Source organism: Thamnophis sirtalis, unplaced genomic scaffold, assembly GCF_051295495.1.
Source record: "Thamnophis sirtalis isolate CommonGarterSnake01/CBP01778 unplaced genomic scaffold, rThaSir2_p1.2 scaffold_4, whole genome shotgun sequence".
NCBI classification, from domain to species: Eukaryota; Metazoa; Chordata; class Lepidosauria; order Squamata; family Natricidae; genus Thamnophis; species Thamnophis sirtalis.
Genome location: NW_028261384.1, coordinates 51,203,716 through 51,324,166, shown reverse-complemented (window position 1 = coordinate 51,324,166; position 120,451 = coordinate 51,203,716). Strand labels below are relative to the sequence as shown.

At 39.9% G+C, this 120,451-nt stretch overlaps 1 protein-coding gene across 2 annotated transcripts; it reads left to right on the top strand.

Annotated features, from left to right (window-relative positions):
• Positions 1–22,344: 22,344 nt before the first annotated feature.
• Positions 22,345–111,311, top strand: OSBPL10 (oxysterol binding protein like 10). Of its 2 annotated transcripts, XM_014052801.2 has the most exons (12): positions 22,345–22,958; positions 56,680–56,855; positions 57,382–57,461; positions 63,507–63,698; positions 71,872–72,082; positions 76,846–76,982; positions 99,325–99,471; positions 102,739–103,204; positions 106,995–107,181; positions 107,627–107,809; positions 108,977–109,130; positions 111,201–111,311. In XM_014052801.2, exons 1-12 carry the CDS (start codon positions 22,594–22,596, stop codon positions 111,246–111,248), a joined length of 2,346 nt encoding a protein of 781 aa, XP_013908276.2. In that variant the 5' UTR covers positions 22,345–22,593; the 3' UTR covers positions 111,249–111,311. The 2 variants fall into 2 exon arrangements, with proteins under 2 accessions (XP_013908276.2, XP_013908278.2); XM_014052803.2 differs by lacking the exons at positions 71,872–72,082; positions 76,846–76,982 and having other exon boundaries at positions 22,346–22,958.
• The last annotated feature ends 9,140 nt before the right edge of the window (positions 111,312–120,451 follow it).

Below are 120,451 nucleotides of genomic sequence, written 5' to 3'. Positions count from 1 at the left end.
CGTTCATTTTGGGCCGAAGGTAGATGTTTCCAAGCAACTAAGTATTGGATTTTTCCCCTGTAGATCATACAGTCAAGGGTTTCCTTAATTTCAAAGTGTTGTTCACCTTTTATCATGATAGCTTCCACTAAAGCTAATCTAACTACTGGCCATGTGTTTCATAACATGTCTATCTACTCCTTAAGTGAGGGGATAGTGGGTTCTTCTGTGGGTAGTTCAGAAATGGGGCTGAAATCCTGCCTGTTGCTACTCTAAAAGGGATGAAACCAGGGCTTGAGTGGACAGTGTTATAGAATGCAACTTCTGTAAAAGGTAGAAGTTCAGTCCAATTATCCTGTTGAAAATTAATAAAACATCTTAGATATTGTTCTAGGACCGAGTTAAGATTTTCAGTTTGCCTGTTAGTTTGGGCGTGGTGCGACAAGCTCAACCCTTGGATGGTGCCAAGTAAAGTTAAAATACCCTCCAAACTTTTGAGGTGAATTGGACCCCTCTGTCAGAGATGATTCTCTGCGGGGCTCCATGAATACGATAAATGTGTATCAGGAATAACTTGGCCTGCTTCGATTTCAGGTTACCCTCCCCCTTCATTTTTAAAAGCTTGGTGATGGGGAGAGCAATCTGGGCGAAAGCGGGGATAAACTGGCGGTAAAAGTTGGTGAATCCCCGGAAGCTTTGTAACTGTTTATGTGTTCTGGGTGGTTCCCAATCAAGTACCACCTGCACTTTTAAAGGATCCATTTCTAAGCCCTGTTGTAAAATACAATACCCTAAATAATCAAATTTTTTTTGGTGGAATTCACATTTAGAGAGTTTAGCATAAAGTTTGGCAGAGCAGAGTTTGTTCAGAACAGCCTGGACTAGTTTTACATGTTCTGCTTTGGTCTCGGTATATAATAAAATGTCATCTAAATATACCAAAACACCCTTATACAAATGTTCATATAGCACTTCGTTTATTAATTGCATAAACACTGCAGGGGCCCCTTGTAACCCAAATAGGAGCACTCTGAATTGGTAGCATCCAAGTGGGATGTTAAATGCCATTTTCCATTAGTCTCCTGCTTTAATTCTGATACGATAGTAAACCTCCCTTAAATCCAACTTTGACATTTTTTTTCCCTTTAGCAAGGTGTGCTAGCATGTCTTTCATAAGGGGGAAAGGAAACATGTTCTACACACTGATCGTGTTTAAGTTTCTAAAATCCACACAGAGATGTTTAGAGCCATATTTTTTCTCTAAATAACACTGGGGCTGCGATTTTTGGTCGGACTGGCTCAATGAAATCCCTATGACTGCTCTCAGTTCTTCCAGCTCCCTTGGGGACATGCTATACATCTTGGGTTTAGGGAGTTTGGCACCAGGTAGGATTTCTATTGCACAGTCAGTGGGGTGGTGGAGGGGGGAGCTCGTCAGTTTTGCTAAAAACCGCAGCCAGGGCTTTGTATTCTTTGGGTATATCCTGGGTTGGCATAGTGTAAGCAGCAATTGCTGTTTCTTGATACTCTGCCCCCTCAGTTTCTTTGTGTGGATTCTCAGCAAAAGTCACATGCATCTGATCTTCTCTGGTGCCTTGTTTCCAATTAATTTTGGGGTTTCATTTTTTTCAGCCATGCAAGGCCCAAAACTAGTGGCCATTCCATGCCAGGCGCCCCTATAAATGTAAATATTTCTTCGTGGCTTCTGATGCCTATCTGTGGAGGCTCAGTGGCAAAAGAAGCTGGCTTCCCCCTGCTATTGACCCATCTAGTTGGCAAAAAGCTATGGGGCTTTTCAGCTTCCTTACATTAATCCTCAACTTCCTTACCAGGGTTGGGCTGATCAAACAGCGGGTGCACCCTTGAGTCCACTAAAGCAGAAATTTTTATCCTCCTTTCCTAGTTACGGATAAACAGTCTTAGGGGGAGGGTAAGTGGTTTAATTGGTTTGCTTGCCAGTGGTTCATCCTCTGGATCGCTTCTGAGTGGGTATGGTTCCTCCTCATGGGTTTCCTTCTCAAAGAGGGGAGTGAGTGGAGATTCTATGATCTCCCTGCTCCTCGGGGCCGTCTCCTTCCCACGCTGGCCAGGTTTTGTAGGTTCCCTCCGAATGGGCACTCTGGTCTCCTAGCCGGTGCTTGAGAATGGCATTCTGCAGCTAGATGTCCCTCCTTTCCACACTTAAAATAGGCTGAGGGTTTCGGAGAAGATGCCATTTGTGGATTGAAAGGTTCTTGCTTCCATTGGAGTAGGGATTTCTTCCACATTCACCCCACTCGGTACTGGTTCCTGGCCATGTCGATCTCAGCCTCTTTGGCAGTGAGATACCACTCATGTAGGTGGTTCAGTGCACCTTGGGCCACGCAGGCATTGTAGAGGTCATCACTCAGCCCAGCCTTCAACCAGCTTACCAGGATATCCTCTGGTCAGTTTACATCATGCCAGGTTTCAGAATTCTTCAGTATACTCTGCCACTGGCCACTGTCCCTGCTTCACAACTTTAATGTGGTCGCATGGTTTGCAGTCTGCGAGGGGGTCCTCGAAACGTCATCGCAGGGCCATTATGAAACAGTTGAAATCCTGCAGTTCTGGCGCATCGGCATCATGTAAGGTCATCATCCATCTGGCAGCGACACCTTGCAGGGCTAGGGAAACCACTCACACCCGGGATGGGTTTGAAAATCATGCCCGTATTCTTGCATATAGGTGAGCACATGTGACACACAGAATCCCAATTTTTTCAGGTTCCCATCAAACTTCACCCCAAGGGAAGGAGTTTTTCTTTCTAATTGCAGGTTTGGGGGTTGGTTGGGAGTGGGCCCCAATCCATATGCCAACTGAGGGGAGGGTTTGCTGGGTCTCCTGCTGTTGCTGCTGTGCTATCTGCTTCATCAGCAGGGCCCAGAGGGGGTTTAGCCCCCCCTCCCCCCTGGCATCATTCGTGCCTGATGCCCTTCCAATGCTTCTTGGCTGCCGTTCTGACTCTCCCCGGATGTTGAGATTTTCCAAAATCTCAAACTGGGTTACATGTCTCTTCAGACAATCCCATCTCGGCGAGGCTTCATATAGTTCCTCCTGGTCAGAGGGAGCTTCTAGCTCCAATTTCCACCCCGGTTTTCAGTTACCACAGGTGAGGGCGACTCTTCTGGTCCTCCCATCCCAGCTATCTTTTGTCCCAATGCTGATTGACCAGCAGGACTTTTTGGGGTCCTCCAGGTTCACCTTATCCTCTCTGACAGGGTACATGAGCAAGCTTCCAGTTGGGGGGGGGGGTTTACATCTCCCTTCAGCATTCAGCCTCCCCTTGCTCACTGTTGTGCTCAGACATGGTTTGCAAGGTCCCCTCTGTAGAGCAAATATTGCTTCTCCAGGCTGACTGTTTTGCAGAGATGTTGTTTTATCTAAGGGCTCCTCTCCTAACTTAAGAAAGTGAAGACTCTTGAAACTGAGTATTTCAAAAGGAATCTTTTATTAAGTAGAATGGCAGCCAATGAATTCAAAGCAACATCTGAATCCCCTTAGGCAATGCAAGTAGAATTAAAGCATTAGTTAGAATGCAGATTTTAGCCAATACACAAGTATGAAGATGTTTCCTTTATCAACTGCCCTGAGAGCCAAATAAACATACATTCCCATGGATATCTTCTATTAGACATTAAAGTGAAACATCCCACAGGGCCATTATAAACATTTCCCCCAAAAGGTGAGGGGATCTCAAGGCGTGTGTTCCGAAACTTCTGATGTCACTTAATCTTTTTCCTGTGCTTGAGGGAAAAGCCAGGTCTTCAAAGCTTTATAGGGTCTATAGGGTAGAAGCCTGCCAAACGAAGAGCTCCCATGAAGTAGGGGCTGCACAGGAAACATATGCTTCCTAGTTCCCATGATAGCAATATTTTGGGACTATGAGTGCACCTCTTTTATCTGACCTGGTGGGACACATAGATGTCCTTAGGGAAAGATAGTCTTGCATATAATATGGCCTTATGTCTTCATGTGTCCATACCTACACCCACACCCACGTGCCCTTCTCCCTGCACATGCGAGTGACCCCACCTGCTCCCCCCCACCTGCACATGCAACCAACCCACACACCATTTTGGGCCCAGCAGACCTTCCTGTAGCCTCCTGAAACCTGGCCCCATGCATGCACATGCTCCTCACCCCACCGCATGTGCGTGTGGCTCCTGCATGCATGGCCTGAAAATCAGCTGGCCAGTGGGAGGCCCGTGTGCATGTGCGGTGGAGCTGAGCTGGGTGACGGCTTGCATGCCTGCAGACAGGGCTCCGCATGTCACTGTGGCACACGTGCTATAGGTTCACCATTATGGATATAGGGTTTCAAAGAGGATGATCAGCCTTGAAGTGTACCTGGAACAAATGACTTAAAAATGAATGCAGTTAATTTTTTCATGTGTTTCTGTCTCACTTTTCTATGGTGACAGAATAAAAGATAATTTGCATAGGATTTATTTAAATGTATATCTTGTTAGTTACCATTATATCAATAATGTATTTGTGTTTTATAGGAAAGAGTAGCTAAGAAACTCCTACCTCACATTCGCCATCAACCATCAATGTAAGACTTCCAATAAACATTTGAATGGACTATGTTAAAACAAAGAAGTTGGAAACCAAGGCTGAGAAAAGAAGTAGGGTTTATTTTATATTTTCAAAAGTTGTGGAAGTTGAACCCATAGACACGGGAAGAAGTATAGGAATTACTGAGTCAGTGGGTATCATTTTTAAGAAAACTAGTACTGTTACTTTTAAAGAATGGGTTAAAAATTAGCATACAATTATTTTGTATTCTTTTTGTGTATAAACCTAATATTTTATTCCTTATAGAAGTTCTGTGTGGATATGTTTTTATGGAACTTGGAAACACTTTGCGTCTAAATTAGAAAAATAGTATCACCTTGAAATGGGCCTATATATGTTTGTATTTTTATAGGCAGATATAGAAATTGAAGAAACAAATAAACAAATGAATGTTTTATTTAACTACTTAAAAATAAAACATTTTAAACATTTTTTCTTTCCATTTTTTAAAAAATAATTTTATTTAGAGATTCATTTATATTCCAAAAGGGATGGGGAAAGAAAGGGCAGATATTCCTTGCCATTTTTTACTTCAAGGATAGATTCCTAAAACATTCCCCAGGAATTAAAAAAAAAACTTTATTCAGTCTTTAGGGTATCTTTTGTAATTTATGCAAAAATTGTGTGACAGATAAGGATCTCCTTGGCAGAAGTAATGTTTGGAGGAAGATTTCTCATGTGGATATATACATGTGCAAACGTCTCAGGGGAATACAATTTTCTGCCCTACATTGAGGTGTTTTAGCCATTCTATCAGCATTTTCTTACGTCAATTATTATTATTTTGATTAAACACAAACATTTTTATTGCTCATTAAACAAACACCCTTTTATAACTTGTGTTTGATTTTAACTTTCCCAGCCAATAAAGGACATTCAGAGTGGGAATTTTGGGAATGAAATCCAATACATTTGGATTGCCTCATTTGGGGCAATACATTGCATCACACACACAAAAGTAATGGAAAAAGCTCCCATCTTTTCTATATTTATTTAACAAATTCTTGGATCATTGTTTTAATTAGCAACATAAGCAAGAATACAGTTATGCTCAGGAAATTACACCCTAGGGAAATATCTTGGTACACTGCATCATATGAATATGCTTGCCAACTCATCAATTCCCAGTAGATTTTTATTTAACTTGTCCTCACTGAACTTAAAAGAATTATATTTGAGGAATACAAAAATAGCATCTAAGAAATTTCGAACGGCTATTTATGTACTTTATTGCAGCATTCCACCTAGAGCACGGGTGTCAAACTCGCCACATCACATTGATGTCATGTGACATGTCACAGTATTTTTTGCCTTCATGGAGGGCATGACCTGCACATGATGCATCTGGCCTGCAGACCATCAATTTTACATCCCTGACTTTGAGCCGTTCTTTACTCTTATATTTTTATTCTTTCATAAAAAAAGACTATTTGCATCAGTTAGTATTTTGAACAATTTCCAGAATCTGCATACTAGCAGAGCTCTTTAACAGGAGTTTTTAAACATAAAAACGGGTCACAAAAGCTGAGTAATCTATTTAGTATGTTCCTAAATCACAAACTAGTGTATCTGGTTTTAACAAATAAAGGGCAAGACCTGCATTGTGCTATAACCCTGATATTTCTGAGATTTTCTTACACCACTCCCTCCACAAGGAGACTGGATCCATTAGAGTGGTCCATCTCAGAGACTGATGGACTCAAATGAGTTCCAGAATGAACTGGGGATGTCTTGAAGGTTTTGCTGCATAGTCTTGCTGAAGCCTTAGTAATGGCCTAGAATCAAAATGCCAATGAAGCTCTGGACAGAATTGCACCTATGCGACCTCTCACAAACCTTCACTTTTGTGGTTCATGGAGAAACTGAGGGTTCTGAAATGGGTTAAGAGATGCCTAAAATGCTACTGGAGGAAAACGGAAAATGACTCTGGACAAACATTCTTAGAATCACTATTAAGGCCTCGCTTGTGGTGGTAAAAGTAGTGAAACATTATTTTATTGCATCTTCAGAGTGCCACCCATTGACCCTGTTCCAGGTCACCCAATCCCTCCTAGGCTGAGGTGAGGGTGGGGGGAGAGCTGGGATGAATATCTTCAGGCTGTGTGGAAGAATTTGTTGCATACCTGTCTGTTAAAATTGCTTGGATTTGTTCCCAGTTAGAGCCTTTGCAATGAGATGCCTAGGGAGATGGCTTGCCCAGTAATTTGGGAACAGTCTGAACCTGTCAACTAGATCCTTGTCCTTCCTGGCTGGCGAAAACCTCTAGTATGGTGACCACACGTGTTTCATGCAGTGATAAATTCCTCACTGCAAAGGGAGGGGGAGCTTTTAAGGAAGCCTGGTTTGTCCTCCCCTTAAAAAATTTATCACTCAACCCCAGTTGCCTGGATAACTTTTGTTCAGTCTCTTATCTTCCTTTTTTGGAGAAAGCTGTGGAATAGATAAGTTTGGAATAGCATTTGACAGCCTAGGGGATTGTGGATGAAATGGATTTCCTGGATCTGTTTCAGTCAGGATTCAGGTCAAGCGATGAGATAGAGTGAAATTTGATCACATTCATGAATGATCTCTGGCGAGAGCCCGATACAGTAGTGCAACTCTTTGCTCTCCTTGACCTTAGTAACATTTGATGCCATTGACCATAATATCCTTTTGGGCTGGTTACTTGAGTTGGGCTGGGTTTTGTGCAAATTTAGCTCCTTTTTGCAAGATTGGAAAATTGGTGTTGATACGGAGTGGGAGATCCCCAATACCTCACTTGCTGTGTTCTATAGGGCTCTGTATTCTCTCCTCTCCGATTTAACATCTACATGAAGCCATTGGGTGAGATCAACCATCACTATGGGTCACCATGGGTATCACCAATTTGCTGATGTTATTCAGCTTTACATCTCTACACTTGATAACCTGAGTGATGCTATCTCTGCCCTCACAATGCCTGGAAGCTGTGGGGTTGTGGATGGCTATGTTCACAGCTTAAATAGAGATATTTTCCAGGTCTGTCAAGAAATGTCAGGAACTGGACTCATTCAATGAATCAGTCATTTTTCTTCAGAATTTTCTAGGGGGGCGGAGCTGCAGCCGGTGCAGCTGGAGCATGTTTGCAGTAGCGCCTCCCAGTTTTATTTTATTTTATCAATTTTTAGTACTCCAATTGGATCCTTTTTTTATTTAATTAACCTTTTTTGGTGGAGATAACAACGTAGAACATAATACAAACAAAAACTTTTGTTGCTGCTGAGAATTAAATAAGCATGGGAAAAAGAAAGAAATGCCATGGCACCAGCCCAGGATCTCTCCCGCCAGTGAAGACAGCAAAACAACCAAGAATTGAGGAGCTTGTTGTAGGCAAGAGATCTGTAAGTAAAACTACCCCCCCATCCCCAACAATCTGGAGAGATTAGAACAGGACCGGCAAAAAGATGTGGCAAAACAGCATTTACTAGAGTTTCCCGATCTGGTGTGGTGGGGGAACAAACTGAAAGCCAGCTCTTCTCACAAACAACTAGCCCAATAACTTCCTATATGGAGGCTGTGCTAAAGACAAAAAAGGCGACCAACAACCAGATAATTCAGAGTTTGGAGAGTTTACCTTGGGAAAATTCAACTGAGTTTATGGCAAAGCAATGCCTTCTCACAGCGCAAACGGTGGTTTCAATATTTGAACAATTAATTGCCATCCAACATGATGTAGAGACATTGAAAAAAAACTGTTTAGCTGTTTTTCTTCAAGTACAATATCAGGCCCCAGGTACCTCCACCAAAGATCTTGCAGAAGACTTGGTTAACTCCCATATGCAGGATAAGGAAAAGGAAAAAGAGCCAAGAGCCAGGGAAACAGTTAATGAGTCGGATAAAAAGTGGCAGTCCTCTCAGAAAAACAGTCCCTCCCCAGACAAGGCAATGAGAGGAAAAGGTATCAATAAAGAAGAAATCAGGAAAGCATCCCTCCCTCAATTACAACAATCACATCGCTCACTACAAACCCAACAGATAGCTTTTAGAATCCAGTTGAACTGACTTAATTATGGACGTTGGAATTCCAAAAGTGTAATATTAAATTCCCTAAGCCAGCTTCTTCACTGTCACAGGGGCGTGATTGATCTCCGTGCTGTGGAGTGGTTACCTGAGGCCCCAAACTGGAAGCGGATTCTCCTGTCTTTCAAACAGCCCACCATATCACAGATGTTATTCAAGATGAAGGCATATTTAGCCTCCTTCCAAATCTTTCCCATCAGAGTCTTTGGTGAGGAAAGGGTTACTCCATTAATAGCTAACATGTGAGCTCCCAAGGTGGCTGCCTCCTCCTCATTTTCAACGTTGGAAAAAAGAGAGGCCAGTGGGAGTCAATCAGCCCTGCCCGGAGAAGAGATACTTAACAGCCCAGAAGCTGGTCTCATTAACGCTTTTGGTGCTCTCCCAAGGAAAGAACAAGACAATATATTATTCAAGTTAGAATAGTTAAAGAAATCCGTATTGGTCACAATGAACACAGCAGAGCCGCTTATATATCTGGTTTCCCCAATGAGCGAGCCTCTCACTTCTCTCCCAGAGAACAAGGGATTGCATGAATACAAGATCATGGAAAATAGAAGCCAAAGCTCAAAGTGGGCATTAGATGTCCCAGTAGAGATGGAGATGTTTTCATCCCTGTGTGAATATCCCATGACACCTTCAGCACCAAACCAAGAAACTGAGAGGCGACTCACGTCAGAGGCACCATCTCAAAGAATGAAAGATGACCTAATAAGGCTTTGTCCTACACCCAGAGAAGAGGCACCAGAATGGCAAGCTCTGTTAGCTGGTGCTAAAACCTCTTACCCTGAACAAGTTCCTCAAGAGTCTACACAGGACTTAGATGGGTCCTCCCTATTTTTAAAGAAGGCCAATTCGGTGTGCGATGACACCTCAATCCATGGTAAGAACAAGACAACTTCCCTTTGTATAAATCAAGTTTCCCGATGAGCTGCAAAAGTTGACCCACTTTCCCTTATAACCTGGAATATAGCAGGTTGGTCTGTTCCATCAAAAGACCAACTCTTTTTTGGCTATATATCACAATTTGACATCTTCTTCTTGCAGGAAACCTGGGCCTCCACAGAGATTCAGTTAGATAGCTATTGGGTTAACTCAATCCCGGTTGTCCCAAGCAATGTGGAGGGGAAGAGCTAAAGGAGGTATTGTGACATTAGTTAATACATCCTTAAAATTTAAATGTGTACCACTGCCACCTTTCCAGCCATGGGTTGTAACTACATTACTCTTATTTAAACAGGTGGAGATTTTGCATTTTAATATCTATATTCCTCCACTTAATAGGAATAATGTGATTAACAAGATTTGGGACAGCATAGAAGATTTTATTCTTGGCTGTTCAGCTAAATTCCCCAAAGCTGCTATAATTGGGGGGGGGAGGGACTTAAACGCTAGAATGGGACCAAATGATCAAGCATTATTTAATCATTTTAAGATTCATTATGATGAAAATGTAACAGGAGAATCTTTGCATTCCAGACAATTTAAAACCCTAAAGCTAATCGGGCAGGTTTGTGTGTAAGACAAATGACTGTATATTTGGATCTTTGTATCCTTAACGGGTCCCCATGGGGCGACTTTCCAGCAGAATATACATATTGGGGAGCAGGAAGAAAATCTACAGTTGATTACTGGGTAATAGCATATGACCTCCTGAAGTTCTTACAAAAGATGGAGGTAGACTTGCGACTGGGAAGTGGTCATAATACAATACTCCTTACTCTCACATTGCACCAGAAATCTCTAAGGGCAGGCACAGCCTACCTACCCAGGTTATAGACTCAAAATACCCAGGTAAAAATGAAATGGAACGAGAAAAACACTAAGGAAGTTACCAAATGGATGTTAGCCCCTGAAACCATAGAGCTACGTACATCTCTACTAAGAAATAAGTGTGGAGGATCTTACCTAGAGGGGTTTGAATCCTTAATTTTAAATTTGAATTCGGTTCTCAGTAACAGATCACTAGCTCACTCCAAAAAGGCCGGTTTCAAAGAACAAAAAATGGTTCGATAGAGATTGCATGCAACTAAAAAGGATATATAATATGAAATACAAGAAAAGTAAAAATGCGCCCTTTGAGGATCACACTTACTACTTAAAGCAGCTGAAAGCACAATATAAGAACCTTCTAAAAGAAAAGAAAAGTGCGGTTCTGAAGGAGTCTTGGCATAGACTAATTACGGCAGTTAGGACAAAAAATACATTCCTTTTTTGGTACATCACCAGGGGATTGGGAAAACCACTACCCCCAACAAATCAGGTCCCGATTCATGCCTGGGAAGAGTATTTCAGGGAGCTTTATACAGATCCTGACTATGTAACCAAGGAGAGCCAAGCTAGTTTGGACCAAACTCCTTACTGGCCCCGTTACACCAGAAGAGGTATCCCGGTTGATTGGAGTCCAGGGGGATAATGAAAGACGAACAAGCTGGTTTAGAGAAGGAAGATCTATGGTGGATCATATCTTGGTACTCCACCATTTAGTACAAAAATACACATATAAAAAAAAACCACCTCTCTTTTTGTGGCCTTCCTTGATTTTAAGCAGGCCTTTGATTCAATATCCAGGATCACTCTATGGAAGAAATTAAAATGCACCTCTATTGATAAACGCCTCCTCTCCCTCATACAAAAACTGTATGCCAATTCCACCTTGAAAGTGAGGTGTAATCCCCAAGGGAGTTTAACCGGCTCAGTAAGGGTACAAAAAGGGGTACGGCAGAGTTGCATCCTGTTCCCTTCCCTCTTTAACTTCTATATTAATCCCCCGATTGATCTCTTGCAGAACCTGATTTCCATCCTCCTAACCTAGCACAAAGCAAAGTGCCAATTCTCTTATATACTGATGATGCCGCTATCATTTCACAAACCCCTGTAGGACTGAAGAGAGCAATTAGGGCAACACTCGGCTATTGCAGGCAAAACAAGCTGGTCCTTAATTTTGATAAATCAAAAATTTTAGTTTTTGCTAAAAGACCAAGCCAATACTCCTGTAAAATAGAAGGACATAGTTTGGAACAGGTTAGAACATTTAGATACCTTGGGGTGGTTTTCCACTCGCAAGGGACATGGAAGGTACACCTGGATTACACATTGCAAATAGACAATAGGTCCTCAAATGCAATTAAACATTTATTTTATACAGTTGGAAGTCAGTTAGTACCTGCTGCCTTAAAATATTTTGAGGCCAAAACATTGGCACAAATTCTATATGGGGCACAAACAGGAATCCTTGCAAAGAGAGACTTGCTAGAAACCATACAAACCAGATTCCTGCGAGCCATGTTAGCTGTACCCAGTGGAACTCCAAATGCCCAGTTAAGAATTGAGACAGGCATGCCTCAAATTCAGGTAAGAACCTGGAAGATGATGATCATTCATTGGCTTAAAATGCATTTCTTCCCAGAGGGACTGTCCCCACTAGTGTTGACTGACAATTTCCCCTCCCCCTGGAAACAGGCAATTGATCACAAACTGGCTTCTTAAGGGCTCCCACCGGTATTCTTAATGTCCCTAGGCTTTGATTAAGCAAAGCAAGTAGTAATTAATAGAATGAAGGACATGGAGTTCCAAGAAGAACTAAATAGATTGCCTCTACACAGTAGGGACAGAATCAAACAGGGTGTGTTGGAATCGGCAAGATATCTAAATGACCTGATCTTCCCAAAAGAAATAATAGCTTTCTTCAGAGCCAGATTTAACATTATTCCTTCAGCACTCCTGAAGGAAGTATAAGCAGGTATAAGACAACACCAATAGCGGAACGGGTTTGTACAGTGATGTGCGGTGAGGTTTATGGCTGGTGAGGCAAGCGGGCAAAAGCCGCCCTATGTCGGACACAGCGGCAGGGCATTTGCACGCCCCAGTGCCGTGTCCGCCATAGAGCGGGATGGTGGACACAATGGGAGGGCTTTAAAGCCCCGGTGCTGTACCGCCATAGAGCAGGACGGCGGACACGGCGGCAGGGCTTTAACATCCCGCGCCGTGTTAACCATAGAGCGGGATGGAGGACATGGTGGCAGGGCTTTAAAGCCCCAGCACCGTGTCCGCCATAGAGGAAAAACTTCCTTAGACCAACGGAAGACTTTAAAAGCAGAGAGGACTTATGGAAAGCTTCAAAGAATCAATTCTGGATGGAACCCAAGCCGCCCTGCTGCCCCGGCGCTAGAGGCAAAAGCCGCCCTGCCGCTATGTCCCAAAGCCCTGGCCTGCTGCTATGTCCAAAAGCCCTGCCGGCCGCTACGTTCCACATAAAAAATAAAGTGCCAGCCCGCGCGCCAGCAGAGGCGGGTAAAACACACACACACACACACGTTACAATAATACAATTACTTACAAATTACATACATTTTGAATTCCTCCCCCCTCCCTCCAACCCACATACCTTTTCCAGCTGTGTCACAGAGGATGTCAACTCCGCTCTTGTCTGCTATGATGAAAATGTAAAAATGTAAAAAGAAAAAGCCAAGAGCTGCTGAAGTCAGGCTGGATTAGCTGCTGCCAGAGTCTCCAGTGGATGACTCTGCTTAACTGTTTAAAAAAAGCCTCTAAAAAAAGTGCCCTCTACAGGAGGAGGCAAGAGAACCACATGCCTCATCTACATAAGGAATTTTTCGGCTTTTAACCCTTGCTTAACTCTGCTCAAGTGATCATAAAGATAGACTAAATGAGGCACGTGGTTCTCTCGCCTCCTCCTGTAGAGGGCACCTTTTTAGAGACTTTTTTAAACAGTTAAGCACTAAGCAGAGTCATCCACTGTGACTCTGGCAGCAACTACCTCAGCCTTTTTCCTTTTAATTTTTTTTTCTTTTCATGATGACAGTGGTGAGGCCCTGCCTCCCCTGACTGCACGTCACAGGTTTGTATATGTGGTAAAGGAGAAGTTGAAGATATCTCACATGTTCTGTTATACTGTGAGCTATACAGAGTTTGTAGGTCTGCACATATTCTCCCCTTATTAGAGAGATTGCCAGGGAAAGCAGACAATTTTTATCTAGGCTTTCTCCTCCAGGACACTAACCCGGTTACCACGTATGCAGTGGCAAAGTTTTTGCTGCTGCAATGTCCATAAGAAAAAAATAGGCTACAGAAGTATAGTTGTCATCTTGTACCAGTTATCTGGACATATCTCTAACAATCTTTGGACCATTGTATTTACTCCTATACTTAACAGCGTTACACCCACGTAAACTGGGGAGTGACCCAAACAATCTGAGAACGTGTATGTTATTTTCAATTTTTAATGTCAATACCTTTTAATTATATCTTAATGTCAGTATTTTTTAACATAGTGTAAAAACTAATGTGTATTGCTGGTCTTTGACTGTAATAAAGATTTACTTACTTACTTCAGAATTTTGTAATTAAAATGGGATTACTTTTTGTACTTGGTCTTGATCCTTTCAGTAGATATGCCTGTTGAAGAATTCTCATCTGTAAATCAGTTCTGTGCTCCTGACATCTTTCTGCAGTGCTTGGAGATTTCTTTCATTTAACTGTAAATCTCTGAAATAGATTGATGTGTACTATGAAATATAAGATTAAAAATAGTTCAAATAAATGTCAAACTCCTAATAGTTACTGAAGCTTCTTAGAAACAAAACAAGAGTATAGACGGAACAGAAATCTGTATTGTAAATAGCAGGATTAAAGTCTTTATCACTAGTTAAGAGTCCTTGGTAGTTAAGGTTGATTTTCCAACTTTATAAACTCTTATATCCAAACACATTGCCCTTTCTTCCCACATCTTTCACTAACAGGTAAATAGTATTGTGTTTTTCACCCCCCATCTAGTTGCTTGATGAAATAGAGATCTATGCTTGATATAATTAAATAATATGGCTGTGAAGTGCTTAAAAGACTTAATAGCATTATAGATTCAAGATTTTTCTGCTGCTTCTGAGGTTGTTACAGACAATGGTATTGCAATTTCATTTCCCACTAGTAGAAGAATACTTGAGAGGGGAAAGAGAGTGTTATGGTGGGTTGTATGACATAAATTAAGTAAGTGGTCAATAAGGTTTATCATCTCATTAATAAATGCCAATCATGTTTCTTTCAGTCACTTTCTCAGCTTCCTTAATAAAGCTCCAAATCTTAACTTTGATTTCTTTTCTGCTAACAGAATATTACCTTTTTCCTTTGATCCTCTTAATATAGCTGGGAGTTTAACTTAGCTAACTAATCTGATACATGCTCCTGAGTAAAATCTTATTTATAAATTCTGTACAATTGGGACCTTATAACTAAGGTGACCAGATGTCCCGCTTTTGGCGGGACAGTCACAATTTTTAATAATTTGTTCCGTGTCCTGCGGCGTGTTCAAAAAGTCCTGATTTTCCAAAAGAAAGAAAATCAATTTTAAAAAGGACGCCGTTAAAAAAAAAGTTTTTATTTCTCTGAAGTGTCGTTCCCAGTGTGGCCTTTAGAGGGCAGTGGTTTCCCTCTCTCTGCTCGGCTCGCTCGCAGTGCCTGACGAGGGGTGAGGCTCCGTCCCCTCTTGCCCATGTGCGCGCTGACGCGCAACATTTTTCTGCAGGGAGAGCGACGGCTTTCCGCCGGTGGCAGCACGGCAAGGAGGAGGCTCGGTCCCGGGCCAAGCGGCTCAGCCGTTGGAAGCTTTTTTTTTTTTGCCCACTTCTCTGGGGCGACGCTCTCCCTGCAGCCATTTCTCCCTCTTTCTCCTTTTTGTCCTTTCTCCTCCTTCCCCCCAAAAAGAGAACGAGAGGGAGAAAGAGGAGGTGGGGGGGATAGTGGGATCCTTGCTGCTTTCTGAGCTTGGTGCAGCAAGGATTCCCTATCCCCTCCACCTCCTCTTTTTCCCTCTTTCTCCTTTTTGTCCTTTCTCCTCCTTCCCTCCAAAAAGAGAACAAGAGGGAGAAAGAGGAGGTGGGGGGAATAGTGGGATCCTTGCTGCTTTATTTTCTGGATTAATTGGTGGAAATGTGCTCTCGTTCATGATCCATTCCTATGATTTCGTGTATGTCCTGGAATAAATGTACAATAGTTATTGTTTCTTTTTCCATCATATTTTTCTTACAAAAAGATGAAAAGGACTGTTGATGGAGCTACCTGGCATTTGGAAGGCAGGATTGCTCAGGTAGTCCTCGACTTATGCCTGGTAACTGAGTGACTGTTCAAAGTTATGACAGACCCCTCCCTCCCTCCCAAAAGGTACTTACGACCTGGTTTGAAGTTCTGATGCCTCATGTCTCCCCTGCAGTCACTCCATAACTGACCCACATTTATAGCCATTTGCAGCATCTTGTGGACATATGACTGTGACTTACATTTTTAAAAATTCTATGCACAATACTTTGAAATGTATTGTGCATAGAATTTTTAAAAATAGTTTTACTTCAATTTATTCTGTGTGGAATAGTTTGAAATGTTTTACTTCAATTTATTCTGTGTAGATTCTTTTTTAAAATTGTTTTAGACTATTTTAAAAAAGATTCTATCCAAAATAAATTGAAATAAACCATTTTTAAAAATTCTATGCACAATACATTTCAAACTATTGTGCATAGAATTTTTAAAAACGGCTTATTTCAATTTATTTTGGATAGAATCTTTTTTTAAATAGTCAGGAGTCAATGACACTGAATTTGTACTTTTAATAATCAGGAAGCACATACTGAGTTTCTTTGAAAGAAAATCCAATAATTTAAAAATCCAATAATTTGTTTCCTAGTATAATTTGATTGCTTATTAGTAACCTATGACTATCACTAAGTGTTGTAGCTTATGATTCTTGATGAATGTATTCTATTTTATTTTTCTTTATGTACACTGAGAGCATATTCACCAAAGACAAATTCCTTGTGTGTCCAATCACTCTTGGCTAATAAACTATTCTACTCTACTCTACTCTACTCTACTCTTTTCTATTTCAATTCTAATAAGGAGTTTAGCTTCTCTCTCTTGAAAATGTAAGGCATAAGCATAAGGCATTATAATGCAAGCTAGCCTTAGCTTTCAAACAGTTCATTTAGTGACCAAAGTTACAATGGCATTTAAAAAAGTGACTGATGACCATTTTTCACACTTAGCAACCATTGCGACCATTTTTCACACTTAGCGACTGTTGCAGCATCCTCATGGTCACGTGATTGAAATTTTGATGTTTGGCAACAGATTCGTATTTATGATAGTTTCAGTGTCCTGGGGTCATGTAATCGCCTTTTGTGACCTTTTGACAAAATAATCAAGGCCCCCCCTCACCCCGGTCAATGGTGTCCCTCTTTACCAATCTGAAAATTTGGTCACCTTACTTATGACCCAATGAATGAATGAACAAATAAGCAATTAACATTTAATGCATTTGTCTTATATGTTTGATTTTGAAAATAGGAATCAGTAAAGCTCCAAATGCTATGCTTTTTGTGCCACTCTCTTATATTTGCCTGTTTCATACAGCAGCCTATTTCATACAGCAGCCTATTCTGTTGCCTTTGCTTACTAAGCAACATACAAGCATTGACAGCAAGCCAATCTCTTGACATAACTGCATCCTGCTAGTAATGGATGCGTAGAGGTATTGTCCCAATAGGGACAAAGCTTAATGCCTCAGAAATTCCAATAATTGAAAGCAGCAAGCCAAAAGGACAGGTCAGTATAGGTTTTTCCAAAAAAGCAACTGGAAAAATAAATGGTTTCTTATAGTCAATTTCTTAAAACCTCTACCTGAGTAATATAAGTTATGTATTTGTTCCACATAGTTTACAGTAGACTATATCTTCACTTGCTCCTAACTACAGCAAAAACATGTCTAGCGATTTTCTCCAATATCCCCATTATATTACTTTCATCTTATCTCCACTTATGAATGAGTCAAGCATAAGTTGTCCTTAGCTTTAATAGATGCAATATAAAATTATATTGTGTTAATGCTGGAAATGAAGCCTAGTTACTAGTAATGGTTGAGAAGTGGTTGAAGAAGCAGTTATTGGCCTTCTAGTACTTGTGCTGCCTTCTTCAATCCTCTGCCAGCCTCATCTACAACTGCTTTGCTATCATTTCCTAATGAGTTGGACAAACACTGTTACGTCAATTGTCTGTCAAAACTGCAGAAGACTGGTCAGGTATGATCCTAATGCAAGCCTAACTATGAAATGACTAATATCTCCTCCCTAAAATTATCTCTTGAACAGACCATAGAAGAATCATGAACTGGCTGGTTGTTATCTATATACATAAAGAAAATGAAAAAAAATGCAATCCTAACAAGTATTTTTTTAAAAAACATTTAGTTTTGATTATGATAGAATGTGTGGTAGGGGTCAATAGATGATCAATGAGGTCCTGCAACTCCATGCTTGTTGCCGGGTCATAATTGGTGGTTGCTTTTCCAAATTGCTGGTTATGTACAGAAGTAGTATGAGAGCAAAGATGGAAAACATAACCAATCATTTTGCCCATCACAGACTGTGTATCAGTGGTGGGTTTCAAATTTTTTTACCACCTATTCTGTGGGTGTGGCCTATTTTGTGGGTGTAGGTTGGTGGTCATGTGACTGGCTGAGAGTGGCTTGGCGGTCATGTGAGGATCAAGTCAGCGAGGGGCGACGTGAGAGCCAAGCCAGGAAAAGAAGTAAGTGGGCTGTCTGCAATATATATAGGGCTCTCAGAGGGGGGGGGGCAATCGGCTAACCAGTAAATCAGTGAGCGGCGGGCGGGTAGGCAGGTGGGGCGAGCATGATGCGGATGGGCGGGGTGAGTGAGCAAGCAGTGACCAGCGGGCGGGGCGAGAGAGCGAGCGGCAACTGGGTGGGTGGTGGGAGCGAGCGGAGGCAGGCCAGGGGAGGGACCATATTGGTACAGGAGCCTCCGATTCCACCAGTATGGAAACAGATGCCCAATTTGCACTACAAGCAGTATTATATTTGCCAATCCAAGGATGGAAAGAGACTTTTTGCTAGACAAATTAGAGGTTGCTGTGTGATTCTTTCCTAATCTCTTCTATCTCTGTCTCAAAAGAGATGCAAAGGAAATATTTCAACAACTTATTGCAATAAAATCCTTAAGGAATTGCCTCTGAAACTGGGTAGTATTAATTGTATCAATAAACTCAAAATATTCCATAATTGTTGCAAGTTTAATCTCTTCTATTAAAAATGGAAGCAATTTGAATCTGCACTGTATTAATATTCTTCCTTGATTGCCTCTAGACTTTTTTTAAAAAATAAAATGAACCTCAGTTCAAATCAAATTCACTTAATCTTTGAATTGCAAAGTGGCATCATGTTTTCTTTGAATTTCAGATCTTTGATCAAAATAAAATTAGGGCTGATTTGCACAGACCTACTAATAATCCTTATTTGATCCAATGGGCTCAAGCTTCTTTCATTCCTTCAATTAATTTATTTATAAATTAATCAATTAAGTGCAATATAGCATTAAGAAAAATGTATCACAAGCAGAAATACTAATGTTTTGAATCAACCTGTCAGCAACATCATTACAGCAGTGGAATCATATCCAACCATGCTAATAATATAAAGATATTTATTTTTTTATATTTGCTTATCAAATGTATGTAAACTGCCTTCTATTGCTGTCACACCGTACTTAAAAAGACAGCACAGAACAATAAAAAGAAAAAAAAAGGATCCTAACCAATATATAAAGTCCTGTAAGACGTCTGCCAAGGCCTGTGGTAAAACCATATTTTAAAATACCTTTTGCATGAAACCAGGAAGGAGCCAAGGATCTCTGAGGGGATATTATTCCAGAGGATAGCTACTATGATACAAAAGGCTCACTTTCTAGATCCCATTATATGACATTGTTTTAAGAGCATTCCAACTCTGCTCAATTGCATGGAATGTACAGACATTGTGGAGACAGACAATCTCTCAGGGCTATGTTATGTCAAATATCATTTTATCTTTATTTATTTTCAGACCTGCCACTTTTCCATATTCCTCTATCTTTTCTATCAATTTAAGTGCTGTTTCTAATAGGTCCTCTAGAATGAAAACCAGATCATCTGTGAATGCTTGCAGTTTATATTCTTCCTTTTTAATTTTCATTCCTTTTATATCTTTTTCTTCTCTAATATTTCTATTTAAGACTTCTAATGTTAACACAAGCAACAGAGGTGACAGTGTACTTCCCCTTACTCTTCAAGTAAGAGCTGCAAGTCTAGGGGAACAACAAAGTAGAGATGATTGGTCGAGTAACAACAGATCCCACCTCTGCCCTTTTCCATTACCTATGTATCCTTAGGTTTTAATGTTTGATTTTAATTATTTATGTTTTAATTGTATATATTTATACAAACTTTATGACTGTGAGCCATCCAGAATTACCCAATAAATTTTATAAATAAATTAATAAAACCTCCCAAATTCACATCAATCTCAAATGGAGAAGTGCATTCAACCCTAAAATTGAAAATCTCTGGAATTGGGTGGCTCAAATATTGATAGCCAATCCATCTTACAAGTGTTGAATGTGAGGTTTTTTTCTCCTTATCAAACCCTCACAGTCTCCAGACCCTGGGACAAGATCTTGATAGCATCACTTGGTCAGCCTAGTTCAAATATACAGGTGGGAATCATCAGCATGCTTTGAGTTGATCGATGACTTTACCCAGAAATGTCAAACTTTGGAATACTTCATACAGGATAGCCTTGAACTGAGGCGAGGCTGACATCGCGATGGTGCAACGTGCGATCTTGAAGCGCAAGATCACCGTCAATCTCTCTGTTGCTGGACGGTCCTTTTGGACCTAAATTGTTCTGTAGAGATGGTGATAGAGAAGGGCACATTCTGCTGATCCCAGGGACATCGCAAAGTCCCTGGTAGATTCAGGAAAAGCCCTTTTTTCTGGCAACAGAGAAGCAGCCATTCAAGTTGCTGAAAGTTGGGACAGCTCCAGAAACAGAAGGCAAGCTGGAGAAAAAGTGTGTCGAATTGATGAGCAACTTTTGCATCTCATTTGGAAACCAAGGACAGAGATGGAGAAAGAATGAAGAGGCCAATCAAGCACAGTAATCCCACGGTCATTGAACCAGGTTTTGCTGCTTTTTGCAAAAATTGCTCTCATCAGAAAAGAGGAGTTTGGACCACTGAACAACAGGACTTTGGACCACTGTGCTTCATTAAGACCAGGGTCAAAGCAGCCGTCTACCTGGAGATTTTGGAGCACTTCATGCTTCCTTCTTCAGACAAGCTTTATGGGGATGCTGACTTCATTTTCCAGCTGCCCACACTGCCAAAAGCACCAAAACCTGGTTCAATGACCGTGGGATTACTGTGCTTGATTGGCCAGCAAAATCGCCTGACCTGAACCCCATTGAGAATTTATGGGGCATTGCCAAGAGAAAGATGAGAGACATGAGACCAAACAATGCAGAAGAGCTGAAGGCCGCTATTGAAGTATCCTGGTCTTCCATAACACCTCAGCAGTGCCACAGGCTGATAGCTTCCATGCCACCGCATTGAGGCAGTAATTGCTGCAAAAGGGGCCCAAACCAAGTACTGAGTACATATGCATGCTTATATTTTTCAGAGGTCCGATATTGTTCTATGTGAAATCCTTGTTTTATTGATTGCATGTAATATTCTGAGATGGTGGATTTGGGGTTTTCATGAGCTGTACGCCATAATCATCACAATTATGACAAATCACGGTGTGAACTATCTTGCTTTGCATGTAATGAGTCTTATCTCATATATTAGTTTCACCTTTTAAGTTGCATTACTGAAATAAATGAACTTTTGCACAATATTCTAATTTTTTGAGTTTCACCTGTATTCATACAATAAACTTGATTATTTTAAAACTTGGACTTCATGGATGGAATGGTGTTTTTAGGAGTCTAACTCAGTTTAGTGTTCATGTTATGGTTTAGAGTTTTATGTGAAGTTAGAAAATTGGTTCAGTAAATTTCAACAATTATAAAATTTCAGATATGAAAAAACTTTGGTTAAAAACCTGAAGGGGAAAATTAGCCTTTGATAGAAATGTATTCCTATCCAATTCTTACTAGTGTACTTTTTATTTATTTTTAAAAATCAAGATAGGATTAAAGTTTTAGCCTGAAATGCAACAATGGCTGCCTCCATAGTATCATAAAGTTTATCATTTCAACAGCAAACCATGATGCAATTTACAAATCAGAAGTTCAGATGGACCCAGATTGGAAAAGTCTGCTCTACTTAATAAGTAGAACAGCTTTTCTTGGGACTTAATCTTGAAAAATTATGAATTATATCATGTGGCATAAATAATCAAAAGGTTACTTTTTATTCCATCTGTTAAGGAACATGCTTTAAAAATTTGCATATACAAGTTGTATTTACTACCATTGATAACTCCTCTCCCATGAGGGGGCAGAAGGTGGGATACACTGGTGAGACAGGGTCTCTTCCAGGGCCTCTTCTGCCAAATGCCATTCAAGGGCAGTCTAAGTCGCATTAAGCGGAGTTGCCTATTCAGCATGGTTTATAGCCTTCGGCTTAAGACAAATTATAAAATCAACCAGACTGACGTTCACCATGGTGGCTGGTTTACACGCCTTCAACTCCGGAACTCTGATGCAAAAGTTATTCCGGCTGAACGGTCCTTGGGCTGGTCTTCCAAAAAGCTTACGCGTCGGAGCAGAGGCGCTGGCAGTAGAAGCGAGGCGCAAATGTTTCTAGTCTCCTCCCAAATTTCGTAGCACCGCTCGCGGTCGGCCTTCCTGGCGGGCCTCAAGTACAGATTCACAACTAGGGCTGGAGCAAGAGGGCGGCCTCGAGGGAGAATCGCGGGCGGGGCAGATTTCTCCACGCCACTGGACACAAAGCGCCGGCGCCGCCTCCGCTTTGTGGGCGCAAAAAGCCCTTGACTGGGTGGCGCCCGCGGGAATCGCCCAGTCCTTCCTCTCCCTTTTTCTTAGCGAATGACTCGGATATTTCCGAACCTGCCAGCAGTAGCTACAATCTACAGCGAGGGCCGGGGCTGCCTCAAAGCCTTCCCGCGAACTCCATGGAGAAGGCAATTACAGCGGTGGAAAGCGCAGGGGACAACGTGTCAGCGGCTGCGGCCAACAGCAGCGGCGGAGGCAGTAACAGTAGCAGTCGGAGTAGCAGTCGCCCCACGTCGGCGGGTTCCTCGCCTTCCACTTCTACCAGTCGGGGTCTCTCGGGCCGGCAAGCAGGAGCGGTGGCTGCAGCGCTGGCCGCGAGGCCGGATGGAGGAAGCAGCAGCAGCCCCAGCTCAGCTGCGGCCAGTCCTGGAGGAGTCTGCGGCGCCGGCGCCCCGGGGGGACTGGCGGCTGGTAGGAGAACGGAGGCAGTTCTGGAGGGGACCTTGAGCAAATACACCAACCTCATCCAAGGTTGGCAAAGCAGGTACTAAGGAGAGAAGGTAGTTTACACGGTGGTGAAAAGAACCCTCGGTCTTCACTGTTAAGGGAAAGAATATAGATTAACTCCCCATTCCCCGTTCTGCCTCTGCTTTCTCGAACCCAGCGGACTTGCTAAAATGTGGCGCCGACGATCATTTATATCTCTTTCTTCCACTCTTTCAAATACCTTTTTATAGATTGATGCTCATCCTAAAGGCTATGGGATCCATCATATAATCTCTCTCACGTTTCCTTTTCTGCTTCACATTTGCCTTCGTATGACTCTTTCAAAGTATCTTTTCTCTCTCTCTGAAGTTTCTTCTTCAGCTGATGCTGTGGAAACTAGCAGCACCTCAGATTTCTGATTGCTTTTAAGGTGTCAAAGTTGCTACTTCCAAAGAAGTTTTACTAAAAACTCTTTCTCCTGCCTATTGTATATTTTTTCACTGCTTCATGGTGTATTTCTGAAGCCTGCTGTTTGATGTCTTCTGGTTGTTAAGTTGGCTGCGTCCATTTAACTGCTGGAGACCTACTTTCTGATATTGCCTGGTACAGACTTAACTTTAATTTTTAATGTGGTATTAAAGCTTTTAAAAATCCAAAAAGCTAGTGGCTGCCATTTGTGAATTTTCCTGCAATGGACACTGTATGCCAAAAATGAATAAATTGGTAGGGTAAATATTGGTAGGGTAAAAAAAGGGTCAGCTATTTACCCTATAGCTGACTGCTTAGAAGTATATACTGAAGGCTTAAAGGATAGAGTATAGTTTTTCCTATTTTAAAAAAATAGACAAAAATGAGGAATCTGCAGTTGGGCAACAGCACCATGAAGATAAATCAAAATAGTGAAATACTTTAGTAATGTGTTTGGAAGGAAATTTGGAGGAAAAAAAGTTTGAAGTACCAACCATTACCATTTAAATGATTATTCAGTCATTGAATAATCAATAATTCAATCATTTGGTGATTTTGGTATTTTGGTTAATTAAAAACTGCTCATCAGCGAGGAGATACCGTGACCCGACAAAAGGGCGAACAACAAAACCGCGCCTGACTAAACCGCATCGCTAAAACTGCGATGTCATCAACGCACCGATAACAGTGTGGCGACAACAGCGCGGAGACAGAAGGGCGATTTCAGTCGACAGAGGGGTGATTTAAGTTAAGGTAAGGGTTAGGTTTAGGGTTAGGTTTAGGGTTAGGTTTAGGGTTAGGGTTAGGGTTAGGTTTAGGGTTAGGTTTAGGGTTAGGTTTAGCGTTACGCTTAGGGTTAGGGTTAGCGTTACATTTAGGGTTAGGGTTAGGGTTAGGTTTAGTTTTACACTGTGCTTCTGTCGTTGCGCTGTTGTCGTCGCAATTCAGTGCTCATTCGTTGGAGCGCTTTAGAACATGCGGTTTTATCACCGCGGTTTAGTTGGGCGCGGTTTTGTCGTTTGGCCTTTTGTCGGTGAACCAGGAGATACATCTACATAGTTGCTCAATAAGTTAACTGGGGCAAAGATAGTATGGATATTCTACTTGGCTAATACATACAAACTAGGCAAAGTGAATTCTGACTTTAAAAAAAAAGATCCTGGAATATAAAACTGACAAGTTGACAGATTGCAAAAGTGGGAGAGTGTTTGTATAACCATTGGTAAAAAAATATTGTTTTATTCCCATTTTAGCCATATCTGCTTGAATAATGCTTTGACAGAAAACGTATTCTAGTGTTTTCAATAAATATTGTTTCATCTAGACCAAGGGTGTTAAACTCAATTTCATTGAGGGCCGCATCAGGATTGTGTTTGACCTGAGGGGGAGAGATGGGTGTGAGCAACATTGGCCTCTCCAGCTGGACATCACTTGTGTTGGGGGCGCCTGTGGTGGCCCTAGCACTCTGCCAGCAAAAACAGGCTCCCAAACTCCATTCTTGGCTGTGATGACTTCCTGCAATCCACTGCCAGAAAAAACGGAGCTCAGGAGGTCTGCCCCCAGGCCTTGTGAGCTCCATTTTTGGCTGTGATGGCCTCCTGAAATCCTCTGCCAGCAAAAACAGAGCTCAGGAAGTCTGCCTGAAGCCCTCGTGAGCTCCGTTTTCAGCTGTGACAGCCTCCTGCAATACACTGCGAGTGAAAATAGGAGGTCTGCCTGCAGCCCTTGTGAGCTCCGTTTTGAGCTGTAATGACCTCTTGCAATCCTCTGCCAGTGAAAATGGAGCTCAGGAGGGCTGTGCATGGCCCTCATGAGCTCCATTTTCAATAGCAGAAGCACTGCTGGCCAATCCTTTGTTGTTTCCAGGGTGGTCCCATGGGCCAGATCTAAGCACTCCGGGCTTTGAGTTTGACACCCTTGATCTAGACTTTAAGTCAGTACTGAAAATCACAGAAGTACTAATCGTTTACTATTCTAATTTAATAATCTACATTTAATTTTATAATTTTTGAATAATAATTGCTTTAACATGATGAAATATTGCCATTTTGGCAGATCATAAGATTTGAAAGATTTGGTGATGTTGGATTGACAATATGTGTATTTTTTATTCCAAATAATACCTTTATGATTGATGTTACAAACTCCACCAATTTCTTGGAAGGTGAAATAGAAGGAACTGAAGTAAAAATCTTGTGATTTGTGTATTGAGAAACAAAACTTAATTGATATCTAAAGTCTTGCTTTTTGAAAATATTTACTAAATAAAGTAAAACTTTGTATAAATACAAAGTTGAATAGTATTGATTTCTTTCAAGTGTAATAGCATCAGCAAAATCATTCTGATTGTGGAAGAATTATGCCTGGGTGCAATAATTATCTATTACATTTTCATATTACAAATTGCTGGTAGATATTTTTTTTAACTTGTTATAGCTGAAGTTTTGTTTTTCTGATAATACAATGGAGAAAAGATACATATTCTATTAACTGATCAAATAGTAAATTGACAGAGACATATAGTACATCAGTATATCCTTTAATGAACTTGGTGCATAAATAAATTGGGTGGAGATAGATTTTAGGAAGAGGATCGAAGACCAGACCCCATTGTCTTCATGACCTAATAAAATTTGTTATCAGTTCTGTTGCATCATGTCACAGCTAGTGGGAGGATCAAGGCCCTTTGTTCTTAAAACTTAATTAGGAACAGGAACGTCAGATTCTCTTCCTTACATCATTGGTATTAGTTTCTTAGTAAGGATTTTGAGATTTTATAATTGGTTTCATCTTAATGCTGTTAAATAAAAGTGTTTCACAGAATCTCCACTCTGATTTTAAATGGATTTGGCCTAAAATATCTAGGAAGAATTATTCCAAAGCAAGACCCATGTTCTCCATTTCCCTGCTTCCCAATTGTTCTGCCGGAAGGAAACAAATGGGTTCCTTTTTTGTAGCAGACGGTTTACTAAGCAATCGGCAAACACTGTTAAAAGTTCAGGAAACTGTCAGATACAGAATGATGACTTAGATTATTTCTTCTGTAAAAGTCTGTAGTGATATGTATGTCTAAATAGTGGATTGTTTTTCTTTCTGCTTACAAACAAAATGTACATGCCTGTTAGGGAGCAGCATGTAGGAAAGAAACAGCAGGTATTTTAAAAATTTCTTTAAATAGGAGGAAATAAACTACAAGTAGTCCTCGACCTAAAGTTTGTTTACTGACTGAAGTTACAAGGGCACTGAAAAAAGTGACTTATGAACATTTTTCATACTACTACTGATTTCATGGTCACGAAATCAGAATTCTCATATTTGCAACCGGCTCATATTTATGACAGTTGCAGGTGACTCAGTTGCATATAATCCCCTTTTGCGACCTTCTGGCAAGCAAAGTCAATGGGGAAACAAGATTCAGTTAAGAACCGTGTTACTAGCTTAACAGCTGCAGTGATTCAACTGTGATAAGAAAGGTCATAAAATAGAGCAAAACTCACTAAACAAATGTTTCAAATAGCAAGGGAAATTTGAGGTTCAGTTGTGGTCGTAAGTTGAGGACTATCTATAGAGGGAATCCTGGACTTAAAAGCAAAATTGGAACCAGAATTTCCATTGTTAAATAACGCCATTAAGTGAGCCATGGTTGATTTTATGACCGTTTTTTGCCAAGGTTGTTAAATAAATCTCTGCAGTTATTAAGTAAATCACTACAGTTAAGTAAATCCAGCTTCTCTTATTGACTGTACTTGCCAGAGCTAATTGGGAAAGCCACAAATGATACAATACAATATAATAGCAGAGTTGGAAGGGATCTTGGAGGTCTTCTAGTCCAACCCCCTGCCTAGGCAGGAAACCGTTTCAGACAAATGGCTATCCAACATCTTCTTAAAGACTTCCAGTGTTGGGGCATTCACAACTTCTGGATGTGATCACATGACCCCAGACAACTATCATAAATACATGCCAGTTGCTCAAGCACCTAAATTTTAATATGACCTTGGGGATGCTACCAAGTCTAAGGCCAAGGATCATTTGATCATCACTTTTTTCAGTGCCGGTGTAACTTTGAGCAGTCGCTAAATGAATGATTATAAGTTGAGGACTTCCTACAGAGCAGTGTGGGGAAGAGAGGCAGTGGTGATACTCCTGATTTTAGAAATGACTTGTCTACAGCATTCTCATTTTATTCTGATAGCACTACTATATTCCCTAACTTTAAATAAACTAGTTTCTTTCAACATGGTTTCTGTTAATTCTTATGTAGTTTTAAAATACCTCTTAAGTATTTTTTGTTCTGTAGCACAGGGTTGGGTTACTGCTGCCGCTACTTCCGGTTCGCTCAGGGACATGCCACATGGCTTGATGCGCGCTGTGTGTGCATGCGCAGTGCAATAAAAATTGCTCTGCGCATGTGCAGAAGGCAAAATCAAGATGGTGCTGCCTATGGCACCACTGAGATAACTGGTTTGGGGGCGTGGCAGGCCTCGATTGCTGCCAGTTCCAGCGACCCAGTCCGCCAAGTTACTACCGGTTCGACTGAACCGGTAAGAACCCACCTCTGCTGTGGCATTATCTCTGTTTCTGATTTATAAGGTACACAAAGATTGAGGCTTCAGCTTCACCAGATAACCATAGTGAATGGTTATTTCACTATTTACTATTAACTTCAAAGGAATTCAGCTCTATTATGTCAAATATAAACATTCACCTGAAGACATAGACTTTATAGTAATCCATGAAAGTTTATGCTGTAACTTGATGTTATTTAAGATGCCACAGGATCTCTTCTTTATGCTGCAATTGCTGCCTCTCTGGAAGTTGTCTTCAATAAGGACATTTTTTTGCTCCCACCGTCCGATCGGCTTGCAAATGTTTGGAAGGGGGGCAGTTATCCCATAACTTCAAACTCTCACTAAGTGAACTGTTGAACCTCTGGGATTATTTGTATATGGAACCATTTCAGAAGCTTTGTGTAAATCAAATACAGGTAGTTATTAACTTACAACCACTCATTTGGTGATTGCTTTGAATGAAGGGGACTTGCAATTAGTCTGCAAAATAGCAGTGTCATGGTCTCCTTGAGGTCACCTGATTGTAATTCTCATCCTTGGGCACCCAGCTTGAGATTACAATGTGACAGCAATCCAGGTCAATATGATCACCACAACCTTCTCTCGCAAGGTCAATAGGGAAGGTTGCAAGTCATTATAAATCATTCCAACTCCTTTCTGAAAAACCCTATTTCAAAATATGAGATCCCAGGGATCTTTATATTTTGTAGCACCTGGCTGCTACCTATATTTCCCAGCACCAATCCACTGCTTTTACTAGCCTACCCACCTTTTCTAGTGCCTGCCACTAGCAGCCCTCATCTCCATATGCTCTTTATATGGGATTCCCACCTCTTCCTCTTTAATGATCCACACAATCCTGGGGTTATGACAGCAACAGGGTCTGCTAGCTTTGTCCTGGTAACTGCCTACTTGCTGCCCAATTGCCATCATAACTTGAGGACTATCTTTATGCTATGTTCTCTAAATTTGTCCTTTTAAGTAGCTTATGAAGTATATTATATAATAGTTGAGATTAGGCATTCTCATGAAAGGGGTATACTTGGTTCTAGATAAACATTGTCCTATACTCAAGTAGAGGGTAACATAGTGACTCAGTGGTTAAGATACTGAACCTGTTGGTTGGAAAGTCTGCAAGCCAGGTTTGTGACCTGAGTGCCACACAATGGGGTGAGTCCCATCCTCGCCCCAGCTCCTAGCAGTTCAAAAGCAGTCAAATGAAGGTAGATAAATAGGCACAACCTTGGTGGGAAGGGAGCAGTGCTCCATGACAACATGCTGGCCATATGACTGTGGAAGTGTCTTCAGTCAGCACTGGCTCGATGGCTTTGAAATGGAGAAAAGCACTATTCCCTATAGTCAGCAAGCATTAGTGGAGTAAAATCCAAAGTGACTTTTTATATTCAAATATCTATATATTTTGACTATTTGTTCAATCATTTTCTAACAAAAATTACAGATTTGTGCTTTCTTGGTACAAAAGGTAATTATTGACTTGCAGCAGTTCATTTAGTGACTATTTAAAGTTACGACAACACTGAAAAAAGTGGCAGGGCAATTTTTCACACTTATGACCATTATACATCTCCATGGCCATGTGATTTTACTTTCGAATGCTTTATAACTGACTCATGATGGTTGCAGTGTCCTGGGATCACCTTTTACAACCTTCTGACAAGCAAAGTCAATGGGGAAAACAAATCCACTTATTTAACAACATGTTACTAATATAACAGCTGCAATAATTCACTTAACAAATGAAGTTGTACAATGGGGAAAAATTCACTTAACAAATTTCTCATAAATTTTGGGCATAATTGTGATTGTAAGTTGATGATTACCTGTCATGGTATTATTCTAGTACTAAGTTAAAGAGTTGATTTTGGAGGAAAGTTAGGCGAAAATGTTATATCACTGCTGACTGTGGAGGCAAGCAACTCTTGGCCACAGTAGCAACAGAATATAGGACCCTTCTGTATTTATATCATTCTGTTTTCCCTGAATGTTTTCTTCTGGTATTTATAAGAAGATAAAAACTGTTCTGCTGGATCAGGACCAGCCCTTACATTAGTCTAGCATTTTGTTTTATTGCCATGGCTGCTTCAGTTTAAGTAAATTTAAAGTGGTGCTCATGTGCCTCAATAACTATTGCATACTTACTTAAATTGCAGTGCATTTGACATTTGATTGATCAATTTGAAGACATCCAGGCTTTTATGTAGGAACTCAATATGGTGCACAAAGTGATCCTTCCTTCTATTTTAAAAAATGTGTTATTTATTTGTACTTGATAGCCACAATAAATTTGCCAGGTAAGAGAAAGAGTGACTGGCCCAAAGTCATCTTGTAAGGTCTCACTGCTGAGGGAGGGTTTATTATTTTCCTCCTACTCCAATTCAGTACAGTAGCTATTAATGTTCCTCTAAGTCAGTGTTTTTCAACCACTGTGCCGCGGCACACTAGTGTGCCGTGACATAGTGTAAGGTGTGCCGTGGGAGAATTACTTTATATATAGTCAATATAGGCACAAAGTTAAAAATTTTTAACATTTTCTAATGGTGGTGTGCCTCTTGATTTTTTTCATGAAAAAAGTGTGCCTTTGCACAAAAAAGGTTGAAAAACACTGCTCTAAGTAACTAGTTATTTTTCTCTGATTACTGTTTCTACTAATATTTCTAGAAGAAATGTTAAGGTGATGAACCTTCAGTTTTAAATTTTCTTCAGGTTTCCTTTGAAAAATTGGTGTCACATTGGCTACTTCCAGTCCTCTAGCTCTGAAGCTGATTTGAAATGAGTGAGCTAAAATAGAAAATGACTTAGAAAATTCTGTAGATGCTACTGTGGTTTATTGATGTAGTTTGTTTTGATTCAGACTGGAGGGAATGTATGCCACATTTACATAATAGAGTCCAAAGGTATCTGTGAAGTTTTGAAAAAAAAAAGTCAAAATTTTGGCTTTAAGGATATGCGAAAATTTAGAATACATATTGGAAAATTTATACTGAGAAAAAAAAACAGTATTTCATCTTTAATCTTGCTACTTTGAGCAAGCCACTGAATTCAGTGAGTTATTCAATTGTCAAAAGCGGTGAAAAAATATCCTTTCAACACTTTCTGCTTAACTAGGAAAAAGAAACAAAAATTCTTATATAATTTCCATTTATTTTATACTGTTAATTTCTACAGCATAGCCTTCTGAATATTTAGTAAAAATACTGCAGTATTTAGTTAATTGTTGAAGATAGCTTGTATAATAAAAGGAAAGAATATTTTTCTAGAGGTGGCTGACTAGATTTTCCTGGATACTTTCAAGGAAGAAGAAAGAGACAAAGAGATTGTTTATTTATTTGCATATTTATTTATTTACAACTGCATGATTTCACAGCTGATTCATATAAAAATCATAAAACATTTTAATTTATTTATTAGATGATTTGTATGACTGGATGGCTAACTATAGAGAAAAATATACAATAAAAATAGGCACTCTAGATACAGAACCCAAATGCCTGAATGGTTAACCAAAACAGCATACCTCATAAAAACTGCAGAATGTAACAGGTACCTCAGACCACAAAGCCCAAAAGAACAGCCATATCTTTGCTGTGGTGAAAGGTGATAGAAGTGATTTGCCTCCCAAGTAGTCCTTTATTTATGATTATTCATTTAATCCAGTTCAAAGTTATGACAGTACTGAAACAATACTTATGAAATATTCTCAAAGTTACAACTGTCACCCACCCACCCCCTCACAATTACATGATCACAGTTTGGATGCTTGACAGTTGGCTGCTTTACAATGGTTCTTGAAGTTGTGTGATTGTGATTTGTGATCTTCCCAGCCAGCTTCTAGTGGGAGAAGCTGGATTTGCTTAGTGGCCATGGTAAAAAAGGCTGTAAAATCAGGTCTGATCACCTGATGACTTGGTTAAGAATAGCATTTCTTAGTGACTGAAATTACGGTCCCGGTTGTGGTAATAAATTTAAGGATTTCTGTACTTTCTGCTTTCATTCCTATCTTAGCTTTCCTCTATCCAAAGACCTGATGATGCTGTGTCATCACCAAATAATGTTCTGTGGTTGTCCGGAAACTTCTGAAGCTGAATTGCAATCTTCAATTCCAGAAATATTGTCCATTCTTGTTATAGAGAAAAAATTAGCAACTTGATATCCTTAAGAAATTTTATGAGGGTTGTGCTTTTTAAAGTCACAACTGTAGCATATATCTTCATTAGGCATTTTTAGGTTGTATTGATTTAGTAGGATGGATTTATGCATATGTCTATTTGTTGATTTTATGGAGCTGTTCACCGATTTGCCCTTGCTCTATTCAATATTTTTATTTTTCTACAGCAAGGGGCTATCAGCCTTCTCAGTTAAACTAACTAGGAGACACCACTAAATGAACTAGCTGCTCAGAGTCACTTGTTGAGATGAAGTGTGTGTGTGTCTATATAAATTGAATAAATAACTAAATAAGTAAGTAAATACATACTAATTTTTATTGAAAGATTACATTAAAATAATGTTACAGATCTGGAAGTGCAGACTTCCTGGCTGCCACTTTTAACTGCTTGATCCATTAGGGGGGGTCCTTTCTAAGTTTCTTTCTCTGACTGTTGAGCTATTGGGGGCTCCTTCCTCTCTCTGCCTGATTGTTTCTTAGGCAGCATCTCTTCGCCTCCTTCCTCAAGGCCACTCATATATTCAGTTAAAGTCGCAGATTTACAAACAGACTCTGGACTGGAAACTAAGAAAAGACAAGACTTACTACTTAGATGGGCAACTAGTGGGGAATTCCAAGGTTGTAAACTGGATTGGAAAGTAAAAAAAAAAAATCTGCAAGATGGCAATGGTAAACCACTTCCATACTGCTACCAAATAAACCAAATTAATGTACCAGTATTGTCCTCAGGAGTGTGACTTGATTGAAGAATATGTGATTTATAAACTATAATGGAGTTCTTAAAGAACAAACTCCTTAAAACAGCAGTTTTTTATCAATTAATCACCAAGACTGTGCAGGGCTTTCAACTTAAAGGCAAAAAGATCCTTTGGGTTGCAGGGGATGGAGATGTTGCCCCTTCCGGTAACTTCTGATGAATAAACTTGCTTTTTTTCTGGGAAAACTCATAAGCTCCCTGATACTGGAAAAAGGCACATGGCAGAACGTCTTTCAGGAAAATAATTATTGTATTCTCTGAAATTACTGTTATAATAAGGTGTGCTGTACTTCATAAGTAGAGATAGTGTGACATATTTACCTTAGTAGCAGTTAATAATAGTATTCTGATAATTTTTAATATTCAAATATATACTTTTAATTCCTCATCTAATAATAATGAAAAAAACATATCAAAGAAAGGTAGAGGTATTAATTGTGTTTATATCACAAAGAATGACAGTTTATATCATTTCTTCTGGATTTATCCATGAAGAAAGATTGGCAAGAACTCATACAAACTTAAACAATGGAAGATATAAATGGGGAAAAAAACAGGCTTGTTCTGCAATTATTCTGTGTAAATATCAAAAATTGATTAGACTGTCCTAATCTATCTACCAGTTTATATGATCAACAGCACTGTGGAGTATACAGTAAATATTGACATAGACGTTTACTTTTCTTCACTTAGTAGATAATATAAATATTTATATTTATTCCCAGCTTAGTCATGTGGGTGATCAAGTTTTGCAACTCTCTTATGTCAATGGATTTTTGGGGTATGAAAAATGTTTTCATAGATAAAGATAAATACTTTCTTTGGTTTAAAAATGAGAAATTTGGTAGTTTTGGAATATTTTAATATTTATCTAATAGTTCACAAAAGATAAGCTGTGAATTAATATATTTAGATATTGTTATTAAGACTGTGTACAGAATATTTATTTGGAAGTAAATAATTAGGGAGAATAGATAGAGGGGGTTTGTAGTCAAAACAAAAAGGTTTCCTGTGGGAACCAAGGACATTCCAAAAGGTGCTGGGAAGAGGAGGAATGGAATAATCAAGCAACTGTCCAGCACCTCTATTGGACAATGTGATTGATGGCTTGGGGGAAGGGGGAACTTTCACTTTTTAATTAGGTGAAAACCATGGGAACTTTCAGAGTCAGTTTTCACCAGTTGTGCCAATATGACCAATATCCAATAAATTGTTCTTTGAGGAATCTACTTCTGCTTTCTATGGATGCATTACTTGGAATGCTGACACACAATTGAATTTCCCGAGGCTGATATTGAATACACTAATTGCATTGGCTTCAAATCTAGAATAAAATCTAGCATAAACTCATATTAGAAAACATGAATAGTTAATACTAAATTGGCAGCAGGATCTGAACTGAAGTTTAGAGATAGATATGGATTGGTATTCTAGCTTCTTGGTGTAGCACATTTGCCAATTGTTTCAAAAGAGAAACTATTTCTGTTTGCTTTTAAAGAATGGTATGGCGGGGGATCTCTGGTGAACTCTTTAAAAAGATCTTCCACTTTTGGTATTCAGATATATTTGAACTACAGCTCTTATCACGAATGAAGGTGAATATATGTGTCCCAGGATAATGTTGCAGGATCCAATCTGGGTTGGTCACTGGGACCAGAGATTTTGTCTTCCGAGCTTTAGACTTGTGCTGGAACCCGGAACCTCTGATGCTGGTGATTGGATCCTGCTACAGATCTTTTATTTGCTGGGTTGGGGTTGGAAGAGATGTAGCCGAAGAAGGATCTTGTTGGGAAAGGCTTCAAACTTCTGTATGCTATTTAAGTTCCTTTTGCCATGTTTTCAGGTTACAACAAAGTCATTTTAAAATCACCTAATATTTTCCTTTGCCTCCTTTTGTGTTAATTGTTTAGTTATGCCAGTATATCATGAGGTTTTTTTCAGTCAAAAGTAATGTAATCCCGTGTTGACAACATCTAGGCTACTGACTATTTAGGGATCTATTGACATTGGTTGTTCAAGAGTACAATTTTTGCAATTGGTAAGTGGTTTGTACCACCATATCTGTGGTGTTTCAATTACCATATGGTTTGAGTACCTTTAGAATCCAAAATCCTGTGAAATCCTTGGCCCTCAGTTTTTTCATTGTAGATTTTACATTTCATCCAGTCCCAGCAAGTTAAGTCTTAATAAACTCTACATATCTATCTATTCAGTCTTGACATGGGGTTTAAAGATAAAATCCATTCTATATCTGTTTTAAAAATATCCAATTCATGGAACAGAAGTGAACAACTCAAAAGAAACACCACCAAAAGGTGAAACAGCTGTTGTGAGCTTGAGGGGTAACATATCACATTATGGATGATTTTGGAATAATGTAGCTATCACGTGGATGGAATTCTTTTTTGGAAAGTCAGGTGCAAACATTGTAGCTATTGACAAAGAAACCTATTTTTTACTGAAAGGTTTACTGCATGTCTATGGGAAGCTGTTCCATTGCTTGATTGTTCTCACTGAGAGAAAATTCCTCCTTATTTCTAGGTTGAATCTCTTAGTGTTGTCATCCATTATTCCTTGCCTGGCCTTCAGGTGTTTTACGGATTTAGATTTCCCAACTGAAACCCTGGCTCTGCTGCTGTTCAACATTTTCCTCATAACAGGTAGTCCTTAACTTACAACTATAGCTGGCACTGGAACTTCCTTTACTAAATGAGACAGTCATTAAGTGAGTTGGGCCCAAATTTTTGCCATGGTTGTTAAGTGAGTCAAATGGTCATTAAGCAAATCCCCTATTGATTGGGTTGTTGGAAGTCAGCTTGGCAGTTTACAAAATGTGATCCCATGACCCTGAGATGCTGCAACCTTTTGTTTATTTATTTCACATTTCTACATTGCCCATCTTCCTCAGGCCAAGAGAGTTCCCAAATGCCCAAATTTTGATCAAGTGATTGTGGGAACACTGTGATAGATGTGTAAGGACTGGCCGTAAGCCACTTTTGTTAGAAGTGTTGTAACTTCGAACGGTTCCTAAGTGAAAGGTTGTAAGCTGGGGGCTACCTGTATTGTGGATGTGCTTCATTACGCAGCAACAGATTTATAGGAGAAAGACTTGGAAATGTTGATTGCCCCAGCCAGACAGAATTTTCTACACATTTAGGTGGTACTATTAAATCAAAGACAATTCTTAGAATTATTTTAATTCATTTAGCTTCTCATTTATCATTTATAATAGATATTTTTGGGGGTGGGATGAAGTGGGGAGAACTAGTAGCAAGAGAACCTGATTCTGAGTTGTCCTTGATTTTTAATTTTTGCATTTATGGCTTGTAGTTATTATGAATAAATCACTAAACAATTCCATAGGTGTAGCAGGTATTATGATTTTTCGCTCAAATATAGAACAGTAGCTTGGAACTAGTCCCAAAATTAATTTCATGTCCTGCAGCTTTAAGGTGCTGAAAAAGGGAGGAAGTTTTTTCTTTTTTTCTTACTGCATTCTTGTGTTCTGCGATGCATGCATTCCTGTTTGTTTGTCCTATGTATGTTGCAGGGCAGATTTTGCATGGTATTTCGTAGACTACTTGGCTTTCTAGCTGGATTTTGTCTTTGGGGTTTCTTAAGATGTTGGCTATTTTTTGGTCAGTGTTGAAGGCTGTGTTGATATTGTGTTTGTGGAGAATTTTGCTGATTTTATCTGTGGTGCCTTTGATGTAAGAGAGGAGGGTGATGCTATTGTCCTGTTCTGTATCCTACACTGATCAAAAAATAGCCAACATCTTAAGACATGAAATTAATTTTGAAGGAACCAGGTTACTCTCCAAAACAGAACACTTCAACGAGAGAATAATTATAGAAGCTATCGAAATAGAGAAACAACTCCAGAACATGAATAAACGTGATGATACCTCATGCCTACCAGACATCTGGAAGCCAGCCCTAGTCAATAAATGAGCCCCACCCACCACCCAGATTGTTACAACACAAAATAACAATAGACACACAGCCAGCACCAATCAGCACCAATCTACCAATCATTTTTAAAAAAATCATTTTATTGAGATTTATAGGCCGCCCTTCTCCCTGAGGGGACTCAGGGCGGCTTACAATCACAAGGGGAGGGGGTGCAGTACCGAGAGACAAACAATAGTGAACAAAATAAAATGGTAAACCACAACATGCATTCAACAGTCAACACTCGGGTGGGTAAATTGGAAACCTATCCCCAGGCCTGCTGGGAGAGCCAGGTCTTGAGGGCTGTGCGGAAGGTCTGGATGGTGGTGAGGGTACGAATCTCAATGGGGAGCTCGTTCCACAGGGTCGGAGCTGCAACAGAAAAGGCTCTCCTCCGTGTAGTCGCCAGTCGACATTGACTGGCGGATGGAATTCGGAGGAGGCCCAGCCTGTGCGATCTAATCGGTCGGAGGGAGGTGATCGGCAGAAGGCGGTCTCTCAAATATCCAGATCCACTACCATGGAGTGCTTTAAAGGTGGTCATCAATACCCTGAAGCGCACCCGGAGACCGACAGGTAGCCAGTGCAGCTCGCGGAGGATGGGTGTAATGTGGGCGAACCGCGGTGCGCCCACTATCACTCGCGCGGCTGCATTCTGGACTAACTGCAGTTGCCGGATGCTCTTCAAGGGCAACCCCATGTAGAGCCCATTGCAGTATTCCAGCCTAGAGATCACAAGGGCTCGAGTGACTGTTGTGAGAGCCTCCCGGTTCAGGTAGGGCCGTAACTGGCGGACCAGGCGAACCTGGGCAAATGCCCCCCTGGTCACAGCCGACAGCTGATGGTCGAAAGTCAGCTGTGAATCCAGGAGGACTCCTAAGTTACGGACCCTGTCTGAGGGGTGTAAAATTTGACCCCCCCAGCCTGAGTGTTGGAATGTCAGCCAAATTATTGGGAGGGAAGCACAACAGCCACTCGGTCTTGTCCGGGTTGAGTACCAGTTTGTTAGCGCTCATCCAGTTCTTAACGGCCTCAAGACCCTGGCTCATCACGTCCACCGCTTCATTGAGTTGGCACGGGGCGGACAGATACAATTGTGTATCGTCCGCATATTGGTGGTATTTTATCCCGTGCCTCCGAATGATCTCGCCCAGCGGTTTCATGTATATGTTAAAAAGTAGGGGGGATAAGACCGAACCCTGCGGCACCCCACATGTTAGGGGCCTCAGGGACGATATCTGCCCCCCGACCAACACCGACTGCGACCTGTCCGAGAGGTAAGAGGAGAACCACTGCAAAACAGTGCCTCCCACCCCCACCTCCCGCAGTCGTTGCAGAAGGATACCATGGTCGATGGTATCGAAAGCCGCTGAGAGGTCAAGGAGAACCAGGATGGACGCATGGCCTCCATCTTTGGCCCTCCAGAGATCATCGGTCAATGCGACCAAAGCGGTTTCTGTGCTGTAACCAGGCCTGAAGCCGGACTGGAAGGGGTCAAGATAACTAGCTTCCTCCAAGGCCCGTTGAAGCTGAAAGGCCACCACCTTCTCAACAACCTTCCCAATAAAGGGGAGGTTGGAGACAGGACGATAGTTGTTTAAAATGGCTGGATCCAAAGATGGTTTCTTCAGGAGGGGTCTCACCACCGCCGCTTTAAGTGTGGCGGGGAAGTGCCCCTCCCGAAGGGAGGCGGTCACGACCGCCTGGATCCAGCCATGTGTCACCTCCCTGCTGTTGGCAACCAGCCAGGAGGGACACGGGTCCATAATACAGGTGGAGGCACTTACAGCTCGAATGGCCTTGTCCACATCCCCGGAGGCAACATCCTGGAACTCAACCCAGAGATGGCTTGCCAAGTAATCCCCCTGTGTCTCGGCTGGATCTACTGTGGTGGAGTCCAAGTCCGACCGAAACCGAACAACTTTGTCCGCCAAGAACTGGGCATAGTCCTCAGCCCTACCCTGCAAGGGATCTCCCAGATCCCTCCTATTAAGGAGGGAATGGGTGATCCTAAACAGGGCGGCTGGGCGTGACTTGGCGGACGCAACCAAGACAGAGCTATGCGTTCTTTTGGCATCTCTTAATGCCTGCTGTTCCTGGCTGCGGCTCCTCCTGCTCCTCCCTTCCTTCACGCAGCCTCCTGCCTCTTTCCTGGCCAGAGCAGTGCCACGCCCTGCCAAGAGCCACCGACGGGCAGCTTCGCGTGAGTAACTCCGGTGGTGGGATTCGGGAGGCTTCGGCTGGGCAGCGGCGCTTCCCTTGCGAAGGCCGTCCAAGAAGCGCCGCCGCCCACCCGAAGCCTCCTGATTCCCACCGCCGGAGTTACTCACTCACGTGAAGCTGCCCGGCGGTGGCTCTTGGCAGGGCACGGCTCTGCTCTGGGCAGGAGGCGGCGTGAAGGAAGGGAGGAGCAGGAGCAGCCGTAGCCAGGAAGAGCAGGTTGGACGGCCGCCTTCCCACCACGCGCGTCACCCCACTGGCACCGGCGGCTGCTCTGGCCCTTCTCCGGCCGCACGTCCAGTCCAGCCGCTAGGCGACCTCCCTGCAGCCTCCTTGCAAGGGGAAGGTTTGGGGCGAGGGGTCCTCTGCTTCCCCCGTCCCAGCAGTAGAGCCCGGGCACCTGGTTGCAAATGCGTCTCCCTCGCCTGCGCTTGAGACCTGCAGCCAAGGCAGTGCCAACGTCGGAGGAGGGGAGGGAGCCAGCTGAGGAAAAAAGACCCCCACCCTCTTCCCCTTTGGGGGGTCTCCCCACTTACCATCAGAGCGGCGGGGCGGGGAGAGATCGGATCCAGCCACCTCCCCTGCCTGGGCGGGCGGGAGGCGCAGAGGAAGGTGAGCAACAGGAGGCGCCCAGGTTGCTGCGCCCGTCGCCGCCCCGTGCCCATCTTGGTGCCGGCCTGTCAAAGCGGTGACGCGGAGCAGCCAAGCGCCGATTGGGGGGGGGACGCCAGGCAAGGGAAGGCGGGGGTGGAGGAGCCGTCTCTAGCTCCGCTGGTGCCAACCCGGCCCTCCCCACTTCAGAGAGAGAGAGGGACACTCGCTGCCCAGTGCCCACCCCGGCGGAGAAGGCACGTGGGGCTTTGGGCTGGCGGGCACCGTGCAACAAAACCTCCCCCCTCCCCCATCAGGTGGCAGGTGGGGGGTACGGGCACACCTATCTTGCCAGCCCTGGCATGAGCCAGCGCGGTTCTCTGTGTGTGCTATTGTGGGTCTAAGGTAGCAACCACACCAGCCTCCAACTTGCAGGCTTGCCAGTCCAAGCTGAGTCCCAGCCGTGTTGCTGATTGCGGGTCAGTTTTGCCAAGGTGGTTGTGAGAACGGCATTAATAGGGAAAGCTGGCTTCACCTGTTACAGCAGTGATGGGGAAATCTTTTGGGCTCAAACATTCAGAAAATGTTTAATTTCACTCTCCTGGTGCGTGTGTGTGTGTGTGTGTGTGTGTGTGTGTGTGTTGCACACATACAGACATCCTTGACCAAAGAGAAACATTTCTTTTTCAAATTCATTCATTAAAAAAGAATACACTTCAATCATACGTGGTGTTAAGTGTTGCACAAAGAAACAACACAGGAAAGGAAAGAAGGGAGGGAGGGAGGGAGGAAAAGGGAAGACAGGGAAAGAGCAGAAAGACAGAGAAGGTGAAGGTAGATTGGCAGAAGGAATGAAGAAGGAAGAAATAGGAAGGAGGGAAGGTGAAAGGATGGAAGGAGGAAGGAACAGAAGCAAAGAGGAAGAGAGAAATGGAAAGAGCAGAAAGACAGAGAAGGTAGATAGGCAAAAGAAATGAAGCTGAAAGAATGGAAGGAGGAAGGAAGAGAAAAGGAGGAAGGGAGTGAGTGAGGAAAGAAGAGAGGATGGAAGGAGAAAGGAAGGAAGAGGGAAAGAGCAGAAGACGGATAAGGTGAAGGTAGATAAGCAAGAGGAATGAAGGAAAAAGGGAGGTGTCTCGAGGAGGGGGAAAACATTTAGTGACCAAAGTTACAATGGCATTGAAAAAAGTGACCGATGACCATTTTTCACACTTAGCGACCGTTGCGACCATTTTTCACACTTAGCGACCATTTTTCACACTTAGCGACCATTGCAGCATCCTCATGGTCACGTGGTCAAAATTTTGTTTGGCAACAGATTCGTATTTATGCTGGTTTCAATGTCCTGGGGTGACCTTTTGACAAAATATAAAAATTTTAATCAACACCCCCCCCCCCCGGTCAATGGTGTCCCTCTTTACCAATCTGAAAATCTGGTCACCTTAACCGTGACAGAAAATCATTATTAAAAAGATACCCATATACAGAAATGAACTCTGATGAAAATGAGTAACATGGTTCATTTTAAGATACTTTTTGTCTCATTAACCTTTTCAAAGGAATTAAAAGAGTTTGTAATCAAAGTAATCAAATGTATACTATATATTTGGACACTCAAAAGTGTTTCATAAAGTCTTCTTCATGGCAAATTCAATAATGATGGGAAAATATTCTTTCGTGGATGAAATAAACCTAATATTACTTTACCTACTTATATATAATCTTTTAAATCAGAATTCGCTTAAGAGTCTCTTTTAAAGTCTATACTGCAGCTGATGGCCTTTCCAATTCAGATCCTCATCAGAAAATCACCAGGGTTACTTTGTCCTTATAAAAGGACAAACTCAATAATGCAGAAAGCTTTCTTCCAATATTTTTAAGTGATCCATAATAATTAGTACAAGCAACAAATTATATCCTAAACAAAAGTTATATAATGTTGCCGCTACAAGTTCATGACTGCCCAATTTTGTCTATTATTTTTATTTGTATTCAACTTTGTCTCTTTAAATAAAATATGGATGACTTAGACCTCCAGTTGGAAACAGAAATCCAGTGGATTAGTGTTATTCAATGACAGATATGTTGCCATCTCAGAATGATTATAGAGCTAGTAGAAAAGCTTTTCCTTTTTTATAGTTTGCTATGCAATAAAAATTAAACTTAATTTTTTAAAGAAAAAAAGCCTAACTAATTTGCTACTTATTAATGTAAAAATGTAAAAACATATTAAAAACATAAAACCCATAGCAATCAGGAAATCGACATTCAACATAATCCCAAAAAGGGAATCACACATTGCGGGCCACAGCCTGCAGCCCATTTCTTGGGAAAGAACAGCAGGGATGGGGCCAGCCTGATCTTGGGAGGGATGATATTCTAAAGGGCAGGGGCAATGACAGAAAAACCTCTCTTTTTAGGCCCGCCAGCCAACATCACTTGACAGACAGGTCTTAAGAGTATGCCCCTCCTGCCTGACCACAGGCAAGGCAATCCTTCGTTAACAACCATTTGTTTAGCAGTGATGAACAAAGGGACTTGTGCCCAAAGCTATGGTCATTATAGCACTGGTTACCTGATGAAAATTCAGGAACTCAGCAGTCAGCCCATACTTAGGATTGCAAAGGCACTGTAATCTATGCTCTTATATATTCGGGAAACTCCAAGAGCACAGAGAAAAGTAGCAGCTGTGCCCCATAAAGGGACAAACACCCATGAAACACCTGCCCAACCTTGTTTGACAGTTGGGGTAATTTAGAGTAGTATGCCCCAGCAATTCCAGGATGGAAAAGCAGGAAGCAGGCAAGCCACAGGGATAGGAAGGCCATTAAAGTTGCTGTAATCTAAGCCTTTTCCCATGCATGACGATGGCAATAGAAACATCCCCACCAGTGCCTTTTCTCATAAGCATTGTGGCAACACTTGCTTCATTCTTTGCCTGTCCCTACTGTTAGAGTTGGATGTAGCCCTTCCCCCATCTATTCCTCTTGGGACTTCAGGCCCTATTTACTTGCTGGAGTGGTCAGTTGATAGGGAGATGCTCCCCTGTCCTGGTGGCCCCACTATCCAACAGAGGCACCAGTTACAAAAGAAGAAAAGTATCTGGAATCCACATAGAGGAAAAATGCCAGGCAGCACTGCAGTACCTCAATTCATATATGGCCTGCATCAGTCCTCTTAGGGCCTCTTCCACCACTAGGGCAACTATACACTCCTTATTCTGTATGCCATATGCCATTCACTTAACTCCATTCATGCAAGTGGGAATGCCAGGATTGATATAAGATAAGCAATCATATGTATATCTTGCATAACTATTTTGCTCAGGTGTGATTATTAATCAAGCATTATTTGCCTAGGTGATTATACATTATACTGTATACACATACACACACACACACACACAAACACACACACACACACACAGACGGTCTTGTTGTATTTGGGTCTTTTCCCCTGTAAGATTGAGATTGTCTTGGCAACGTTTCAGCAAGGTCTCAGGCTGGTTTTGGGCTTAAAGTGTGATCGAAGCTGCCTTCTTTCTATAAAGCTTGGTGGGGGGGTGTAGAGTTCTGGCTTTGTTTCAGTAAGTAGAATGATTGGTTGTGTGGTTATATCATGATTATACCACGCGCGCCGCCCTGCTGGCATCGGCGGCTGTGCCGCCCACCCGAAGATTCCCGCAGGAAAACGCGGCGGCGGCTGTTTCACCTCGTGCAGAGAACTTCCACTCGGTCCCGGAGCTTCTGCCGCCCGTGGCGGCCCCTGTGCTGTGCCGCCACGGGCGGCAGAAGCTCCGTGACTGAGTGGAAGTTCTCTGCGTGAGGTGAACAGCCGCCGCCGCAGGGGAGGGCGGTGGCAAGCGACCACACCTCTCAGACTCGCTGCGTGGTCACTGGGAACCTCAGCACAGGCGCCGCCACACCAGCAGAAGCTCTGTGACGAGTGGAAGTTAGTTAACTGTGCAGGAGAGGGCGGCGGGAAGCAACCATGCCTTGCGGACTCGCGGCGTGTTTGCTGGGAACTGCCGCACAGGTGCCGCCACGCCGGCAGAAGCTCCGTGACTGAGTGGAAGTTCTTTGCGCGAGCGGCGGCGGCTGTTTCACTCGCACAGAGAACTTCCACTCGGTTCCGGAGCTTCTGCCGCCCATGGCGGCACAGCACAGGGGCCTGTGACGCAAGGTGAAATGCAAAGGGGGAGAAGGAGGAGAGGAGGCCTGTCTCCTCCCCCCAGCGCCTCCCAATTCCCACCGGTACCATCCATTACTCACCAGTTAAGCTAAGCCTAAGCAGCTGCAATGAAAACAAAAGACGAAATGAAATGGAGACTCGTGCAGGCGTGCTAAGCTAAGCGGAGTCCAGCCAATCAGTGAGCTGGCTGGGATGGAAAATTTTCCATCCTAGTCAGCTCACTGATTGGCTGGAGTCCAGGCCAATCAGTGAGCGGCAGGCTGGGCTGGCTTAGATTTTTGTGTAGGATAGAACGGAACGAGCCAGCGAGCTAGCTGCTAGCAGCTGATGGGCGGGGGAGCGAGGGAGCTGCGAGCGTCAAAATAAAGCATGTTTTTTAAAGAATGGCCCGGGACGCCAGAAAAATCATGAAAAGGCGTGCCTGTCTTGCCAAATGCAGGACATCTGGTCACCCTAGTCACGGTGTCTGGAACAAAAAATAATCCAATTTTCTGCCTTCCCAATCCCTTTAAAAAAAAAAGCAGAACTACACTGGTTATTTTACAATCATCCTTCATATGACTATAGTTGTTTTAACATCCCTTTATAACAAATATTCCAAAATTCAAAGCAAAACCACATAATGGCATTCCATTGTCTATTTTCAATATCATCCAGCAACATTCTATCTTTGTGAAAACATTCTAAATAAAAATTAATTATGTTTGTTAACAAAGTTTCTAAACCTCCTTTCTTAAACAATTTATATCCAATTTCAATATTATAGGCTTTCATACATAACAAGATTTCTAAACTTCCTTTCATAGTCACCATTTAAAAATTTATACCAAATTTCCTCTTGTCGAAGCAATATATACATTATATCATTATCAATTATTTATCTAACTATATCCATGATCAATCCAATTTCAATATTATAGGCTTTCAGACATGACAAAATTTCTAAACTTCCTTTCATGGTCACCATTTAAAAATTTATACCAAATTTCCTCTTGTCGAACCAATATATATGTATACATTATATCATTATCAATTATCTAACTAGCTATATCCATTATCACTTCATTTTTAACATAATGCTCTAATTTTAACTATTTAGCTAGTATTTTGTTAATAGTTTTCATGTCTCAACCTGTGTCTTTCCAGTAGTAGTACAGTCTTATTTCTTTTGCTTATGTGGGATTAATCTTCTGGTTATTTCCTTAATCAACTTTGTGTGGACTTCTCTTCACACCTTGTTGCTTGTTGCATGTCTTATAAATTCTCGAAACCCTCCATCAGCTTCTTTAATCAGCTTATCTTTCGTTATTAATAGTGCTTTTGGCAAAGTTCCTCTCCTTAAATCCATCAATTCTTCTCTTTTTTTCTCCTTCTATACCTTGAAATCTGGGGTAGAGGTCCTTTCTGTCTCTCTTCCCTTTTCATGTTCCATTCTTTCCATTTCCAACCACACACAGATCACTGTCAATATCCACAGTTATCTTGCCTCTGTTCATTTTCCCTTGGGTTTTTGAGACTCTAACCTCCACTTTTTCCATTAGCTGGCTATCTTCAATTTTATCAAATTTTGCTATATTACCATCTATATTTTCCAATTTCTTCTCAATTCTCTCTGATGTTTCTAATAATTTTTGAATTTCAAACATAATCTGTTGTAATGTTATGGTTTCTTCTTGGTATTGTGTCATTGTCCAATTTATAAACACTGCCACTCTAGTTGAAAACAAAGCTTTGTTTTTCACTTCTCTCTCACTGCCAAAGAGACATCCAAAGGGCATCTGCATAAACAACCCATCTTATCTCTTTGCAAGCTAAAACCTTTGAAGTGCAAGGTCAAAATGATCAAAGAAAAGAGAGAGAAAAATACTTCCAGAACTCAGCCTCCAACCTCCAAGTGGCAGTGTAACTTCTTTTCCCTCTGATGTTACTGCTCTCTTTATATTCCTTTTATATTCTTTTTATATTCCAAGCTTAAAAGAAACAAGGCTCTTAAATAGAACAAAATTAAAAGAAAAAAAATTATCCAAGCCAGTATTGTGAAAATTAAAAAATAATAATCCATAGGTTTAAAAAAATGTAGAAGAAAAACCAATACTTTCACTTTAAAAAGTAGGAAGTGTTTGCAAAACTTCCATCCATAGAAGACAATTAAAAAAAGGATAACACACTGTCCAAAATAGCTTAAATTCGCCACTTCTTTTCTTTTCTTTTCTTTTCTTTACAAGTTTGATTTGGTTTTAATCTTTTTTGGGCAATCTCTTTTGTAAAAATAAAATTTCCTCACCAAACGAACATACTTTCTCTTTCCGCTTTCATCTGGTTGCGGAGCTGTCCCGACTTCAGCAACTTGGGGCTGCACTTCTATCGCCAGCTAGAAGAGATTATCTTGGATTAATCAGGAACTTTGCAATGTCCCTGAGATCAGCAAGATGTACTCTTCCCTGTCACCATCTCTTCAGGACGGTTTAGGTCCAGATGGACCACCCAGCGGTAAAAGTATTGGCTGCAGTCTCAGAGCTCTGAGATTGCACATTCCTATCGTCGCGACGTCAGTTCATTTCTTCACTATCCGGACTTTTCAAGATTTCGGGTTCTCTGTGAACTTCCCAAAAAGTCAGCTATCACCCACAACCAGGATCCTTCATCTGGGGGCCGTTGTAGACTCAGTAACAGGACTGGTCCTACTATCTCCAGAACGACGCTCCAGCCTGCAGACACTGGTCCGGCAGGTGTGCGAAATCAGTCAGTTTCCATCTTGGACCTGTGACGACTTCTAGGGAAGCTGGTGTCGTGTATTGGGATAGTTCCTTGGGCGCGCTTGCATGCCAGACCTCTGCAGTGGACTCTTATACCATACCAGAGGAGACTCATGAGCAACTCATCAATGATCATCCCTCTGCAAGCAGACATACAGCTATCCCTGCAATGGTGGCTTTCACTGGCGTTACATTGCAGCTCCAAGTTCAGGGAGCCAAAGCGAATCACAGTCACAACGGATGCCAGCCTGTTTGGTTGGGGAGCTCTGATCACCAACTGGCTCATGGTTGATGGACAGTCTCAGACCTGTGCCACAATATAAACTGGGTGGAACTGAAGGCAGCTCGTCTGGCACTTCGCCAATTTCAGGAACTCTTTACTCGACCAACACATTCTCCTCCTGACAGACAATGCCGTCACAAAGGCCCACGTAAACATTCAGGGGGGTATGCACTCCAGGAGCCTTTGGCTGGAAGCACTGAAACTCGGATCCTGGGTGGAGAGACATTTGTACTCCATAGTAGCGGAGCACATCTTGGGGATGGCCAACCACCAGGGCGGTTGACTAAACCGAGCAACCATAGACTATGAGGAGTGGCAGCTCCACCCCAAACTGTTCCGCAAGATTTGTCACTGACTCAGCACACCATTGGTGGATCTTTTTGCAACTCCAGCAAACGTGCAGCTCTCGTGTTTCTTCTCGAGGTTTCCAATTCGGAATGCAGAAGGGATGGATGCCTTGAGGAGCAGATGGCCGAGAGGCCTATTCTATGCCTTTCCACCCCTTCCTCTGATTCTGGGGACCCTGAGAAAGGTAGAGATGGAGGGAGCAGACATAATCCTGTTAGCACCGCACTGGCCCAGATGGCCATAGTTTGCGGATTTAGTCCAGATGTCCATCAACCATCCATGGAGGATTCCTCAGGAGGAGATCTCCATGTCCCAGGGTGTCCTCATCCACCCGGACTCTCAGTGGCTCCACTTCACTGCATGGCACTTTAGCGGAGCCTCCTGCGGAATGCAAATTCGCTGCCATTGAGGCTTCTAGGCACTCATCGACCATGAGGATCTATAATTCCACATGGTCGGTATTAGTCAGATGGTGTTCCACCTTCAACATATCACCAACTACGGCCTCTGTTCCCCAAGTCTTTAACTTCCTACCAGGACGGCCTAGACAAGGGCCTGTCCCATAATATCCTTTGGTGACAGGTGGCGGCACTGGCCCCAGTGCTTGCTGGGGAAGGCACCACCCCTCTGTCACAACTCCCAAACATCAAGAGTTTCCTATGGGGAGTGGCAAACCTGCGTCTGCCTACGGTCCATAGGTTCCCCACGTGAGACCTTCCCTTGGTTCTTAGACTCTTGACGGGTTCCCCCTTCGAGCCCTTAAGGACAATCCATCTCAGGCTTCTGTCCCTGAAGTTTGCATTCCTGGTTACTGTAACTTCCACCAGGCACATCTCGGGACTGGGGGCGCTGTCATCAAAGGGAGACGTGTGTATTCCACCAGGATGGGATGATCCTTTGGCTGGATCCAACGTTCCTCCCGAAGGTTAATTCTACCTTCCATAGGGTGCAGGAGATCATACTCTCATACATACTCTGTGTGTATGTATGTATGTATGTATGTATGCATGCATGCATGTATGAATGTATGTATGTATGTATGTATGTATGTATGTATGTATGTATGTACTCCACTTCCTACATCTTAGCTCTTCCTACCCTAGGGACTCTTAAGTTGGGTACGTCCCATGAGTAGCTCCTCCCGCATCACACACTGGAAAATGAACATTGGTCCTTACCTGAAGGTTGCTTTTCAGAGTGATGTGGGCGGGGCTACATCCCTCCCTACTTAGACATAGTCAGTCAGGTGGAGGGCTAGGGTGGCCTGGTTGTCTTTTATGTCGTTGCAGTATTCGGCATTCGTGACCTTGAGGAAACTGGGGAGCCGAGGGGAGGAAGAGGTGTATTAGAGAATTCCCCTCAGTCTTTGAACCAATCAGGCTTTGAGAATATCCATAAGTAACCCTTCCCGCATCACACTGAAAACCAACATTCAGGTAAGAACCAATGTTTGTTCTCCTGTACCCCTGCGAACCCCCAGCAGCTCCCCCCCCAATTCCATAAATAAGTTTTGATTTACTGTGATTTTTAAACTTGCACCAGGTTCAGACATAGATTAAAGACAAACTGGAATAGTTTGGATCAGGGGTTCCCAAACTATAGATTGTAATTATTTGGAGGAATCCCAAATGGAGTTGAAAATTTTAAATGACTTGTACAGGCAGAGCTCTCTTGTCTATGAGAGGACCTGGAAATTGCAGGGGTTGTAGGGTAGAAGTGCTGCAAAGCTAGGCCCAAAGGCAGTAGAGCAAGGCCTGGGAGCAAAGTTAGAAGATTTAGGGGCAGGACTGAGGGTGACAAGACAGGAAGATCCAGGAAACAGAAGGGACCTCAGCAAGCTACTACTTTCCTCTGGCCTTTGAGAACATACGAATGTGGATATTTGAAGATGAATGCTTTTTGAATAAGGAAGTATTTTGATACTTATTATCTGAGTGAAAATGATGTGATTTTTGTATGTGGATATATGTGGGTATGTTGCCATTTGTTAAAAGTCTGTAGAGATTCTCGGTCTTCCTGGTCATGGTTGTCCCAAAGGTGCTTTTTCAGGAGGCAACTGGAAAAATTACCAGCTGTCTGCAGGAATATAAATCCTTCCATTCCCCGTTATCCTGTTAGAACTGAAGAAGCTTCTTGGATGAGAAGTGAAACATATTCAAAGAAAAGAAAGTCCAATTGTTTCCTGAAAAATCCCCTTTGGGTTATTTGTTGATGTCTGAAATTCTCAGCAACTTAAGAAGAAAACATTGGGACTTGATTAGTCTTTAGTAAGACATCAAATTGAGAATAAATCAAAATATTTAATTTCTGATGTATCTTTTTGAGTAGCAATAAGTGGTATAATGCTTATAGTTGATGAAGAAAAATGCATTTATATTATCCTAATTTGCTGTTTAGAAAAGTTAAGGATTTTATTATAATCAGTGGCAGTTTTTTTCTATTTGATTTACTCATCCTGATACATTTAATTTTTTAAATAATGAAAATTATTATGAATTCCAGTTTTGATATGTTGGGATCCACTCTTACAGATTGTATTTGTTGAATAAGCTATAAGGTAAAATGCTGATTTTTTTTCATAATAAAGCTGTGTTGCTAAGGTCACATTTCAAAATACCTCATATTCGAGTCATTTAATTTATTTTCAAGAAAATGTGTAAAAATGAGGAGAGGGTCAGTATAAAAAGAGGAACCAAAATGTTTTCCTATTTGAAAACTAGGAAATTTATTTTGTGTTTAATATTTTGATTTTGAAACAGTAGTGAAGTTAAAATTTAAAAAGAGTACATTCTAAAACAAGTTGCACCTCACCTTCATAAAAATCAAAGCAAGTTAATTATAACCAGTTATTCTCCTAGGCGCTGCTTGGAGTGTCGAAGCACGGGTTAACTTCAGCTTGCTGCCCAAGGAACTGAGTTTTAAAATTGTTGTAGCTCCACCTCGTGGTTGCCTCAGAGGCTCAGTTTCAAAAAACTCAGTCGCCCTACAGGACGTCTTTCTGGGGCTTCAGTCCTTGAGCAGCAAGCTGGACCCCAAATCCTTAGCATAGTGTAGCTTCTTAAATTTTCCCTTCACTTTTTTTTAAGCTCTTTAAGTTTCTGGATAGTGTTTTTTTTGCTAGATCTAGCCTCCCGTTGCTCCATTTGCCTCCGCATCACGCAGACAGGCTTCCTAGAGCGCTGACAGCCCGGACGCTGTTCTGGGCAGGTCTCCGAGTTGGGGCTCTCTGGGTGGCAGCCTGTAAGTACGAGGAGAGCGTTAGACAGCCAGGAATCCCCTTGCGAGGAGCACTAGGCTCTCTGAAGCCCTGATGATGCTCCAGGCGCGCGTGCGCAAATTTTGCCATTTTGGGTAGCAAATTTGGCGCGCTTTCGTTCCTCGGCTCCAGCCTTGCCACGCAGCCTGTCCACCTCAGCAGATCGCTGCGGAGGGCCGCCATAAGTTCAGGGCCTAGCATTGGGTGGCCAGGCAGGCTCTTGCCCTCCTTTTCCCTTCCAGCGGCTGCAGGGAACCTCGGCCTAACCAGCCTTTCTACCTGCCTGTGCGACGCCAGAAGGTCCTGGAGAAACAATTCCAGCAGTCCCAGGCTGCGCAGCGTAAAAACTCTGTGGGCCCCACTCCAAATGAAATCGGGGGTGGGTCTCCCATGACTAGCCTCCAGCAAGGGGAGTCCCCCTTAGGCCCAATTAGCGAGGATTTGGGGTTTTCCCCCAATCCCTCCAGGGCATCTCTGGGGTCCCCAGCCCATTCCATGGCTGAAGAATCCTTGGAAGAGTTGGATTCAGGGGCTGAGGAGGAATCCTTGGCTCCTTCTGAGTTAGAGCCTCCCCTCCCCTCAAGGTCAGGAGGCCCTATCCAAGGCCATGGAGGAGGTTGTGGCTCATGCCATATCATGAGGCATATCTGATGGCATGCAACAGCTGGCAGCTAAGCTGCCTGTTGTGGCGTCCAAACCCATTGTGAGCCGTGCAGCACGGTCCAAAGGGCCTGAAGCTAGGGAGGCCTCTCCTACGCCAACGGGTATTAGTGAGGTCTCGGATTTGGAGGAAGCCGAGGTAGAGGTCCCGGTTCTCTCGGATGATGAGAACCTTGCCACTGAGCAGGCCACCAGTCCAGGTCTCTTCAACCCCGCGATGTTCAGGGCCATTCTCACCAAGGCCCGGGCAGTGGGGCCCCAGATGGGCCTTCTGGCCCCTGCGGCCAAAGCCCCGTCTGAGCAGGCCACTGGCGTGACCATAGAGCCACAGGATCCTGGTGCAGGCTTGTTTAAGGAGGTGCCTCCACCTCTAGATTTAGTTCCGGCCCCTCAATTGTTCTTGGATATTATTCAATGGCAATGGGCCCAGCCAGGGTCCATTGCGAATCCTAGTGGGACAAACAGGAAGCTTTATACTATGGAGGCCCCACTGGAGGAGCTGCTGAAGCTTCCCCAGGTGGACGGCCCTATCATGTCCCTCACTTCTCCTTCTTCCCTTCCCACCGACTTACTGGAAGGGCTTAAGGTGGAGGACAAGAGGGTGGAATCTGCAGCTCACAAGACCCACTTGGCTACCGCCTGGGCCATGCAGGCTTCCTCGTCCTCTTCCTATTTTGGCAGGGCAGCCCTCTTATGGCTTCGAAGGTTGTTGACAGGGCTTCCGGCAGGAGACTCTAGGACCAGGCAGGACGTCAATAAGATAATTGCCGCCGTGGAGTACTCCGCTGATGCATCTCTCACGGCCACTAAGTTTTCATCTAGGGCCCTGTCCTCGAACGTCACCTTGAGGCGCCTGCTGTGGCTTCGCCACTGGCAGGCTGATGTGAAGACAAAGTGGAAGGTGGCTTCTGCTCCCTTCAAAGGGGGGAAACTCTTTGGGGAAGCCTTGGACCCATTCCTAATAGAGTCCAAAGATAAGCGCAAAGTACTTCCCCCAGTCACCAAGAAGCAGGAGTGTAAGGGTCAGTCCTTTCGTAAGAATTCCTTTCGAAATGCCGAGCCCTCTACCTCCTCCGGCGGACCCAGTCGCGCCTACGTTCCACCTCAGGACCGCTCCCAGGATAGGTCCTCGTTTAGGGACGGGCAGGCAGCAAGGATACCATAAGCCATTCCGAGGGGGTTACTCTAACAAACCCTTTCAGAAATCTAAGTGACCGTCACAGAGCTCCCCCCATAGGCGGTCATCTCCAACTCTATGCCGCCCAGTGGGAGGAGACCACGACGGACAGTTGGGTCAGGAACATGGTCCACCACGGGTTGACTCTGGAGTTCCTGTCCCTTCTCCCAAGAACCTTCCTCCGCTGCCCCATCCGCAGGTCCGCCCACAAGCTCCAACTTATGAGGGCGGAAATAGACCATCTTCTGGAGATAGCGGCCATAGAAGAAGTCCCCAGGGGTCAAGAAAGCAGGGGGGTTTACTCCATCCTTTTCCTGGTCCCCAAGTCATCAGGGTGTGTGTGAGCGATTCTGGACCTCAAGAAGCTGAACAAACGTCTAGCATACAAGCGCTTCAAGATGCAGTCCCTCCAGACCATCCTGGGCTGCATCAGACAGGGCAATCTGCTGACTTTGATCGACCTGAAAGAAGCGTATTTGCATGTTCCGATACACCCGGCGCATCGCAAGTTCCTGAGGTTCCAGTTTGCCGATCGCCACTACCAGTACAAGGCTCTCCCCTTCGGCCTCTCGTCGACCCCGTGGACATTCACCAAGCTGCTGGCTGCTGTCGCTGCACGTCTCCGGTCTCTTCCCGTGAGATTGGAATGCTACCTGGATGACATCCTTATCCACTCGTCGTCCAGGGGCAGGCCCGGACCGATTCGAACACCACCATCGAGGTCCTGCAACTCCACAGGTTCTCAGTCAACCTCGCCAAAAGTCACCTGACCCCGGCCTGCAGAATCCAGCACCTCGGAACGATCATCGACTCCGAGATTTGCCAAGTCTTCCTTACTCAGGAGAGGGTGGACAGCATCAGGACTCTGGTGAGGAGCATCCGCTCGACTGGGTCAGCGTCGATAGTCTCCCTCTCTCAGCTGATGGGGAAGCTGGTGTCATGCATTTCGGTGGTCCCGTGGGCCCGTTGCACACGCTAGAACTGCAGTGGTTCCTGCTCCCTCTCCAGAGACGCAAGGCCAGCAACTCCAGATGGGTGATACGGGTCCCCCCAAAGGTCCTCCGTTCCCTCAGGTGGTGGCTGTCAGAGGCCCTCCTAAGGGCAGTTGCTTCAGGGAACCGGACCATCAGATAATAACTACAGATGCCAGTCTCTTTGGCTGGGGGGCTCACCTAGAGACCTCAGTGGTCCAGGGCAGATGGTCGCAAACGGAGCTCGCCTACAACATCAATTGGCTAGAGCTTTGGGCAGCCAGACTAGCCCTGCGCCATTTCCTCAATCGGGTCAGGGGCCACAATGTACTGATTCTGACCGACAACATAGCCGCCAAAGCTTACATCAACCATCAGGGCGGCACGTGGTCCCTGGCTCTGATGTTGGAAGCGGAAGCTCTGGACCGCTGGGTGGAGAGACATGTGGCCTCGATTCGGGCAGACCAGCTGCCAGCTGTCCCGGAGATTCAGCCAGCCAGTGGTTGACCTGTTCACCTCACCGACCAACATGCACCTCCCCCAGTATTTCACCAGGTTCCACTGTCCCAGGCAGAGGGCACAGACGCTCTTCGATCCCGCTGGTCTCCAGGTCGACTGTATGCCTTTCCCCCTCTTCCTCTGATTCCGCAGGTCATTCGAAAGATCCTAGAGGAGGGAGCGGAGGTGTTGCTAGTAATTCCACACTGGCCGAGGAGGACTTGGTTCACCAGAATGGTCAGTTTGTTGGTATCCTGGTCGTGGCGCATACCTCAGGAGCAAATCTCCCTCAGCCAGGGGGCCATTCAACACCTGGAGCCCCAGTGGCTGCAGTTGGCCGTCTGGCATTTGAGGGGGACCTCCTGAGGCTTCACTGTTTTTCTGACAGAATCATTGGGACTATTCAAGCGTCTAGGTGACCCTCCACTATCAGAATTTACGAAGCGACCTGGTCGTCCTTCTCATGTTGGTGCCTCAACTGTCACATAAGTGCTTCGTCCGCGACTATCTCACAAGTCCTGGACTTTCTGCAGGACGGTTTGGACAAGGGCCTCATGCCCAACACTCTCCGTTGACAAGTGGCTGCCTTGGGCACCATTCTGTCCACTGACTCTCAGTTACCACTTTCTAGACATCCCCAGGTTTGGGACTTCCTGAAAGGGGCTTCCAGCATCTGTCTGCCCACTGTCCACAGGTACCGAACCTGGGACTTGACTGTTGTACTACAGGTGCTTGCTGCACTCCCCTTTGAGCCGTTGCAGATGGTGGGCCTGCGCTACCTGACCCTAAAAACTGCCTTTCTGGTGGCAATCACCTCGGCCCGCAGGATATTGGAGTTGGCCACCTTGTTGGTTAGAGACGACCTATGTATTTTCCACCCCGATAGGGTCATCTTACGATTGGATCCTGCTTTCGTCCCAAAGATCAACATCATTTTCCACAGAGCGCAGGAGGTAATTCTCCCGGACTTCTGTCCGTGCCCCAGGCACCAGAGAGAGGTAACGTGGCACAAGTTGGACTTTCGGCGGGTGGTGCACATTTATATGAAGCGGACCGCTCCCTTCCGTAAGTCAGAAGCATTATTTATCTCATTCCTGCTTCCATGGGAAAGAAGGTCACGTCCTCCACCATAGGACACTGGCTCAGAGCAAGTATCAAAATGGTTTACGAGACTCAGGCCAGACCGGTTCCTCCTCCTATTACCGCACATTCTACGAGGAGCACAGCAACTTCTGCTTGGGCTGCTTGGGCTACTCAAGCACCAATTGAGGAAATTTGCTGTGCCACTACGTGGTCTGGTCCGTCTCCATTCATACGAAACTACAAACTGGACATGTTCGCCTTTACTGAGGCATCGTTTGGGAGGAGAGTTTTGCAGAGAGTCGTGGCGAGCACCGCGGCCCCGGACGGTTCTTCTTCTTCCCTCCCAACTTCGACATAGCTTTGGCATGTCCTGTGCTTGGACACTCCAAGCAGCGCCTAGGAGGAAGACCGTTGGCTTACCTGAATGGTCATTCTCTAGGTGCTGCGGAGTGTCCAAACCCACCCTTGAGGTGGGGTCGTGAGGTGTGTTTTTCTCACCTTAGGTCTTGGACTTGGACTGGTTCGAGTTATGGACTATGGAATCTCCTTCGTTTTTCGAAACTGAGCCTCTGAGGCAACCAAGAGGCGGAGCTACAACAATTTTAAAACTCAGTTCCTTGGGCAGCAAGCTCGTGCTTGGACACTCCGCAGTGCCTAGAGAACAACCATTCAGGTAAGCCAATAGTCTATTTCAGTGGAAACTAACTACAACAGCTGCAAGCCATTCAATTATTTGTTTGAATTGGAATTCTGAGATATTAAAATGTTTGAAGCAAAAGGTAAGCTCGTTTGTGATAATGAAATTTTCATTATGTTTGTGCTGCAGATTTCATCAGCACAAAAATGACTCTCTTGGCTGAAGTTGCCAGTTACCGGTAACTTTTGGTTCCTGAAAATTTGCCTCTATCAAAAAGTATTATAAACTCAGTGTAATACAGTTAGTCTTCAAGTTATAACCACATTTGAGCCCAAAATTTATGTTACTAAGTGAAACATTTGTGAAGTGACTTTGCTCCATTTTATGACTGTTCTTACCATGGTTTTTAGGTGAATCATTGCATTTGTTAAATTAGTAACATGGTTATTAAGGGAATCTGACTTCCCCATTGACTTTGATTGGCAGAAGGTTGCAAAAGGTGAACACATGATCCCAGGACACTACAATCTTCATAAATATGAACCAGTTGCCAAACATTTGAATTTCGATCATGTGACCATGGGAAATGTTGCAATAGTCATAAGTGTGAAAAACTGAATCTTCCGTTGGAGGTGTTACTTGGAACCTTGACAGATAAGAAGCCTCTTCTTTCTTTGGGGGGTATTACTTGGAACCCTGACACATAAGTCACTTCTTTCAGTGCCATAACTTTGAATGGTCACTAAATGAACTATTGTAAGTAAAGAACTACTTCTGTATACGACACCTTTGAGTTTTCAATGCAATGGTTTAGAGTTTTAATTTATTTTCTGTTTGAATAGTCTTGTGCCCCTTTAATTTCAAGAGATAGAGACCTACAATCTATCAATTGTATAGTACTTTAATCTTAAAACAGTACCTTGTATTTTAGATATTAAATTGTTCCAGTGAGTAATCTCAAGATGACTTTGCCATTTCTAGATATTTCAAGAATATTTTTATTTTTCAGCCTTAAATTTCTTACTGAACAATGGCAAATATTAATTTGTCAATATTATATATGAAATGTCTACATTTATTACATGTATTGGTTTTAGATTTTTATTTTTCTGGGTTTCAAAATAAATTCTCCAGAGAAAAATAACTTACATATCTTTATTTTCTTTAATTAACAGGTATTTTATATTGGATTTTGAGACTGGAATTCTACAGTACTTTGTAAATGAGCAGAGTAAAAACCAGAAGCCTCGAGGAATCTTATCTTTAGCTGGGGCTATAGTTTCTCTCAGTGATGAAGCTCCAAACATGTTGGTGGTATATTCTGCTAATGGAGAAATGTATAAATTGAGAGGTATAGTATTCTTTAGGTGTAGTTCCCGTAACACAGTATGATCTTCCAACTATATTAATTGTGGTACACACTTTTGCTTGAAAGTTTTAATTAAAACTTTCAAGGCTGAAAAAGTTATTGAATAGCAGTAGCACGAGCACTTAGACTTATATATCGGCTTCATAGTACTTTTACAGTCCACTCTAAGCAGTTTACAGAGTCAGTATATTGCCCCAACAATCTCCTCATTTTACCCGCCTCGGAAGGATGGAAGGCTGAGTCAACCTTGAGCTGGTGAGATTTGAACTGCAGAACTGCAGCTGCACTACTGCGCCATCTCAGCTCATTGAAAGTTTATTGATTTAATTAAATTGGAAAATGTAAGAAGAATATATTATAGAATAGAATTCCCTGAATTGTACATTTCATATTGTGGGGCATGTTTGTTTACAGGAAGATAAACTTCTTAATTTATCAATATGTATTTAAATTGTAAGTAAATATTTTGATATCTGATACAGATTATTTCATGTATGTTTATTTCTAGCTGGTGATACAAAGGAGAGACAGTACTGGGTGACTCAACTTCGATCTTGTGCCAAGTACCATACTGAAAATAATTTGAAGGTAAAAATTACTGGATGAGAAAGTTGCATGACATTAGGGCACAAGTAAAAGTTGTAATAATAAAACCCGATTAAAAGGTTAAATCTGCAGGTTAAATAAATAAAATGCAAGCTAGAAGAAAACTGAAAATGCAAGAAAGGGAAAAAAAGAAAGAAAAAGAAATGATACAAAAAAGTAGCTTCAGTTCAATTAAAATTTATCTCTTACTCTGTGGTTGCAACTTTCTTCATTCTATAATTTATCCTATAAATTATACAAAAAACCATAAATCGTAAGTTCCTTTTTTGCTGTCCCTAAAGATTTCCAGCCAATACCTTGTGTGGATATTTTCTTTCATTAAAGAAATCAATTTGATCTTTTCAGCAAGTTGTATTGTCTTCACCAATCATTCCTCCTTTGTGAATAGTACTACATCTTTCCATCTTTGTACATACAATAATGTTGCTTAAGTACAAAAACAAAGTTGCATGATTTTTTTCCCAGCTGTTTGTCACATACATCAGTGTATGTATTTAAATTCAGAAATTTTTAGCTTTTTTACGCATCCATCAAACATGGTGAAATGTTCCTTTCTTGTTGACATTTCCAACATAAATTTGAGATGCTTTTATATATTCAAGACAACTTGGTGATATTTACCAATAGTACATCATTTTATAAAATTCTCTTTAAGATGATAACATAGTGTAAATTTCAGTTCTTTCCACAACATATTTTCCCATGGTCTCATCTGTATCTAATTGTAATCAAACTTTTACTCCTCTTTATCATACATTCTTTCACTTGTTCTTCTGTTTCATCTCCATAAAAATTTATGTTTTAGCAATTATATGTTCATCACTTGTATACAATTTTATTTCAAACTTAAACAATGTTCAAAATCATAAATTATTTTTTCTTCTTTAAATTTTTCTAATAATTAAAAATAAGAGAACCAATGACCACTGCATTATCTATCTGTCTGTCTGTCTGTCTGTCTTCTACCTACCTACCTACCTACCTACCTACCTACCTACCTACCTACCTACCTACCTATCATATTTATGTAACTGCCCATTTTATAAAAAGTGACTGTGGGTGATGTACAACAATAAATGAAAACAACAAATATATAAAAATAATTATAAACATATAAAATTATTACAAATTTAAAATGCTATAAAATTAAAACATACAAACCACACAGTAAAAAGATAAATCTCTGTGGAGCCATCTGGTTCTGTGGAATGGTGGTAAAACCAGGTATCAAGATTTTGCCGGCATATAATCCAGAGTGATAATGGGAATGAAGCTAATATGACTTTGGGAGGGAAATATTCCACAAGGTGGATGTTGCAATAGAGAAGACCTGCCTCCTGAATGTAGGTCTCTGGCAGATGATAACTGCAACATCCTTCTCTAACCCTTCTCTTCTAGATTTAATGGGACAAACTGACGTAATCAGGGAGAGGTAATCTACCAGATAACTTGGTGGCATGCCATCAGAAGTGTCAAATTGATCACATTGCAGGTCAGATTGTGACATATTGCATTGTTATTTGCCTTTGCGGAGCTAGGGTGAGCATAGCCTGCGTGGGCCATATCCAGTCTGCGGGCCACCATTTAACACGTCTGCATGCCAGGAATATCTTGGTCACCAGTTCATCTCTTAATTTATTTTACATTTTTTTGACAAAAATGATCTGTCTCATGATAAGTTAGATATTTGTGTTTTGCTATTATTCCATGTCTATGTTGAAAGCCACAAAGGTGATTTTTTTTTTGATGAGTACATTTCATAGATTGGGTCATTTTGCTGCTGAAATTTGGTATGTAATCCCAGAATCCTGTCCCACTCAACATCTTCACCTTCTTTGAAGCCTTCAAATTCCTGTTCTATAGCACATTTAGATATGTCATCTAGTACAAAATGTTTTCTTTCTGTCAGCCATATCTAGAAGGTCATGCAAATGTGGTGTTCAACATTTAAGTTATTAACCTGTCCATTGGATTATTCCATGCCTACAGGAACTACTGGGGCAGATTATTTAAAGGTTTAGAGCTGTTGCCATTTATATTGCTCTCTACTTTCTCACAGTTGATTCCTTTGGCATGCCTCAGTTCACTTATGGAGTAGATAAGAATAAACAAACAAATCAAATCTTAATAAGATGGAAATACTTTTGAAACATCACCACCACCACCACCACCACCACCACCACAAACTGGAATTCAATTTTAGCCTGCTTGAATGGGGTTGCATTCTCCTTGGAAAAGCAGGTTTGCAATCTGAGATATTTGACTGTTTCCAGATCTCAATATAGTGGCAGTGGGAAGGAATGCATATCCACATTTATATTTAGTTAAATATTAGTAGCAAATATTTTAATTATATTAACTTTGATAGCTACATGTGCTCTGTTTATAATAGTTATCTTTTAAGAACCTCAGAAAGCTTCAGTTAATATATACAGTAGCTAGATTACTAAGTGGTAATGATCCAGAATCATATTATTTCCAGATTGAAAAATGTGTACTGGTGGACTCCTCTCCAAGATGGCTGCTGAATGATAGGAAGTTTTATTTTTCCAACGATCTACCAATTTTGCTGCCAAAACTGGTTTTTTTGCAGAGATGCTTCATGGATTTGAATGGGAACACTTAGGAATGACCCAAGATAGCTTTTGGATGTCCATGGACCCACCTGGGAAGGGGAGTTTTGAAGATTCCAGTTCCCTCTTTCTTCCCAGCAGTTCATTTTCTTAAGAATGCTTGGGTTTTAACTTCACTTTTTGAAGCTTTTGTTTTATTTTTATTTTTTTATCTTTAAAAGCTGACCAGCTGGTTGAATGCCAATTTATTTTACCCCCCTGCTGGACTTTATCTGGTTTTTTTTCCTCTTTCCCTTTGAGTTGCCATAATTTTCGGAGTATAAGATGCTCCAAAGTATAAGACACCTAGATTTTGGGCAGGAAAACAAGGGGAAAATATCTGCCTCTGCCTCCCAGCAATTTGCCTCCTTGCAACAAACAGTACAGACAATATACACTATTTGTGGTGTTATATTTCAGACTATACTTGTAGAGATGCAGTTAAAATCGATGTACTTTCTGGAAGAATAGTTATTCTCTGCTATTTAAAAGAATAGCACTTTTTAAAACAATAGCACTGGGCCTCTTCAGATCAAGCATTTATTTTAAAAAGCTTCTTCGTTTTTGTTAAGTTGTCTAGAATAATAATAAAGCAGTCTTTAAAAAATAAGTCTAATAATTTGAACATTCTATAGGCATTTATAGTTGTTGACTTACCTCTTTGCAGCAAACAGCCTGATTAGCACAAGAAGAAAAAAATCTGCCTCTCAGCAATTTGTCTCCTGGAGCAAACTGCAAGTTTCACTTTCAATTTCTTCCCATCATCAGCTGCAGGGATTGCTATAGCTTATTGAAGCCTCCGCAAGCCCATCCCCACTTTTGCTGCAAAGAGGTAAATTGCTGGGAGACAGAGGCCAAAAGGTTAGGGGCCAGTGGGTAGGGCTATATTCAGTGTATAAGGTGCACCCACATTTCCCTCTGTTGGGGGGGAAAAGGTGCATCTTATACTCTGAAAAATACCGTATGTTGTTGTTTTGAATAACCTGCTTTATTATAAAAAAAACCATAGCTTGGAATAGTGAAGTATTTTTATTTGATTTACATCTATATTGGATTTTTATTAATTTGTAAAATGTTTGGAGCTTATCTTTTTAATTCTTTTAATTTTTGATCAAAATATCCAGAAATATTCAGTTTTTAAAGTTATTTTTTTTCATTCTGAGGATTCCTGTGTTTTGTTATCTACCGCTGACAAGTTACACAATAACTTGCAATAAAGTATTATGTTACAGACAAGCAAATGTGGCTGACATTTAAAAAAAGATTGTTTGGTAATATGCAATACTTACTTGAAAGTTTTTTTTTAAAAGTTTGTTGAAATGTTAATGATTGTGGAATGATTCATCTGACCATAGATAAATTCTAGACTCACAAAAGAAATGTGATCCGAAAGCAATAGATTCATTGGAAAGAAATACGAACTCTATAGACTTAGTCCCTTAGTGCTTTTTTAAAATGCACCTGGACTTTCTGGCTTTTCTTTAAAGACATTTTGCTTCTTGGATGAGAAGCGAAATGTCTTCAATGAAAAACCAGAAAGTCCAGTTGCCTCTTGAAAAAGCCCCTTTGGGACAACCATGATCTGGATGATTAAGAATTTCCATAGACATCTATATACTTAGAATTCATAGATTTAAAGCTTTTGAGTTGACCTGGTATGTCTCTCTGAAGTTCAAGCTGAATTAGTTTACAACAGCAAAAACCTGACTATGTGGAGAAGTAACAAATTATCTTTCTCTAAGAAGATCAAGGGAGATTGGAAAATAGATTTATCACATTTAACTGCAAAACAATTTCATCTGGATTTTTCGAGGAAGATAGACCAATTTTGGAGATTGGATTTATCAATTGCTCTCTGATTAAATATAATAAGAGATGGTATTAAGAAATAAACATGGATATTTGATCTAGGACAAATCACTGTTATCTTTTGGGACGATTTGTGATAGATAAGATGCCATGGTAAATTTTCAATTTGATAATAGTAACAGTTTGTTGACAGAGAGTTTTGAAACTTCAGTCTTGCCTTTCTTATAATTTTTGTTCTTCCTGTTAACTATTTGCTCGTTAATATAGTATATAGGTATCAGGCTAATAAATAGATAGATTTAGTATTGTAAGTAGATTTAGTGTTTAAAGATTTTAGGGGGCTGTTTCGCAAAGGCTGAAAAATTAATATTGTTATATATTAATCAGAATTCAACTATGTGAGATAATATGTGTGTGTTAAAATTTTTTAAAGCAGTTTTTTAAAGTCTTGTTTTGTGGATTTTTTATCTTTGAAATAATTTCTTTTGAAGTTTTGTGTTTGAATTTTAACTAATTTTTTGAATAAAATAGAATTAGAAGGAAAAAAAGATGTTTTCAGAATTCAAGTTATTCATTTTAGCATAAACTTTAAAGCTCATATTAGAATTTGAGTAGCCGGGAGATCATTTATTCTCATTATGAGCTTGTTTGGCTATTAATACCATGAGAAGCCTTCTTGGCATTCTTCCTGTCTTGACTATTGCAACATCCTCTATGTGGGGCTGCCCTTGAAGAGCACCCGGAAGCTCCAGTTGGTGCAAAATGCAGCGGTCTGCATGGTTTTGTGCAGACCCAGGTTTGCACATATATCACCTTTTCTCAGGAGCTGCACTGGTTGCTGATTTGCTTCTGGGTGCAATTCAAGGTCTAGTTATCATCTTTAAAGTCCTTCATAGCTTGAGACTAGGTTATCTGAGGTACCCTCTCTTGCTGCTCACATCTACCCAACCTATCAGAGTGGGGAGGTAGGGAATGTTGCAGGTCCCATCCCCGAGGGAGGTACACCTGGTGGGACTCAGAAGAACGGCCTTCTCTGTGATGGCTTGTGTGATCTGCTGGGGAAGGGGGTGGTCATGGGAGGTGGAAGTGATTTTGTTATTTTGTTTTATTGTACTATATTAATTTATTTGATTATTTTTGTTATTTTATTGTTTTAAATGTGGTTTTATATTCTGTAAGCCACCTTGAGTCACCATGGGCAAATAGGCAGAAATATAAATTCAATAAATAAATAAAGCTATCCTTATTTTCAAAAATGTGCTTGCTGGGCGTATGAAAATGAACTTTTCTCTATTTGGCCATCAATCCATGAAAGACCTGAAGTTCCATTCTTTTCATCAGGAGGTCATAGAAAAGATCGAGAGTCCTCTTTAATAAGATTTTTGGCACTTAATTGACAGTAATTTTAGATAACATTTTATTTTATTGGATTAGATGTCTTGTTTTTTTACTGTTTTGAATGCCATACAGATAAAAATATTACTTTAGAGAAATAAATTAATAACAACAATGCTTTCATTTCTTCACAAGTACAAATATTTTTTTGTTATTTAGGAGAAGTCATCATTTTTCATATAATTTTACTTTAACTTTCTCATTTTTCTAGAGCACTCTGACTTCACGAGCAAAAAGCTTGACTTTGTTGCCCCTTGGAACAGCTAACTCCACATCTCTCAGTTCTCAAAAAATCGTAACTCAGAGTGGGCCTCCAGTTATCACCATTACACATCACAAATCTCCTGTGGTAGCCCGAAAAACCAAACCTCAGTATCCCTGCCAGCTTCATGGAGTCAGAGAAGTAAGAATTATGTGAAATTCTTCTATGGGTGAAAATGTGATATAATCTCTGGAGTACATGGTTACATATTTATTTAGACTTTTTTCTTCTTAGTACTATTGAACACTATAAAATCTAACACTAATAATTTGTCTTAATGGTTGAAATTCTTAAAAGCTAACTACTAGTTTTTACTAAGTTGATTTGGTAGAGGATTTGTGTAGAGCAAATGTTTTGAAGTGTTTTGCGCTGTTAAACATAATTGTTTCAAGTTTCAAGTGCATCTTAGGGACATTCTCACAAAATCTCTGCCTTAAGAGTGGGCAGTCATAAAACCAAAAAACATGTCTGGCATGCATGCGTATATGTGTGTGTGTGGTTTTTTCCCCATTCTTTTTGGAAGGAAAAAGTGTCCCATTGTGGCAGCTAGAAATTCAAGCCCTAATTCTGCAGATTTTACATTTTTTAAAAGCTGCATCTTGGCTTTCAGTATTAAACATCTATAATAATAAAGTTCAGTATTTGATGAAGGAAGAAACTAGAATAACTTGGGTTCAATTTAATATTTTGCGTTTGAGACAGAATTACATTACAGAATTACAGAACCCTATTCTGTTTCAAATGTCCTTATGTTTTCAAACTTCAAAAGAAAAAAACCCAATCAAACGGCAATTATTGTTTTCCAATGCAAAGTAATGAACATGTATATAGTAATTATTTTTTAAAAAGGGAAAGCCTCAACAGTGAAAGCTTTTGCTAATGGAACTGTGGCTTGAATACATAAACAGGCAAAACATTGAGGTTATTGATGGTAATTTTTTAAATATAATGGGAAAAACTTTAATGAAATTTGATACATTACGTAACAGTTGAATTTCAAACCTACCACATAAATGTACCAAGGATTGGGTAAGGCAATTCTCTTTTATATACATTTTGTGTCTTTGCTATCTTCCATTAGACCAATTTCTTATAAAAAGAATCAAATTATAATTTGTGCTATTATACCTTATAATTGGATTTGAAAATTTAAAGTTGTTAAATTGTCTCTCTTAAAAATCAAAGCTATATATTATGACTACTTAAATTCAGGCTTTATAAGCATATTATCTACTTAGTCGTACAGTGTGGGCAGTTGAGGTTAGATTAAATATGTCAGCAACATGTCAAGGCAGTAGCTATTATGTCAGTTGTTATTGTTTTAATGCAGGGTGAAGATGGGCGGCATTATTTGATTCTGTTGGCTGGTAATGATCTTTAGTTTAGAATATACCATGCATGTTCTTATAAGAAGAGTTCTATAACCAAAATAATTGGTAATGTAGAGATAGGCAATAAGAAAGCATCCATTTACCAGATGAGAGACTGTTAAGATGGCTTCCTGCTACCTGTCTAGTTCTCAGAATAGTTTCTACTTACCTACCTCAATTTTATCTGTTTTTTCATTTAAGGATGCTTATGGAATCTATGCTGTTCCAGATATGTTTTTGGAAATAAAGATCAAGCCAAAACCTGATTTTAAAAAAAAACAAAGGTTCTTAAACTTTTCTGTCGAACTGCCTTTAGTATGATCTTATATCCATTATGTACTCCCTAAAAACGCAAACACCAAAATGAACACAAATGAACAATAAAAATAGTACAATGACATTTTGGGAAGGGTGGATTTATTGTAACAATATGCAGGTAGAAGTACTTGATACCACTCTTGGACTCTATATGTGTCAGCTTCTGCTTTGCTGTTGCTTCAGCTGCCATTGAAACGGGGAGGGAGGGCATAGTATTTGGGTGGGGTTACTTATTGTGCTGGAGGAAGATTCTGGAGGTCTTTGGATGGACAGACTACGCATGCGTGGATGTTTTCCCGCCTGGGTTAACGGCACCGACATTCCATCTTCGTGATGTCTTTTGAAGTTATCTCACACCTGACACTTGAAGGACTTATGATTGGACTAGGCCTATGATGCCAGGGGGTGTGGAATGGGCTATTCTATATATCAACTGCTTTCGCGCCTAATTAACCAGACTGTGCTATGCAACCGCTCTTTAACCATTTTTAATTAGTAAAAGTACATTTGATTTTCCACAAATGGAGTCTCATGGTCGTCTTTCCTAATTATTTAATGGAGAGGTGCTGACAAGTAGCAAAGTCTCAAACCCACCTTTCCAGGAGATCAACATCTACCGTGGAGGGTGCAAATGTCTTCGCCAGCCAGAGAAGAAAAGGAGGCAGAACTCCCTGCTGAGGAAGAACGTCCTCCCCCCAAACTCTCGCTTCATGAAGATTTGTGTCAACTGCTGATATCAAGCCCGGCTGATCCACCTCCCCCCAGGTGGTCTACCTCAGTAGGACAAAGAGAGGAAGGGGCCAGCTGGGATGCGGGGGTTACCAGAAGAAGATCCCAACAAAGACCGCTGGAGGCGGGAGCTGAAAGGAGACCCCAGGAGAGAGATCTACCTGATTACTGGGGACAAAGGTACTTTGGGCAAATAGGTGGGGAAGATGAAGAGGTCAGGAGGGGCTGGGGCCGAGAAAACCCACGCGCTGATTCACACCCTCCCTCGAGCTGACTCACCCCCTGCAGCTGGGGCTTTTGCCGGAGTAGGAGGCCCACCTCCCAGGAGACGCAGAATAGCTAAGATTCCACCCTTGCCTGTGAGATATGATGGAAGCCCTGCGAAGCTGGGGTCTTTTATCATGCAAATCTTTAATTACATGGAAATCTACGGACCAGATTTTGAATCAGATACTATGAGGATACGAATGATTTTACTATCCTTGGACGGCGAAGCGTCTGACTGGAGTGCTGGTTTACATCAATCAGCTTCCCCCCTCCTGAGGAATTTTAATAGGTTTATGGAGGCCTTCAAAAGGCGCTTTGATGACCCCCTTACTGAAAAAAAAAGCAAGTTGAAATTTATAACCCTCGAACAAGACGACAGACCGGTGGCCAGTACATTCAAGAGTTTCAACGCCTTTCCCAGTACATGAGAGGGTGGAGTGAGGAGGCACTTTTGGACAAATTTGCTTTGGGCCTAGATGAAGATATCTATCAGCAACGTGTCAATCGAAATCTCCCCAGACGCTTAACTATTTGGTTTGAGCACGCTGCTGACATTGAGCTGGATTTGGCCAGGCTCCGTTGCGCTAAAGAGGAGAGACGCAAAAGAAAGGAGCAAGCTGCAAACCCCCCCCAGCTGGAAAGCCCCTTTCGGAGGGAAGGGTGAGGGGAGATCCAGACCAATAACGTGCTTCCGTTGCGGGAAATTAGGCCATCGCGCCCCTGACTGCCGTGCTAAATTACCAACAACCTCCCAACCCCCATCCAAGCGGGAGGAGAAATCTGGCAAGTCCTCGGACAAGAGGAAGAAGGAAGCTGCCTTCGCTATGGATTCCAGACCCCCTCGCTTCAGCCACGCCTTGGAGGGAGAAGCGGACGCCTCCCCCACCTCTTCTGACGACTCAGATGATGACACATCGCCTCGCTGGGTGAGTTCAAACAAGGGCCCCATGCTAATCCCCATAGAGTTAAAAGTGCTGCCTGATGGGAAACCGGAGTCCCTACACGCCTTGCTTGACTCAGGGTGCTCCCGGTCAATGATCAATCCCGCTATGGTGGAGAAGTTGGGCCTCAAATTACGTACTTTAAAAACCCCTATTGTCTTTTGCCAAATAGATGGGTCCATTGCGGGGGGGAACCCGCTCATTTCTTTACTGAGCCCTTGGAAATGAAAATGGGCTCCCACACTGAACTCATCTCCTTCATTGTGGCCCCGGGAATGGACAGGCCTCTCATTTTGGGCCTACCCTGGCTTCAGAAATGGAACCCTTGCATAAATTGGAGGGAAGGCTGGTTACGCATTCGTACAGCTCAGCCCCCGGAAGGGGAGGGCGTTCCCGATAAACCTGTTAATTGCGATCCTGAGGTGGCCACCAGAGGGCAGGAGAGGATTGAAGGAGAGGAAAAAATTCCTAAAGTGTATTGGGACCTGAGGGAAGTTTTCAGTGAGAAGTCTTCCGACAAGCTTCCGCCCCACAGGCCTACTGATTGCTCCATTGACATTCTACCCGGGGTTAAGCTACCAAAACCCCAAATATATTCCATGTCACCCAGGGAGATGGAGGAAATGCGAAATTTCATAGATAAAAACTTGAGCCGGGGATTCATTGAACCTGCTCGCCCCAAAGTTGCTGCCCCTGTGCTTTTCCGTGAAAAGAAGGATGGTTCTCTCAGATTATGTGTTAATTTTAAAAACCTGAACGGAATATCAGCTCAGAATGTATACCCGCTTCCATTAATGAAGGACATGTTGGCCCAATTGGGGAAGGGCCGCATTTTTACTAAATTGGACCTCAGAGAAGCTTATTATAGGGTACGCATAAAGGAGGGGGATGAATGGAAGACTGCTTTCAACTGCCCTCTTGGATGCTTCCAGTTCCGGGTCATGCCTTTTGGCCTGCAGGAGGCCCCTGCAGTCTTCATGCAATTAATCAATGAGATCTTGCATGACCACCTCTACAAAGGAGTTATCGTATATTTGGACGATATCCTTATCTATACTCGCTCCTATGACGAACATGTCGCACTTGTGCGCACTGTTTTGAAAAAACTCAGAGCTGCTGATCTTTATGCCAAATTATCCAAGTGTGAGTTTCACCAAACCAAGATTGACTACCTTGGGTATCGCATCTCTCCAGCCGGCATTGAGATGGACCCTGAAAAGGTGAGGGCGGTCACTGAGTGGGACGCGCCTAGAACTCGTCGACAATTGCAAAAAATTTTGGGATTTGCTAATTTCTACCGTCAGTTCATTCCTTCCTTTGCCAAAATTGCGCTTCCTATAACTAACTTGCTGAAATCCAAAGGTGGTCCTAAACCTAAACCAAGCAAACCTCTTGACTGGACCATGGACTGTCAGGCGGCTTTCGAAAAGCTGAAACGCCTTTTTGCTGCGGAACCAGTGCTGAAGCATCCCGACATGGACAAGCCTTTCGTCGTCCAAGCTGATGCCAGCGACGTCGCCGTTGGGGCCGTTTTGTTGCAATCCAATGACCAAGGTAACTTGCAACCTTGCGTGTACACCTCCCGCAAACTCACGGACACCGAAAGACGTTGGGCGGTTTGGGAGAAAGAGGCTTTCGCTGTACGATGGGCCCTGACCACTTGGCGGCATTTTCTGGAAGGCGCTAAGCACCCTTTCGAGGTGTGGACTGACCATAAGAATCTGGAAGCTTTGAGAACACTGCGCTGACTCTCCCCCAAGCAAATGCGGTGGGCGCAACATTTCAACCGTTTCAATTTCACACTCAAGTACATCCCCGGTGGGAAGAACTTCATGGCAGACGCTTTGTCCCAACTCCCACAATACAACTGCTCTAAACTGAGCATCGTGCAACCTGTGGTTCCTACTTCCAGCCTGGCGGCTCCGGTGGTTACTCGCAAACAGGCACGTGCGAAAGTCGACGTGCCTCAAGATTTTCTTTCTGACCTCAAACTCGCCCTTCCCCAGGATGACTGGTTCCGGGAGCATCAGGATGAGTGCACAATGAGGGACGACTTGCCATGGATCGGCGCCAAATTATATGTCCCCACATCCCTTCGCCCCGTTGTCCTCCAACGGGCTCACGACTCCAAGTTGGTGGGTCATTTCGGTTTTGTAAAGACTTTACATTTAGTGAAAAGACAATTTTGGTGGCCATCTTTGAAAAAGGACATTGAACTTTATGTTGCAAGTTGTCCCGTTTGTGCGACCGCGAAACGCCCCCCAGGGAAACCACAGGGATTGCTCCAGTCCGTTGCCTGACCTGTTGCCCCTTGGAAGGAGATCTCTATGGACTTTATTATTGAACTCCCCGAGAGCCAGGGGCACACCGTCATTTGGGTCGTTACTGATTTGTTTTCGAAGCAAGTTCATTTTGTACCCTGCCACAAGATTCCTTCTGCTAAAGCACTAACTAAACTCTTCATTTCCCACATTAACCGCCTACATGGAGTGCCTGATCGCATCATCTCCAATAGGGGTGTCCAGTTCACCTCAGTGTTCTGGAAGGAATTTCTCAAACGTATTGGCTGCACCCAGGGCCTTAGCTCCGCCTACCATCCTCAGACTAATGGCGCTTGTGAGAGGACTAATTCTGTCCTTGAACAGTATTTACGTTGTTTCATCAATTATCAACAAGATGACTGGGTGGACTTATTGCCGCATGCTGAAGTGGCCTACAACAATTCTGTCCATTCTAGCACTGGGTTCACGCCTTTCCGAGTTGTGTATGGTCAAGACTTTGTTCCTATTCCTGAACTGCCTCGTGACCAGCCGCAGGTTCCATCTGTCGCTGACTGGAGCGAACGTCTCAGCCGCATTTGGCCTTTGACCCTGGCAACTCTAGATGCGGCACATCGTGCCCATAAGAAACAGGCAGACAAGAAGCGGACACACCCTTATGAATACCGGGAGGGTGACATGGTTTATTTATCCACTAAGTTCCTTCACACCTCGCAGAAGTCCAAAAAGTTGGGGCCGAAATACGTGGGTCCTTTCCCTATCGTGAAGGTCATCAATCCTGTCTCTGTCCGCTTGCAACTGCCCAAGCACCTGAATCGGGTTCATCCGGTTTTCCACATTAACCTGATTAAGCCTGTTCGTGTTTCCCATTTACGTCCGCCTGATGTCCCTCCGCCTGCCCCTCTGCTCATCGATGGTGAACGGCACTTTGAAGTTCGTCACATTCTTGATTCCCGCAAGCGGCGTAATCGCATCCAATACTTGGTCGCTTGGAAGCATTTCCCTCCCTCTCATACCGAGTGGGTTGACAAGTCCCATGTTCGTGCCCCCCGACTGCTTCGGAGGTTTTATGAGGCGTATCCTGATAAACCCTAATTTCTCTCTTTCCCCTCCCTGTTTCTCTTTGTGTTTTGTTGTTTGTCTGTTTGTCTGTGTTTTTTTATCTAGGCCTGACAGCCTTTTTTCCGGGGGACGGCCGGATGTCAGCTTCTGCTTTGCTGTTCCTTCAGCTGCCATTGAAACGGGGAGGGAGGGCATAGTATTTGGGTGGGTTTACTTATTGTGCTGGAGGAAGATTCTGGAGGTCTTTGGATGGACAGACTACGCATGCGTGGATGTTTTCCCACCTGGGTTAACGGCACCGACATTCCATCTTCGTGATGTCTTTTGAAGTTATCTCACACCTGACACTTGAAGGACTTATGATTGGACTAGGCCTATGATGCCAGGGGGTGTGGAATGGGCTATTCTATATATCAACTGCTTTCGCGCCTAATTAACCAGACTTTGCTATGCAACCGCTCTTTAACCATTTTTAATTAGTAAAAGTACATTTGATTTTCCACAAATGGAGTCTCATGGTCGTCTTTCCTAATTATTTAATGGAGAGGTGCTGACAATATGCATCTAATTATAATCTTTGTATACATTTTGATTCTGACAAATACTTTCTAGGGGTAATGAAGAAACTAATCTTGCTACTTAATAACAGAATTCTCCCAATTGTTAGACTAAGGTGCAATCTGTACACATTCATTAAACTGGTTGCCCAATCCACTCCGTACATAAACTAACCATATCCAGATTTTAACAGTTTTCTACTCTTTAATATTCTTTATTATAATACTATTTTTTCAATCTTTTCAAAGTGTTTAGGTTTATCATTGTATTTGTCATAAAATCTTTGTAATGGTCCTTTTAGCACTTTCTCACTTTATTTCATCCAAAATCATTATTAATATTTTTATTTTTAGTCATTGTAATATGGACATGTTTTATTTTCTCCATATATTTCATAGCACTTTTTATTTCCATCAAAGTTGTCCTTTCTCTCCTTTTAAGTGTTTCTGTTCTTTTTCAGTACATTCTTTGTAACCATCTTTTACTTGTTTTCACATTATATAACTTTCCGTTATCCTCATTTCTGCAACATTCTTTTATATATAATTTTCTTCATTCACACTCTCTTTTATTTCATCATTTCAACAAGAATCCTTTTTCATAGTTGCCATTAAGATAAGTTCTCTGACTTCTATGGTATTCTGTAACATAATTCTTTTTACTCTATTCTAAATGATTTCTACGTTATTTTTCCTTGCACTCATTTTCTGTTTATTCACTTGGGAAATTAATTTCTCTTCTAATACTTTTTCATAAAGGACTCACATTTCCTTATCCACTATATTTGCAGATTATGGCCCAAGTGGAAGGACAACAGAAGAACCTTGTGCAAGGCATTGAATCCCTTCCAGGTTCTGGTCCTCTTTCTGCCTTTGATCAAGACTTTCTGCTTTTAAAAGCTACCTCTGCTGCTGCTCTCAGTTGCTTGGGAGAATGCCTGCATTTGCTTCAACAGAGTATAAGCCAAGTGAGCGCACCCCAGAACAGGACATTACCTTCAGGTGTGTAAAGTTGGCTGGTTTCTTTCTTTCATTTTTATCTCTTACTGGCCATATGGTAGTTGTAGTTGCCTTATGACTACAGTTTTCCAGCTATGCCGTAGATGGGAATTTCATGTGGTTTTTAGTCAAAATATATTAAAAAGGAATCATAGAATCTCAGTGAACAACAAATTATGCCAATATTAAAATTTATTTTTATCTTGAGGATAACATTAAAGTCATTTAAACAGTATTTATACATATACCTGGAAGAGAAAATCATAAAGATATTTTTGCCAATAATATATGAATATATAATACACTAAAGCATTATTTTTGACATTAGATTGATTCAAAGATGAAAGAAGAAAGAAATTCAATCAAGATGTATTGTAGTTCTAAATGTACCCTATTGCTTATGTGAAGGGTGCTGAGTTATTTAGCTGTTCTTGCTTTAAAAAAAATTAAATGAGGTAATTGTATCAGTCCACCTGCTATATGTGTCTGTGTGTCTGTCTATCAATCAATCAATCAATTAATCAATCATCCATCTGAGATACTGTCTCCCCAATAGACTACTCTGGGAGGCTTACAGAACATAAAAAGATAAATAGAAAAGCAATTAAGATTTAAAACTATGTAAAAAAAAAACTGGAACCCAGGAGGTGGATGGTTTGGAGAAAATATTTTTTTTTACCTCATCAACCACTTATAGCAGCGAGTGCTCCTTTGGAGTCCAAAGACAACTGGCAAAATCAAGTTTTAATGCTCTTCTGCAAGGCCAAATGGGTGGGGCAGTTCTCTAGTAGAAAAGTATTGCAAGGGTCAAGGGCACAGTGGAAAATGCTTTTGCCCGCCCTGCCGCTATGTCCGACATAGAGACGGGCCACCTCTATGTCGGACATAGTGGCGGGGTGGGCAAAAGACATTGTGGCGGGGTGGGCATTTTTGCCCACCCCGCCACAAAAGCCACTTTCTTTCTTTTACGGCAAAAGAAAGAAAGCAGAGGAAAGTAAAAAACCCACCTCTGCTGGCGGGCTACCCCGACATAGAGAAAGAAAGCTGGCAGGCTGCCCTCCCTGCCTCTCCTTCCCTCTCTTTTCAAACAAACTCTCTCTCAAATTGAGAGTTTGTTTGAGTGAAGAAACAAACACATGCGCGCACACACACACACAAATTACTTTCAATTACTTACAAATTACATTAATTTTGAATTCCTCCCCCTCCCTCCGACCCACATACCTTTTCCAGCTGTTTCACAATCATAGAGGATTTCAACTCTGCTCTTGCCTGCCATCATGAAAATGTAAAAATATAAAAGGAAAAAAGCAAGAGCTGCTGAGGTTAGGCTGGGTTAGCTGCTGCCAGAGTCCCCAATGGATGACTCTTCTTAACTGTTTAAAAAAGCCTCTTAAAAAAACACCCTCTACAGAAGGAGGCAAGAGAACCACGTGCCTCATCCACATAAGGAATTTTTTGGCTTTTAACCCTTGCTTAACTCTGCTCGAGTAATCATAAAATCAGACTAAATGAGGCACGTGGTTCTTCCGCCTCCTGTAGAGGGCACTTTTTAGAGGCTTTTTTAAACAGTTAAGCACTAAGCAGAGTCATCCACTATGACTCTGGCAGCAACTAGCTCAGCATGACCTTAGCTCTTGCCTTTTTCCTTTTACATTTTTTTTCTTTTCATGATGACAGTGGTGAGGCTTTGCCTCCCCTGCCTCCCCTGTCTGCACGTCACTGCCTGAAACCCAGCTGAAGGGTTTCCACACTATCTATTTCATCTAGGCCCTATGGAGTTGCAATGTAATAACGTTTTCCACCACCTTTCCTAAAAAGGGAGAAGTGATAAACTTGATGGGAAATTGTGCAGGCAGCTTGGGCCTAATGATGGTTTCTTGAGAAAGGGGTGGACCAAGACATCCTTAAATGATGCCAGGAATACACACTTACCTCTGCAATGATGAAATTTTAATCACTACCTGGAGCCACCTGCTGGTTCCTCTCTGAAGGCTTTTACCAGACAGAGGGAACAAGGATCTAATAAGGACAGCTGCAAGTAACCTAACCACTGCCTCAAGTCCAACAGAATCAAACTTTTCCTGGATAACTAGGCAAATCTGCTCCCTCTATATCTCTAATGGACCTGCGTGATCTCAAACTAAACAGATCTAAGCAATTTTATCTGTCCCCATGAGAGTTTGTCTGAGCTTTCCTTCCCAAGGAGGGACTAGGGTCGTCAGATGACATTCTGTGGATGCAACAAGACTGGAGAAATAGTGATGTTTCGCTGCTCTTACCATCATGATGTACGACTTAATAGTGGCTGTAACTTGTGTTCAGTTGGATTTGTTCTGAGTTTTCTTCCAGCGGCATTCTGGCAATCTTTTGGGCTTTTTCAGCGCAGGAACCTTCAGCTCCTCTGCAAGCAACAAAGAGTTTTGGGAACAATTGGCCATGAGAGCCATGGGCACAATCATGTCAGAATAACAGAAGGGACGTTGGAGGTCTTCCAGTCCAAATCCTGCTCACTCAAGAAGCCCTATATACCAGTGTTGGTGAACCTTTACGATATCAAGTGTCGAAATGGGAGCGCGCCTACGCCGGCATGCTGGAGACTGAAAGAGCAGCTGTGATCTTCCAGTTTCCAGCACACTATGTGCACCGGCCACCTGATCTTCTGGTTTGTGGCGCACTTGCATATGTGAAGACAGCTAGCATACATGCATGTGCCAGAAACCAGAAGAGTGTCAATGAAATTCCCCCCCCAGCTCTCTACTGAGAACAAGTCAGCATAGCCCCCCTCCCACCATTTCTGCAAGGGAGTGTGACCACTTCCTGGCCGGTGTGCCTCTTACCCCAGAGCTGGACAGACATTTCTCCCTCATGGACTCAGCTCCTGCACAGTCACACCGCCCCAGAAGAGCAGCAGTGGCAGGGCGAGGGGCAGGAGCGACCGGCTGGTCTGTCTGCTATCTTGGATTCAAATTATATTCATTCTTTTTTAAAAAACCAAAGAAATGCACCACTGCAAAGTAGCATTGAATATTTTTGAATTTGAACCATGTCAATTTGAGACAACATTTGTATTTGAAATGCATGATAAAAAAAATCCAATGTTTCCCATATGAATCTGAAATCCTATTCAAAGAAAACCCTAGTATGTAAGTATTTCTTACTGGTATGGTTTGGCTCAGCATATTAAATTTTGATTCTATTAGTATAAATAATCAGATGTCAAACCTACTTGGTTGAACTACAGTAGAGGTAAGTCATATTCTTAGATTTAGCAGCTGTGTCATTTTAAATGAAACTTTGTTTTCAAGCTGTGTTGATATTTCTTTCCTGCCTATGTAAGCTTTGAACTATTTTGATTTGGAGGTTTTTTTTGTACTGTTGACCTGGAACTCTGGAGCCAACTGCATTGATTCTGTAGATCACTTAAAGTAAAGCCACAAAGATCTAGCAGTGATATTTGTTTTGGTTTCAAGCCATTGGAATGTTTTAAGGCACAAAGCAATAGGTAAGCAAAAAAGCACAGCTTCTGGAATTCTTTCCTTGTTTCATCACAAACAGTACTGTATGAACAAATGGCACTTGCAGAATTCTGGACAATCAAATAGTCTTCTCCTTGCAGTAGAAACTGCTTCAACTTTATTTTTAACTTAAAAGACAGTTTGTTCATCTATGCCTATATTATTCTATTTGAAGCAGATTCTTGGCTGTGGTTGCTGCTATGAACGCCAAATGACTGAAGAAATCCCAGGTGCCAGCAGACTTTTGTAAAGAAATGTTAAGATAATTTTTAAAGTAAATAAATATATTCAATTTTAGATGATTAATAGCACACTGAAATAAAAAAAATATCAGAGCATCTGTTTTAGCCTGTTTAAAATACTAAATAGCTAAATACCAGGTATCAGTCAGAAATTGAGTTTTCTCTATTAATTTCAAAAGAACCAATTGTATGAAATATTTTTTTATTAGAAGATTCTCATTTACAACAGATACTCAGAAAAGTAGATAAATACAGAGACATCTTGATAACTGCTGTGACAAAAGAAAAATAAGATGGTTTAGAAATGGCAGGAGAAACTTTTGTCTAGATCCTTGTCCTATTTCCTCTGGGTTCCTGCTTTTGAATAGCCTACCCTTGCTATTTAATGTCCAAAAGCCTGCAGTAGACTATATCTATGAGAGGTATCCAAGAAAGCGGACCCAAAAGCCAATGTGATCATCACAAGCTTTATTGAAGGTAAATACTTACAGGAATAAACATGTAATGTCCCTGTGACAGACAACGGTATGCTGTGTTCTACCATGGCATGTCCATGGCAAGAGCCTGGTTGTAATACTTTTATAGCCATGCGTAAAATAAGGTGTGTGAAAAAATAACTTACGAGTAAAATGCTCTTCCCATGAACTCCTCAGTTTTTCTGAACTTGGCAGAACCCCACTCTATTCTCAGACATATTCTGTATCATGCTGGATATCATTTATATACTAAAAGCTCTTGGCAGTGATTGAACATGGCATTGGTTTGGTTCAAAGTATATACATGCATAGGCTCTTATAAAGGGTAGCAGCAGGAACTTTTAAAATTATATTTTCCTTATGTCTCTTAAAACTTTCTGGCCAGTTCTGCTGTTTCACAGAGATGTATCCAGATACAAATATGCTAAAAGTCTTATCTAGACTTCTATTTCGTTGCCCCTGTCCTTACATTGAATAGATGGAATGCATGCTGCAGAAAAGATACTGCAGATTACTTTCTCTTGTTTTAGAAAATATACTAGTATGGCATGGATCAAAGTCAAATTCTACAGAGATACTGAAAAATAGTGCTCTTGGTTCTTTAACAACAGCAAGCGCCAATCTCTCATGGTCAGTCATACCATCTGTGATACAAGATGAAACTATGGTAAGTCTCATATGGATATAATTAAAACAACATTTATAGATCATATTTGAAGGCTTTGCACATGTTTTGGAGTGAGATACTGTCATATAGCAATTTGGTTTTGATTCTTGTATGGTAGTTGATATGGTAGTTGATATGGTTTATTCATTTACCAGCAAATTAGAATACCCTGCTGAAGAGAATTGGACTAATCATATCAATGTCCAGTTTGCATCTTGAAAGATTCCAAAATGACATTTTGATACATTTACTTAATTACATAATAGCTTTCTATAATAGCGTCTTTGTTATTCTCTTCTGAAGCCGGCTGGATCCGGCCTGCAAGGTGCTTAGATCTGGCCTCGTGGGGTTGCCCTGGAAACAGTGAAGGACTGGCCCATGGTACTTCTGCCAATGAAAACAGCTCGGGCTGTATGCTGCCCTTCCGAGCTCCATTTTCGCTGGCAGAGGGTTGCAGGAGGAAAATAGAGTTCGGGAGCCCATTTTCTCTGGCAGAGCACTCGAGCCATCACAGGTGCCCATGACATGAGTGATGTTGAGCTGGCCACACCTACCCCAGCATCGCCCATTCCGGCCCCACAAGGTCAAACACAATCCTGATGTAGCTGTCAATGAAATCGAGTTTGAAACCCTTGATGCAAGCTTTTCCCAAGCTTGCCTGCAATTGCTATAGTTTAATCATATATCATGTAAAGTAACATATTCTACAACTGATCTACAATTGTAATGACCTGCCAATTTCTGATTTTAAAAAAATTATTAGTAAGCTATATCAAGCAAGAACCATTTTTTTAGATTGCAAGTTGCCTGTTAACACTTGAATTAGAATTTATGTACTTGTGTTTGGTAGATTATTTCAGAGAACATCATTTGTTATTTTCGGTCTTATGTTATATAATTGCCACAATATGTCTTCTAGCACATCCTCTTTGGTATTAGTATTGAAATAAATGAAATGAAGAACAATCCAACCATATCTTTTTGTATACTATTTTGTTCTCTTATCACCTCTTCTCCCTCCCAAATATATGTTGTCTATTATAATAGTTTGGATTTAAATGTAATAAAAATTACTGGGGCCATAAAGTTGAGAAGGGTTTTGAAAAAGAGCAGGTATTTAAGATCCAAACAGACAGGCATCTTCTGTATAACTGCTTGATATAGCAGTTTTTGTAAAGAATATCTGAGTTCATTTAAAATTGCTATTCTGGGTGATTCTTGGATTGAAGAAAAACAATAGGAAAAATTTCAAAATATTGGGACCTGCAATTGAAAATGCTTATGGAAAATGAAATCAATTATGATTGGAGCCTTCACAGATCTTAAGGACTTCTTCAATATCAAGCAATACTGAATTTATAAGAACACCCTAATTTTACAAAGAAAAACCCATCCTGCTTGGAACTGCCTATATACTTAGACATACCCTCAATAATACTTAGATCCTTAGTTAGGATTTGAATCATTAAGTTTTTAACAATCTTAGATAGCGAATCTGACTGAAGATTGCGTACACATAGTAATAATAATTCAGTAGAATTACGATTAAAGTTGGGGTTAGTGTCAGGATTAGGATACAAACTCAAGTTCACTGTAATTCCTGAAAGCTCTTTGTGTGGCCTTGGACAAGTCTTTCTCCCTCAAGCTAACATAGGTTTGCTGTTGTTGCAGAGAAAAAATACAGGATAGATGCTATGTATACCCTAACCTCTGAGAGCAAAGACAAAATATATTTCTTAGTAATTAATAAATTATGGTAAATAAATGAAACATTTACATTTTAACATGGTGTTAAAATACACAGTTTATATATTTATTTCTTTAGTTCCCTGAATAGAAATAATTTGTATTATAATGAATGAAATCATTCCTCATTTAGAGACTACCTTGGTTAGCAACATATTATGGTAATAAAGAATAGTAAAGAATTCATTGGCAACCAGTGCAGCAGAAGGCTTCTGTGTGAAACTGTGATAAAGGTCTGGTCAGTTTCAGAGACAAGAATGGCTGAAAGATTATAATGGACTAATTAAGTTCTCAGAGCTGAGCTTGTAAACTTGTGGCTAGCATTTTTTAGGGAAGTACTACCTTGTAGAGAAAATAAATTCAGAAAGAGATTCCTTATTTAAACAATCTCTCTGCTCTTTGAGGGGGGAAAAGTGAGGGAGGAAAATTGTTCAGGTACAGTACATTGTACAAGAGAACTTTATTGGAATGAGAGGACAGCATCCAGGGATCTTCATAGCACATCTCTCTCAATCGCATGTTCACTTAGCCACCATTTTGCTTAAAAAATTTGCTTTGAAATTCTTGGAATGGAATGTGGTTGTTAAATGAGGAGAGACTGTAGTGCAAGAAACAGAATGTTAACCGGCAGTTCTCTAATTTTCCATATGCCCAAATATCCATCTGTAGTTCAGCAATATTTGGAAGCTCATCAAAGTTTATGTTCTGTGCTCTAGATCAACAGCCCCCAACCTTCAATAGAAGGTGATTTTTCTGCAGACCGGGGTGTGTGTGGTTTCACATGTTGCCTGGATCCTGTACATGCCCAGATGAGGCTTCGCTCACTGGCAATGCTCTGATCCTTGTAGTTCGCGGAGCACTGCCGTCCACATACTGGAGGTTGGAGACCCCTGCCTAGATAAATGTTAAAGAAATAGAATGATAATATGAGATGAGGGAGTAAATGAGTCCTTCCACCTCTGCCCCCCAGGATTCCATCTTAAGCATACTTAAAATCTTATTACTTGAATATCTAAATCTTAGTGATTGACCCTTGGATTTGCACACATCCATAAATGTAGGGTAATGTTTTGACAATCCTTTACATATATACATTACAGAGAAGCAGATAACAATCGAAAAATATCAAGCTAAGGTTAAGATGCTCTTTTCTGTTGAATTGTTTTGAATTATGAATTTAGATTGAAATTTTGTGGCGTATTTGAAGTGACTCCTGGGAGACAGTCCAGTTATGCCTGTTATATAAATTGTTGTGCTGCTTGTGGAGATGACACTTGAAGATGGGAGTTATTGCCAAGCCTTCATTTTGAGAAAATAAACCCTTCGGAGATTATGAATGGTATTGGCATCTAGCAGCACTTAAGTTATGGATATTTGACATTTTGTCTCATTGTCACCATGTTAATGGCCTGCAGGAGCTAGTAGCCTGTCATATAGCTGGCTCTTTCTAACTCTTGCCAAATAAACCTGGTCACTGTTCTCCAGGCTTCCCCATCATCTTGACTACTTTTAAGAACTCTTTATGTACTTCTATACAGGTAGTCCTCGACTTAAAACCACAATTGAGCCCCAAATTTCTGTAACTGAGTGAGACATTTGTTAAGTGAGTTTTGCCCCATTTTATAATCTTTGTTTCCACTAGTATTTCTAGATGTTTTTTAGCGAATCACTGTGTTCCTAGATGTTGTTAAATGAATCACTGCAGTGGTTAACTTAGTAACCCGGTGGTTAAGTGAATCTGGAATCTAGCTTCCCCATTGATTTTGCTTGTCAGAAGGTTGAAAAAGATGATCACATGAATTGGGGAACATTGCAATCATCATAAATATGAGTCAGTTATCAAGCACCTCAATTTTGATCACCTGACCACGGGGATGCTACAACAGTTGTGTGAAAAACCATCATAAGTCACTTTCTTCAGTGCCATTATCACTTCAAATGGTCACTAAATGAACTGTTGTAAGTCGAGGACTACCCATACTTTTATTTCTCTGATTCAGTTACAGAGAGAAACAATGGCTCAGATGGCAGACAAATTTTAGTTGAAAGTTTTATTTAAAAGTTGGATGAGAATGATAATGCTTGTGGAGAATGTGCAGAGACATTTAGTTTTGGATTATTAGATACACAAAAGCACTTTAATTTGAACCAAAGAGATATTCTTACAGCCAGAGAACTGAATTGATTCTATACTCTCTTTGAGGCTTAATTCTGCACTTTGTCATAATATTATTAGTAGTCTGACTGAACAGGAAAGTGACAAATTATTTTTCCCTACAAAGACTGAGGGAGATTGGACAATTGATTTATTACACTTAACTGAAATTACTTCTATCTGGACTTTGGTGGGAAGAAAGTCATTATGGAAACTAAATTTATTATATTTAATTACACCATAATGGATAAGAGATGCTTTTAAAAAGCAAACATGAATATTCAATCCAGGATGAATTCCTTTAATTTTTTGGGATGATTAGGGGTAGGTAAGATGTCATGGTAAATTTTCTATGAGTGATTTACAATAATAGTTTGTTAACAGAGAGTTCTTAACCTTGTCTTTTTAATTATTTTTTATTAATCTTTTTCCTATTAATTATTTTGTTGCTAATATAGTATGTAGAGACAGATCAATGATTTGCAAATAGATTTATGGTTTTAAAAAAGGTATTTTTCACAAGGGATGGGAATTAATATTGTAGTATTAATCAATATTCAGTTGGGGATAATATGTGTTGTTTTTTTAATGCACCTTTTTAATGTCAAATGTTTTGGGTTTTGTATTCTTTTCTGTTTCTGTTGGGTTTTTTTGGATAATGTGGAGTTTTGTATTTTACTTTTGAATAAAATAAAACATTTGGAGGGGGAAAAGAACTATTTATAGGATCTATTACTGCACTTCTAATTGCTTAGCCTTCATGTTCTGTACCATTGTGTTGATTCCTTCCTTCATGACATAGGACCAGGGTATCTGAGAGGGACTGCCTCTCTCCAGTTATTTCAGCTCTTTTGTAAGGTCTTGCCTTTCCAATCTTCCCAAGAAAGCAAGACTCTTGAAATTGCAGTTGTTCCAAAATGAGTTTTGTGATAACAAGAGATCTAGGCGAGAACTGAAGCTTCTCACTTAAAACCAGCTATTTAAAGCAATGCTAATCGAACCCCTCCCACACTACATCATTGCAGGGAAACAAAAACAAAAACTTCATATAAAGATTAACCCAGTAATGCAAGAAACAAAAATGTGTGTTTGTGTGTGTTTGTGTGTGTGTGTGTGTGTGTGTGTGTGTGTGCGTGCCCACCTAGCAGTTCAATAGCATACAAATTAATAAGTACTGCTTTGATGGAAAGGTTACAAAGTTCCATATACCTTTGGCATAAAACAATGCTGGCCACATGACCACAGAAAATGTCTTCCAACAATGCTGACTCTCTCAGCCAAGAAAGGGAGAGGAGCACTGTGCCCTAGAGTTGGACACAACTGGAGAGGGAACCCTTTACCTTCACCTATATATGTATAGTGTAGGGTATAAACTGGAACTAAAGCATTGGTGGGTTCCAGATCCTGTTGCAATCAGTACGGTTGCAATGGGGCCTGGTGTCTTCCACATGAATGTACGTGGCGCGTGCGCACATGTGTGCGGCACACACATCTTACCATCCAACAATGCTTCCACGAGCCTCCATGACGCTCCAGCTGCTCGGCGGAGCATCGCGCAGGTGCTGTATGTGCCATGCTCATGTATGGGAGCACCAAAGGGTTTAAAGACAGGTAAGAAGTGCAGGTGGGCGAACGGGCCCTCCGGAACACCATACCGTAACGGTACCCGGTGCTCCGTGCAGGCTCCAGTATTCCCGTACTGGGGCATACCACCTGCAACCCACCACTGAACTGAAGGCTGAATAAAGTTTTAAACACATTTTGTGGTTCCAACAAAGGTGTTTGCAGGAAAATAAAAAAAAATCATTGTAATGGCCACCCCAATCTTGCAATCACATCTGCTCACCAGCAACAGAGAGCCAAGGTGGCGCAGTGGTTAAAAGCAGCACTGCAGGCTACTGCTAGATCAGCAGGTCAGCGGTTCAAATCTCACCGGCTCAGGGTTGACTCAGCCTTCCATCCTTCCGAGGTGGGTAAAATGAGGACCCAGATTGTTGGGGGCAATATGCTGACTCTCTGTAAACCGCTTAGAGAGGCCTGAAAGGCCTATGAAGCGGTATTTAAGTCTACTGCTATTGCTATTGCTATTGCTATAACACACATAAAATAACAAGGCTTCAATGGTATGCAGTGACTGCCATCTTGCTTCTTTCCAAAAGCAAGATTTGTTTGCTGTCTGCATTGAAGCACATCTTTTAATCAATAATCACATGAGTTGGAAAGGTTTCTTTATTTTTTGACAGACAACTAAGATACATATTTTACGAGTAAGATTTAAATAAAAATACTTAATTAATAAACTTCTCGGGGAGATTAGCTTATCCAGGTACATATCATGAAGGTAAATGCCCTCTTCTTCCCAGGCAAATATTTATTAGTTTGAATTCCTGATTTTATTTTCTTGTGCATTCAGGAGAAGAACTGTATATGTATTGCTATTGTTGTACTTATTATCTATTGTGAAAGTGGAAAATCCTCTGTTTGAAAAAAGATGGATTGAAACTTTTTAAAATTAAAAAATGTTTACACAGGCCAATGACTTTTTCGGGTAGAATGAAAGATGTTTAGGGACGATTTCTCCATGTATCCATAATAGCTTATGACAAACTGTCAATTCACATGACCATTTGTGATAATTAATGAGATGTTTCCCACCTTATTCAACCTCCATGCAAATGATGTCAGGAGGCTTCTAAATGGAGCAGTCTTCCCTCTAATTGCTTCAGTTTACTTGAAAGGTCATGGAATTTTCAGACAGGACAATATATGTCTGGTTCCTTATTCACATGGATATTGCAGATCTTTTATATCCTCTCCTGAAACATAATTTTATTTATTTGTTTGTCAAATATGTACAAGATAACAAGTACAGGTATGAACATAAACATGAACAAAGGAAGTAAATACAGATAAATAGGGACAGTAAGACAGGGATGGTAGGCACACTGGTGCGCTTATGCACGGCCCCTTTACGGACCTCTTAAGAATGGGATGAGGTCTATGGTAGACAATTTGGGATTGAAGATGTGAGGGTTTGAGGCTTGTACAACAGAGTCGGGTAGAGCATTCCAGATATTGACCACTCTGTTCCTGAAGTCGTATTTTCTGCAATCGAGTTTGAAGCTGTTTATCTTGAGTTTGTATCGATTGTTTGCCCCTGTATTATTGTGGTTAAAGCTGAAGAAGTTGTTGACAGGCAAGTCGTGGTAGCAGACATTGTGTACTATGCCTAGATTTAACTGCAGGCGGCACAGTCCCAGATTGACCAAGCCCAACATTTCAAGCCTGGTGGTTTAGGAAATTCTATTGTGAGTAGAGGAGTGGAATACTCTTCTTGTGAAATACCTCTGAACCCACTCAATCGTGTTAATGTCTGATATACAGTATGGGTTCCAGGCAGACGAGCTGTATTCAAGAATTGGTCTGGCAAAGGTTTTGTATGCCCTAGTTGGCAATACAATGTTACCGGAGAAGAAGCTTTGCAAAATTAGGTTAACAGCCCTTAATGCCTTTTTGGCAATGCTGTTACAGTGAGCTCTGGGGCTTAGATTGTTTGAGATGACTACTCCTGGGGTCCTTGACAGAGTGAGGGTCGTCTATGAGATCGTTTCCCCCCAACTTGTATTTGGTGTGGATATTTCATTAATTAGTAACTTTGGCAAGCACTGAATAACTGTAAACTCAAGTACGGTATATGTGCAGTTGAAATGAGACAATGTTTGCAAAAGAAAATGCTTTTAGGATGCTAAATTATGTTTTTTTAAATATTTTTGTTTTATTTTCAGACAAACACAAACACACAACACATATAACATAAAAGCCTCTTCAACTACATACAGTGTGTCGATTGGTTACAAGGTCTTTCTGTGTCCTTTCCATAGTCACCACTTGAATTTTATCAAAATTCACATATTGACAATCAAGATATCTTTATGTAAATTGTTATTATGCTTCCTCCTATTCTAAGTCATTCTATTATTTTAGCATTGATAACATTCTCTAATAATTTTCAATTCCATGTTTTTTTCCCATTATTAGTATCATCAATCTAATATACATCTATGCAAATTGTTATAATTATTAAACAAACATCCATTAAGCCTAGCTATTATTACATCGTTTCAACATAAGGCATATTAAATTTGAAGTAAATTTATATTGACATTTTATTACATCATCCTGAAATCATCCAATTGTATTACATCTTTATATTCTATTCTATATAAAATTGTTTATCTTTTATAAAAAGGCTTTGCAATATCATCTCCATAATCCTCACTTACAATATAGTATAAAATTTCATATTATCAATCTAGTACATATAAATACTTTATTATCATTATTAATCATTTATTTGAGTATAGCTATTATTACATTGTACATAGCACACAAAATTTAATTACATTTAACTACAATTTATTGTGACATTTCATTTCATTTCATCCTGTATCCTTCCAGAGATAGTGTAGTCCAATATCTTTTGCCATATGTAAAGTCTGTATTCTAAGTGTTTTCTTGATAAGTCTTATGTGGACTTCTCTTAAGAACTTGTTGTTCATTGCATGTCTATAAGAATTCGAAACCCTCTATATGTTCTTTTTATCAGCTTAACTTTTATCATTAGTGCTTCTATCGAGATTACTCTCATTATTTCTGCCAAATTTTCTCTCCTTTCTTCTTCTATTTTCTGACATCTGAAATAAAGTTCCGGTTCATCAATTTCTCCTTTCCGTATTTCACACTTGTCATTTCCCTCCACTCTCAGTTTGCTGTCAGTGTCAACAATTTTCTTATCACTTTCATATGTCTCTGTTATTTTTTCAGCTCTTTCCTTAAACTTCATCACTGTCCCCTTACTTTCTGTATTTTGATCTATAATTTCATTCTCTTTTCAATTCTCTGTAATTATTAAAACTTTTTGGATTTGTAAGAAAATTCTTTGTAAAGTTAGTGCCTTTTCTTCTTCACGTTGTGCCATTTTCCAGGTTATAAACACTGCCAAAACACCAAGACTTTTTAGGTTTCAAACAAATTCAGTGGAGTTTTTCAAATCAAAGCTTTCTCTTTCCTTCATAGGAATACCTGTATAAACAAAACATTTTCCACTGTCCGTTTTAGTAAACAAAGCTTATAGCTTTATCAGATATTGCCAAGCCTCTAGTCGCTAGATGACAGTGTTACCTCTTTTCCATCTGTTTTTGCCTCTCTGTAAACACCAAGCTTCGAGAGAGGTAAAAAAATGTTTAAAAATTAAACTCCATTCAAGTCTTACAAGAGAAAAAGCTTTTAATCCATGAATACAAAAAATGGAAAAAGTATAGAGGAAGAAGGGAAAAAAGAGACCAGTCTAGTTTAAAAGTAAGAGGCATTTGTAAAAAGTCCATCCATAAAAAACAAACAAAAGTTAAGGTCAAAAAGATAACACGATAGTCTTAAACTAGGGTTAATTCGCTGTTTATTTTCTTCTGTCTTCAATTTTATTTTAAATTCCAAGTATGCTTTCATGGTATCCCAGAGATTTTGAATTGAGGTGTCTTCTTTTTTTATTATTCTAAAAATAGTTTTAATTCTTTCTCCAGCATTTGAGTGTATTCTATTTCGTTTACAATATTTGGGTTCGTCATCCATCTTTTTCTTCTTTTTTGGCCTTTCCATTTTAATTTTATTGGGTTATGATCTCCCCACTCATTTATTTCAACTTCGATTTCCTCTAATTGATTACATCGTCCAAATGATATCCAGGCCATGACAATTCTCGATAAGGATTGGTGGGGTTTCGAATAAAAGGTATATTGCTTTCTTGTTTTATGCCTTTCTCTCCAAATATCATGTAGTTTGTGAACTGGCATTGCCAGCTCAATAAAGGATTTCGGTAACATATTTTTTTTGTCTTATTATTTCTTTTACTTTCATAGTCCATCTTTTTATCCACTATTGTGATATAATCCACAATTAAGCAAATATTTTCATTTATTTTGTGTAATTTTTTATAGAATTCCTCTTGCTTCTGATTTGGTGCATATATCACTATTAATAATATCATTTTTTCTGTTGTCTCTAATTCAATCATTAGAATCCTTCCTTCTTCATCAGAGTAGACTGCTTTGGAGTTTATATTTTTCTTTATATAGGTTGCTATCCCTCTTTTTTTAATCTTCCAATTCTGCATATAGTTTCCTTAATTTTTTGTTTTCTAGTAAATTAATGTTCCCTTTTAATGTGCACTTCCTGTAGGCGGGTTATGTCTGCCTTCAGTTTCCTAAGTTTATTAAACATCTGCCCTCTTTTCTTTCGTGTGTTCAATCCATTCAGGTTTACCAAGATAAATGTTATTTCCTGGTCCATCTTTAGATGGGGTGTTTTTTTAAAATTACTTCTGGTTTGTATCTGACTTTTCAAACTCGTGCCTTCCCTTTCTGTTCTCTCTCTTTTTTGCTTCTGTTCTTCTTTCCTGTTTCTTTCTTTGTCTTCTGCTGTTTCTTCTTCTTGACTTCTACTTTCTAGGTCCTCTTTACGTTTGTTCTTATTCCCTTGTGAAGTATTTTTTGTAAAATTCTTGCACTTCTTCTGTATTCTCTATTTTATATCTTTTTCCTTGCCAAGAGACCAATATCCCTTCTGGTACCAACCATCTGTACATTATTCTGTTTTTATTTAACTGGTTAGTTAAAAATTGGTACCATCTACTTTGTTCCCAGACTCTCCGTAGTATCTGTTTAAGAGTAATTAACTTTTTTCCCTTTTATGTTATTGTCTCTTCTCTGGGTTTTTTGTACACTTCGTCTCTAGTTGTTTTTTTGGCAAATCTTAACATACACTTCTTTCGATAGTCTATGTCTTCTGGCATAATTGGTATGCACATGGTAAGCCTCATCAATGTCTCCTCTCAACCCTTGTTCATTTCTCTATAAAATTTCAGCGAAGATTTCCATCATTTTTCCTTTCAGGTCTTCCTCTTTTTCTTCAACTATGTTTTGGAATCTTAGATAAAAATGAGGCTCTTTCGTTTTCAAGTCAGATTATTGATTCCTCTAACTCTTTATTGATTTGTGCATATTTCAACTCCATTCTTTCCATCTTCTGATCTGTTTGTTCTATTTTTGTTTTGATGTTCTAGATTTTCTGTTTGTTGATTATTAAGGCATTCTGTATCTTTTCAATTTTGTCATCCATGTTTTTGATATTTCCTTTCATTTCTCCCATTTCATTTTTAATTTCTTCATGGTTCCTCCTCTCCTCTCTCCATGATTTGTAGCTATCGCTTCTTGGGTTTTAGTCATTGTCTCTTATATCATCTGGAGCATCAATTGCATACTTTGCATTGTTTGTGCTGGTCCCATTGTTCCTGCCATCTCTCCGCCTTTCTCCAGCCCCAATGCAGTTTCGATAGATCTTTGGTTTGGGGGTGAGGATGTTGCTGAAGCAGGGTTGGATGCTGTTTTTTCCCTATCTTCACTAAATTAGTACTAGTTACCATCTTTATCCTTTATTTATCCTCGCCCACAATTGCATACAGGTTTTACTTTACTTCTACTTTATCACAAATATCAGTGGTTATATATATCTCAATATTTAACAATAATTAACCTTTCTTAATATCACATTTCAATATCTAGACAATCCTATAATTCTATTTTTAAACCTTAACTATTATGTATCACAGAATTATATATCACACTATTATCTTATGCTAATAAATATATCTTAGTTATACAGATACTCAGTTCTAATAATCAGTTTCTCTATGGTTTTCTTTAGTCCACCTTATGTCACAGACAATTCTTGCATCAGCCTTCACAGCTCAAATTTATAATCCACTAGATGTCGCCCTCTCCTCAGTATCACTGTCCATTCCATCAATCACAGTCAGTAATCACAGCAGGCCCAGGGGCAAAGAAGAGAACAAGGGGAGGGGGATAAAAGAATTCTCCAACCATTCCAAAACAGCTCTTTTTCTACTGTCCCCTATCCAGTTCCAATTTCCGAGTAAATACTGTATGCTTGTAGAATATCCCACACCCGCCAAAAAAAACTTGAGCTCTTCGTTACCTGGATTTATTGTTTACGATTGAAACTCTGTTCAAAGTTCAGCTATTCTTTGGAAAATAAAAAGAGCAAAAAAAGAGCAGAAAGGATAAGAAAAAAAAAACAACCAGCCCGACTGTTATACGATCCTTTGTATGCTTTCCAGGTCTTCTCAACAGCCAATATATCCCGCTCCCATTGTAAATGCTGGCTTTTTGCTTTCTCTTCCCTCTCCTATCGGGTTTCCCTCTGTGGCCACTTCCCTTTTATTATTCACGCTGCCACTTTCAGTTCTCTGCCTCAGCTCTCACTACTTTTTGGCAAGAATCTGGACTGTAAAAACAGTCTTCACCACAGAGTCTTTTTCTTTCCAACTTACCCGCTCTGCCAGTTTTACATTGTCTTCCTTTTTTGGGTTGTCGATGATAACAAATGCCTCGATTTCAAATGCTTTCTCTATTTGCTTCCCTCTTATGCAGTCACCATCGCTCCAGTCCTGTGCAAGAGACAGGATAGATCCTCGTCCATTTAGTGGGTTTCTCCTACCCAATGGGGGGTTTGTCTTACCACCCCAGTGTCTTCAGAGTTTCCCCTTGAATCTGCAGATCCCTTCAGGTTCCGCAGTGCTCAAAAATGAGCCCAAACGAGGTTTGAGTTATAGGTTATGGGAGCTGCCGTTCCTCAACCGCAGCACAATGACTTCACCGCAGGAAGTCCGATAATCAGTTTCATTTATGGCCAAAGCAAAACTGGAAAACCTTTTATCTCCCACTTTAAACAGAGCAGGCAGAGAGAAAAAGAAAAAGCTGCACGCAAAAACTGTTTCTTGAACTTCTTATAGTTTACACAGTTTGCACAGATCATCATACTGTTAGAAACATAATTTCATATTCATTCGTTCATGCAAACCTCATGATTTTCTCAGCGCTCTGAAAACAATGGACCTCAGAAAGAGGAAAAGAATTCATTTTCTGCCATATAGCCCAGAGTTTGTTAAAGGGTGCTATCTAACATTAATTACAACAGGCAGAATTCACATTTTGCATTTCACAAGTTACTTTGCTAGGCTACTTGGCAGCCTGAAGGCTTTATCTATGAGATAGAGCATTAGGTTACAATGGAGCTTCTCTCAGCTATATCAGAAGTCGAGTTAGGTACACTCTATACAAGCTCTAATCCTTTCAATACTATATTAAAAGAATGAGCTTTGATATTATTGGCCATAATTTAAATCCTAACAACAGATCCAATCCTGAACAAGACTTATGACTTGCATACATCATTGTAGATGATTATGACAGCATAAATGCAACTTATGCTGCCCATAAAGCTATCTTGTTTTTGTTTTTAAAAAGACCAGCTCTTCAGTGTGACCATTATGCTCTCTTATCTCTTTTCACATCATAGCTCAACTTTTTGTCTTGCTCTGCTTTTTATTCTAGCAATCATTTATAATTAAGTTTCCCATTATTCTCTCTATAATTTCTCATCCCTTCTTTATTTCATCACTCCTTCTTCTATCACTGCTAAATCATTAGCTTCTTATCAATTCTGTAGCTTTAATTTCTGTGTTAATTATTCTATGTTCTCGTTCTTTACCTGTTTTCTTCTGCTTTGTACAAATGTACTGAAACATTTGTAACTTTCAGTGATAGTATGTTAAGTATTCAATCTCTTAATTTCTTTCTGTTTTAATCTACATGGTCAGATTGCAGGCATTGCTTTCTATTGTTAGAGTGCAACTAATTTTCCAAGAGATCAAAAATAATGTGGGTTAATCCTAGTACATCGGGCCAAAGCATTCTAGCACAGTCTTCTTCCTGATGGTGCTAGAATTTTATATGGCCTCTTGCCATTCAAGTTCTCTTCCAGGGACACCTCCATATTCTGCTCAGGTGAGTAGTATAGCTGTGTTGTTCTTAGATATGACTACATTGTTCTGCCTTCTTTTTTAAATAAAATTTTTAATTTTAATTTTCAAAAGAAACATTCTTCTTTACATGCTGTAGAAAGTGTATCAATTTGTTATAAAAAGACTTTCGTGCGTCTCTTCCACAGTCAACAAACATAATTCATATTAACTCAAGTATTTTAACTCAGATATTTATACATATTACCATCATCATATCTCCATTTTCATTTGAATATATTTAAATGTCCTTCATCATAAAATATACCAAGATTTAATACATATTCTGGCCACATTCTGGCCTTTCATTTACTATTTCTAAAATCCTCCATTGGCACTAAATCCTTATGTCCTATTCTAGCTAAACATCCATAATATTTAATAACAAAATTTTCTAATCCTCCTTTCCAAATCACTGTTTACAATTTACATCGTTTCCTTATCTTATACCCATATCTATATGTATGTTGTTATCATTATCTCTCCTTTATTTAACTATATCCTGTATCATAACATTTTCTCTCTAATAATCAAAGCTTTAACTATATCTAACTTAGTTCTTTTTTTTATTAACCTTTATATATAATCCAAAGGGATTTCTAATCTTCCTTTCATGGGTACCATTCAATATTCATATTCAATTACACAGGTCTGTGACTAAAAAGCTGTTTGATTATTTTCATCTAATTTCCATGTATTTTGGTGTGCTGAAAACAAATAAAATATTGAAAAAACTCCTAGACGTCATGATTTGCCACAACATGCAAAATTGTCTTCAAATTTATCATTTTTTTTAATTTTTGGTATTTTTTTATATTATGGGTTTTTAACCAAATTTAAAGTCCAAATTACTATTAATTAATTCACATAAGTGCATTTAAGATATAAAAACCTTAAAGGGTTTGTCCGAGTTATGTAAAAAAATATAGCACTGTAAATCTGATGGTCAGCAATATATACATAAGCTAAGCAAGCTTTAAGTCTGTGCTTCTAATGGTAGAAGGGGTTAATCTTTCCTGAAGAATCCAGTGAGAGGGAGACACAGGGCAGATATGGCATCTCCGGTCAGTGCAGGGGGCCTGGCCAGCACTGCGACTTCTCCTGTACAGACACAGAGTTGCTCTCTCCTGCATGCCACACTTGTGCACGAATCATCATCAGGTTCTTGGTTCTAGGTTGTTCACACTTTTTCATCGCAATTCATGTTAGCTGGTCATTCTTCAACCGTTATGTTATGGCTCCGCGAAAGTGTATTAATTCGCCAGACAGTTTCTGTTTCATCTGTGGTGAATATACAGTGTTGAAACAACAGCAGACTTTGTGAAAAAAGTATACTTTGCATACTTTGGACTAAAAATTGGAGATCAAGATAAAGTTTGGGCGCTCATAAAGTGTGCAAATGGTGTGTTGAGGACCTCCAAAACTGATTCAAGGGTAAGAAAAAATCTTTCCGTTATGGGATTCCTATGGGATGGCAAGAGCAAAAGAACCATAGTGATGACTGTTACTTTTGTTCATGAGATGTGAAAGGGTTTAATTCCAAATGGAAGCATTCCATTTCATACCCAATCTTCACTCAGCAATTTGTCCCATCCCCCATGGCACAGATATACCAGTACCCTATCCCCCTGCTACCTTGGAAGAGATACCTAGCTCCGATGAAGTCATACCTGAACCAGATGACGAATCAAGTTCTGACTTTGAAGACGATACAAGACCAAAATTGTTTTCTCAGGAGGAGATGAATGATTTGGTAAGAGACTTGAATCACCCCAAAGATGCCACTGAGTTACTCGGATCAAGGCTGAAAAGCAGGAATTTATTGTTGCCATGAGTATCATCTTCATTGTTCAGATATCGTGAAAAGGAGTTTGTTCCTTACTTCGCTCAGGAAGACAAGTTGGTTTATTACATCAATGTCGAAGGTCTGATGGGTCAATTTAAAATCCAATATGATTCAGAGCAAGGGGATCTTTTTATAGATTATTCAAAAGGAAGTCTCAAAGCAGTTTTACTCCACAACAGTTTTTACGCTTCCATACCTGTAGGTCATTTTGTACACTTGAAGGAAACCTACGAGAACTTGGAATTGGTTTTTCATAAACTTAAATATGAAGACATGGTTGGCAAGTGTGTGGGGACTTGAAGATCTTGTGCATGCTGCTCGGGCAACAAGCTGGGTATACCAAATACCCTTGTTTTCTGTTTCTATGGGACAGTCGAGACCGACAAAATCACTGGACCAAGAAGAGTTGGCAGCTGAGGGTGCTAACAGTCGGTGAAAAAAATGTCCTCCAAGAAACTTTGGTACCTTCCCATAAAGTTCTTCTACCACCTCTCCACATAAAATTGGGATTGATGAAGCAATTTGTAAAATCACTTCCAAGAGATGGGGAATGCTTCAAATACTTGGTCACCAAGTTTTCACGCCTGTCGGAGGCAAAATTGAAGGAAGGTGTGTTCGTCGGACCAGACATTAGAAGGCTTATAGTTGATCAAGAGTTTGTCAATACCATGACGGATCCTCAAAAAGAAGGGTGGATTGTATTTAAAGAAGTCGTACAGAAATTTGTAGGCAATAACAAAGATCATCACTACAAAAAGATTGCTGGAAGAATGCTGAAAGCATTTCAAGCTTTAGGTTGCCTGATGAGTTTGAAAGTGCATTTCCTCCAGTCCCATTTTGACTATTTTCCTGAAAATTTGGGAGCTGTGAGTGAGGAACAAAGTGAATGATTCCACCAAGACATTAAAGAGATGGAAAGGAGATACCAGGGAAAATGGAGCATTACAATGATGGCAGACTACTATTGGATGCTTCAGAGAGACATTCCAGATGCTACTCACAAGCCTAAATGCATTAAGAGGAGCTTCACAAGGAAGAAAAATCGAGTTTAGTGTGTGTAGGTGAGCTCATTTCAGTTCGAAAAACAATTTTTATGAAAATATTGTAATAAAACTTTAATTTTCTATTTCCATTTATTTTTGAGGTATTGCCATATTTAACATAGTTACTTAAATTGTCAGGAAACGTGATGTCCTATGACAAAATGGAGGTCATTTTCAGCTTCAGCGTGCCAAAAAACATAAAAGATTACATGGAATAACCAAAACAGCTCTCGAATTTTTTTTTTTTGCAACCTGTGAATGATTACTCATCATGACACTACACATTGTATACAATAGTAACATTATCAATTATTTTTTTGAGCATATCTATTGTCACTAAATTCACTAAGTTTAACTAGTTTTAAATTATACTCTTCCATCTATCAACCTGTATCTTTCCAGTAGTAAAACAGTCTCATATCTTCTGCCATTTGTGGTGTCAATCCTCTAATCATCTCCTTAATCAACTTTGTATAGACTTCTCTTAGCAACTCCTTGCTTATAAAATCTCTTGTAATCTCGATGTCCTTCTGTTTCCTTAATCAGCTTATCTTTGATTGTCAGTGTGTTATCAATGATATTGCTAATAAAATTTCTCTCTTTAAGTCCATAAATTCTTTTGTTTTTTCTTCTTCTGTATCTTGCCATCTGGGATAAATTTCCCCTCCATTTAGTTCCTCTTTCAGTATTCCACTCTTTCCATTTTCAGAGACAAACCAATCACCATAAATATCAGCAAATTTAATTTCTTTATATTCATTTTCCACTTCAATTTTTTGGGTTTAACCACCATGTTTTCCACTTGATAAACATCCTCAACTTCTTCATCATATTTTTCTGTTAGATGCTCTAAGTCTTCCAGCTTCTTTTCTATCCTCTCATATATGTATTTGATAGTTTTTTTATTTCTGAGAATATCTTTTGCAGACTTAAGATTCCTTCTGTTGTTGAAATTGTGCCATTATCTCCCACTAACAAACACAGCTGCTTTGGCTTGGAAGGTTAATAAAATTAAGCATAGATTCACAATAAGGTTTTGTTTTCACTTTTTTTTCATACTTCAAAGGGACATCTGTACGCGTTTATTCTTATCACTCTCTATAACCAAGCAGTGAGACCTTGTAGTGCCAAGCCAAAATAATCAGTGAGAGAAAAAAGAATGTTTTGTTTCCAATATGCAAACCTTCCAGCCTCCGAGTAGCAGTATTATGTTGCAATTTTCCTTGTTTCTTTTTGTATGTTTTTTGTATTTCAAGTTTTTTTAAAAAGTCTGATTCTTAAATGAGTTAGAACACCCACAGTAATGAAAGAGGAAAATTTTAGTCCATAGATTACAGAGAATAATAAAAGAAAAAAAGAGAAGAAAACTTAATCCATTCATTTTAAAAGCTTGCATAAATCCGATCCATGAAGATAGCATTTAAAAAGTAAGATAACCCCCTGTCCAAAACCATTCCAAATTTAATTCCACCGCTTCTTTCTTCTGTTCTTCAATTTAAATTAATTTAAAGTTTTTAAATAGGCAGTCTCTTTTTAAAATGGTAAAAGTTCCTCACCAACTGGAAACACTTTCTCTTTCCGTATCCTTCTGTTTTGGAGCTGCCCCGACTTCGTCGGCCTTGGCTGGATTTTTTGTCGCTGGCTTGAAGAACTTCTCTTGCATCGATCAGGGACTTTGCAATGTCTCTGAGGTCAACAAGACGTATTCTTCCTGTTCACTGTCTCTTCGGGATGGTTTAGGTCCAATTGGACCACCCAGCGGCAAAAGTATTGGCTGCTGTCTCGGAGCATCGGAACCGCACATCCGTATCGTTGCGACATTGGCTTTCTAATATTTGGACTAAAATAACAAAAAGAGAAAGACTCCTTTAAATATACTCATCATTTATATCTAAAGTAGTCTGGTTTTATTTTGATCTGTCTAATTAAAAAAAATACTGTTAAAAACCCTAAAATTAAGTAAATTAAAATGTCAAGGAACTCTCACTGCTACATTTCATGCATTTTTAAGCAGATAATTGTGTGAATCAGTACTTTGTTGCGCTTCATAGTTGATATAAAAACAAACATTTTATAGCAAATTAAATAAATAATAAACATATTGAATTAATAGTGTGTATCTGAGAAATTAAATAGCATGGTACATTCATTGTTAACAGAGATATGAAAAGCTTTCTTACTGTGGTTTATGTTTTCTGCTGTTGTTTGAGGGATGAAACCAGTGGTGGGATTCAAATAATTTAACAACTGGTTCACTGCTCTATTGACCTACTGGGTGGGTGTAGCAGGATGGGTGTGGCCATGGCCAGGGGGGCGTGACAACACTCAGCTTCCTGCAGCACTCTGCCAGCCAAAACGGGGTGTGGGGGTTAATTGCAAAATGTGGGCTTTGCTTTGTAACATCCAGGTCCAGTGATCAAGGAGTGTAAACTGCACAGAAAATAGATTTTTATTTGTTTATGAAGAAATATCTCCAAAGCCAGATTTACACTAAATGTAGACTGACTTTTAGCTACCATGTTTCCCCAAAAATAAGACAGGATCTTATTTATTTTTTGATCCCCTAAATAAGCGCTTGGCCTTATTTTTGGGGAGATCTTATAATTTTTGAGGTGCAGGAGGCCCCTTAACCTCAGCCTGCAGCTCGCGGATTGGCTCACCCATAGAGAGCCGGAGGTTCTGTTTCTGTTTCTGACACACACTTGCCAGCCCTAGCATCACTGGGCCTGCCGCTCTTTTTGCGGCCTCCACTAAGAGAAGATGGGCAGTAGCTAGAGTTTGCGGGAGCAGCCTCCGTGAGGCCGTTCCGCGTGGATGGCAGGTGCATGTGGGGCATGTTCCTCCCTTTCCCCAGAGACCAGCTGCACATTCGTTTAAATATTTTAGGGGAAGGCTTATTTTAGCGCATGCGCTGAAAAGCCTGATTGGACTTATTATTCAGGGAGGTCTTATTTTCAGGGAAATAGGGTATACACCTCTTCAGCAAACAGCAAATTTTGAAGCTCCAGATAAAAAGGATTCATTTGGGATGAGTAACTACAGTTTGCATGTTGGAGGTTATTAAAGGAATGCTGGGAAACTCTGTATTTTAAAGAACATTTGAGGGAGGGGTACAGAATAGACCTTCTCTGCCTGAGACAGTAGAGACCTGGCACCAATAAAAGACACTTTGTGTGAAGTAACTGATCAACACTGACAGGGTAAGCCACTAGTATATGAAAATAAAAGAAAACTCCACTCCCTTCTAGTACTGATGGTGTTACCTAGTTTGGTAATGAAACACCTGCAGAAAACCTTCAAGCTCAGAGCGCACCAAGGAGCCCACAGTTCATCCCTGAGCTACAAATATTATTTTCTATCGATAAACACTTTTTTGGCTAGAGGACACAGAGTCTGCATTATATAAGATGACTCCAGGTGGATTTCATTCTAAATTTTGATATGATTTCTGTAAATAAGGAATGTAGAATTATAATGAGTATTTGATCCTTTATACATCAAAAAAGATACAAAGCTTAGGGATAAACAAATAAAAAACCGATTTGAAAAAAGAAAAGGCTCAGGAAAGAAAAAGAGTGAAAGTGTAAGAAGAAAGAAAAAGAAAGAAAACAAAAAGAATGATTTCCAACTTTCTTTGGTACAGATATAAATAAAAAAACATATTAAGCTCTTACTCTAAGATTAACATTTGCCTACATTATTTCCATAATTCATTATTTAATCATCAAAGTCCAGATAAACTTTTAATTTCAGTTTCTCACAAAAAGTCCAGTAATGTTTCATATCGCTTTAATCACTATTTCTTAATGAAAACAAATCTGATTCATTTAATTGCACCAAACTCTAAATAAAACAGGAATGGGAAATCTTAATTCTAGTGTAGACAGATGCTTCTTAACTTTGGCAACTTTAAGATGCATGAACTTCAATTCCCAGAATTTCCCAGGCAGCATGAAGCTCACCCATCTTAAACTTGCCAAGACTGAAAAATGCTGAATCTCCATTCCCAAAATGTATGTAATGTTTTATGTTTGATAAATTAGAGTTGTCTAATTAATGAATTATAATGGGTAGCTTTTTTGTGTATTGAGTTAGATGTTCAAAGATTCATTTTCTGGTACCATGGAAAGCGAAATAGATTATTTGCTTAGGGCAATACTGATATGCAAGAGTATATTGTCCTATTGATACAGAAAACATGATTTTTTCATAAACATTGCAATTATCTAATATTTAATATAGACGTTTTTGTAATAAATTTTACATTTTTGTAATTACTTTTCAAGTAAGATACTAACATACTGTTCTTAACTTTGGGAGCTTTCAGAAGTGTGGACTTTAACTCCCAGAATCCCATGCTGGCTGGGAATTCTGGGAGTTGATGTCACTGCTTCTGAAAGTTGCCAAGGTTGACACTTTAATAATTTTATTAATTTATTCATTTGGTTGTTTTTTGTTTGTTTACTAAATTTATATTCTTCTCACTTCATTGTCAAACAACTCATTCATTTTAAATGAATATGTGGAGTTCCTGTAACATTTAGAGTCCTATTGTTTTTCAGTGGTAGCTTATTTTTACACAGTAATTTATGGAAGTGACTTGCATTTAATATAATTGCTTCAGGTTTATAATAGTGTCTGATTGTCTGGTAAATTGTAGATAGTAAATCTTCAAATTATGTGTTTGTTCAGTTTCAAGAACAGTTGCTACAATGGAACAATTTCATTTTTAACAAACATAAGAGCATCAAAATATCCCATGTACTAATTTGATTATAGTATTTTTAGGAATGTCAACCTACCCAAGACCAAGCTGGACAATCAAATAATTGATGGGTTGAATACTTCTGAATAATGATTCTGATCCCGGAATGGAAATTTCAAATTTATAAAATTAGACTTAATTTTAAATAACATTTATTGCTTCTTGATGACAGATTTTATGTTTGACTTCTTAAAGTATTTAATATAGCATTGTATCTGAAACACTAGCTTATGCTTGTGAAAAATAAATAGATATTCATTTGCCATTATTTTCAACATAAGACAAAAGAGTGAATTACAATCTTATGTCTGGTATTGATCTATTTTTAACACAACTAAAAGTGTTTCTTTTCAAAGAAAATATAACAAACTCATTCATTATTATTTTAGATATTTGGCTCTTTATATATCTGTATTAATTTCATAGTTTCCATAGTTTCCAGATAGTTTAGAAGGAGAAGAATATATTTACCAGTATAATTACTGATATGAATACAATGATTTATTTAAGAGGTTTGATGATTTTATTAGTAAATTAGCTCAGATTCATTCTGATGATTCTTTTTATGACTCTATAGTGGAGAACCTATTAATATTCTTTGACATTTTAAATTAAGATTTCCCAAAGTTAGTACTCTCAAAATATGTTGGAATCACAGTTTCTAAGATTTCTGGTCAACATATTGCAGTCCCATTCCATGCATATAGAAAATATCAGATCTGGGCTAATCAGTTTTGCATGACTTTTTAGATGTAATCATAGTGTTTTTAAAGAATGCTACAATAAGCTTATTTGAATATATGCCATATTGTTCTATTTATGTCCAGAATACTAACTATATTCTATTTTTAAGCATACAACTCGTGAAGTGATTCTGGTTGAAGATGAGGTGACAGACACTGAAGACTCTGAAGAGGATGATTTAGGAACCTTGGATGATCAGCAAAGTATAATCCTTCATATTATCTCACAACTGAGACTTGGGATGGATCTAACTAGGGTATGTGTTTGTTTCAATCTTTTTTGTGACTTTACTCCATATCTGTGATACTTGCTATCATGTTGTTTACTTGCTTTTCCAATTTTTGCTTCAATTGTATATATACAAAACCCTAACTTTTTAAACAAGTAATGTATTTTTCAGGGACTGAAAGCTTTTTCATTCAGTCTCATTATAAGGTGAAAGTAACCATTCTTTTTCATAATTCACAGTCCTAGAATCAAAACTGGCTTTTTAAATATTTCTGGCATACTGTATGCGTTTCCAGTTGCTCTTGGGAAGTAGCTGGATCCTTGCTATTGAGATATATCCACTTCTAGAGGAAAAAAATAAGAAAAAATGTGAAAATATTTTTTTTGAATTCTGCTTTTTTTAAAAACAAAGTAATTTAACATGTTTGTGGGAAATGAAGAAAACTGTTTTTCTATAGAATAAACTTCTAACCTTGTAGATTTTGATAATTCCCTCATTATTAATCTATACACATACAGTGTAAGTGTTCCATATATACTTTATATCATTTCAGGTTGCTAGGAATGTGAAAATTAAAATTTTATTTTAACCCTTTGGATCACCAATAATGTATAACCAAACATTTAAGTTTATAGTCAAGGAAGAATGGTCAAAGCTACGAGAAGGTTAATTAAACCAATAACAGTTTGTTTTATTAGAAAGTCAGATCACTCAAGTTAACCATTTTCACTTATTTAAAACATTGTTTTTATACCTCTATGATTTCTCAAGGAGAGGCTTGAAGACATCCCAAATAGATAGAACAGAAATTTATCTGGGACAAAGTGAACTTGAACCTTTGAAAACAATCTAGATCTGATCTATGGAAGACAAGAACTCAGGGTTAGGAAAATGTGGTCATCCTTCACACAATCAAAATCATTACCTTGCATCAAAATTTCCACACACCCCAATTCTTTGAGCCAAAAACCAAGCTTGTGAAAATGTAGTCTGAGGTAGATTCTTTGAATACTAATCTTCTCTCTTTGTGCCCCAAAAATAGAAACAATGAGATAAATGTAGACTCATTAGAACTTGAATACATTCAAAAAACAGATTCCTTTTCCTCAACAGTTAGCAAATGCCAGAGGACTTGAGAATGGGATATCTTTCTGTTGTGCTAATGATCAAATAGGTATCTTTCCAATCAGTAAGAGCTGCTATAGTGGCAACCAAGTAGAATTGTTAGCTGTGATTAACTATTGACTACTCATGTGATTTTCTTCTACATTAGCTATTTATATACGGTATGAAAATATTAACATTTATTTTGTCTACTTTTCATTATTTTTAAAATGTTTTAGGTTTGAGACTTTTGGAAAAATGTTTTATATATTGGAATATAAGGAATAAAGAACAACGAGCCTAGTATTTAATCTGTGCATTAATAAAAGGGTACTGAAAAAAGCTCTAATTACATTGGTCTGTTCCCTTGAATGTGCTTTGGAATATTGAAAGCTCAGCAAATAACTTATTTTGATCAATGAAGAAATTGAATACATCAGTGTTGAGACCACTTTCCTGAATAATGCATGAAAAGAAAGAGCTTGTTGGCTTGATCTCATATAATGAATTTAATAGGGAAGGGCTATTTGAAGTAGAGATTAAATGAAGTGTATAATTTTGCTTACACATGCGGGAATAAAATAATATTTAAATATTATTAGCTAATTGAAGACAAGATAGAAAACATATCAGTCATAACGAATAATATGACAGCAATAGAGTGAAAATTAATAATTTTAATTATCTCATTAAATATACCTAGCTAATTAATTATGTGTGCTTATTAATATTTTCTTTGATAATTTGCTTTTTTTAAAAAAAATCTGAAAGTATAGTAGCTCCAAATTAGCTATATTTCTATTTATTTTAAAAAACTTATATTTTACTTGTTATTGAATTGTCTAAACCAGGGATTTCCAACATCTGGGCCGTGGCCTGTTTGGAACCGGCCCGTTCAAGTTGTGGGTGCACTGCCTGCAGCTCCACTTGTGTGAGCAGCAGGTGCTTGTACTCGCATGGGAAACTCCATTTGTGCAAGTGGTAGACCCTTGTGCTCAAGTGAGAAGCTCCGTTTATGCGGGTGCATGCACCTGGTGCTTGTGTATATGGAGCTCTGCAAGTGTGTGCATTCGCTGCTTACATGGAACCAAATCCCTCACCCCCAGTAGTCCGCAAAATTGGAAAGGTTGAAAACCCCTGTGACTATTACAATCAACTTAATTTTTCTCAGCAATGAAACACTGCACTTTTTTGCCATTCTCTGATAAACAGATTTCTTGAAAACATCCATCCTGCCAGCCTGCTGGAATTGGCAGGTTCTTCTGGAATTTAATTAACTTAAATCAATCTGTTACAATCTGTGAACAGTTTTTTGAACTTGGTTGTTTTCTTGCAGATGTTTCATTACCCAAACTAAGGTAACATCATCAGTGGTCAGTGATTATATTATCTAGTTTGGGCAATGAAATATCTGCAAGAAAACAACCAAGCTCAGAAACTACCAAAGACCCCTCATTTAACACTGAGCCATAAATATTCTCCTTTCTCTAAGAAGAATTCATTACAGGTAGTTCTTGAGTTATGACAATTGAGCCCAACATTTATGTAGCTAAGTGAGACTTTAAGTGAATTTGCCCCATTTTACGGCTTTTCTTTCTTGTTAAGTGAATCATTGCATTTGTTAAATTAATAACATGATTGTTAAATGAATCTGGATTCCTACTGACTTTGCTTGTCAGAAGGCTGCAAAAGGGGATCACATGACCCTAAGACATTGCAACTGTCATAAATATGAACCATTTGCCAAGCATCTGAATTGTGATTATGTGATCATGGAGATGCTGCACCAGTCATAAGTGTGAAAAATGGTCATAAGTCAATTTTTTCAGAGCCATTATAACTTTGAATGGTAACTAAATGAACTGTTGTAAGTCGAGGACTAGCTGTAGTTGTCTAATTCTTAAGTGTTTAATTCTTAAGCTACTTAAGTGGAAAGTAGTGGGGGGGAAATAGGCAGTTTGAATAATATAATTTTGTTACTTGAAGGTCTAGTAAGGATTGAAGAAATAGACTGATTTGTATAATTGACTAGTTATAACACAGGAACTGTTCTTTTGTCTTTATTCTTGAATTCTGAAAAGGGAAGAAAAGATTGACGTTTGCATTCTGCAAAGAATTGCTCCTAGCTTGATCTTTTCCTCATGTAGTTATGATGAAATGGTTACTTTCTTTTTACTGTGTTCAATCTAGGTAGTCCTTCCAGCCTTTATTTTAGAGAAGAGGTCTCTGCTGGAGATGTTTGCAAACTTCTTAGCCCATCCAGACCTATTTTTATCAATTTCGTGTGGAACCAGTCCTGAGGAAAGAATCATCTCCTTTGTGGAGTACTATTTGACAGCCTTTTATGAGGGCCGAAAAGGCATTGTTGCCAAGAAGCCATATAATCCAATAATTGGAGAAACATTTCATTGCTCTTGGAATGTGCCTAAGGACAGAGTAAAATCAATGACAGCAAACACTGCCTCTTGTGGTCTCAAGGGGAAAGCTTCATCAGAATATTATAGACTGAAATTTGTAGCTGAACAAGTGTCCCATCATCCACCAGTGACCAGTTTTTACTGCGAGTGCAAAGAGAAGAAAGTGTGTGTGAATGTTCATGTATGGACCAAAAGCAAATTCATGGGGATGTCTGTAGGTGTTTCTATGGTAGGTGAAGGTAAGAAATGTCACAAACAGATTTTTATATAGCATGCTTATTTATTAAAAAGAAGTAAAGAAAAACCTGAAGGTATCTTATTATTCCCCACAATTTATTTGAAATAAAAGCATTAAGCATCTGATGTAATATTCAGCCTCCAAACACAAACATTAGTAGAAATGCTATTTAGATAAGGGTTGAGTGGCAATATATTGAATGCATGGTCAGAAAAGGGGGGAAATGGATAAGTATTGATTTGTGCTTCGTTTTGTTAGTGAATAAGATGTATAGTTTGTGTTATTAATTAATTCTAAAAAAATGTGTAGATATATGTGAAACATTATAGAGAATGTAGTAACAGAATTGGAATGGACCTTGGAGTCTGGTTCAACACCCTGCTCAAACAGGAGAGCTTATACTAGCGGCCCCCAACCGTTCTGGCTTCACCAACTGGCAGCAGTAGAAGTGGCAGCTACAGCAGGGGATGGGAATGGGATGGTTTTGTGTGTGCAGCCTAGCTCCCTTTCAGGTGCAAATGAAGCTTCATATATTTGCCTATCACTTGTGTAGTCCAGTTTTCAATAGACTGCATACTGGTACTGGCCCATGGGGTAGGAGTCCCCAACCCTATAACATTTCAAACATGGTTGTCCAATCTCACTTAAAAATCTCCATTGATGGAGCATTCACATCTCCATTGATTAATTGTTCTAACTTTCAGGAAAATTCTCCTTATTTCTAGGTTGGATCTCTCCTTGAACTAGTTTCCATCCATTGCTTCTTATCCTTGCCATCTTCTTCCATTAGTGAACTGATTGTTTCCTTGATTTTTTTTCTTGCCTTTCACATCTATTATCATTTCTGTTAGTTTTGACAGTGGTTACAAGCCTTAGTTCCTTCTGAGCCTTAGTTTTCCTGACCTCATCTTAGCAGGTGTTGGCTGTATACAGATATTCTGCCTTAGTTAAGTGCCCTTTTACCACTTTTTGTACATTATTCTTTTTGTCTTTTAGTTTATCAGAAAATCCTTTGTTTAGCCATGCTGATTTCTTTTGAGATCTTTTTTTTCTTCTTCATTGATGTTGTGTTGGACTGAACTTTTATAATCTCACTTTTCAAAATTTCCCACGAGGATTGTTTTCCTCTTGATTTTCACTCATAGAATCAGGTGGTTTTCAGCCAGTTTGGACCGGTTCAGGCGAACTGGTAGTGGAAATTTTGAGTAGTTCAAAAACCAGCAAATACCGCCTGTGGCTGGCTCAGTCTGCCTGCTCTTGCTGCTCGACCTGCACCACCCCACCCAGTGACTTCTCATCTCACCCCCCTGGCATAGCACACTGTGTGGCTCCTTGCTTGCGTTGACCACACAGCCTCTGCAGTTTGCCTGCCTTCCCATGCAGTGCCTGCGGCCCAACTGAGCGGCCCTGATCTGCCTGCATGCATGAGTAAGCCTGTGAATCACAGCCTAGCTAGCTTCCTCACCACCACCCTCCATGCCTATCTTCCCTACTCCCACGTGGCCCACAGCCCCACCATGCTTGCCTGCCTTCCCTGCAGCCTTCCTAGCAACCCCCGTGGCCAGGCCCATTTGCCTGCAATCCCTCCTCCCTTCCACATGGCACTTGCCCCACCATGCTTCCTTTCCTTCCCTGCAGCCTTTCTGGCAGGTCCCGTAGCTAGGCCCACTTGTCTGCCTTACCTACTCCCTGCAATGTAGCATGTGCCCCACCATGCTTGTCTGCCTTCCCTGCAGCCTTCCTGGTTGTCCCCATTGCCAGGCCCACTTGCTTGCCTTCCCTACTCTCTTCCATGTGGCCCACGATCCCACTATGCTTGACTGCCTCCAGGGCCTCTGCCCACATACTGGCTGCTAGCGCTTAGCCTTGGGTTGGGGGACATGCCAGGTCCTGCCTTTCTAAACAGACACCCCCGCCCACTGCCCCGTTTGCTCCCTCAGGTTTCCACCATGGTCTCACCCTTTGCTGAATCAGCTCACTTGCCTTCAGCAGCCCCTCATTCATTCTCCCTGCTTCTTCCGTATGACAGGCATTTTTGGTTCTGTGACCTTACCTTCCTCCTGCAGCTGGTGGAAGAGGGGAAGGTGAGCCAGGACTGACCTGTCAGGCCCCAACAGCCTGAATCTTGCCACCCACCTGGATTCGGCACAGCTGCTGGGCCTTGCCTGTCCAGGGCAGGGAGGGGAGGCAACCAGTGAGCCTGATGCTACGTTGCCTGCATCACCTATCTGCTGCCCCTCCCTCTTCCCCCCATTGGTCCACATGCTTCAGTTGAGCATGGGCTGCTGCTGTGAGTATGGTGTGATCCCCATGGGCTGGAAGGTAATGCTGATGGTGGGGAAGAAAAATCCATTCCGGGCTTGTTGCATTCAGCCAAAGGCTCCTCGGTGGGGGCGGGGAGATACATTGAGGCCTGAGAGAAAATTCCTCCCCCGAGGGTTGCTTGCTCGTCCATCTGCTGGCCGAGATGGCCTGGAAGTGGCATGTCCCCTTGTCATGGGCTGGATGCAGGACCCAAGGCAAAGCGGAGGTTGAACAGGTAGCAGCCCAGAGCAGGGCCTAAAAGGCAGCCAAGCCTCACCAGAGCGGATCTTCCTTCCCCGCCGTCAGCTTTACCTTCCAATCCATGGGTCTCTCACTCTCTAAGTTTATTGAAATCAGCTCTCTTGAAGTCCAGACTCTAGTTTGACTTTGTTTTATTGCTTGAGCTTGCATTATGTTGACTTCTGATATTGCATGGTCATTCTCACTTAAGGTTCCTATAACTTCAATGCCTTTTATCATTCCATCTCTGTTAGTGAAAATTAAGTCCAGTGTGACTAACCCTCTATTTCCCTTCTCTATCTTTTCAGAGACAAAGTTGTCTGCTAGGTTTGTCAGGAACCTGTTGATATTCCATTAGATGTAGAGTTTGTCTCCCAGTTGATGTCAGGGTAGTTATAGTGTCCCATTACTATTGTGGTGTATTTTGTGCACATTGTAGCTAACTGATTAAATAATATTCCATCTATTTCCTCTGTTCGGTTGGGTGGTTTGTACCATGCACCCATGGCATTCTTTTTTCCTTTTATATTAATCCAAACGCATTCAAGGTTTTCACCATTATTCTGTTGCATTTCTATAACGTTGTACTGCAATTATTTCTTATATATAGTGCACCTCCTCTTATATTCCTTTTCTTCCTCTGTGTCTAAATCAAACTTTAAACTGCTAGAATGAAGACATCTTCTTGGCTTTGTCATTGTCCAAAAATAAGTCATTATTAGTACATATTTTTGGTAGTAGCTGACACACCAGATGGGTTAGACTCCCTGTCTCTCCACATTCACATAGCCTTGTTATCTACTAAGAATCTCCACTTGAGCATATTGATTTTACATTTAGGCACTCTATTTTTCAATCTATTCAGGGTCCTCCAAGTAGTCATGCACGATATTACATCCTAATCATAGATATTTATGTGATTATAAAATGTTATATTCAGATCCTGATAGACAAAATTTCAAGGCTGTCCTGTTACAATCAGCAAATCCATGTAACCACCATTCATTGTAGTAGTGTGATTGAATGGCTAGCCCAATGGCTAAAGTTGATTCAACAAAAGCTCAATTGCAAAAAATCATTATCATTACCTGCACGAGTCTTTGCATTTTTTCTTCTTGAAAGAAGTTACAAGGAAGATTAATATTTCATCTTTCTCGAACTGTTTTGTTTAAGCATATATTTTAACAATGATCATGCATCTCCAAATCTTTGAATGCTAATCTCTTTTTCTCCCTTCATTTCCATAGGCATTCTTTATCTCTTGGAACATGGGGAGGAATATATATTCACATTGCCTTCTGCCTATGCGCGTTCAATACTTACTATTCCTTGGGTAGAACTTGGAGGCAAAGTCAATATTCACTGTGCCAAAAGTGGCTACTCTGCTATGGTCACATTCCACACCAAGCCATTTTATGGAGGAAAACTACACAGGTATCAAAATTAAGTTTTGCTCTCTCCTTGGATTAATCTATGAAAATAGTAAGGTACAAAATACTGATGGGTCTACTGTCTATTGCTTACAATTCTGCAATTGGTTGTGACTTTTTAAATATATAAATAACTTTTTATATATAAATATGCATGGATTTGAAGTAAAGAACCATAATACAGTGAAGTGTGAAATTCATTGTTCTATGTGCTCCATTGCATCAGATCAACAATGTGTGATCAATATTTTGGAATGAAGAATTTGTTTTTTTTTTATTTAAGTTAAATCATACTGAACATATCAAGAATGCTGTCTGCTTCAAAAGTATATCTGGCATATATTTTTAAAAAGCAAAATCATAATCTCATTTTTCTGTATGTTGTTATGGTGAAGTGTTTAGGGTGTATTCAAATGCCAGTAATCTTAAACCTTTATTATTTATATTAGGGTTACAGCAGAGGTGAAGCATAATCCAACCAATACCATAGTGTGTAAAGCACAAGGAGAATGGAATGGCATTCTGGAATTCACATATAGCAATGGTGAAACCAAAGTAATTGATACCACCAAATTACCTATAATCCGGAAGAAGATCAGACCAATATCAAAACAAGGCCCCTTTGAATCAAGGTGGAATTATTTTGGTGAAATCTCATCCCTTTTAATTTTATTTAAGACAAGTACTAATCAAAGAGTGGTTTCTTTGTAAACAGCATTTTTCTAAAAGATTTTTTGAAAGATTTTTCTAAGCACAGATAGATACAATTGCAATATGCTGAATGGTATTGAGAATCTTCCATGCTCTAGATCAAAATTGCTCAGTGTTACTTTCCTGTGGATTTTCTTATGAGTAAGAGCAACTCATAAGGAATTCAAAAATACATAAGAGCATACTGAACTAACTGTAGGTGTATAGAATATTTTTTTATTAATTGCTATGGAATAAATTGAGCCATATAAAAGATGCCAAAAGATTGTATGGCATTTCCAGAGAGAACAGATTTATGACAGTTCTAAACAAGATAGTTGATAAATTTAGCCTTTTCTGGTGATATGTTCTCAATAGCAGTATTCTTCATGGTTTAATAATTTCCTGTAGTTCATTTTAATCACCAGTATACAGAATAGTTTGTAAATGCTCAGATTGGAGCAAGCAGATATAAGACATTATTTAGTCTTACATTCATGTCCCATATTTTTATTAGGTGCTCCAGATGGCAAATCTGAGGGTCATACCTTATTTGATCCTCAAAAGGACTTTTGGAAAAGAAATAATTCTGAGAAATGTTGTAAAAGTCTCTTGAGTCAGTATCTACTCTTAAACATTTTGATTCAAAGAAAAAGAAAACAAAGTGTTTTAGATAACTAAATGCTTTTGTTTTCCATTGTTAGCTGCCCAGATATATACATGTTCTAAATAAATAAATAAAAATTGTAATAAGCAGAAGTCCTATCATATAATACTAGATTTTCAGCTACTGCAGTGTAAAATTAATATTACAAACTTATTAGTAATATTTAATTTTATTAACATTAAAAATTAGTGCACTTGTTTAAAGCTTGCTTTTCATACAAAGTTTCCCCCCCTTTTTTTCTGCAAAGTTGTTCGAGTGTTGTGTTTAGTTGTACTTTTCTGAAAAAGTGTTTTCAACCTGTCAGCTATGGCTTGATCCTATATCCTTAAGGCTTTAGTGGACTTCATCAATGAGTCTTCCATGCAAACCAACAGGCAAGACAATAGTTCTTTTATAACAGGTTTGTTTTCAAATAAAGCCTTCTCATTTTTCTCTATGTAAGGCATTTATGGCAACATGTCACTGCTGCCCTGAAGGAAGGTGACATTGATGTGGCAACAGAACATAAGCTTTTTCTTGAGGAGAGGCAGCGAAAAGAGGAGAGGCAACGAGCAACTAGCAACACACTTTGGAAACCAAAATATTTTACCAAAGAGGTAATGGGAAAGATATTAGACAACAGAAATCTCATGGCAAATCATTGCATTTGAATACCTTTATGACTTTTGAGTTTTGAAGGTCTTTCTTACAAATGTTTGGAACAGGGGTGTCAAACTCAAGATCCGCGGGCCAAATCCGGCCGATAGGGTATTTAAATCTGGCCCGCAGGGGCAACCTGGAAATATCAAAGGACTGGCCTGTGTTGCCTCTGCTGGCCAAAATAGGCCACCGGGGTGGGCTGTACGACCAAACACGGCTATTTTGGCTGGCAGAATGCTGCAGGAGGCCGTGGAGGCCAAAAACAGGCCACACACAGCCCCCTGGTGCCCCAATTTGGTCAGCAGAGTGCTGTAGGAGGCATCCGTCCCATCTCCCCTCCTGCTCCCCTCCCCTCACTGGCCCACAGAGGAGAACTACAATGCTGTAACATGTTTAAATATGAGGATTATATAGATGAATATTTGATTAAGCAGAACCAAATACACACATACACACACACTCACATCAGCAGTTAGATGTTACTATATTTTAGCTATTAGCTTTTATGTTAAATTTTGGGTGCTATATAAATAACAGAAATGGAGAAATATGAGCTGGATAGAACCAGGAATGGGTTTCCACCACAATAGAAGTTTTTTATTATTACTGTATCCCAGGCTGAAATGTGATACCAACACTATTGCTAAGATAAATAATAAACTATCCAATGAGTTCCCACAACAAGAGTAATTTATTCTCATGCTGCTGAATATCTTTCCAGTCAATTCAACTTGTGTTTTTTGGTGGATGGTTAGATTTAGATGTAGATTGTGCAATGGAACTCGTTGCCCTGCAACTTTTTCTCCTAGCAGGCCCTTTGCAAATATTGGAGAGACAAGTTGGGGGCTGATAGTGTCATTGAACCGATTCATGAATGTTTAGCAGAACCATGTTCCAGAGATATCTCGCCTTTTTAAACTATCCAGGCTTATTCTAAGTGTCCTCTTTTTTTTGAGTTGGATATATCTGGTGCTTGTGGAACCTGTATTCTGGCAAAATGTTAACTTGAAGGATTGCTAAATTACAAAACATTGATTTCTCAGGATGCTATTTCTCCAATGCCTGCTGTTATGGGAGGTGCCATCCCTGCTGATTTTATTTTGTTTTTTAGAATGTGGGCATACTCCCACAATGGGATTGCAATATCTAACAGACGTATGCCATTCATTTGAAGCCCAGAGCCATTCTTGGTAATAATTATGTCTGAACCTGGTGATTTATTTTGCACCAACCATTTTTCTGTTTTTCATTTTCTTTTAAAAGCAGACATTACTAAACCTGGTGAGTACAAGGAGAAGCAATGCTAGCAACTTTGGATTTAAACCATTAGCAAATCTTTCCAATTTGTCTAGCATTTTCAAGAGCCAGGAAGACTGCTGAATAGAGATTTGAAAATCTATTTGTGTTAACCTCTAATCTTACATCTAAATTTGGACTAAACCCAGAATATTAAGGTTTAAATAGGTCTATTAGAGCCAGGCTACACAAATCTCAACAGCCATTAGTTGACAGTAAAGAAATGAATTAATCATCCAGCATTTTATAGCCTACATCTCGCAGCCCTAGTTAAGATGAGACAGTGGAGTAGCTTTAATTTAGAGAAGCAAAAGTGAAATATGAAAAACCAAGATATTGTTCTGTAGTGGATTGTATTCTTGGAGTATACTTCCAGTATAGCAGATTATTTTTTATATCAAGATTTTTCAAAGCAGGCTGCATCATTAGTTATTATTACAATTATACTGAATGTCTAGATTTATACTTTCCTAAAGTTTTCTGTTAAGAAAATTATGCTAAAAGAGAATAAATAAAAAACAAAAATCTGATTTTTTAAAAGTCTTAAGTAGTGTGTTCAATTTACATATATGGAAAGTATTGTCAGAAGAATTTCAAAAATATTTTGGATATGCTTGGAATTTTCTTAACTGAGATGTTACTACCATATTTATTATGATATTTTTATTATATTTTGATAAGTTCTTATGTTAATATAGATGCTTACCTGTAATTTCTGTAATTTTTTTCAGGGCGATGGGTGGATGTACTTTAATCCCCTCTGGAAGAGTCATTGCTAAATTCATCTGGATTCAAATGCCCATTTTTTAAAGGCATTAAATAGATGCATTATTTAATCTTCAGATGTGATTGTCTTCTTGTTAATTAAAGCTGCATTTTGTAAATAATGCACCTCAAAATGAAAAACTCAAGTTTATTGAAGAACCATTCTATATGCATATATTAGAAGTGGATATGATGCCATGTGTTGATACCATATGTGTATATTGTATATAATACACATATCACACAGACAATTAAATATCTGATCTCTTGCACTGAAATCAATGTACACCATATTGCTTGCCGGATCAGATTTCACATTATTATCACTTTCTAGTATTGATGAATTTTTGTACTTTTCACACTGCCAAAGTTTTGCACTTAAAGCCACTGAGTAATTTACAGCTGTAACAGAGCCTGCCTAAAGAACATATTTTGACAAGAATATGGTGGTTTGTTTGGATGTAACGTGTAAAAGCAGGTTTCTGCCTTTGTAGATCACGCTAAAACCTTGTTTCCTGGCGCCATCTAGGAAAATAGAAATATCTAAGCAATTTTGATAGCCATTAACCTCATCCTTCTCACTATGTGCTTTGTATACCTAATGGATATATTTGTTTTTTTGGGAGAATGTATATATTTGATAACTTAACTGAACCAGAGATTTCTAAAACACTATTAATTTTTCAAATGCATGAATAGTTTTTTGTCTTTTGTATCCAGTTTTGTTGACTACATCAATTTATTTTATTTTTTATATTTGTAAACCGTCCATCTTCCTCAAAGGGAAATATAAATACAAAACTTACTTATGGGATCATTGAAATAATTTGTTCAAAAAAAGGCTAGCTGTTGAGATGACTGTTTTGGCACAAGTCCAAAAAGTGGAAGGAAAGACTTCTTCCACATCATTTGTTGCTATAACGAGACAACCAAAGCTAGAATCTAAACTGTGTTATTTGCTATGAAGTATTTCCTTACAATAAAATTCTAACTATACCTAAATAATATTATCAACTATTGGGAGAAAAGATTAGGAAAGAAATTTAACTTCCCATAAAATGTTTTGTGCTATTTTGAATGCCCATTCTGTTGTACCAGCCAGCTGGTTTCCATATTTATCCCAGCCAACTAGAACGGTACATGAGAAAGTCTTAACTTCCTCAAGATGAGGGAGATTGCAAATTGCCCATAACTTCAGAATGGTCCAACTGATTGTTAATCATATATGGAGAAGTACAGCATACATAAAGAATCCTTACAGAAGATTGCAGGGTCCCATTCATAGTACGCAGTAAGATGGATCAGTGAAAATAAGTGTGCATATTATTTCCCCAATTATAGCTTCAGTATTATTACTCATATTTCTTAATATAGGTTTAAATTAAATTAAAAGTATCAAAGCTATCAAAAGTTCTCTGTTTAGTCTATAAAATCATATTATACCCCCCCCACCCAATACATTCATTTTGAACTGACCTGGATTATTTTTGTGCCTGAATTTTCTTAATAATGAGTGAAAGGCTAATGAAAGTTTTACTAGCTTTTAAAATATTTTTTTCAATGAAAATATTAAAATGGTAATCAAAAGTATGCATATCTATCTATATAACAAGATTAATATATTAATAATGTGATTTAATTATGTTTATGAAAATGCATTCAATTTATAAAAACTGAATTTATTTAATCATGCTTAAAACTATTTAAAAGGAAACAAAGCTATATCTTGGAGATAATAGTATATAAATTTTTGCTTATAAAAGGAAAGCTCCTTTGGTATCAAATTTTACATATGAATCATCTTTGATAATAGTAGAAACCTAATTTGCATTACTGATATAACAATATATAGGAGGCTGATGTTAGTCTGGTATGCAACAAGCACATTAACAGATGCTCTTACAGATTTCTGAAACTGCAGTTTTGTGTTATGTTTTTTATTCATTCTACAAGTAGCTGGTTTTGTTTTCAGATTTCTTTTATCTGTTCCGTGTTGTTACAAATTTGAGTCCTAGTCATCTTAATATAGGTATTCTTGTTTTTGGAATTTATCTTCATGAATAGATATTTGATATTTCTTTTCTACACAGGATATTTCACACTGCATGATAAACCATGTTACTCCTGTTCTAATAAACACTTTATGTTCATAATACAATTGGCAACTGAATACATGATGAATATTAAAAATTCCAAAATTATGAGAAGTTAGATCTACTATGCACAGCCTTAAATCAGGAAAATACTAATCCACAAGGGTTTAAAAAAAATCCAAGATAACTTTCTTCCTTGAATTTCACAATTGAATCAATAACATGCATTATTTATAGATCATTACATATTATTTTGCATTTAAGATTGAATGTTTCTTTTCAGTTAGATGCTGTAAACTTTGAATTATAAATTTTGACATATTTCCAGTTATAAGATCTATGCAATTTCTTCTTAAATATAATTATTCATAAACAAAAATATACTTATTGTTAAGATCCAATTCTTTGGCAATCACTTCCAATTAGTTTTGCTTTCATATTTTGGGAACTACAATCATGAACTAAAGACAATAAATTTTATTTGAATTTATTACTCTGTACAGCTTTTCCTGTCTATAATGAATAATTCTTTCTGAAATATTAATACTAATCACAGGTCAACCACCAGTATGCTTTAATATTACAAAACATCAACTTCAGTGGCAGCATTTCAGTGGATCATTGTATGATCATTGGCACATACTTCAATCATTTCAACATAAATAATTCAGAAGTGGCTACTAAATGAATGTTGTGTCAGTTCAGAGTGTCAAACTACACTTCATCCTCAGATATTTCCATGTATTCTATGAGACAGCTACATAGCTGATAAGTGTGTGATTGGATCAGTTATCTAGTAATCATTTCCATGACTGAGGGAAGACATGAACCTGGGTTTGTCCTCAATGCTTGGGACTGCCCCACGCTGGCTTGACTAATGTTGATGCAATACCATGGTATGGTTTAAAGACATTGGAATTATTGTATTCAGACTTCAAACTACCGAGAAGAAGAACATATGCTCTATTTCCAGCTGACTAAATTTAGGATTTTATGCTATTTTAATCCCCACAATAAGTGGCAAACAATTCTATTCTCATCTGATGTTTCTAGAGGAGTTTTACTACAGACCTAACTAGTGAATTTGCTGAGTTGTTGGGCAACATCTAGAATGGAAAAGTGACCAAGTCTCTTTGGGTTGACCCTGAATATTTGCAGCCAAGAAAGAAAGTTAACTTCTATGTTATTATTATGAATTTAGGATGTTGAAATTGCAGGATTGATACTGAGCAATAGGGGGCAGAAAGCACAAGATTTCTGTAAATATACTACAGATACTTCTGTCCCATGCTTCCATCTGCACAATATGTATCAAAAGTAGTTGGCAGGTTCAATATGACAGACACAGAAATCCTATTTTAACCTCTTTTTAAAAAATAAATTTCATATATCAGAATAAGAACTGATTATAGTCAGAACACTATGTTTGATAGGTTGAAATCATTTGATCCATGAACTTTTGTCCTGCATATTAGACTTGTCCTCAAGGGTATTGTTAAAGACCAGCATAGAAAACAAACCATTCATTAAATCTAGATTCATAATCTTTGCTAATATTAGTGCTAATTTTATCATCCACAAGTAAGATATTAGGGTGAGTGATGTTGATTAAGTTTAAAGCAGGTTTGGTGAACAATATATTTCAACAATTTCTAACAATATCAGTATGATTGAAAAAATTCAAGGGGGGCAGGTAAAGGGAGCTCTCTTCAGCAAAGAGAATTAAACAAAAACAGCATGGAAAAGAACTTAATACAAAACCATGACTGAAGCACATCTAGTATAAATCTTTATTGTGGTCAAAGATCAGCAATACACATTACTTTTTACAATATGTTAAAAAGTACTAACATTAAGATATAATTAAAACGTATTGATGTTAAAAATGGAAAATAAGATACATGTTCTCAAATTGTTCGGGTCACTCTGGTTTACCTGGGTGCAAAGCCGTTAAGTATGGGAGTAAATACAATGGTCCAGAAATTGTTAGAGATATGTCCAAATAATTGGTACAAGATGACAATTATACTTCTGTAACCCAATTTTTTCCTTGTGGACATTACAGCAACACATAAATAAACACATAACTTTGCCATTGCGTACATGGTAGCCGGGTTTCTGTCGTGGAGGAGAAGGCCTAGAGAAAAATTGTCTGCCCTCCCTGGCAATCTCTCTAATAAGGGGAGAATATGTGCAGACCTACAAACTCTGTATAGCTCACAGTGTAATAGAACATGTGAGATATCTTCAACTTCTCCTTTACCACATATACATACCTGTTCTGCTATTGGTGTTCTCTTATACCTATCCTGGAGGAGTACTGAAGGAAGAATGTTAAATCTGGCTCTGAAGAAAGCAATTCTTTGTTTTGGGAAGATCAGGTCATTTAGATATCTTGCCGATTCCCACATATCCAGTTTGATTCTGTCCCTACTGTGGAGAGGCAACCTATTTAGTTCTTGGAACTCCATGTTCTTCATTCTATTGATTACTACTTGCTTTGCTTGATCAAAGCCTAGAGGCATTAAGAATACCGGTGAGAGCCCATAAGAGCCCAGCTTGTACTCAATTGCCTGTTTCCAGAGGGAGGGGAAGTTGTCAGTCAACACTAGTGGGGACAGTTCCTCTGGAAAGAAATGCATTTTAAGCCAATGAATGATCATCATCTTCCAGGCTCTTACCTGAATTTGAGGCATGCCTGTCTCAATTCTTAAATGGGCATTTGGAGTTCCTTTGGGTGCAGCTAAGATGGCTCACAGGAATTTGGTTTGTATGGTTTTTAGCAAGTCTCTCTTTGCAAGGATTCCTGTTTGTGCCCCATATAGAATTTGTGCCAATGTTTTGGCCTCAAAAAGTTTTAAGGCAGCAGGTACTAACTGACCTCCGCCTGTGTAAAAGAAATGTTTAACTGTGTTTGAGGGCTTATTGGCTGCTTGCAATGTGTGATCCAGGTGTGCCTTCCATGTCTCTTGCAAGTGGAAAACCACCCCAAGGTATCTAAATGTTCTAACCTATTCCAACATATGTCCTTCTATTTTACAGGGATATTGGCTAGGTCTTTTAGCAAAAACTAATTTTTTTTATTTATCGAAGTTAAGGACTTGTTGTGCCTGCAATAGTCGAATGTTGCCCTAATTGCTCTCTTCAGTCCTACAGGGGTTTGTGAAATGATAGCGGCATCATCAGTATATAAGAGAATTGGCACTTTGCTTTGTGCTAGGTTAGGAGGATGGAAATCAGGGTTCTGTAAGAGATCAATTGGGGGATTAATATAGAAGTTAAAGAGGGAGGGGGACAGGATGCAACTCTGCTGTACCCCTTTTTGTACCCTTACTGAGCCGGTTAAACTCCCTTTGGGATTGCACTTCACTTTCAAGGTGGAATTGGCATACAATTTTTGTATGAGGAAGAGGAGGCGTTTATCGATAGTGGTGCATTTTAATTTCTCCCAGAAGGTAATTCTGGATATTGAATCAAAGGCCTTCTTAAAATCAAGGAAGGCCACAAAGAGAGAGGTTTTTTTTTATATGTGTATTTTTGTACTAAATGGTGGAGTACCAAGATATGATCCACCGTAGATCTTCCTTCTCTAAAACCGGCGTGTTCATCTTTGATTATCCCCCCTGAAATTAGCCAATCCTGAAGTTTATAGTTTAGGTGTTTGACACACAATTTACTAATAATGCTTAGAAGACTAATGGGCCTATAATTACCTGGGTCATTTCTATTACCTTTTTTATAAATTGGTATGATAATTGCTACTCCCAACCTCTTGGCATATGGCCTGTTTTATCTATAAATATAAATAGAGATGCTAAAATTGGAGCCCACCAACTGGCACTTTTTTTTAATTATTTCTGGCAGGACATTATCAGTACTGGGTGCCTTATTAGCCTTTAGGGCTCCGATCAACCGGGATATCTCTTCTGGTATAACGGGGCCAGTAAGGAGTTTGGTCCAAACTAGCTTGGCTCTCCTTGGTTACATAGTCAGGATCTATATAAAGCTCCCTAAAATACTCTTCCCTGGCATGAATCGGCATCTGATTTGTTGTGGGGTAGGGGAAGTTTTCCCAATCCCCTGGTGATGTAACCAAAAAAGGGATGTATTTTTTGACCTGACTGCCGTAATTAGTCTATGCCAAGACTCCTTTAGAGCTGCACTTTTCTTTTCTTTTAGAAGGTTCTTATATTGTGCTTTCAGCTGCTTTAAGTAGTATGAGCAGGAGCCTCAAAGCAGGCATTTTTACTTTTCTTGTACTCCATATTATATATTATTTTTAGTTGCACGCAATCTCTATCAAACCATTTTTTATTTTTTGAAACTGGCCTTTTGGAGTGAGCTAGTGATCTGTTACTGAGAACCGAATTCAAATTTAAAATTAAGGTTTCAAACCCCTCTAAGTAACATCCTCCACACTTATTCCTTAGCAAACCTGTACGTAGCTCTATGGTTTCAGGGGCTAACATCCATTTGGTAACTTCCTTAGCATTTTTCTCGTTCCATTTAATTTTTACTTGGGTATTTTGACTCTCTAACCTGGGTAGGTAGGCTGTGCCTGTCCTTAGAGATTTCTGGTGCAATGTGAGAGTAAGGAGTATTGTATTATGACCACTTTCCAGTCGCGATTCTACCTCCATCTTTTGTAAGAACTTCAGGAGGTCATATGCTATTATCCAGTAATCAACTGTGGATTTTCTTCCTGCTCCCCGATAAGTATATTTTGCTGGATAGTCACCCCATGTGAACCCATTAAGGATATAAAGATCCAAACGTACATATTTGTCTTACACACAAACCTGCCCGATTAGCTTTAGGGTCTTTAAATTGTCTGGAATGCAAGGATTATCCCGTTACATTTTCATCATAGTGGATCTTGAATTGATTAAATAATGCTTGATCATTTGGTCCCATTCTAGCGTTTAAGTCCCCGCCCCCCTATAATTATTGCAGGGGTATTTGTTTGAACAACCAAGAATAAAATTTATGCTGTCCCAAATCTTGTTAATCACATTATTCTTATTAAGTGGAGGAATATAGATATTAAAAAGCAAAATCTCCACCTGTTTAAATAAGAGTAATGTAGTTACAATCCATGGCTGGAAAGATGACAGTGGTACACATTTAAATTGCAGGGATGTATTAACTAATGTCACAATACCCCCGTTAGCTCTCCCCCACCTTGCTTGGGACAGCTGGGATTGAGTTAACCCAATAACCATCTAACTGAATCTCTGTAGAGGCCCAGGTTTCCTGCAAGAAGAGGATGTCAAATTGTGATATATAGTCAAAAAAGAGTTGGTCTTTTGAGGGAACAGACCAACCCGCTATATTCCAGGTTATAAGGGAAAGTGGGTTATCTTTTGCAGCTCATCAGGAAACTTGATTTATACAAAGGGAAGTTGTTTGTTGTTGCAATGGATTGAGGTGTCATCGCACACAAAATTGGGCCTTTTTTAAAAGTAGGGAGGTCCCGTCTAAGTCCTGTGTAGACTCTTGAGGAACTTGTTCAGGGTAAGAGGTTTTAGCACCAGCTAACAGAGCTTGCCATTCTGATGCCTCTTCTCTGGGTGTAGGACAAAGCCTTATTAGGTCATCTTTCATTCTTTGAGATGGTGGCTCTGACGTGAGTCGCCTCTCAGTTTCTTGGTTTGGTGCTGAAGGTGTCATGGGATATTCATACAGGGATGAAAGCATCTCCATCTCTACTGGGACCTCTAATGCCCACTTTGGGTTTTGACTTCTATTTTCCATGATCTTGTATTCATGCAATCCCTTATTCTCTGGGAGAGAAGTGAGAGCTCAATTATTGGGGAAACCAGATCTATAAATGGCTCTGCTGTGTCCATTGTGACCAATAAAGATTTCTTTAAATTTTCTGACTTGTATAATATATTGTCTTATTCTTTCTTTGGGAGAGCACCAAAAGCATTAATGAGACCAGCTTCTGTGCTGTTAAGTATCATCTCTTCATCGGACAAGGTTGAATTATTCCCACTGTCTTTCTCTCCCTTTCCCAAGGTTGAAAATGAGGAGGCGGCAGCCACCTTGGGAGCTCACATGTTAGCAATTAACAGAATAACCCTTTCCTCACCAAAGACTCTGATGGGAAAGATTTGAAAGAAGGCTAAATGTGCCTTCATCTTGAATAGCATCTGTGGTATGGTAGGCTGTTTGAAAGACAGGAGAATCCACTTCCAATTTGGTGCCTCAGGGAGTCACACAACAGCACATAGATCAATCAGACCGCTGTGACTGTGAAAAAGCTGGCTTAGGGAATTTAGTTTTGCACTTCTGGAATTCCAACATCCATAATTAAGTCTGTTCATATGGATTTTAAAAGCTATCCATTGGGCTTGTAGTGAGCGATGTGATTATTGTGATTGGAGGGATACTTTCCTGACTTCTTTATTAATACCTTTCCTTCTCATTGCCTTGTCTGGGGTGGGACTGTTTTTCTGAGAGGACTGCCACTTTTTATCCGACTCTGTTTCTCTGGCTCTTTGCTCTTTTTCCTCTTTCTTATCCTGCGTATGGGAGCTAACCAAGTCTTCTGTAAGAACTTTAGTGGGGGTGCCTGGGGCCCGATATTGTACTTGAAGAAAAACAGCTAAGTCTTTTTTCATTTTCCTGATACATTTTTTATTTTAAACACATAAGCACATCAACAAAAACAAACATATAACTTAAAAACAACATAGGAACAATAAGTTCTATTGTATATCATACCTCAGTTCCGAATCGGTTTCTTTGCAGTTAGTGTTTTTCCTACTATACATTTCTATCTTTCATTCATAATCTCCTTATTCGTTATCCATTTCTATGTACATTTCTTTATTTATTTAAACTTAGCTACTTAGTCCCCTTCGGGGAAAAGGGCGGCATATAAATGCAATAAATTCAATTCAATTCAATTCAATTATGACCAAATATTATTTACCTATATTATGCTTTATATTTTTACTGACATTTATTCTCTTACATACAGATTATCGATATACATTCACATAATTATTCTTTTTCTTTGCCATTCTTATATTATTATTATTCAATTTGGAAATTTATAAGGTATAGTTTAAAATGCTTTGTTTACCATCCTTTGCACTTGCTAAGACACCACCCCG

Coding starts and splice junctions, on each gene's coding strand:
- OSBPL10 (XM_014052801.2), top strand. CDS start 22,594: ATGGAGAAGGCAATTACAGCGGTGGAAAGCGCAGGGGACAACGTGTCA. Junction 56,856..57,381: donor AGAAATGTATAAATTGAGAG/GTATAGTATTCT, acceptor GTTTATTTCTAG/CTGGTGATACAAAGGAGAGA. Junction 107,182..107,626: donor TATGGAGGAAAACTACACAG/GTATCAAAATTA, acceptor TATTTATATTAG/GGTTACAGCAGAGGTGAAGC.